The following is a 144,179-nucleotide window of genomic DNA, read 5'->3' as shown; positions in this document are numbered from 1 at the left end:
AATAATGACTGTCGTTTTTTTGCTCATTTGAACTGTTCTTGCCATAATATGAACTATTACCAAATAGGGCTATCTTCTTTATATTGCACATATCTTCTTTATATATATGAAAAATATATTTTGATTGGTTTAACACTGTTTAGGTTACTACATGATTCCATATGTGTTATTTGATAGTTTTGATGTCTTCACTATTATTCTACAATGTAGAATTTCTTGAAGGTGACTGCTCTGACAGTTGGTGCTTAAAGCTAGTGAGGGAGATAAGTGTTTCCAGTTTCAGAGATTTTTGTAGTTCGTTCCAGTCATTGGCAGCAGACCACAAATTGGGTGCTACTGGAGCCCAACTTTGTGCTGGGTAGCATCCCATAGGTGGAGGAGAGGGGCCATAGGGTCCATGCTGCACTGTTGGCAGGCATGGAGCTAAAATAGACTCCAGAAAGGGGATATAATCCACACAGTAGTAGTCCACTGGATACCCCAGAGCCATACTCCACTGGACCTCAGTGTGGGAAGTGTGGAATGTACCCTTTGTTGTCTTTGTGGAACGGTATAATAATAGTGGTGTAAGCAAAGTCACAAATCCAGCAGGACATAGGACCATGAAATATCGACCCGGGTCTACGCATTCTACTCATTTGTGACACACTGACACTTCCCCTGGTTAGAGAGAAATAAGGCAACCCAAGAGTTGACACACACAGGAACTTTACTTACACACACTAAGGAAGATGAACATGGGGATGGTTCTTGTATAAGCATCCAATGCACCTAACTCCATGATACCACTGTCAGGTTCAGGGAAATAGCTATACCCTTGAGGGAGTGTGCAACAGACCCGTCTGACCAGTGCAGGGCTAGCTATGAGAATCTGACCAATCAGAGAATGCATGTTCAGTGCATGGTCAGGGTGATCAATATCTTACATGAGGAGGAGAGCTAGATAACGCGGCGCCAATCAATTGTAAATAAACACACACGCGGGAAATTAGTCCAACAGCGCCCTCGGCATTGGGATTTTGTAGCACATAACATAATAATGGAATAACAGTATGTTACTGTCACGCCCTGACCTTAGAGAGACGTTTTATTTCTCTATTTGGTTAGGTCAGGGTGTGATGTGGGCTGGGCATTCTATGTTCTATTTTCTATGTTTTGTATTTCTTTGCTTTGGCTGGGTATGGTTCTCAATCAGGGACAGCTGTCTTTCGTTGTCTCTGATTTGGAACCATACTTAGGCAGCCCTTTTTCCCACCTGTCTTTGTGGGTAGTTAACTTTGTTTATGGCACTAATGCCCTGTAAGCTTCACGGTTGTTTTTTCGTTTGTTGTTTTGTTGGCGACATTTTGAAATAAAAAGGAAAATGTACGCTCACAACACTGAACCTGGGTCTTCTTCCAGCAACGGCCGTGACAGCTATATTGGGTTACCTTAAGGTCATGTAGGTAGGTATCTGAAAACCTACTTATTCAAAGAGAATCTTGATTAATAAAATAAAATTGTATTAGTCACATGCGCCGAATACAACAATTTAGTTTACTTGTTAGCTACCTACACAAATAGCTAGCGAGAAAGCAATACAGAAAAAGTTGTCCTTACAGTGAAATGCTTACTTACAAGCCCCTACCCAACAATGCAGTTTAAAAATAAAATTAACAAAGTCACAAGTAATTAAAGAACAGTAGTAAAATAACAATAGCGAGACTATATACAGGGGGGTACCGGTACAGTTAGTCAAGATAATTGAGATAATATGTACATGTAGGTATAGTTATTAAAGTGACTATGCATAGATGATAACAGCAGGGAGTAGCAGCAATGTAAAAGACAGGAGGGGGTGGGGGCAATGCAAATAGTCTAGGTAGCCATTTGATTAGATGTTCAGGAGTCCTATGACTTGGGGTAGAAGCTGTTTAGAAGCCTCTTGGACCTAGACTTGGCTATCCGGTACCACTTGCCATGTGGTAGCAGAGAGAACAGTCTATGACTAGGGTGGCTGGAAGCTTTGACATTTTTTAGGGCCTTCCTCTGACACCACCTGGTATAGAGGTTTTGGATGGCAGGAAGCTTTGCCCCAGTGATGTACTGGGCCGTACGCACTGCCCTCTGTAGTGCCTTGAGATAGGAGGCCGAACAGTTGCCATACCAGGCAGTGATGCAACCAGTCAGGATGCTCTCGATGGTGCAGCTGTAGAACCCTTTGAGGATCTGAGGACCCATGCCAAATATTTTTAGTTTCCTGAGGGGGAATAGGCTTTGTCATATCCTCTTCACGATTGTCTTTGTGTGTTTGGACCATTCTAGTTTGTTGGTGATGTGGACACCAAGGAACTTGAAGCTCTCAACCTGCTCCACTACAGCCCTGTCGATGAGAATGGGGGCTTGCTCGCTCCTCCTTTTCCTGTAGTCCACAATCATCTCCATAGTCTTTACATTCAGGGATAGGTTGTTATTCTGGCAACACCTGGCCAGGTCTCTGACCTCCTCCCTATAGGCTGTCTCGTAGTTGTCGTTGATCAGGCCTAACACTGTTCTGTCGTCTGCAAACTTAATGATGGTGTTGGAGTATTGCCTGGCCGTGCAGTCATGAGTGAACAGGAGTACAGGAGGGGACTGAGCACGCACCCCAGGGGGGCTCCAGTGTTGAGAATCAGCATGGCGAATGTGTTGTTACCTACCCTTTACCACCTGGGGGCGGCCCATCAGGAAGCCCAGGATCCAGTTTCAGACCCTTGTCTTACCAGATGTTTTATTCATTTATTTTATTCCACCTTTATTTAACCAGTTAGGCAAGTTGAGAACAAGTTCTCATTTACAATTGCGACCTGGCCAAGATAAAGCAAAGCAGTTCGACACATACAACGACACAGAGTTACACATGGAGTAAAACAAACATACAGTCAATAATACAGTATAAACGAGTCTATATACGATGTGAGCAAATGAGGTGAGATAAGGGAGGTAAAGGCAAAAAAAGGCCATGGTGGCAAAGTAAATACAATATAGCAAGTAAAACACTGGAATGGTAGATTTGCAATGGAAGAATGTGCAAAGTAGAAATAAAAATAATGGGGTGCAAAGGAGCAAAATAAATAAATAAAATAAAATACAGTAGGGAAAGAGTTATTTGTTTGGGCTAAATTATAGGTGGGCTATGTACAGGTGCAGTAAGATGTGAGCTGCTCTGACAGTTGGTGCTTAAAGCTAGTGAGGGAGATAAGTGTTTCCAGTTTCAGAGATTTTTGTAGTTCGTTCCAGTCATTGGCAGCAGAGAACTGGAAGGAGAGGCGGCCAAAGAAAGAATTGGTTTTGGGGGTGACTAGAGAGATATACCTGCTGGAGCGTGTGCTACAGGTGGGAGATGCTATGGTGACCAGCGAGCTGAAATAAGGGGGGACTTTACCTAGCAGGGTCTTGTAGATGACATGGAGCCAGTGGGTTTGGCGACGAGTATGAAGCGAGGGCCAGCCAACGAGAGCGTACAGGAGGCAATGGTGGGTAGTATATGGGGCTTTGGTGACAAAACGGATTGCACTGTGATAGACTGCATCCAATTTGTTGAGTAGGGTATTGGAGGCTATTTTGTAAATGACATCGCCAAAGTCGAGGATTGGTAGGATGGTCAGTTTTACAAGGGTATGTTTGGCAGCATGAGTGAAGGATGCTTTGTTGCGAAATAGGAAGCCAATTCTAGATTTAATTTTGGATTGGAGATGTTTGATATGGGTCTGGAAGTAGAGTTACAGTCTAACCAGACACCTAAGTATTTGTAGTTGTCCACCTATTCTAAGTCAGAGCCGTCCAGAGTAGTGATGTTGGACAGGCGGGCAGGTCCAGGTAGCGATCGGTTGAAGAGCATGTATTTAGTTTTACTTGTATTTAAGAGCAATTGGAGGCCACGGAAGGAGAGTTGTATGGCACTGAAGCTTTCCTGGAGGGTTTTTAACACAGTGTCCAAAGAAGGGCCAGAAGTATACAGAATGGTGTCGTCTGCGTAGAGGTGGATCAGAGACTCACCAGCAGCAAGACCGACCTCATTGATGTATACAGAGAAGAGAGTCGGTCCAAGAATTGAACCCTGTGGCACCCCCATAGAGACTGCCAGAGGTCCGGACAGCAGACCCTCCGATTTGACACACTGAACTCTATCAGAGAAGTAGTTGGTGAACCAGGCGAGGCAATCATTTGAGAAACCAAGGCTGTCGAGTCTGCCGATGAAGATGTGGTGATTGACAGAGTCGAAAGCCTTGGCCAGATCAATGAATACTGCTGCACAGTAATATTTCTTATCGATGGCGGTTAAGATATTGTTTAGAACCTTGAGCGTGGCTGAGGTGCACCCATGACCAGCTCTGAAACCAGATTGCAAAGCAGAGGTATGGTGAGATTCGAAATGGCCGGTAGTCTGTTTGTTGACTTGGCTTTCGAAGACCTTAGAAAGGCATGGTAGGATAGATATAGGTCTGTAGCAGTTTGGGTCAAGAGTGTCCCCCCCTTTGAAGATGGGGATGACCGCAGCTGCTTTCCAATCTTTGGGAATCTCAGACGACACGAAAGAGAGGTTTAACAGGCTAGTAATAGGGGTGGCAACAATTTCGGCAGATAAATTTAGAAAGAAAGGGTCCAGATTGTCTAGCCCGGCTGATTTGTAGGGGTCCAGATTTTGCAGCTCTTTCAGAACATCAGCTGAACGGATTTGGGAGAAGAAGAAATAGGGAAGGCTTGGGCGAGTTGCTGTGGGGGGTGCAGTGCTGTTGACCGGGGTAGGAGTAGCCAGGTGGAAAGCATGGCCAGCCGTAGAAAAATGCTTATTGAAATTCTCAATTATGGTGGATTTATCAGTGGTGACAGTGTTTCCTATCTTCAGTGCAGTGGGCAGCTGTGAGGAGGTGTTCTTATTCTCCATGGACTTTACAGTGTCCCAGAACTTTTTTGAGTTAGTGTTGTAGGAAGCAAATTTCTGCTTGAAAAAGCTAGCCTTGGCTTTTCTAACTGCCTGTGTATAATGGTTTCTAGCTTCCCTGAACAGCTGCATATCACGGGGGCTGTTCGATGCTAATGCGGAACGCCATAGGATGTTTTTGTGTTGGTTAAGGGCAGTCAGGTCTGGGAAGAACCAAGGGCTATATCTGTCCCTGGTTCTAAATTTCCTGAATGGGGCATGTTTATTTAAGATGGTTAGGAAGGTATTTAAAAAAAATATCCAGGCATCCTCTATTGACGAGATCAATATCCTTCCAGGATACCCCGGCCAGGTCGATTAGATGCCGCTGTTACACTGTATCGGCAGGATATAGTGTATAACCAGCAGTATGTTGATAATGTCATTGTTCAGCCACGACTCCGTGAAACATAAGATATTATTGTTTTGAATGTCCTGTTCGTAGTTTAATCATCCACCTAGGTCATTGATTTTATTTTCCAAAGATTGCACGTTTGCTAGCAGAATGCAAGGCAGTGGGGGCTTATTTGATCGCCTACAAATTCTCCGAAGGCAGTCCGCCCTCCGGCCCCTTTTTCTCCGCCTTCACTTCACGCAAATGACGGGGATCTGGGCCTGTACCCGGGAAAGCAGTATGTCATTCACATCGGGCTCGTCGGACTTGTATGATGTTCAGACTTCTGATGTCGGATTTCTGATGTTCAGAAGTTACTTTTTGTCATATGAGACTTTAGCAGCAACATTATTTACAAAAATATAAATGAAACAACGCAAAGAAATGAACAAAACATTGGATAGGAACATGTAAAACCTCAGCCTTCTTAACACAACACCACAACACCCTGCCCTCGTCCCCCCACCTCAACACAGAACTTAACTGAACTAGCACTATCTCATCTTTTTCTTTTCTAGCACTGACTTTGCAAAAACCTAATATTGGGGAAGATTTTTTCATAATATGACTGTGATTTGCTGTTGTCTCTCTTAGCTACCTTAAAATGAATGCACTAACTTTAAATTGCTCTGGATTAGAGTGTTTGTTAAATGGCAATGTACAATATGTTTTACTCTTGTTTTTCTGGAAAAAATACCATTGATTCAATTGGTGAGTACAGTGTAAGTGTCTCTTCCACTTTGTACAAAGTAATTACCCAGATTATTCCTTTATCGTTATCCCTTGAATGACGGCTACGTAATAGCTTTATTGCTGTATTTTATCATACTATGACAGTGTACCATTTACTGTAAACCTGTTTTGTATTTTTCCTGTGTGGGAATTGTGCACCAGAGAGTTCAGCACAGCGATTCTCACAGACATCCCCTCAAGTACCTTTATCGTGATCAAATGTCCCCAGTTTTACCCCTGAGAGAAAAAGTACAATTAATGTTTAACTAGAGCATGTGTACATGAGGGCAATCAGTATCACTAGCCACTCTAAGCTAATTGCATTGAAGTATAGCTGAAGATGAGGGCTGTTATAGTGTGGCTGCATGGTGTTGGTGATCTCTCTATGTGGAGCACAGACACAGATACAGGTCAGTGAAGATGAGACAAGAAGAAACGAAGCTGGTGCCTCTGACAAACAGACAACCAGCCAAGCTGAGAGAGCTGAGAGCAGGAGTGAAGAAAATAGGGGCTGTGGCGGAGGAGCACAAAATGGAGTTGACAGCCGCTAGGTCACAATTGACAGCCCTGGGAGCTAGACTGAGAGCTAGTTAGAGTCAGGTGGAGAGTCAGAAGACCATGATGGTAGAGCAGGCAGTGAGGCTGAGCATCACCCACTCTGAGCTGAAGGTAATGAAGGCCAAGTTCCAGACGGGCGAGAGAATGCTACAGGAGCACAGCACCAGCAAGGTTGATTTAAAAATTAAACTGAGCATTGCACAGATGAAGCTGCAAGCTCGGAAGAAGTACACTGAAGAACTTAGGAATGCCAACTCCGGTGTTATTTCTATTATCAACAATTTTGCTGTTATAATTGTTGCTATCATTATCCATTGTTTGATCCTGCCACTGCCATGTTCATGTCCAGTCTATTTTACAGCAACACCATTCCATTTGTAAATAAACTGAATTTTATAATGTACTTACATTTTTTTTGTGGTACATTTCAGCCTTGGTGTCACGGCCGTCCTCCTCTTCATCTGAAGAGGAGAGGCGAGATGGATCTGAGGACCAATACGCGGCGTGGTAAGTGTCCATGGTCAATCTTTAATAAAGAAAGTAGTGAACACTGAAAACTATACAAAACCAGTAAACAAAATAACAACCGTGAAGCTAATCATATGGACTGTGCTGAAACAAGCCATCAACATAGACAATCACCCACAAACAAACAGTGCAACCCAGGCTACCTAAGTATGATTCTCAATCAGAGACAACTAATGACACCTGCTTCTGATTGAGAACCATACTAGGCCGAAAACATAGAAATGCCCCAAAACATAGAAAAACAAACATAGACTGCCCACCCAACTCACGCCCTGACCATACTAAATAAATACAAAACAACGGAAATAAAGGTCAGAACGTGACACTTGGAAACATAGATAATGGGCAATGAGAGAGAGGTCAATGAAATTAAGAAAGTGACTGAAGGTAATGTACAAAGAAAATAGAGAAAATACAGTGCAGCAAAATGTAAAACGTTACCTCACAAACTCAATCAATAATGATATTTTTAGCTCACATACAGCTGAAGTCAGAAGTTTACATACACTTAGGTTGGAGTCATTAAAACTCGTATTTCAACCACTCCACAAGTTTATTGTTAATTGGGCTGAGCTCCTGCTAACGGGATCGATATGACAACAGCCAGTGAAAGTGCAGGGCGCCAAATTCAAAACAACAGAAATCCCACAATTAATTAAATTAAATTAAAGTATTTTACACCATTTTAAAGATACCCTTCTTGTTAATCCCACCACAGTGTCCGATTTCAAAAAGGCTTTACGGCGAAAGCAAACCAAACGATTTTGTTAGTTGAGTGCCAAGTCACAGAAAAACACAGCCATTTTTCCAGCCAAAGAGAGGAGTCACAAAAAGCAGAAATAGAGATTAATAAATCACTAACCTTTGATTAACTTCATCAAATGACACTCAAAGGACTTCATGTTACACAATACATGTATGTTTTGTTCGATAAAGTTCATATTAATATAAAAAGATCTCAGTATACATTGGCGCGTTATGTTCAGTAGTTCCAAAACATCCGGTGATTTTGCAGAGAGCCACATAAATTTACAGAAATACTCATAACAAACATTTATAAAAGATGTATATGTGTTATGCATGGATTATAGATATGCTTCTCCTTAATGCAACCGTTGAAAGATTTCAAAAAAGCTTTACCCAAAAAGCACACCATGCTATAATCTAAGTACAGCGCTCTGAGACCAAAACAACACAAACAGATATCCGACATGTTGTGTAGTCAACAGAAGTCAGAAATAGCATTATAAATACAGTGCCTTGCGAAAGTATTCGGCCACCTTGAACTTTGCGACCTTTTGTCACATTTCAGGCTTCAAACTTAAAGATATAAAACTGTATTTTTTTGTGAAGAATCAACAACAAGTGGGACACAATCATGAAGTGGAACAGCATTTATTGGATATTTCAAACTTTTTTAACAAATCAAAAACTGAAAAATTGGGCGTGCAAAATTATTCAGCCCCTTTACTTTCAGTGCAGCAAACTCTCTCCAGAAGTTCAGTGAGGATCTCTGAATGATCCAATGTTGACCTAAATGACTAATGATGATAAATACAATCCACCTGTGAGTAATCAAGTCTCCGTATAAATGCACCTGCACTGTGATAGTCTCAGAGGTCCGTTAAAAGCGCAGAGAGCATCATGAAGAACAAGGAACACACCAGGCATGTCCGAGATACTGTTGTGAAGAAGTTTAAAGCCGGATTTGGATACAAAAAGATTTCCCAAGCTTTAAACATCCCATGCAAAGTGATTCAGCCCCCTTAAGTTAATACTTTGTAGCGCCACCTTTTGCTGCGATTACAGCTGTAAGTCGCTTGGGGTATGTCTCTATCAGTTTTGCACATCGAGAGACTGAAATTTTTTCCCATTCCTCCTTGCAAAACAGCTCGAGCTCAGTGAGGTTGGATGGAGAGCATTTGTGAACAGCAGTTTTCAGTTCTTTCCACAGATTCTCGATTAGATTCAGGTCTGGACTTTGACTTGGCCATTCTAACACCTGGATATGTTTATTTTTGAACCATTCCATTGTAGATTTTGCTTTATGTTTTGGATCATTGTCTTATTGGAAGACAAATCTCCGTCCCAGTCTCAGGTCTTTTGCAGACTCCATCAGGGTTTCTTCCAGAATGGTCCTGTATTTGGCTCCATCCATCTTCCCATCAATTTTAACCATCTTCCCTGTCCCTGCTGAAGAAAAGCAGGCCCAAACCATGATGCTGCCACCACCATGTTTGACAGTGGGGATGGTGTGTTCAGCTGTGTTGCTTTTACGCCAAACATAACGTTTTGCATAGTTGCCAAAAAGTTCAATTTTGGTTTCATCTGACCTACCTTCAAACTCAGTGTCTCTTTGCTTGACATCATGGGAAAATCAAAAGAAATCAGCCAAGACCGTAGAAAAAAATTGGAGACCTCCACAAGTCTGGTTCATCCATGGGAGCAATTTCCAAATGGCTGAAGGTACCACGTTCATCTGTACAAACAATAGTATGCAAGTATAAACACCATGGGACCACGCAGCCGTCATACCGCTCAGGAAGGAGACACCTTCTGTCTCCTAGAGATGAACATACTTTGGTGCAAAAAGTTCAAATCAATCCCACAACAACAGCAAAGGACCTTGTGAAGATGCTGGTGGAAACAGGTACAGAAGTATCTATATCCATAGTAAAACGAGTCCTATATTGACATAACCTGAAAGGCCACTCAGCTAAGGAAGAAGCCTCTGCTCCAAAACCACCATAAAAAAGCCAGGCTAAGGTTTTCAACTGCACATGGGGACAAAGATCATACTTTTTTGGAGAAATGTCCTCTGGTCTGATGAAACAAAAATAGAACTGTTTGGCCATAATGACCATCGCTAGGTTTGGAGGAAAAAGGGGGAGGCTTGCAAGCCGAAGAACACCATCCCAACCGTGAAGCACGGGGGTGGCAGCATCATATTGTGGGGGTGCTTTGCTGCAGGAGGGACTGGTACTCTTAACAAAATAGATGGCATCATGAGGGAGGAAAATTATGTGGATATATTGAGGCACCATCAAGACATCAGTCAGGAAGTTAAAGCTTGGTCGCAAATGGGTCTTCCAAATAGAAAATGACCCCAAGCATACTTCCAAAGTTGTGGTAAAATGGCTTAAGGACAGCAAAGTAAAGTTATTGGAGTGGCCATCACAAAGCTCTGACCTCAATCCTATAGAAAATGTGTGGGCAGAAGTGAGAAAGCATGTGCGAGCAAGCAGGCCTACAAACCTTACTCAGTTACACCAGCTCTGTCAGGAAGAATGGGCCAAAATTCACCCAACTTATTGTGGGAAACATGTGGAAGGCTACCCGAAACGTTTGACCCAAATTAGACAATTTAAAGGCAATGCTACCAAAAACTAATTGAGTGTATGTAAACCTCTGACCCACTGGGAATGTGATGAAAGAAATAAACCTTAAATAAATCATTATCTCTACTATTATTCTGACATTTCACATTCTTAAAGACATGAACTGATGGGGAGATGTATATTCTCTTTACTGTATAAAAAGGTGGGAGAACAGCGGGTGGATTTGACTGAGCTGAAAGCTGAGGTGGAGGAGCTGAAGAGAGAGTGAAGGTACAGTATGTTGTTTATTATAGCACACAGTCGTTACATTGTACACAGAGGTTTAATAAAGGTCAGGATGTTGTGGTCTGAAAAAAATGATTGTATCAGGGGGCCACATTTATTAAACTGCCTCAAGGCCATCCAATTTATTTTTCCACTCACTGTGGCTGCTTTCTATTGGAACCTATATAAAGCTCAATCAGACGAACTGGAGGCCCTCACCATGAGGTCAAACGCTATTGACACCCAACTGGAGGAACAGAAGATGAAGGAGGTGAAGCTGACAATTGAAGTACTCAATTTGTGGCGAGAGGATGAAGGAAAGAAAACTATAATAGCTAAAATTATTGGGGATTTGACCTGGGAACTTGAGGCTATTTCTTTAAGGCTATTCATCTGATTTCAGGTCAAGCCCAGGAACTAGTGGTCCTTGATGTCAGGCTGAACAGCACTGTGGCTGAGGTCAGGGAACAGAAGAAGGACCTGACACGTCAGAAAACACAAGTAGTGCAACTGTGGAGGGTGCATTTTGGTACGTACACACAGTGCAGACCCTCTTGTTTCGGACGTGCTACCTGTCCCAGACCTGCTGTATTCAACTCTCTAGAGACAGCAGGAGTGATAGAGATACTGTAAGGGTTGTCGTTGGGAGAAAGAGAGGACCAAGGTGCAACTTGGTAAATATTCATTGTAATTTAATAAAGAATGAACACTGAAACAAAAAACAAGACACGACAAACGAACAGTCCTGAACGGTGCAACAAAACACAGAACAGAAAATAAACACCCACAACCAACATAGAAAAACAAACAGACTGCCCACCCCAACTCACGCCCTGACCATACTAAAACAAAGACAAAACAAAGGAACTAAGGTCAGAACATGACAGATACTCTTAATGATCGGCTATGAAAAGCCAACTGACATTTACTCCTGAGGTGCTGACTTTCTGCACCCTCGGCACCCAAAGGTGCGGTCTCCGGCCGCAAAACCTGAACCTATAGGGGAGGGTCTGGGTGGGCGTCTGTCCGTGGTGGCGGCACTGGCGCTGGACGTGGACCCAACTTCACCATAGTTTTTCTCCGCCTCCTCAACCGCCCCTATGGCCTCTTATGAGCGGCGACCCTTGCCACCGACCTCGGACTGGGGACACTCGTCACGGGTCCCGAGTGGACGGGAGACTCCGGCAGCGCCGGACAGGCGGAAGACTCCGACAGGGCCGGACAGGCGGGAGACTCCGGCAGCGCTGGGCAGGAGGAAGGCTCTGGCAGCGCTGGAGTGAAGGGCGATTCTAGCATCGCAGGCATGACAGGCAGCTCTGGCAGCTCCTGGCTGACTGACGGCTCTGGCAGGTCCTGGCTGACTGACGGCTCTGGCAGCTCCATGCTGACTGACGGCTCAGGACAGACTGGCGGCTCTGGCGGCTCAGGACAGACTGGCGGCTTTGGCGGCTCAGGACAGGCTGGAGGGAGACTCTGGCGGCTCAGGACAGGCTGGAGGGAGACTCTGGCGGCTCAGGACAGGCTGGAGGGAGACTCTGGCGGCTCCGGGATGGAGGGAGACTCTGGCGGCTCCGGGTTGGAGGAAGACTCTGGCGGCTCCGGGTTGGAGGAAGACTCTGGCGGCTCCAGGCTGGAGGGAGACTCTGGCGGCTCCGGGCTGGAGGGAGACTCTGGAAGCACTGGACAGGTGGGAGCACCTGTAGGGAGGAGACGGAGAGACAGCCTGGTGCGGGTGGCTGCCACCAGAGGGCAGGTGCGTGGAGGTGGCACCGGATGGACCGTGAAGGCACACTGGATGTCTGTAGAGCAGGGCTGGCACCATCCTCCCTGGCTGGATCCTCACCCTAGCCTGGCAGATGTGGGGAGCTGGGATGTGGCGTACTGGGCTAAGCACGCGTACTGGGGACACCGTGCGCTCCACCGCATAACGCGGTACCTGACCAGTACGAAGCCCGCCATGGTAAGCACGGCTTTCAGAGCTGTAGCGCCGAGCTGCCACAAGACGTATAGGGCTAGGGAGGCGCACAGGAGGCCTGGTGCGTGGGGCTGGCACAGTCTTCACCAGACAGCTAGCACGCACCTCAGGACGAGTATGGAGAGCTGACCCAGGTGTCATCAAATCCCTGACATGCTCATGCAGGTGGATGTCGTGCCTCATGCACCAACACAGCAACTCCCTCATAACTCTCTCCTCCAGTCTCCCCATTAACTCCTTCACTGTCTCTGCTTCCCTCCCTTCGTTCACCTCCAATTCTGCCCTGACCGGCTCTGGTTTCATCCTTGGCTCCTTACGGTAAGCAGGGGGAGTTGACTCAGGTCTGACTCCTGACTCTGCCACACTCCCCGTGTGCCCAGGGTCCCTTGCCGTCCAGAATCTCCTCCCATGTCCAGGAGTCTTGAGATTTCGGCCGCTGCTGCTGCTGCTGCTGCTGCTGCTGCCCGTTATCACGCTGCTTGGTCCTGCTAGAGGAGCAGGGAACAGAAGCGGGGAAGCTGAGAGCTATGGTGGACCTGTGTAACCTGAAGAAGGTTGAAGTAGTAGCACTGTGGAGGGAGCATTATGGTATGTGCTATTTTACATTTAAGTCAAAAATTACTTCCTTCATTAAAAAAAGGTTTGTGGTACTGCTAAAGAGAACAATACATGATTACACAGATGTTATTTGGTAATGTTGTCATGGGAGTTAGTGTGATATCTTTCCCTTAGTTCAAGCCCGGCAACTAGAGGCCCTTATTACCAGCTCAAACAACACTGAGGTCCAGCTACAAGAGCAGGAGTCAGAGGTGGTGGAGCTTAGAGGTGAGGTTGACGAGCTGAAGAAAGCAAGTTCATGTGTGGCGAAGTGTACACATTACACATTAGACATCATTACATATAGTGCTTTGAGTTGTTGACTTCAAAGTAGCGTAAAAATCCGTGCATCGGTAATTAGTTGTTCCACAACGTTTTTACCTTGTGATGACATTGTGTTCACAGACACACCAAAGGTGTCATTCTCTGCATCTTTAGGAATTGATGGCTACTTTGGACCCTTCCTCAACAATATTTACTATTATTTACTATTATGACCTGATCTACAAGAGAGTACATGTAAACATCGGAAATGGCGCTGACAGAGATGGTCGCCTCGCTTCAGGTCCTTAGGAAACTATGCAGTTACAGTGGGACAAAAAAGTATTTAGTCAGCCACCAATTGTGGGTGCCCTGGTTCACCTGGGTTTCACTTTGTAGTCCGTAATAGTTTGCAAGCCCTGCCACATCCGACGAGCTGTATTGTATTGACGCTATGCCTGTTTGATGGTCCATCTGAGTGCACAGCGCGATTTCTTATAAGCTTCTGGATTTGTGTCCAGCTCCTTGAAAGCGGCAGCTCTAGCCTACAGTCTATGCTAGCAAAACTGTCCTGTAGCGTAGCATCCGTGTCATCTGACCACTTCTGTATTGAGTGAGTCACTGGTACTTCCTGCTTTAGGTTTTGCTTGTAAGAAGGAATCAGGAGGAGAGAATTATGGTCAGATTTGTCAAATGGAGGGCGAGGGAGAGCTTTGTATGTGTCTGCGTGTGGAGTAAAGCAGGTCTAGAGTTTTTTTCTCCTCTAGTTGCATATGTGACATGCTGGTAGAAATGAGGTAAAACAGTTATAAGTTTGGCTGCATTAAAGTCACCGACCACTACGAGCGGCGTTTCTGAATAATCATTTTCTTGTTTGCTTATGGCCTTATACAGCTCGTTGAGGGTGGTCTTAGTGCCAGCATCGGTTTGTGGTGGTAAATAGATGGCTAAATATAAAATGTAGACTCACTTGGTAGATAGTGTGGTCTACAGGTTATCATGAGGTACTCTACCACAGGCGAGCAATACCTCAATACTTCCTCAATATTAGACATCACGAACCAGCTGTTATTGACAATTAGACACACACTCCCACCCCTCATCTTACCAGACATAGCTGTTCTGTCCTGCCGATGCACGGAAAACCCAGCCAACTCTATATTATCTGTGTCGTTGTTCAGCCACGACTTGGTGAAACATAAGATATTACAGTTTTTAATGTCACGTTGGTAGGATAGTCTCGAAACGAGATCATCCAGTTAATTCTCCAGTGAAATTACCTCCCAGGATAATTTTCTTTGCTCATCATCACTGCCGTGTACATTCCCCCCAAGCAGACACCACGACGGCTCTCATGGAACTACACTGGACTATGTGCAAACTGGAAACCGCATATCTTGAGGCCACTTTTTTGTAGCTGGGGACTTTAATGAAGGAAATCTGAGGAAAACCAAATTCTATCAACACATCACCGGTGCTACACGTGCATCACAAACTCTTGATCTTTGCTACTCTCCCTTCCGGGACGGCTACAAGGACTGCAATTCGACATCAAGGACACAAGATAATTAAGGATTAAAAAGGGAAAGCCAGCCAGCCACCGACGCCTCCGTTGCCGACGTAAGTCATTTAAGCGTGTTAACTCTCAGAAAGCTGTCGGCCTAGACAACATCCCTAGCCGTGTCCTCAAAGCATGCGCAGACCGGCTGGCTGGTGTGTTTACGGACATATTCAATCAATCCCTATCCCAGACTGTTGTCTCCACATGCTTCAAGATGTCCACCATTGTTCCTGTTCCCAAGAAAGCTAAGGTAACTGAACTAAATGACTATTGCCCCGTTGCACTCACTTCTGTCATATGAAGTGCTTTAAGAGACTAGTCAAGGATCATATCACCTCCACCCTACGTGATACCATAGACCCACTCCAATTGCTTACCGCCCCAATAGGTCCACTGACGATGCTTTCGCCATCACACTGTACACTGCCCTATCCCATCTAGACAAGAGGAATACCTATGTAAGAATGCTGTTTATTAACTACATCTCAGCATTTAATACCATGGTACCCTCCAAACTCGTGGAAATGGGTCCTGGACTTTCTGAAGGGCCACCCCCAGATGGTGAAGGTAGGAAAAAAGATCTCCACTCCACTGATCCTCAACACTGGTGCCCCACAAGAGTGCATTCTCAGCCCTCCCCTGTACTCCCTGTTCACCCATGACTGCGTGGCCATGTACGCCTCCAGCTCAATCATCAAGTTTGCAGATGACACTACAGTGGTAGGCTTGATTACCAACAATGACGAGACGCGCCCCCCCCCCCCCCCAGTAGTGGAGAAGGTGAAAGGTTTTAAGTTCCTCGGTGTGCACATCACGGACAAACTGAAATGGTCCACTGTTACGAATAACATTATCCTGTGTGTGTATCCTGTGTGTGTGTGTGTGTGTGTGTGTGTATCCTGTGTTCTTTTCTCTCCTTCTCCCCTCACAGGTGAAAATCATCACTCCCCAATCAGTCACCAATCCAATCATCAATCAGAAGACACACCTCCTCCTGTTTCCTACCCTATCACAGTTCCTTTCCCTTGGTTTAAAAACCCCATCAGTTGTTTGCTCTAGAGCTCAATCTCTCTGGATCCTCACCCTGAATGCCATGTCTGTAGATCTCTCTGTTTCACTCTCTCTTTGTGTATTAACCTCTCTTTTGTTTGAGCACCTCCATAGCACTTTGTCATCACCTGTGAGTATTGTTTTTGGTTATGGTGTTTGTGTTTGATTGCTGGTGGGAAAAGGGGAAACCAAAACAAGTCGCCCATGGGCATACACTACCCGTAGGTAGACTTTGTTAAATACACTAGTTAGAACTGGGCGGACCACCCACTGTATTTTTGGTTAGTTAGCTGTTGTTAAAGTAGGCTAGTCTAGCTTAGGGGTGTTTTTGAATACTTGTTTCTTTCCTTGGGTCCAGCTCAGCCCCTTTTCCTGCTCCCCCCATTACCGTGTGTTTTCAAATAAACCTTGAGTTTGACGGTAGATTTCAGTTGTCCTGGTTATTTCGTTCACACTTTTACTTTGTCACTATTATAATTTGCATGAGTTATGTTACGGGTCTCATTACCATCCCCCTAGACTGTCGAGCCAAAAGGGATTCGTAACATCCACCCACACAGACACAGTGGTGAAGAAGGCGCAACAGTGCCTCTCCAACCTCAGGAGGCTGAAGAAATTTGGCTTGTCACCTAAAACACACAAACTTTTACAGATGCACAATCGAGAGCATCCTGTCAGGCTGTATCACCGCCTGATACGGCAACTGCCCGCCCAGAACCGTAAGGCTCTCCAGAGGGTAGTCAGGTCTGCACAACGCATCGCCTGGGTTAAACTACCTGCCCTCCAGGACACCTACAGCACCCGATGTCACAGGAAGGCCAAATAGATTATCAAGGACAACAACCACCCGAGCCACTGCCTGTTCACCCCGCTATCATCCAGAAGGCAAGGTCAGTACAGGTGCATCAAAGCTGGGACCGAGAGATCTCAAGGACATCAGACTGATTAAACAGCCATCACTAACAGAGGCTGCTGTCAACATACAGACTGAAGTCTCTCGCCACTTTAATGAATTTACTTAATAAAGGTATCACTAGTCACCTTAAATAACGCCACTTTAATAATGTTTACATATCCTACATTACTCATCTCATATGTATAATACTGTTCTATACCATCTACTGCATCTTGCCTATGCCTATCATTTTCACTTTAAATAACGTTACTTTAATAATGTTTACATATCCCACAGTCGTGGCCAAAGGTTTTGAGAATAACACAAATATGAATTTTCACATATTCTGCTGCCACAGTTTGTATGATGGCAATTTACTTACACTCTAGAATGTTGTAAATAATTATCATATTAATTGCAAAGTCCCTCTTTGTCATGCAAATGAACTGAATCCCCCAAAAAACATTTCCACTGCATTTCAGCTCTGCCACAAAAGGACCAGCTGACATCATGTCAGTGATTCTCTCGTTAACACAGGTGAGTGTTGACGAGGACAAGGCTGGAGATCACTCTGTCATGCTGATTGAGTTTGAATAACGTACTGGAAGCTTCAAAAGGAGGGTGGTGCTTGGAATCACTGTTCTTCCTCTGTCATCCATGGTTACCTGCAAGGAAGCACGTGCCGTCATCATTGCTTTGCACAAAAAGGGCTTCACAGGCAAGGATATTGCTGCCAGTAAGATTGCACATAAATCAACTATTTATCGGATCATCAAGAACTTCAAGGAGAGCGGTTCAATTGTTGTGAAGGCTTCTGGGCACCTAAGAATGTCCAGCAAGCTTCAGGACCGTCTCCTAAAGTTGATTCAGCTGCGGGATTGGGCCAACACCAGTACAGAGCTTGCTCAGGAATGGAGGCAGGCTATCACACCCTGACCTTAGAGTTCCTTATTATGCTCTGTTTGGTTAGGTCAGGGTGTGACTCCGGTGGGAAAATCTGTTTTCTATTTCTTTGTTTTTGGCCGAGTGTGGTTCCCAGTCAGAGGCAGCTGTCTATCGTTGTCTCTGATTGGGGATCATATATAAGTTGTAATTTTCCTTTTGGGTTTTGTGGGATCTTGTCTTAGGTTTAGTGTTTTTGCCTGACAACTGTTCGCTTTCACGTTATTTTGTTTGAGTGGTTTTTGAATATTAAAATCATGAACACTTTCCACGCTGTGTCTTGGTCCACTCTTCATTCAACAAACGAGAGCCGTTACAAAGGCAGGTGTGAGTGCATCTGCACGCACAGTGAGGTGAAGACTTTTGAAGGATGGCCTGGTGTCAAGAAGGGCATTAAAGAAGCAACTTCTCTCCAGGAAAAACATCAGGGACAGACTGATATTCTGCAAAAGGTACAGGGATTGGACCGCTGAGGACTTTCCGATTGTTTGGGACATCCGAAAAAAAAAAAAGCTTGTCTGGAGAAGACAAGGTGAGCGCTACCATCAGTCCTGTGTCATGCCAACAGTAAAGCATCCTGAAACCATTAATGTGTGGGGTTGCTTCTCAGCCCATGGTGTGGGCTCACTCACAATTTTGCCTAAGAACACAGCCATGAATAAAGAATTGTACCTCTGAGAGCAACTTCTCCCAACCATCCAGGAACAGTTTGGTGATGAACAATGCCTTTTCAAGCATGATGGAGCACCTTGCCATAAGTCAAAAGTGATAACTAAGTGGCTTGGGGAACAAAACATCGATATTTTGGGTCCATGGCCAGGAAACTCACCAGACCTTAATCCCATTGAGAACTTGTGATCAATCTTCAAGAGGCTGGTGGACAAACAAAACCCCACAAATTCTGACAAACTCCAAGCATTAATTATGCAAGAATGGGCTGCCATCAGTCAGGTTGTGGCCCAGAAGTTAATTGACAGCATGCCGAGGCATATTGCAGAGGTCTTGAAGAAGGGTCAACACTGCAAATATTGACTCTTTGCATCAACTTCATGTAATTGTCAATAAAAGCCTTTGACACTTATGAAATGCTTGTAATTATACTTCAGTATTCCATAGCAACATCTGACAGAAATATCTAAAGACACTGAAGCAGCAAACTTTGTGAAAATGTATATTTGTGTCATTCTCAACTTTTGGCAACGACTGTATATTACTCATCTCAAACATAATCTCAAAAAAGAAATGCCCTCATTGTCAATTGCATTTATTTTCAGCAAACTTAACATGTGTAAATATTTGAATGAACTCCACAACTGAGACATAAACTGAACAAGTTCCACAGACATGTGACTAACATAAATGGAATGTGTCCCTGAACAAAGGGGGAGGGGTCAAAATCAAAAGTAACAGTCAGTATCTGGTGTGACCACCAGCTGCATTAACTACTGCAGTGCATCTCCTCCTCATGGACTGCACCAGATTTGCCAGTTCTTCCTGTGAGATGTTAACCCACTCTTCCATCAAGGCACCACAAGATCCAGGACATTTCCGGGGGGGATGGCCCTAGCCCTCACCCTCCAATCCGAACAACATTTATGTTCTGGAGAAGGTATAAAAGATCGGTGAAGAATCCAGCTACTAACTGGTCCATTTGGTACAATTTTGTGAAACTCATGGGAGCCAAGACGGCCACATTATCATAACGCTGTTTATACAATAGCCTCAGTTATTAGGTTTACATCTAATTGTTGTTCAGGATGAATGAGGAAAGATTAAACTATCTGTGAAATTATGGAATGCTGTGTAATGATGTAATGTGAGAGAATTGTGTTTCTGTGTAAAGTTTCACTTAAGTCACTTGCACGCCCCTATGAACAAAGGCATGATCTGGCGTCATGGGACAGCCCTTTTTACTCTCGAATAAAACCCCCACCTTGAGAATTTCTCAACAGACCATGTTTCTCCCAATTACGAGATGACTAAGGTTGAGACCAGCGTAACCTCGATTACAAGAGGGCCAAGGTTTGAGAGGGGACCATAAACCTGACTGTAAGCTAAGGTTTGAGTAGATGGCTGAATCTTTTAACCATACCACATGGTTAAACTCTTAGACTATCGATACCGACAGAATAAGAACAAGTCTTTGATATTAATTACTGGTCTACACCTAGGAATTCGGTATCATTGAACGCGAAGTCCGACATCCGCCGAAACATCTATTTTATAACGACATAAATGAATGTCACTCTGAACTATCCATTCTAACCACAACAGAGGGCGGACAAACAGAAACAAACTTTTGAACAGAGATCCCGATGACACACTGAGCATAAATATATATATTGATTGCAATTATTCCCGAATGAGTGAGCGTTCATGTGCAAAGGATTAGCATTTCAATTGTTATAATTATCGACTTTGTAGTGTCTCATCTCAGTTGACCCCCACTTCCCTTTGTGTCCACCAAGCCACGATACCGGTTTATCCCACTAGGGAAACTCCGTTATCATTTCCTTTTAACGATCTGTTTGTTTATGCATTTCTGTGAATTACTTAAATGATTTAAGACAATTGATGTATGGATGACTCATAGTGAAGACTGGGTTTGTGCAGATTGTGCAATTTACGACGTTTGGAATGAGACTGAGGTAAATAATAATTCATTAATCAGAAGACTAAGTGATCAGATATCAAAATATCTTAGTTATATTAGGAAAATTATAACTTTATAATCTGAAAATGTTCCTTGGTGCCCCAACTTCCTAGTTAGTTACATGATTAATCAGTTTAATAGCGTAATACGTTTTGATAGGTTTATAGTGTACCTCCACTATTATGGATAGAGATCCTATGCAGTGGGTAGGGAGTAGAATCATTGACCACGATTACATGTGGACAGTATTCCGGTTAACACCTCACATTTCGCTTAAGGTCTTATTCAGGATAAGCTGTTTATACACACCTTTGTTATCCAGCTAACAAGTATCCCTGAATAAACAGAATATTCCTCTTAGGTTCATATGGGCTAAATAGAATAGTAACTGAAATATGAACACTGACTGTAGGCCTATAACAACTCACATTCATTTACAACTGCAGAAATATGCATTTCCAGCAGTACAATGTTTCATCTTGGGAACTGGAGTGGATACATTATTTTTCAGCACCGAGAAAATGCAAATGCATGTGTAATGTTTTGAAACTTATGCAGACAGCATCTAAACCACAAAATATACACCCGAGACAAGTCATGTCATTTTGAATTTCCTTAACCAGGCAAACAGATGAAATGGACAATTTGCTCAAGACCAATCTGTTTTCTCCCCGGTGCCTAAACAAAACAGGCAACTTTACTGTTGATTACTAATGCAATAATTAATGCAAGATTTTCTGGGGAGCACTCATTCCATCTTCTGGGGCAACAAGTTAACAGAAGCTACATGTAGGCCTAATTATAAGTTGTCAAATATGGCCTACCTGTAATTTCAACAAGTAGAAAGTGCTCTAAATTAGGGGTGAAGGTAGCCACTAAGCTACAGTCCAATAGAGTATCAACAAAATAAGTGGATTGACCTGCACAGGGAGCCTACTTTTAAGTGATGTTTGACCATCACATGAAATCACACAGCACCCATGATATGCAGTACTGGGCCTGCACACCCTGCAAAAAACAGCAAACTGGATAAGATCTGTACATGCCACAGTAGCCAGTCCAATAAAAAGGATATGTTTACATGCAACAACTCAAGTAGACTACCCAACTACCCTAACCAGTACAGGAAGTTGGTGCGCATGTTAAAAATGGTCAAAAGGTTTATTACCATGACATAGAAACCTAAGAAAAATGCTCTGTAATGTCTGAAACAGTAGTTTATCCCACCCATGTTCATTTGACAGACCATTTGTTGGAGAATAAACCCAAACATATGCCCATCGGAGTTTAAACTTGTATTTATGTCAGGCAAGAAGTTACATAACACATTGTTATTCATGATTTATTGCGTGGATGAGAGCAGCCCAGAGAGTATAAAACAGATTATTTCTACAGAGAGATTTCAAAGAAAATTCAGTAGAGGGCAGCAAACCAAATACTGCATTGTCAGATGATCAGTACATTCTGCTTTCAGGAAATGAACACGAACGTATCCTCTCCCATCCTAATGATAAAAAGAATGTCTAAAACACAAGTGCTAAACAAATATGCTCAATATCCATATAGGAATTATATATATTATATATTTTTACCTGATGTAGCAGCAGTCCCAAAATCACAGCATGGACACTGCTATACTTTGCAACAAAACTCATCATGTTTGATTATTTCAAGTTGCTTTACTGAATAGCTCATTCCCTTCTTATACTGATTTACCAAGTTACTATACACTCCCCCAAACCAATCAGCACCTGTCCTTTCTAACAAGACTTAATTGATGAACAGGGTGTAGATCTCAATAGTCTAGCTATCACTTCTTTCCAGCAATTACAAGTCAATGCAGATTAAGGAACGGAGAGGAAAGGAAAAGAGGACTATTGAAATGCACCCCTAATTTGAACATTTGCAGCAGGTGTTTCTTCTTTATCAACACAAGTCCTCTCACAAGAGATTCTAGTTCATTGGCTGTAGGTTAACCGATTAGCCAATGAAATGTACACCCCTGTCTCGACAATTCTAAAATATGACCCAGGTTGCCATCCAAACTTTTTATGTGAGTTAAATCAGAAAAATTCAAAAGTTATCCCATATAAAAATTATAAACCCCATACCAGACAATCTCCTATGGTTATATTCTACTGAAGGCTTGATGGGTAAATGTGTCAGTCAGAGTAGAGCATTAAGCACATTGTGAAAGCAATAAAGATTTGCCAGTCACCTTATGCAATCAACACCATGAGAGTATCTCAATTGCATACTCCTAGCGTCCTCTCGCCTCGCCTCATTCTCAAAACCCATTGGATGAGAAAGCCAGAGGTCCCGCCTCCCTGACCATATCCTTCAATTGGCTTTGAGCAGTAGGAAGGTGTTGTGTCATTGGCTATGCCAGATTAAGTGATATGACATGCTATTCCATGCAAAATCAACAAATTACAAAAACCTTGCGGGGGCCTTGTGAAACTGTGTGATATGCCACCAATGGGTGTAAGAAAGATTGCATACATATTATGATTTGAAATCAGTTCTCACACAAGACAAGATCAGTGCCCAAGCGCATAACATTCAAGTAATAATTCTAAATACAACCTTCGGTAATGAAATATCTCTCAATGCTGAAACGAGAAAGCTGTCGGGCCAAATTAGTTACATTCTCTGGCATAGACAAAATTGTGTTTGCGTGGATAGTGTGTCACATTAGATTAGCATAATGCGCGACCTGCTGCACTACAGAACACACCAGTCCTGATAACCCTGTTTGCTTTTGAGGTGGACCAAAGCCCCAAAGTAGAATGTTGGGATTCAACAGACAGCCCCAATTCATCATGAAAGATTTGGCAGTTCACAGACGCCAATTATTGCACCTGACATGTTATAAACGGGTACCTGCTCCACTAGATCACACAACATGGATTGAGTCTGACATGTTAAAAGGGCCTCCTCCATTATACATCATACAGTAGTTGAGTTTATGTCAACCTTTTTGGAGATGAGCTCATGAAAAATGAAAACCCGTTTTGATTACCACTTGCTGACAGACAAAAGTATCTCAATTGATTTGGATTTCAGTTTACATCAGATTTGCTCCCCCTTATTTATTGTGACTGCTCAAGAGTGATGTATTGGTAGCTATTTGTTGCATCTTTTTGTTTCAGAACCAGGACTAGACTAGGGAAAGACTGTTGGAACCACCCTGAAGCCACACACTCATGATGAGAGCAGCCCCGGATTCCTCCCCACCCAATAGAGACGAAGGTCATGAGAGCGCACCTCAGCAGTGGGAGGTTGATCCCCAACAGTTGCCATCAACTGTTGTCGATGATACTCCGCTTTTAAATCCCCCATCTTTATCCCGATGTATGACTCTTCTTCCGGATGCTTTGTACAGAGGACGACAGAATCCGAGAGGAGAGTGGTATGATAACACGGTGTACAGCAACGGCGACCATCGCGACCAACAAATCGTTTCGATTAATACATATGAGGACCACAACGGTATATATCAGACTCAAGTAGAAGAAATCCCTAGGAATTCAGATGTCAAGGCGCACGATTTCGAAAGTCAGTGGGATCATTCTGAGTTCGATCACAGAAACCTTACACAGAAAACATAAGTGCGACACTTGGGAGATAAATCACCATCATAATAGTACCAGGACATTATGTCCTATTAGCAAGAGTATCCCTTATACTTCAGGTTGAGTCAGCGGAGAAGTCACTTTGATTTTTGTTTGACATTTGATATCAAATCAAAGGAACAAGCTTGCCTTTTATAATGTGCAAAATGTCAATATTTACAGCTGCAATATGTAACTTTTTGGGCAAACCAACGAAATTCACATAGACATTTTTGTTATAGATCTGTCATTCTCATTGAAAGTCTAAGAAGGGGTATATGTGTTCTATGTGCGCTTTTTCTATGCTTCCGGTTCTTAAGTTTCATTTTTGTGTCTTTTACTTTCAGTTTTGTATGCCAGCTCCAAACAGCTGAAAATATATTTTTAGTTATGGAAGTACGTTTCACAGCGGTTTAGATGGTACAATGATTCTCTACACTATACTTGCTTATTTTGTCACATCATCTGAAATTAAGCAAACCATTCAAATTTTAGCAACCAGGAAATGGCGAAGCGATTTCTACACCGTGCATCTTTAATTGAAAACTTTTTCTTGGTTGTTTTGCATGGCAGGCTACACTGCCTTCTTGAAATTATGAATATTAATAAATGGCACAATCTGGGATATGTCATGCTGTTCAATTGTCTTATAATGTAATATAGTATAGACATACATTCCTGAATAATAACATATACATTTCTGATGAGGAGAGGCGATTTTAGTATGTAAATCCTGGTGGGGCAAACCAAAAAATATATACAGGTATTTTAAATGCATGCCAGCAAAGCCACTACACAACACAACACTGCACAATACATTAAGTGCACTATAACGGTGACAAACGGTGCCCACAAACTGTTAGGGCTTACATAAAGCTGTCCCAACAGCAGAGCGTTCTTTTCAGCACCATGGAGTGAATCTTTATCATTGCTACACCTGGCTATCAGCGGAGCCTTGTCTGGCAGCAAAACATTTCATTCAGCATCATTCCCCATTTGTGAATTGATCGCCCCCCATCTAGCGTCAGAGTTTGTTCTGTTAGGTGACCTAAACTGGGATATGCTTAACACCCCGGCAGTCCTACAATCTAAGCTAGATGCCCTCAATCTTACACAAATCATCAAGGAACCCACCAGGTACAACCCTAAATCTGTAAACAAGGGCACCCTCATAGACGTCATCCTGACCAACTGGCCCTCCAAATACACCTCCGCTGTCTTCAACCAGGACCTCAGCGATCACTGCCTCATTGCCTGTATCCGCTACGGATCCGCAGTCAAACGACCACCCCTTATCACTGTCAAACGCTCCCTAAAACACTTCTGCGAGCAGGCCTTTCTAATCGACCTGGCCCGGGTATCCTGGAAGGCTAATGACCTCATCCCGTCAGTTGAGGATGCCTGGTCATTCTATAAAAGTAACTTCCCCACCATTTTAGATAAGCATGCTCCGTTCAAAAAATGCAGAACTAAGAACAGATATAGCCCTTGGTTCACTCCAGACCTGACTGCCCTCGACCAGCACAAAAACATCCTGTGGCGGACTGCAGTAGCATCGAATAGTCCCCACGATATGCAACTGTTCAGAGAAGTCAGGAACCAATACACGCAGTCAGTCAGGAAAGCCAAGGCCAGCTTCTTCAGGCAGAAATTTCTGGGACACTGTAAAGTCCATGGAGACCAAGAGCACCTCCTCCCAGCTGCCCACTGCACTGAGGCTAGGTAACACGGTCACCACTGATAAATCCATTATTATCGAAAACTTCAACAAGCATTTCTCAACGGCTGGCCATGCCTTCCTCCTTGCTACTCCAACCTCGGCCAACAGCTACTCGCCCAAGCCTCTCCAGGTTCTTCTTTACCCAAATTCAGATAGCAGATGTTCTGAAAGAGCTGCAAAACCTGGACCCGTACAAATCAGCTGGGCTTGACAATCTGGACCCTCTATTTCTGAAACTACCCGCCGCCATTGTCGCAACCCCTATTACCAGCATGTTCAACCTCTCTTTCATATCGTCTGAGATCCCCAAGGATTGGAAAGCTGCCACAGTCATCCCCCTCTTCAAAGGGGGAGACACCCTGGACCCAAACTGTTACAGACCTATATACATCCTCGACTCCCACCGTACCTTCTCAGCTGTGCAATCTGGTTTCCGAGCCGGTCACGGGTGCACCTCAGCCACGCTCAAGGTATCATAACCGCCATCGATACAAGACAGTACTGTGCAGCCGTCTTCATCGACCTGGCCAAGGCTTTCGACTCTGTCAATCACCACATTCTTATCGGCAGACTCAGTAGCCTCGGTTTTTCTAATGACTGCCTTGCCTGGTTCACCAACTACTTTGCAGACAGAGTTCAGTGTGTCAAATCGGAGGGCATGTTGTCCGTTCCTCTGGCAGTCTCTATGGGGGTGCCACAGGGTTCAAATCTCGGGCCGACTCTTTTCTCTGTATATATCAATGATGTTGCTCTTGCTGCGGGCGATTCCCTGATCCACATCTACGCAGCTGACACCATTCTATATACTTCTGGCCCTTCCTTGGACACTGTGCTATCTAACCTCCAAACGAGCTTGAACGCCAAACAAACCCCCTTCGTGGCTCCCAACTGCACTTAAATGCTAGTAAAACCAAATGCATGCTCTTAAACCGTTCGCTGCCTGCACCCGCACGCCCGACTAGCATCACCACCCTGGATGGTTCCGACCTAGAATATGTGGACATCTATAAGTGCCTAGGTGTCTGGGTAGACTGTAAACTCTCCTTCCAGACTCAAATCAAACATCTCCAATCTAAAATCAAATCTAGAGTCGGCTTTCTATTCCGCAACAAAGCCTCCTTCACTCACGCCGCCAAACTTACCCTAGTAAAACTGACTATCCTACCGATCCTCGACTTCGGCGACGTCATTTACAAAATAGCTTCCAATACTCTACTCAGCAAACTGGATGCAGTGTATCACAGTGCCATCCGTTTTGTTACTAAAGCACCTTATACCACCCACCACTGCGACCTGTATACCTGTAGACCTGTAGGTCTGCGACCTGTATACATATTCGTCGCCAGACCCACTGGCTCCAGGTCATCTACAAGTCCATGCTAGGTAAAGCTCCACCTTATCTCAGTTCACTGGTCATGATGGCAACACCCCCCCGCAGCACGCGCTCCAGCAGGTGTATCTCACTGATCATCCCTAAAGCCAACACCTCATTTGGCCGCCTTTCGTTCCAGTTCTCTGCTGCCTGTGACTGGAACGAATTGCAAAAATCGCTGAAGTTGGAGACTTTTATCTCCCTCACCAACTTCAAACATCTGCTATCTGAGCAGCTAACTGATCGCTGCAGCTGTACATAGTCTATCGGTAAATAGCCCACCCAATTTACCTACATCATCCCCATACTGTTATATATATATTTATTTACTTTTCTGCTCTTTTGCACACCAGTATCTCTACCTGTACATGACCATCTGATCATTTATCACTCCAGTGTTAATCTGCAAAATTGCAATTATTCGCCTACCTCCTCATGCCTTTTGCACACTTTTTTCTACTGTGTTATTGACTTGTTAATTGTTTACTCCATGTGTAACTCTGTGTTGTCTGTTCACACTGCTATGCTTTATCTTGGCCAGGTCACATTTGTAAATGAGAACTTGTTCTCAACTAGCCTACCTGGTTAAATAAAGGTGAAATAAATGTACATTTACTGGCTTTTAAAAAAACATAGCTAATACGGCTGACTTGATAAAACAAATGGAGTTTCTACTGACAATTGAGATATACAAACTATGGCATAAGGGGACGGTGAGCGGATAATAGGCAATCCGTAATTTCAATGACAACATTAATTAGACGTAGTCAATATAACTATTTGTTCAGCAATTTTGAAATGTACAGCGACAGAATTCAGAGCATGGGCCGTTCTTACAGCATTCTTCTGTACACCAAGTCAGAAACATGGGATAAACAAAGGGGGCATATGAGCAGACAATGAAAGCTCTGACAATTTTGAATGATTACATTTCTCTAAAACAGGCTATAGGCTACATGTGCACCACCAAGGCAGAACATTAGGCTAAATTATGAGGTGGAAAGGGACCAAATTATTATGGTGAGGCACATGGGCTACTAACAGCTTACTACACAACATATACTTAGTATTACTTTCTTAGCTACACTATACATATCACCCTGGCATATTATATAATTTATGCAACAGCATACAAGACATTGTTGGACTTGTTGTGCTGTGCTCTCTTGAACAGGAAAGTGGTGCTGAGGTCTTTGGGGGCAAATTTTGTCATCAAAGTGTGGCATTCTCTGGATTCATGGTGCTTTCAAAACAACTGGGAACTCTGGAAAAAAAAACAAGGTTAAATCATGACGTCAGTGATCTTCAGGTTGGAGCTCTAGAGTTCCCAACTTGGAATTCTGAGTTGGATGACCATTCAAAACATATTTTCCAAGTCAGAGCTAGTTTTTTCAGAGTTCCCAGTTGTCTTGGACTTACTGAAGTCTGAGATTTCCCAGTTCCAAGTTTCCAGTTGTTTTGAACGCTGCAGAAGTCATGCTGGATTGACAGCATGGCCAATGTATTCAACCTTTTCAGGCCCATGGTGTTGAATGTTTATCCTTTTAAACTTGGAAAAGAGACCCTTAAACCCAGACTTGGACTGCACACCCACTCCACTGAAAAGCAAGCTAGTGATTGCTTTGCAATGCTTGCAGTTAGACACTGATTCACTTTCAACCCATTCATTGTTGAATTTGCGATTTCCAACTTGTTGTATAATATTTATGTCAAATGGCCGCTTAGCACCGATACGTTTTATCTATAATTTCTCTTCATATGACAAGGATTGAAAAGGATTTGCCAATAGATTGTCAACTTGATGCATGACGATGACTGCTTGACTAGCTTAGATTGGAGTCCACCTATGGTAGATTCAAATGATTGGGCATGATTTGGAAAGGCACAAACCTGTCTATATCAGGTCCCACAGTTGATAGTGCATGTCAGAGCAAAGAAACAAGCTACGAGGTCAAAGGAATTGTTCGTAAAGCTCCGAAACAGGATTATGTCTGGGGAAGGATACCAAAAAATGTCTGCAGCATTGAAAGTACCAATGAACACGGTAGTCTATTCCATTTTTGTGGTAATGCTGCAATTAGTTGGTTGTAATTTTGGGTAGAGCAGACATTTGTCGTGACGCCATTTCCGGTCAGAACTTGCAGACTTTTTTACATGTTGCTGTGCGTTTTGTTGCCAACCTTACTTTGCTACCTGACAACTTTACGGTTTTTACTTTTTAATTACCGTTTATATTTTAGTTTTTCCCTCAATCAACTTTTTTTCATTAAACTTTTTCACTCCGGACGCTTTATCTGGACGTGGTTCTTCAGGACCTCCAACAGCCGAAGCTAAGTAGTAACATGATGCCTTCTAATTGCAGTCCCTGTACTCATAACTTTCAGGAGAACTATCGCCTTACGGCAAGGATAGCTGTGCTACAAGCCCAGCTTCAGACGCAATCGTTAGGCAAGGGTCATTTCAGTGTAGGAAGGGATGAAACAGTGTCTGTGCCACCAGCAAGTACAGATAGTAACGTTATTATAAATCCCCTCGCACGGTCCCCGCAGCCGGACATCTTTCTCACGGTTTCTGGAGGGAAATGCTGTAGGAATGCTCAACCAGTGTTGCTCATTGAGCCGACAGAAACTTTCAACTGGTTTTCCCCATTAAGCAATGAGTCGGAGTCAGAGGCCGTACCTTCTCTTGTCTCCACTCCTCCCGTTACAGGGTCTGAGACGCCGAAGCTTCCCACCATTAGCTCTGACAAATTGAAAAACCTAGTCATTGGCGACTCCATTACCCGCAGTATTAGACTTAAAACGAATCATCCATTGATCATACACTGTTTTCCAGGGGGCAGGGCTACCGACGTTAAGGATAATCTGAAGATGTTGCTGGCTAAGGCTAAAACTGGCGAGTGTAGAGAGTATAGAGCTATTGTTATCCACGTCGGCACCAACAATGTTAGGATGAAACAGTCAGAGGTCACCAAGCGCAACATAGCTTCAGCGTGTAAATCATTTAGAAATATGTTTTGGCATCGAGTAATTGTCTCTGGCCCCTTCCCAGTTAGGGGGAGTGATGAGCTCTACAGCAGAGTCTCACAACTCAATCGCTGGTTGAAAACTGTTTTCTGTCCCTCCCAAAATATAGAATTTGTAGATAATTGGCCCTCTTTCTGGGACTCACCCACAAACAGGACCAAGCCTGGCCTGCTAAGGAGTGACGGACTCCATCCTAGCTGGAGGGGTGCTCTCATCTTATCTACCAACATAAACAGGGCTCTAACTCCTTTAGCTCCACAATGAAATAGGGTGCAGGCCAGGCAGCAGGCTGTTAGCCAGCCTGTCAACTTAGTGGAGTCTGCCACTAGCACAGCCAGTGTAGTCAGCTCAGCTATCCCCATTGAGACCGTGTCTGTGCCTTGACCTGTCATTATTGAAAGAGATTGTGATACCGCACATCTCAAAATAGGGCTACTTAATGTTAGATCCCTTACTTCAAAGGCAATTATAGTCAATGAACTAATCACTGATCATAATCTTGATGACAATGGCCTGACTGAAACATGGCTTAAACCTGATGAATTTACTGTGTTAAATGAGGCCTCACCTCCTGGCTACACTAGTGACCATATACCCGTGCATCCCGCAAAGGCAGAGGTGTTGCTAACATTTACGATAGCAAATTTCAATTTACAAAAAAATAAAAAAAATACTTTTTCATCTTTTGAGCTTCTAGTCATGAAATCTATGCAGCCTACTCAATCACTTTTTATAGCTACTGTTTACAGGCCTCTTCGGCCATATACAGCGTTCCTCATTGTGTTCCCTGAATTCCTATCGGACCTTGTAGTCATAGCAGATAATATTCTAAGTTTTGGTGACTTTAATATTCACATGGAAAAGTCCACAGACCCACTCCAAAAGGCTTTCGGAGCCATCATCGACTCAGTGGGTTTTGTCCAACATGTCTCTTTGGCAGCACTATACCAATCAGGTTTTTATGGTAGAGTGGCCAGACAGAAGCCAATCCTCAGTAAAAAGCACATGACAGCCCGCTTGGAGTTTGACATAAGGCACCTAAAGGACTCTCAGACTATGAGAAACAATTCTCTAGTCTGATGAAACCAAGATTGAACTCTTTGTCCTGAATGCCAAGCGTCACATCTATAGGAAACCTGGCACCATGCCTACAGTGACGCATGGTGGTGGCAGCATCATGCTGTTTTTTTTTTGCCAGGATCGAGACGAAGATGCACAGAGCAAAGTACAGATAGATCCTTTTTGAAAACCTGCTCCAGAGCGCTCAACTTCCAACAGGTCAACGACTATAAACACGCAGCCAAGACAACGCAAGAGTGGCTTCAAGACAAGTCTCTGAATGTCCTTGAGTGGCCCAGCCAGGGCCCGGACTTGAACCCGATTGAACATCTCTGGAGTGACTTGAAAATAGCTGTGCAGCAATGCTCCCCATCCAACCTGACAGAGCTTGAGGATCTGCAGAGAAGAATGGAAGAAACTCACCAAATACAGGTGTGCAAAGCTTGTAGCGTCATACCCAAGACGACTCAAGGCTGTAATTGCTGCCAAAGGTTCTTCAACAAAGTACTGAGTAGTGTCTAAATACTTATGTAAATGTGATATGAGTTTTTATAAATTTGCAAATTTCTAAAAAACAGTTTTTGCTTTGTCATTATGGGGTATTGTGTGTAGATTTATAAGTGGGAATTATTTTTTTAATCCATTTTTGAATAAGGCTGTAACATAACAAAATGTGGAAAAAGTTAAGGGGTCTGAATACTTTCCGAAAGCACTGTACAGTTGAAGTCGAAAGTTTACATACACTTAGGTTGGAGTCATTAAAACTCGTTTTTCAACCACTCCACAAGATTCTTGTTATCAAACTATAGTTTTGGCAAGTCGGTTAGGACATCTACTTTGTGCATGACACAAGTACATTTTCCAACAATTATTTCCAGACAGATTATTTAAGTTATAATTCACTGTATCGCAATTCCAGTGGGTCAGAAGTTGACATTCACTAAGTTGACTGTGCCATTAAACAGCTTGGAAAATTCCAGAAAATTATCATGACTTTAGAAGCTTCTGATAGGCTAATTGACATAATTTGAGTCAATTAGAGGTGTACATGTGGATGTATTTCAAGGCCTACCTTCAAACTCAGTGCCTCTTTGCTTGACATCATGGGAAAATCAAAAGAAATCAGTCAATTTTATTTTTAGACCTCCACAAGTCTGGTTCATCCATGGGAGCAATTTCCAAATGCCTGAAGGTACCAAGTTCATCTGTACAAACAATAGTTTGCAAGTATAAACACCATGGGACCACGCAGCCATCATACCGCTCAGGAAGGAGATGCATTCTGTCTCCTAGAGATGAACATACTTTGGTGCGAGAAGTGCAAATCAATCCCACAACAACAGCAAAGGACCTTATGAAGATGCTGGAGGAAACAGGTACAAAAGTATCAATATCCACAGTAAAACGAGCCCTATTTCGACATAACCTGAAAAGCCGCTCAGCAAGGAAGAAGCCACTGCTCAAAAACCGCAATAAAATGCCAGACTATGGTTTGCAACTGCACATGGGGACAAAGATTGTACTTTTTGGAGAAATGTCCTCTGGTCTGAGAAAACAAAAATATAACTGTTTGGCCACAATGACCATTGTTATTTTTGGAGGAAAAAGGCGGAGGCTTGCAAGCCTATCCCAACCGTGAAGCACGGGAGTGGGAGCATAATGTTGTGGGGGTGCTTTGCTGCAGGAGGGACTGGTGCACTTCACAAAATAGATGGCATCATGAAGACGGAAAATCATGTGAATATATTGAAGCAACATCTCAAGACATCAGTCAGGAAGTTAAAGCTTGGTCGCAAATGGGTCTTCTAAATGGACAATGACCCCAAGCATACTTTCAAAAATTGGGGCAAAATAGCTTAAGGACCACAAAGTAAAGTTATTGGAGTGGCCATCACAAAGCCCTGACCTCAATCCCATAGAAAATGTGTGGGTAGAACTGAAAGTGTGTGCGAGCAAGGAGGCCTACAAACCTGATTCAGTTACACCAGCTCTCTCAGGAGTGGGCCACAATTCACCCAACTTATTGTGGGAAGCTTGTGGAAGTCTACCCAAAACATTTGACCCAAGTCAAACAATTTAAAGGCAATGCTACCAAATACTAATTGAGTGCATGCAAACTTCTGTCCCGCTGGGAATGTGATGAAAGAAATATAAGCTCAAATAAATAATTCTCTACTATTATTCTGACATTTCACATTGTAAAAATAAAGTGGCGATCCTAACTGGCCTAAAACAGGGGATTTTTACTAGGATTAAATGTCAGGAATTGTGAAATCCTGAGTTTAAATGTATTTGGCTAAGGTGTATGTAAACTTCCGACTTCAACTGTGTATATATTTCTTGGAGCCCCACCTAACGTGAATGATGTGTCAGCACTGCTCATGAGTCTAGTACAACCACCTTCCTACACCTGTTTTACCTTGAAATAATCCAAATTATGAGTAGGCCTGTTTATGATATATTATTTATAACGCTCCCATTTTGAGCATTTGCAAACAAACATATAGCCAAATATGTGTAAATCTATTGTATCCTGTTGATCACATGGACTGTCAGGCCTTGCATTCATAGCCCCATTTATGAATTGGGGCTATGAATGGTGGTAACATATCCCCGGGCCCATCCTTCCGCTGCATTTTACAAGTAGCCGGGCCGCTGTCATTGGACTGAACAGATTGTACAGCTTTCTGAGTGTAGGTTACTTAAAGAACACCATGAGGCTGCATTTATTTAACTGGGCATATGAACTCTATATAGAGAGGACTGGATTGAGACAGAAGTCCCCATCAGGACTTCGGGATATGTTTTGCTTAGCTAGTACTGTACAGCAAATGTTTGGCTTTCAATCAAAGCCATCAGAATTCAACAGATGCCGATCACACCTCTCTCCATAGAGACCAACACCTGTCATCCAGTTGCTCAATAAAAAAAACTCAGACCAAGGATGTTGTGCATTATAAACAGGATGGTTCAAGCAATGGATGCTGATTGGCTGACAGCCATGGTAAATCAGACCGTTTTCCACATGTACGACAAAACATTACTACTAATTACGTTGGTAACCGGTGTATAATAGTAATAAGGCACCTCAGGGATGGTGGTGTCCAGGCACGTTGTGTAGTGCATAAGAACAGCTCTTAGCCGGGGTTTATTGGCCATATACCACATCTTCGAGTCTCATTGCTTAATCATCCTTTATATATATTGGGAAGTAATGCAGCGATCAATACTTATTTTGGTTTTGGAGAGGTGGTTCTATAAAACCATCCATTTTACACAAACACATGCTTTTTTCCTGTTGTCAACCTGTCTGCAATTGCATTCAAGGTTTTTGATTTACTTAGATATGGTCAGAATGCTAACATCACAAATGACTAACAAGGAATGAACCCCAACAAGCAAAGATAAAATGCATGTGTAATGTGTTGACACTTATGCAGACAGTATCTCAACCACAAAATACCCACCCAAGTCATGTTAATTCACTTAGATTGACATTTTGTGCAAGACATATCATTCCACTGTTTGTGTTGTGTTCTTCCTGGTGCCTAAAGGAAACAGGCAACTTTACTGGTGATTAATGTATTATCAATGCACAACATTCTATTGAGCAGTCATTCCATCTTCTGGGGCAACAAGTTGACAAGCTACATGTAGGCCTAATTATAAATTGACAAATGTACAAAATATGGCCTACCTGAAATTTCAATAAGTAGAAAGTTCTAAATTAGGGGTTAAGGTAGCCACTAAGAGTATCAACAAAAGTGGATTGACCTGCACAGGGAGCCTACTTTTTGAAGTATTTGTTTGACCATCACATGAAATCACACAGCACCCATGATATGCAATACTGGGCCTGCACAACCTGCAAAAAAACAGCAAACTGGATAAGGTGTGTACATGCCACAGTCGCCCATCCAAAAAAACTAAACTATACCGGGAGACAAGCTTTTTCCAGTCATTGTAAACAGGATGGTCACATGCAACAACTCAAGTAGACTACACAACTAACCTGACCAGTACAGGAAATTGGTGTGCATGTAATAGTGGTCAAGAGGTTTATTACCTTGGCATAGAAACCTAAAGCTCTGTAATGTCTTAAACAATAGTTTATCCCACCCATGTTCATTTGACAGACCGTTTGTTGGAGAATAAACCCAAACATATCCCCATCAGAGTTTAAACTTGTATTTATGTCAGGCAAGACAAGGTAAATAACACATTTGTATTCAGGAATTGAACAAGTTACATAATTTATTGCATGGATGAGAGAGCAACCCAGGGAGTATAAAACAGATTATTTCTACAGAGAGAGTTCAAAGGAAATTCAGTAGAGGGCAGCAAACCAAATGCAGCAGTCAGATGATCAGTACATTCTGCTTTCAGGAAATGAAGACGAACGTATCCTCTCCCATCCTAATGATAAAAGAATGTCTAAAACACAAGTGGAATACAAATATGCCCAATAGTGCTAAATTATCACTAAAAACATTGAGTATACCTCTGTAGCTCTCATGTCAGTAGGCTTTTAGTGAAGGGCAATTGTATTCTACAGTAACATCCCCCCCCCCCCCCTTATGCTAAGTAGTGAGGAGCTGTAGGCTACCTGGTACTCTTCCAGTTGTCTGCAGGGCATGAAGCGACAGAACGCATCATCCACAGGGTTTTCAGCACTCGCATCCCATCAGGCAGTTGGAAACACTGACCAACCCAAGAGCTACAGGAACCTGGGGGTGCATGGCATTTGACCAGTCACATCTATTGTTACAGTCAAGGTAATTCAGATTGAAACAAGGGCCACGTTGTGGAAAGTTGGAGAGAAGTGGTGCAAGAAGTTAGAGGCATTTCTTATCTAAATATTGCACAACATTAGACCTTGCTGAACACTTCAAGGTTTACACACCTGCCTCCCATAACACAGAGAACGCCACAGAGGTTTGCAGACCCCGATTACTAGTCACACCCAGTAGTTTGGCCTGGTGTTCTGGACCCGTGACTCCTGGAGCAGTCTCCACTGCACTCTGATAACAGCCTCGGAGCTCAGAACCGACCGCCTCAATATCAAGCACAGAGCCCAGCTCATTTCGCCACACTCCCGTCACATTGCATGGGATTGCCTGGGAGAACACATGCAAAATAAGGTCACCACTGTGTCAATAACAGCAGATACATTTCATGACATAGTATATCTAAAACAGGAAGTAAAAGCAAGTCTCTGATTTCTACCTACTACTTGATCTATATTTGTTACACTGCTCAAATTGTAATAGTGGAGCCCACTGATTAATTATATGTTTACCTGAGGAAGCAGCAGTCCCAAAACCACAGCATGGACACTGATATACTTTGCAACAAAGCTCACCATGTTTGATTATTTCAAGTTGCTTTACTGAATAGCTCATTCCCTTCTTATACTGGTTTACCAAGTTACAATACACTCCCCCAAACCAATCAGCACCTGCCCTTTCTAACAAGACTTAATTGATGAACATCTCAATAGTTAAGCTGTCACTTCTTACCAGCAATTACAAGTAAATGCATATTGAGGAAAGGAGAGGAAAAGAGGACTATTGAAATGCACCCCTAATTTGAACATTTGCAGCAGGTGTTTCCTCTTTATCAACACAAGTCCTCTCACAAGAGTTTCTAGTTTATTGGCTGTAGGTTAACCAATTGGCCAATGAAATGTACACCCCTGTCTAGACAATTCTCACACATGAACCAGGTTGCCATCCAAACTTTTATGTGAGTTAAGTCAGAAATATCAAAAAGTTATCCAATATCCAAATGATGATAAATGGATTTTCACATTTTCATTAATAAACCCCATACCAGACACTCTCCTATGGTTATATTCTACTGAAGGCTTGATGTGTAAATGTGTCAGTCAGAGTAGAGCATTAAGCACATTGTGAAAGCAATAAAGTTTTGCCAGTCACCTTATGCAATCAACACCATGAGAGAATCTCAATTGCATTCTCCTAGCGTCCTCTCGCCTCGCCTCATTCTCAAAACCCATTGGATGAGAAAGCCAGAGGTCCCGCCCCTCTGACCTTATCCTTCAATTGAGCTTTGAGCAGTAGGAAGGTGTCTTGTCTTTGGCTATGCCGGATTAAATTATATGACATTCTATTCTATAAAATAATTTTCACGCAATTAATATTACCTGATTGAGCTAATCATGTAAATGTAATTAACTAGAGAGCCGGGGCACCACAAAATAATATTTATAGAGCTGCTATCTTCCGAATAAACTCTTAAAGACCTAGTAATATTTTACATCAATAGCAGTCAATATTAATCCTCACCTTAATTCAGTCTCATCTGAAAGTTGTACATTCTTGGTTATCTGCACGATCCCTGGCTAGCAAGTAGAATCAGCAATACAAAATGTGGTTTAATTATTTATTTGCTAAATACCTAACTAATCACACAGAATTACACAAACACATCATTAATCATACCTTGATTACAAATTACGTCATAAAGGAAAACATCCCTGGCGGGCGGAACAGATATGACAGCTGGTTACACAAACGAAAAGGGGCTGGGTTTGAGTGAAAGAGCGGGAAGACGGAGGGACACAGGGAGAAGCTGTGCTATCGTAAATACAGAATCTTATGCATTCTAAATTACCGCACATTTGGAAAAGGAAAATGCAATAAATATTTACTCTGAGCTGCGCTTCAGTAGGCTGGTGGAAGATGGAAGGCCGTGTTGCCCAACCGAGTCCTTTGTCTTTTGAAGAATATCTCTGCTGGTAAATTGGATACGTTGTAGTAACGTCGTTGTGTGGTAGACGGAATACTCTTGTCAGTTCCTTCCGAACCTGCGTTTGCAGCTGCTGTTGCTAACTCAACGGCTAGGAGGTATCACTTCTGTAGTGAATAAGAGTTCAAAGTTCATACCATTCGCAACCAAAGCTCACGCTGATGTTGGCTTCTTCTGTAGTTATTATCTGAACCATTCTGACATCGGACCGTCGTCCTCATATCCTCGGAACAGGAGGTTATATTGTCGTCAAGGCTTTATATAGGAAGGGAGAGGAGGGAGTGTTTTAAAAGTTTTATAGCCCATGTCCCTTCACAGGGGTGGGCCACTGATTGAGCAGAGCCCTAACCTTATGAAAACCCAAATCTCACATTTTAGAAGCTAAAATCACATTTCATCCCATCACGAATAATTTCATATTCAAAGATTTAAATTGAACAACAATTCCATGTGAATCCGATAACTCTGATGTGTAGACTTTCCACCGTAGAGTTTGTCATCTTATCATTGATGAGAATGTCCCAGATGGCACCCGAACTGACATCATATTCAATAAGTACCACCGCATATGTTCAATTGGTCGGATTACCAGAATATAGTTCATTTCCCCCCACCTTCGGATTTTCCCAGAATCTCTATGTTAACCAAAGGGGTTTGCAAATGTAACATCAGTAGGGTAGAGAGAGGAAAAAGGGGGGAAAATGTATTTATGACTGTCATAAACCTACCCCCAGGCCAACGTCATGACAAAGGAGTATGCTATTTAGATTTTCCCATGACTTGCCATATTCTACCCCACCTCAAGAACTGTGACTTTTGATTGGATATTTACACTATTTCCACTAACATTCAATATCCTGTAATTTAACTGACAGAAATTACACACTATGGTTTTATGGTATTGCATAAAAAACCTATATTTTAATGAGTGAAACACACTAGACTGGCCTCACATGGGGTAAATTATTTAATTAGGATGATCAAACTTTATTGCTTTAGGTGTGTGTGTGTGTGTGTGTGTGTGTGTGTGTGTGTGTGTGTGTGTCCGTGCGTGCGTGTATACCAGACAGGTTCCTCTCAGAAACAACACATTACTATCAGTGATGGAGTTACAGAATCGTGTGAAGCTGGAATACTGAGATTTTTGTTTATTTTTATGTGGTAGTTTAGTTACATTGTCTTTCGATACTCAAAGACGATCTTCAACAGATTAATTATGCAGATTAGTTTATTTGAACTATCAGGCATTCTGTGTCTATCCATGTTTACAGCAGGTAGGCCTATACCACCATTACTCAAGATACATTTTCGCATACCTCAGTGATATAACATATTTATATTATGATTCTTGTTTCATAAACTTCAAATTTTCACTCTAATTTTGTTGGAAATGTTTTTCTGGAGCTCCACAGTTGTCAGAGCACCTTGGTAACCAGGCACGGAGGGCTCTCCATCAAGCAGCATTGAGCAGTGTGGGCGTTCAACACTCATGACGGAGGTGTTCCTCCAGTAATCAAAGCCATTGATCCTGGCATCTAAGGGTCATACAAGGCCATTGATTAGGCTAAACCAGAGGGATCCTATAATAACCTGGACTCTGAACTCTTGTTGTTTTTCACTGATTTGCCAGGCACGTTATTCTGTACTTTTCCTATTTTTTTTGTCATCTTCAATGATTTTTATTTGTTAATAAAGCTGCATATACGACCCATATAGGCACAGATTTGTTATTGTAATATAATCCACTGAAAATAATGACATGAATGGGTGCCACTGACGTACCACTAATACTATAAATATATATATATTAGTTGTTTTTTTGTTAGGGTCTGAACGTTGGGCCCCCTCCCCAATATGAACACGTCATAAACCATGACAAAATGTTTAGATTTACAGGAAATTAGCTTTAAAACTGCAACATTTTCTCTCAGCCTCATGGCAAAATATATAGATTAGCAGGAAATTAGCTATACATCTCAATATTTTCTCTCTGCCCCATGGCAAAATGTGTATAATTGCAGACAGTTAGCTATTTTCCGCAAAAACAACAAATTACAAAAACCTTGCGGGGGCCTTGTGAAACTGTGTGATATGCCACCAATGGGTGTAAGCAAGATTGCATACATATTATGATTTGTTATCAATTTTCACAAAAGACAAGATCAGTGCCCAAGCACATAACATTCAAGTAATAACTCTAAATACAACCTTCGGTTTACATCAGTTTACATCAGATTTGCTCCCCCTTATTTATTGTGACTGCTCAAGAGTGATGTATTGGTAGCTATTTGTTGCATCTTTTTGTTTCAGAACCAGGACTAGACTAGGGAAATACTGTTGGAACCACCCTGAAGCCACACACTCATGATGAGAGCAGCCGCGGATTCCTCCCCACTCAATAGAGACGAAGGTCATGAGAGCGCACCTCAGCAGTGGGAGGTTGATCCCCAACCGTTGCCATCAACTGTTGTCGATGATACTCTGCTTTTAAATCCCCCATCTTTATCCCGATGTATGACTCTTCTTCCGGATGCTTTGTACAGAGGACGACAGAATCCGAGAGGAGAGTGGTATGATAACACGGTGTACAGCAACGGCGACCATCACAACCAACAAATCGTTTCGATTAATACATATGAGGACCACAACGGTATATATCAGACTCAAGTAGAAGAAATCCCTAGGAATTCAGATGTCGAGGCGCACGATTTCGAAAGTCAGTGGGATCATTCTGAGTTCGATCACAGAAACCTTACACAGAAAACATAAGTGCGACACTTGGGAGATAAATCACAATCATAATAGTACCAAGACATTATGTCCTATTAGCAAGAGTATCCCTTATACTTCAGGTTGAGTCAGCGGAGAAGTCACTTTGATTTTTGTTTGACATTTGATATCAAATCAAAGGAACAAGCTTGCCTTTTATAATGTGCAAAATGTCAATATTTACAGCTGCAATATGTAACTTTTTGGGCAAACCAACGAAATTCACATAGACATTTTTGTTATAGATCTGTCATTCTCATTGAAAGTCTAAGAAGGGGTATATTTGTTCTATGTGCGCTTTTTCTATGCTTCCGGTTCTTAAGTTTCATTTTTGTGTCTTTTACTTTCAGTTTTGTATGCCAGCTCCAAACAGCTGAAAATATATTTTTAGTTATGGAAAGACATTTCACAGTGGTTTAGATGGTACAATGATTCTCTACACTATACTTGCTTGTTTTGTCACATAATCTGAAATTAAGCAAACCATTCAAATTTTAGCAACCAGGAAATGGTGAAGCGATTTCTACACCATGCATCTTTAATTGAACACTTTTTCTTGGTTGTTTTACATGGCAGGCTACACTGCCTTCTTGAAATTATGAATATTAATAAATGGCACAATCTGGGATATGTCATGCTGTTCAATTGTCTTATAATGTAATATAGTATAGACATATATTCCTGAATAATAACATATACATTTCTGATGAGGAGTGGCGATTTTAGTAAGTAAATCCTGGTGGGGCAAACCAAAAAATATATACAGGTATTTTAAATGCATGCCAGCAAAGCCACTACACAACACAACACTGAACAATACATGAATTGCACTATAACGGTGACAAACGGTGCCCACAAACTGTTAGGGCTTACATAAAGCTGTCCCAACAGCAGAGCGTTCTTTTCAGCACCATGGAGTGAATCTTTATCATTGCTACACCTGGCTATCAGCGGAGCCTTGTATGGCAGCGAAACAGTTCATTCAGCATCATTCACCATTTGTGAATTGATTGCCCCCCATCTAGCGTCAGAGTTTGTTCTGTTAGGTGACCTAAACTGGGATATGCTTAACACCCCGGCAGTCCTACAATCTAAGCTAGATGCCCTCAATCTCACACAAATCATCAAGGAACCCACCAGGTACAAACCTAAATCTGTAAACAAGGGCACCCTCATAGACGTCATCCTGACCAACTGGCCCTCCAAATACACCTCTGCTGGCTTCAACCAGGATCTCAGCGATCACTGCCTCATTGCCTGTATCCGCTACGGATCCGCAGTCAAACGACCACCCATCATCACTGTCAAACGCTCCCTAAAACACTTCTGCGAGCAGGCCTTTCTAATCGACCTGGCCCGGGTATCCTGGAAGGCTATTGACCTCTTCCCGTCAGTTGAGGATGCCTGGTCATTCTTTAAAAGTAACTTCCTCACCATTTTAGATAAGCATGCTCCGTTCAAAAAATGCAGAACTAAGAACAGATATAGCCCTTGGTTCACTCCAGACCTGACTGCCCTCGACCAGCACAAAAACATCCTGTGGCGGACTGCAATAGCATCGAATAGTCCGGAACCAGGAACCAATACACACAGTCAGTCAGGAAAGCCAAGGCCAGCTTCTTCAGGCAGAAATTTGCATCCTGTAGCTCTAACTCCAAAAAGTTCTGGGACATTGTAAAGTCCATGGAGAACAAGAGCACCTCCTCCCAGCTTTGTATTCAACCTTTTCTGACCCATGGTGTTGAATGTTTATCCTTTTAAACTTGGAAAAGAGACCCTTAAACCCAGACTTGGACTGCACACCCGCTCCACTGAATAGCAAGCTAGTGATTGCTTTGCAATGCTTGCAGTTAGACACTGATTCACTTTCAACCCACTCATTGTTGAATTTGCGATTTCCAACTTGTTGTATAATATTTATGTCAAATGGCCGATTAGCACCGATTTGTTTTATCTATAATTTCTCTTCATATGACAAGGATTGAAAAGGATTTGCCAGTAGATTGTCAACTTGATGCATGCCGATGACTGCTTGACTAGCTTGCTAGCTAAGATCTTGAAAGTATAATGTTGACATGATCAGCACAATCAAAGCTACCGTAGATATAACCATCATTTTATCTGTGGCCAATGACCTTGAGCCTTCTTGGATGGGCACTTCTAATGTAAATCTATGGCAGCACCCAAGGGGCTTGAATTTTCGAGCTCTCCCATAGATTTTGTGGTGACATAGTGTCCCCATGAGTGACAGAACACTGAGCCAATCACGGCGGAACTAGAGAACATTACCAATCTCTATGCTCCGTATTTTATGTTGGCTGCAGCACAGAAAGCACTGAGCTAGGTTGAAATACCTGCATTGTGGAGCTGCCTTAATCAAGAAAGCAAAAAAAGAGTTTGTATGCGGCTTTATTAACTCAATGATCTTTTTTTTTACATTGTTTGCAAACTGGTATGTGACACGTATCAATTCCAAAATAACATTAAATACAGAAAATAAATGTATATATATACAGTGCCTTCGGAAAGTATTCAGACCCCTTAACTTTTTCCACATTTTGTTACGTTACAGCCTTATTCTAAAATAGATTAAATAAATAAAAAATCCTCAGCAATCAGCACACAATCACATTTACATAAGTATTCAGACACTTTGCTATGAGACTCAATTGAGCTCAGGTGCATCTTGTTTCCATCGATCATCCTTGAGATGTTTCGACAACTTGATTGGAGTCCACCTGTGGTAGATTCAAATGATTGGACATGATTTGGAAAGGCACACACCTGTCTATATCAGGTCCCACAGTTGATAGTGCATGTCAGAGCAAAAAACCAAGCCACGAGGTCAAAGGAATTGTTCATAAAGCTCCGAAACAGGATTATGTCTGGGGAAGGATGCCAAAAAACTGTCTGCAGCATTGAAAGTACCAATGAACACGGTAGTCTCTTCCATTTTTGTGGTAATGCTGCAATTAGTTGGTTGTAATTTTGGGTAGAGCAGACATTTGTCATGACGCCATTTCAGGTCCCAACTTGCAGACTTTTTTACGTGTTGCTGTGCGTTTTGTTGCCAACCTTACTTTGCTACCTGACAACTTTACGGTTTTTACTTTTTAATTACCGTTTATATTTTTGTTTTTTCCCTCACTCAACTTTTTTTCATTAAACTTTTTCACTCCGGACGCTTTATCTGGACGTGGTTCGTCAGGACCTCCAACAGCCGAAGCTAAGTAGTAACATTAACATGATGCCTTCTAATTGCAGTCCCTGTACTCATAATATACAGGAGAACGACCGCCTTACCGCGAGGATAGCTGTGCTGCAAGCCCAGCTTCAGACGCAATCGTTAGGCAAGGGTAATTTCAGTGTAGGAAAGCATGAAACAGGACATCTTTCTCCCGGTTTCTGGAGGGAAATGCTGTAGGAATGCTCAACCAGTGTCCAGCAAAGACAGAAACTTTCAACCGGTTTTCCCCATTAAGCAACGAGTAGGAGTCAGAGACAGAACCTTCTCTTGTCTCAACTCCTCCCGTTACGGGGTCTGAGATGCCGAAGCTTCCCACCATTAGCTCTGACAAATTGAAAACCCTAGTCATTGGTGAGATTGGCCTGACTGAAACATGGCTTAAGCCTGATGAATTTACTGTGTTAAATGAGGCCTCACCTCCTGGCTACACTAGTGACCATATACCCGTGCATCCCGCAAAGGCGGAGGTGTTGCTAACATTTACGATAGCAAATTTCAATTTACAAAAAAATACCAAAATGACTTTTTCGTCTTTTGAGCTTCTAGTCATGAAATCTATGCAGCCTACTCAATCACTTTTTATAGCTACTGTTTACAGGCCTCTTCGGCCATATACAGCGTTCCTCATTGTGTTCCCTGAATTCCTATTGGACCTTGTAGTCATAGCAGATAATATTCTAAGTTTTGGTGACTTTAATATTCACATGGAAAAGTCCACAGACCCACTCCAAAAGGCTTTCGGAGCCATCATCGACTCAGTGGGTTTTGTCCAACATGTCTCTGGACCTACTCACTGTCACAGTCATACACTGGACCTTGTTTTGTCCCATGGAATAAATGTTGTTGACATGGAATAAATGTTTTTCCTCATAATCCTGGACTATCGGACCACCATTTTATTACGTTTGCAATTGCAACAAATAATCTACTCAGATCCCAACCAAGGAACATCAAAAGTCGTGCTTTAAATTCACAGACAACACAAAGATTCCTTGATGTCCTTCCAGACTCCCTCTGTCTACCCAAGGACGTCAGAGGACAAAAATCAGTTAACCACCTAACTGAGGAACTCAATTTAACCTTGCACAATACCCTAGATGCAGTTGCACCCCTAAAAACTAAAAACATTTATCATAAGAAACTAGCTCCGTGGTATACAGAAAATACCCGAGCTCTGAAGCAAGCTTCCAGAAAATTGGAACGGAAATGGCGCCACACCAAACTGGAAGTCTTCCGACTAGCTTGGAAAGACAGTACCGTGCAGTATCGAAGAGCCCTTACTGCTGCTCGATCATCCTATTTTTCCAACATAATTGAGGAAAATAAGAACAATCCGAAATTCCTTTTGATACTGTAGCAAAGCTAACTAAAAAGCAACATTCCCCAAGAGAGGATGACTTTCACTTCAGCAGTAAAAAATTCATTAACTTCTTTGAGGAAAAGATTATGATTATTAGAAAGCAAATGACGGACTCCTCTTTAAATCTGGGTATTCCTTCAAAGCTCAGTTGTCCTGAGTCTGCACAAATCTGCCAGGACCTAGGATCAAGAGAGACACAAGTGTTTTAGTACTATATCTCTTGACACAATGATGAAAATAATCATGGCCTCTAAACCTTCAAGCTGCATACTGGACCCTATTCCAACTAAACTACTGAAAGAGCTGCTTCCTGTGCTTGGCCCTCCTGTGTTGAACATAATAAATGGCTCTCTATCCACCAGATGTGTACCAAACTCACTAAAAGTGGCAGTAATAAAGCCTCTCTTGAAAAAGCCAAACCTTGACCCAGAAAATATCAAAAACTATCGGCCTATATCGAATCTTCCATTCCTCTCAATTTTTTTAGAAAAGGCTGTTGCGCTGCAACTCACTGCCTTCCTGAAGACAAACAATGTATACGAAATGCTTCAGTCTGGTTTTAGACTCCATCATAGCACTGAGACTGCACTTGTGAAGGTGGTAAATTACCTTTTAACCTCTTTAGACGTTCCCAAAGTAAACGGCCTATTTCTCAGGACCAGATGCTAGAATATGCATATAATTGACACATTAGGATAGAAAACACTCTAAAGTTTCCCAAACTGTTAAAATATTGTCTGTGAGTATAACAGAACTGATATTGCAGGCGAAACCCAGAGAAAAATCAAACCAGGAAGTGGCTTTTATTTTGAAAACTCCATGTTCCATAGCCTCCCATTGCTCCATTTAAAGGGATATCAACCAGATTCATTTTCCTATCGCTTCCTCAAGGTGTCAACAGTCTTCAGACATAGTTTCAGGCTTTTATTTTGAAGAATGAGCGTGAACGACCACATTGCGTAAGTGGATAGGTGGGGGCTCTCAGAGTGAGTTGTGCACAAAAGAGAAAGGCGGCCATTGTTTCTCCCGGTCCTAGTGAAAAGCCAACTGTCCCGGTTGATATATTTTCGAATAAATATTTGAAAAACACCCTGAGGCTTGATTATAAAAAACGTCTGACATGTTTCTGTGGACATTATGGATATAATTTGGAATTTTTGTCTGCGTTGTCGTGACCGCTCTTTCCAGTGGATTCCTGGGCATAACGCACCAAACTAACGGAGGTATTTGGATATAAAAAATATATTTATGGAACAAAAGGAACATTTGTGGTCTAACTGGGAGTCTCGTGAGTGAAAACATCCGAAGATCATCAAAGGTAAACGATTAATTTGATTGCTTTTCTGATTTTCGTGACCAAGTTATCTGATGCTAAGTGTACTTATTGTTTTGTCGAGCGATTGATAAACTTACCCAAACGCCTGTATTGCTTTCGCTGTAAAGCATCATTTCAAAATCTGCATCATGCTGTTTTTTTTTTTGTCAGGATCGAGACGAAGATGCACAGAGCAAAGTACAGATAGATCCTTTTTGAAAACCTGCTCCAGAGCGCTCAACTTCCAACAGGTCAACGACTATAAACACGCAGCCAAGACAACGCAAGAGTGGCTTCAAGACAAGTCTCTGAATGTCCTTGAGTGGCCCAGCCAGGGCCCGGACTTGAACCCGATTGAACATCTCTGGAGTGACTTGAAAATAGCTGTGCAGCAATGCTCCCCATCCAACCTGACAGAGCTTGAGGATCTGCAGAGAAGAATGGAAGAAACTCACCAAATACAGGTGTGCAAAGCTTGTAGCGTCATACCCAAGACGACTCAAGGCTGTAATTGCTGCCAAAGGTTCTTCAACAAAGTACTGAGTAGTGTCTAAATACTTATGTAAATGTGATATGAGTTTTTATAAATTTGCAAATTTCTAAAAAACAGTTTTTGCTTTGTCATTATGGGGTATTGTGTGTAGATTTATAAGTGGGAATTATTTTTTTAATCCATTTTTGAATAAGGCTGTAACGTAAAAAAATGTGGAAAAAGTTAAGGGGTCTGAATACTTTCCGAAAGCACTGTACAGTTGAAGTCGAAAGTTTACATACACTTAGGTTGGAGTCATTAAAACTCGTTTTTCAACCACTCCACAAGATTCTTGTTATCAAACTATAGTTTTGGCAAGTCGGTTAGGACATCTACTTTGTGCATGACACAAGTAAATTTTCCAACAATTATTTCCAGACAGATTATTTAAGTTATAATTCACTGTATCGCAATTCCAGTGGGTCAGAAGTTGACATTCACTAAGTTGACTGTGCCATTAAACAGCTTGGAAAATTCCAGAAAATTATCATGACTTTAGAAGCTTCTGATAGGCTAATTGACATAATTTGAGTCAATTAGAGGTGTACATGTGGATGTATTTCAAGGCCTACCTTCAAACTCAGTGCCTCTTTGCTTGACATCATGGGAAAATCAAAAGAAATCAGTCAATTTTATTTTTAGACCTCCACAAGTCTGGTTCATCCATGGGAGCAATTTCCAAATGCCTGAAGGTACCAAGTTCATCTGTACAAACAATAGTTTGCAAGTTTAAACACCATGGGACCACGCAGCCATCATACCGCTCAGGAAGGAGATGCATTCTGTCTCCTAGAGATGAACATACTTTGGTGCGAGAAGTGCAAATCAATCCCACAACAACAGCAAAGGACCTTATGAAGATGCTGGAGGAAACAGGTACAAAAGTATCAATATCCACAGTAAAACGAGCCCTATTTCGACATAACCTGAAAAGCCGCTCAGCAAGGAAGAAGCCACTGCTCAAAAACCGCAATAAAATGCCAGACTATGGTTTGCAACTGCACATGGGGACAAAGATTGTACTTTTTGGAGAAATGTCCTCTGGTCTGAGAAAACAAAAATATAACTGTTTGGCCACAATGACCATTGTTATTTTTGGAGGAAAAAGGCGGAGGCTTGCAAGCCGAAGAACACTATCCCAACCGTGAAGCACGGGGGTGGGAGCATAATGTTGTGGGGGTGCTTTGCTGCAGGAGGGACTGGTGCACTTCACAAAATAGATGGCATCATGAAGACGGAAAATCATGTGAATATATTGAAGCAACATCTCAAGACATCAGTCAGGAAGTTAAAGCTTGGTCGCAAATGGGTCTTCTAAATGGACAATGACCCCAAGCATACTTTCAAAAATTGGGGCAAAATAGCTTAAGGACCACAAAGTAAAGTTATTGGAGTGGCCATCACAAAGCCCTGACCTCAATCCCATAGAAAATGTGTGGGTAGAACTGAAAGTGTGTGCGAGCAAGGAGGCCTACAAACCTGATTCAGTTACACCAGCTTTGTCAGGAGTGGGCCACAATTCACCCAACTTATTGTGGGAAGCTTGTGGAAGTCTACCCAAAACATTTGACCCAAGTCAAACAATTTAAAGGCAATGCTACCAAATACTAATTGAGTGCATGTAAACTTCTGTCCCGCTGGGAATGTGATGAAAGAAATATAAGCTCAAATAAATAATTCTCTACTATTATTCTGACATTTCACATTGTAAAAATAAAGTGGCGATCCTAACTGGCCTAAAACAGGGGATTTTTACTAGGATTAAATGTCAGGAATTGTGAAATCCTGAGTTTAAATGTATTTGGCTAAGGTGTATGTAAACTTCCGACTTCAACTGTGTATATATTTCTTGGAGCCCCACCTAACGTGAATGATGTGTCAGCACTGCTCATGAGTCTAGTACAACCACCTTCCTACACCTGTTTTACCTTGAAATAATCCAAATTATGAGTAGGCCTGTTTATGATATATTATTTATAACGCTCCCATTTTGAGCATTTGCAAACAAACATATAGCCAAATATGTGTAAATCTATTGTATCCTGTTGATCACATGGACTGTCAGGCCTTGCATTCATAGCCCCATTTATGAATTGGGGCTATGAATGGTGGTAACATATCCCCGGGCCCATCCTTCCGCTGCATTTTACAAGTAGCCGGGCCGCTGTCATTGGACTGAACAGATTGTACAGCTTTCTGAGTGTAGGTTACTTAAAGAACACCATGAGGCTGCATTTATTTAACTGGGCATATGAACTCTATATAGAGAGGACTGGATTGAGACAGAAGTCCCCATCAGGACTTCGGGATATGTTTTGCTTAGCTAGTACTGTACAGCAAATGTTTGGCTTTCAATCAAAGCCATCAGAATTCAACAGATGCCGATCACACCTCTCTCCATAGAGACCAACACCTGTCATCCAGTTGCTCAATAAAAAAACCTCAGACCAAGGATGTTGTGCATTATAAACAGGATGGTTCAAGCAATGGATGCTGATTGGCTGACAGCCATGGTAAATCAGACCGTTTTCCACATGTACGACAAAACATTACTACTAATTACGTTGGTAACCGGTGTATAATAGTAATAAGGCACCTCAGGGATGGTGGTGTCCAGGCACGTTGTGTAGTGCATAAGAACAGCTCTTAGCCGGGGTTTATTGGCCATATACCACATCTTCGAGTCTCATTGCTTAATCATCCTTTATATATTGGGAAGTAATGCAGCGATCAATACTTATTTTGGTTTTGGAGAGGTGGTTCTATAAAACCATCCATTTTACACAAACACATGCTTTTTTCCTGTTGTCAACCTGTCTGCAATTGCATTCAAGGTTTTTGATTTACTTAGATATGGTCAGAATGCTAACATCACAAATGACTAACAAGGAATGAACCCCAACAAGCAAAGATAAAATGCATGTGTAATGTGTTGACACTTATGCAGACAGTATCTCAACCACAAAATACCCACCCAAGTCATGTTAATTCACTTAGATTGACATTTTGTGCAAGACATATCATTCCACTGTTTGTGTTGTGTTCTTCCTGGTGCCTAAAGGAAACAGGCAACTTTACTGGTGATTAATGTATTATCAATGCACAACATTCTATTGAGCAGTCATTCCATCTTCTGGGGCAACAAGTTGACAAGCTACATGTAGGCCTAATTATAAATTGACAAATGTACAAAATATGGCCTACCTGAAATTTCAATAAGTAGAAAGTTCTAAATTAGGGGTTAAGGTAGCCACTAAGAGTATCAACAAAAGTGGATTGACCTGCACAGGGAGCCTACTTTTTGAAGTATTTGTTTGACCATCACATGAAATCACACAGCACCCATGATATGCAATACTGGGCCTGCACAACCTGCAAAAAAACAGCAAACTGGATAAGGTGTGTACATGCCACAGTCGCCCATCCAAAAAAACTAAACTATACCGGGAGACAAGCTTTTTCCAGTCATTGTAAACAGGATGGTCACATGCAACAACTCAAGTAGACTACACAACTAACCTGACCAGTACAGGAAATTGGTGTGCATGTAATAGTGGTCAAGAGGTTTATTACCTTGGCATAGAAACCTAAAGCTCTGTAATGTCTTAAACAATAGTTTATCCCACCCATGTTCATTTGACAGACCGTTTGTTGGAGAATAAACCCAAACATATCCCCATCAGAGTTTAAACTTGTATTTATGTCAGGCAAGACAAGGTAAATAACACATTTGTATTCAGGAATTGAACAAGTTACATAATTTATTGCATGGATGAGAGAGCAACCCAGGGAGTATAAAACAGATTATTTCTACAGAGAGAGTTCAAAGGAAATTCAGTAGAGGGCAGCAAACCAAATGCAGCAGTCAGATGATCAGTACATTCTGCTTTCAGGAAATGAAGACGAACATATCCTCTCCCATCCTAATGATAAAAGAATGTCTAAAACACAAGTGGAATACAAATATGCCCAATAGTGCTAAATTATCACTAAAAACATTGAGTATACCTCTGTAGCTCTCATGTCAGTAGGCTTTTAGTGAAGGGCAATTGTATTCTACAGTAACATCCCCCCCCCCCCCCTTATGCTAAGTAGTGAGGAGCTGTAGGCTACCTGGTACTCTTCCAGTTGTCTGCAGGGCATGAAGCGACAGAACGCATCATCCACAGGGTTTTCAGCACTCGCATCCCATCAGGCAGTTGGAAACACTGACCAACCCAAGAGCTACAGGAACCTGGGGGTGCATGGCATTTGACCAGTCACATCTATTGTTACAGTCAAGGTAATTCAGATTGAAACAAGGGCCACGTTGTGGAAAGTTGGAGAGAAGTGGTGCAAGAAGTTAGAGGCATTTCTTATCTAAATATTGCACAACATTAGACCTTGCTGAACACTTCAAGGTTTACACACCTGCCTCCCATAACACAGAGAACGCCACAGAGGTTTGCAGACCCCGATTACTAGTCACACCCAGTAGTTTGGCCTGGTGTTCTGGACCCGTGACTCCTGGAGCAGTCTCCACTGCACTCTGATAACAGCCTCGGAGCTCAGAACCGACCGCCTCAATATCAAGCACAGAGCCCAGCTCATTTCGCCACACTCCCGTCACATTGCATGGGATTGCCTGGGAGAACACATGCAAAATAAGGTCACCACTGTGTCAATAACAGCAGATACATTTCATGACATAGTATATCTAAAACAGGAAGTAAAAGCAAGTCTCTGATTTCTACCTACTACTTGATCTATATTTGTTACACTGCTCAAATTGTAATAGTGGAGCCCACTGATTAATTATATGTTTACCTGAGGAAGCAGCAGTCCCAAAACCACAGCATGGACACTGATATACTTTGCAACAAAGCTCACCATGTTTGATTATTTCAAGTTGCTTTACTGAATAGCTCATTCCCTTCTTATACTGGTTTACCAAGTTACAATACACTCCCCCAAACCAATCAGCACCTGCCCTTTCTAACAAGACTTAATTGATGAACATCTCAATAGTTAAGCTGTCACTTCTTACCAGCAATTACAAGTAAATGCATATTGAGGAAAGGAGAGGAAAAGAGGACTATTGAAATGCACCCCTAATTTGAACATTTGCAGCAGGTGTTTCCTCTTTATCAACACAAGTCCTCTCACAAGAGTTTCTAGTTTATTGGCTGTAGGTTAACCAATTGGCCAATGAAATGTACACCCCTGTCTAGACAATTCTCACACATGAACCAGGTTGCCATCCAAACTTTTATGTGAGTTAAGTCAGAAATATCAAAAAGTTATCCAATATCCAAATGATGATAAATGGATTTTCACATTTTCATTAATAAACCCCATACCAGACACTCTCCTATGGTTATATTCTACTGAAGGCTTGATGTGTAAATGTGTCAGTCAGAGTAGAGCATTAAGCACATTGTGAAAGCAATAAAGTTTTGCCAGTCACCTTATGCAATCAACACCATGAGAGAATCTCAATTGCATTCTCCTAGCGTCCTCTCGCCTCGCCTCATTCTCAAAACCCATTGGATGAGAAAGCCAGAGGTCCCGCCCCTCTGACCTTATCCTTCAATTGAGCTTTGAGCAGTAGGAAGGTGTCTTGTCTTTGGCTATGCCGGATTAAATTATATGACATTCTATTCTATAAAATAATTTTCACGCAATTAATATTACCTGATTGAGCTAATCATGTAAATGTAATTAACTAGAGAGCCGGGGCACCACAAAATAATATTTATAGAGCTGCTATCTTCCGAATAAACTCTTAAAGACCTAGTAATATTTTACATCAATAGCAGTCAATATTAATCCTCACCTTAATTCAGTCTCATCTGAAAGTTGTACATTCTTGGTTATCTGCACGATCCCTGGCTAGCAAGTAGAATCAGCAATACAAAATGTGGTTTAATTATTTATTTGCTAAATACCTAACTAATCACACAGAATTACACAAACACATCATTAATCATACCTTGATTACAAATTACGTCATAAAGGAAAACATCCCTGGCGGGCGGAACAGATATGACAGCTGGTTACACAAACGAAAAGGGGCTGGGTTTGAGTGAAAGAGCGGGAAGACGGAGGGACACAGGGAGAAGCTGTGCTATCGTAAATACAGAATCTTATGCATTCTAAATTACCGCACATTTGGAAAAGGAAAATGCAATAAATATTTACTCTGAGCTGCGCTTCAGTAGGCTGGTGGAAGATGGAAGGCCGTGTTGCCCAACCGAGTCCTTTGTCTTTTGAAGAATATCTCTGCTGGTAAATTGGATACGTTGTAGTAACGTCGTTGTGTGGTAGACGGAATACTCTTGTCAGTTCCTTCCGAACCTGCGTTTGCAGCTGCTGTTGCTAACTCAACGGCTAGGAGGTATCACTTCTGTAGTGAATAAGAGTTCAAAGTTCATACCATTCGCAACCAAAGCTCACGCTGATGTTGGCTTCTTCTGTAGTTATTATCTGAACCATTCTGACATCGGACCGTCGTCCTCATATCCTCGGAACAGGAGGTTATATTGTCGTCAAGGCTTTATATAGGAAGGGAGAGGAGGGAGTGTTTTAAAAGTTTTATAGCCCATGTCCCTTCACAGGGGTGGGCCACTGATTGAGCAGAGCCCTAACCTTATGAAAACCCAAATCTCACATTTTAGAAGCTAAAATCACATTTCATCCCATCACGAATAATTTCATATTCAAAGATTTAAATTGAACAACAATTCCATGTGAATCCGATAACTCTGATGTGTAGACTTTCCACCGTAGAGTTTGTCATCTTATCATTGATGAGAATGTCCCAGATGGCACCCGAACTGACATCATATTCAATAAGTACCACCGCATATGTTCAATTGGTCGGATTACCAGAATATAGTTCATTTCCCCCCACCTTCGGATTTTCCCAGAATCTCTATGTTAACCAAAGGGGTTTGCAAATGTAACATCAGTAGGGTAGAGAGAGGAAAAAGGGGGGAAAATGTATTTATGACTGTCATAAACCTACCCCCAGGCCAACGTCATGACAAAGGAGTATGCTATTTAGATTTTCCCATGACTTGCCATATTCTACCCCACCTCAAGAACTGTGACTTTTGATTGGATATTTACACTATTTCCACTAACATTCAATATCCTGTAATTTAACTGACAGAAATTACACACTATGGTTTTATGGTATTGCATAAAAAACCTATATTTTAATGAGTGAAACACACTAGACTGGCCTCACATGGGGTAAATTATTTAATTAGGATGATCAAACTTTATTGCTTTAGGTGTGTGTGTGTGTGTGTGTGTGTGTGTGTGTGTGTGTGTGTCCGTGCGTGCGTGTGTACCAGACAGGTTCCTCTCAGAAACAACACATTACTATCAGTGATGGAGTTACAGAATCGTGTGAAGCTGGAATACTGAGATTTTTGTTTATTTTTATGTGGTAGTTTAGTTACATTGTCTTTCGATACTCAAAGACGATCTTCAACAGATTAATTATGCAGATTAGTTTATTTGAACTATCAGGCATTCTGTGTCTATCCATGTTTACAGCAGGTAGGCCTATACCACCATTACTCAAGATACATTTTCGCATACCTCAGTGATATAACATATTTATATTATGATTCTTGTTTCATAAACTTCAAATTTTCACTCTAATTTTGTTGGAAATGTTTTTCTGGAGCTCCACAGTTGTCAGAGCACCTTGGTAACCAGGCACGGAGGGCTCTCCATCAAGCAGCATTGAGCAGTGTGGGCGTTCAACACTCATGACGGAGGTGTTCCTCCAGTAATCAAAGCCATTGATCCTGGCATCTAAGGGTCATACAAGGCCATTGATTAGGCTAAACCAGAGGGATCCTATAATAACCTGGACTCTGAACTCTTGTTGTTTTTCACTGATTTGCCAGGCACGTTATTCTGTACTTTTCCTATTTTTTTTGTCATCTTCAATGATTTTTATTTGTTAATAAAGCTGCATATACGACCCATATAGGCACAGATTTGTTATTGTAATATAATCCACTGAAAATAATGACATGAATGGGTGCCACTGACGTACCACTAATACTATAAATATATATATATTAGTTGTTTTTTTGTTAGGGTCTGAACGTTGGGCCCCCTCCCCAATATGAACACGTCATAAACCATGACAAAATGTTTAGATTTACAGGAAATTAGCTTTAAAACTGCAACATTTTCTCTCAGCCTCATGGCAAAATATATAGATTAGCAGGAAATTAGCTATACATCTCAATATTTTCTCTCTGCCCCATGGCAAAATGTGTATAATTGCAGACAGTTAGCTATTTTCCGCAAAAACAACAAATTACAAAAACCTTGCGGGGGCCTTGTGAAACTGTGTGATATGCCACCAATGGGTGTAAGCAAGATTGCATACATATTATGATTTGTTATCAATTTTCACAAAAGACAAGATCAGTGCCCAAGCACATAACATTCAAGTAATAACTCTAAATACAACCTTCGGTTTACATCAGTTTACATCAGATTTGCTCCCCCTTATTTATTGTGACTGCTCAAGAGTGATGTATTGGTAGCTATTTGTTGCATCTTTTTGTTTCAGAACCAGGACTAGACTAGGGAAATACTGTTGGAACCACCCTGAAGCCACACACTCATGATGAGAGCAGCCGCGGATTCCTCCCCACTCAATAGAGACGAAGGTCATGAGAGCGCACCTCAGCAGTGGGAGGTTGATCCCCAACCGTTGCCATCAACTGTTGTCGATGATACTCTGCTTTTAAATCCCCCATCTTTATCCCGATGTATGACTCTTCTTCCGGATGCTTTGTACAGAGGACGACAGAATCCGAGAGGAGAGTGGTATGATAACACGGTGTACAGCAACGGCGACCATCACAACCAACAAATCGTTTCGATTAATACATATGAGGACCACAACGGTATATATCAGACTCAAGTAGAAGAAATCCCTAGGAATTCAGATGTCGAGGCGCACGATTTCGAAAGTCAGTGGGATCATTCTGAGTTCGATCACAGAAACCTTACACAGAAAACATAAGTGCGACACTTGGGAGATAAATCACAATCATAATAGTACCAAGACATTATGTCCTATTAGCAAGAGTATCCCTTATACTTCAGGTTGAGTCAGCGGAGAAGTCACTTTGATTTTTGTTTGACATTTGATATCAAATCAAAGGAACAAGCTTGCCTTTTATAATGTGCAAAATGTCAATATTTACAGCTGCAATATGTAACTTTTTGGGCAAACCAACGAAATTCACATAGACATTTTTGTTATAGATCTGTCATTCTCATTGAAAGTCTAAGAAGGGGTATATTTGTTCTATGTGCGCTTTTTCTATGCTTCCGGTTCTTAAGTTTCATTTTTGTGTCTTTTACTTTCAGTTTTGTATGCCAGCTCCAAACAGCTGAAAATATATTTTTAGTTATGGAAAGACATTTCACAGTGGTTTAGATGGTACAATGATTCTCTACACTATACTTGCTTGTTTTGTCACATAATCTGAAATTAAGCAAACCATTCAAATTTTAGCAACCAGGAAATGGTGAAGCGATTTCTACACCATGCATCTTTAATTTAACACTTTTTCTTGGTTGTTTTACATGGCAGGCTACACTGCCTTCTTGAAATTATGAATATTAATAAATGGCACAATCTGGGATATGTCATGCTGTTCAATTGTCTTATAATGTAATATAGTATAGACATATATTCCTGAATAATAACATATACATTTCTGATGAGGAGTGGCGATTTTAGTAAGTAAATCCTGGTGGGGCAAACCAAAAAATATATACAGGTATTTTAAATGCATGCCAGCAAAGCCACTACACAACACAACACTGAACAATACATGAATTGCACTATAACGGTGACAAACGGTGCCCACAAACTGTTAGGGCTTACATAAAGCTGTCCCAACAGCAGAGCGTTCTTTTCAGCACCATGGAGTGAATCTTTATCATTGCTACACCTGGCTATCAGCGGAGCCTTGTATGGCAGCGAAACAGTTCATTCAGCATCATTCACCATTTGTGAATTGATTGCCCCCCATCTAGCGTCAGAGTTTGTTCTGTTAGGTGACCTAAACTGGGATATGCTTAACACCCCGGCAGTCCTACAATCTAAGCTAGATGCCCTCAATCTCACACAAATCATCAAGGAACCCACCAGGTACAAACCTAAATCTGTAAACAAGGGCACCCTCATAGACGTCATCCTGACCAACTGGCCCTCCAAATACACCTCTGCTGGCTTCAACCAGGATCTCAGCGATCACTGCCTCATTGCCTGTATCCGCTACGGATCCGCAGTCAAACGACCACCCATCATCACTGTCAAACGCTCCCTAAAACACTTCTGCGAGCAGGCCTTTCTAATCGACCTGGCCCGGGTATCCTGGAAGGCTATTGACCTCTTCCCGTCAGTTGAGGAGGCCTGGTCATTCTTTAAAAGTAACTTCCTCACCATTTTAGATAAGCATGCTCCGTTCAAAAAATGCAGAACTAAGAACAGATATAGCCCTTGGTTCACTCCAGACCTGACTGCCCTCGACCAGCACAAAAACATCCTGTGGCGGACTGCAATAGCATCGAATAGTCCGGAACCAGGAACCAATACACACAGTCAGTCAGGAAAGCCAAGGCCAGCTTCTTCAGGCAGAAATTTGCATCCTGTAGCTCTAACTCCAAAAAGTTCTGGGACATTGTAAAGTCCATGGAGAACAAGAGCACCTCCTCCCAGCTTTGTATTCAACCTTTTCTGACCCATGGTGTTGAATGTTTATCCTTTTAAACTTGGAAAAGAGACCCTTAAACCCAGACTTGGACTGCACACCCGCTCCACTGAATAGCAAGCTAGTGATTGCTTTGCAATGCTTGCAGTTAGACACTGATTCACTTTCAACCCACTCATTGTTGAATTTGCGATTTCCAACTTGTTGTATAATATTTATGTCAAATGGCCGATTAGCACCGATTTGTTTTATCTATAATTTCTCTTCATATGACAAGGATTGAAAAGGATTTGCCAGTAGATTGTCAACTTGATGCATGCCGATGACTGCTTGACTAGCTTGCTAGCTAAGATCTTGAAAGTATAATGTTGACATGATCAGCACAATCAAAGCTACCGTAGATATAACCATCATTTTATCTGTGGCCAATGACCTTGAGCCTTCTTGGATGGGCACTTCTAATGTAAATCTATGGCAGCACCCAAGGGGCTTGAATTTTCGAGCTCTCCCATAGATTTTGTGGTGACATAGTGTCCCCATGAGTGACAGAACACTGAGCCAATCACGGCGGAACTAGAGAACATTACCAATCTCTATGCTCCGTATTTTATGTTGGCTGCAGCACAGAAAGCACTGAGCTAGGTTGAAATACCTGCATTGTGGAGCTGCCTTAATCAAGAAAGCAAAAAAAGAGTTTGTATGCGGCTTTATTAACTCAATGATCTTTTTTTTTACATTGTTTGCAAACTGGTATGTGACACGTATCAATTCCAAAATAACATTAAATACAGAAAATAAATGTATATATATACAGTGCCTTCGGAAAGTATTCAGACCCCTTAACTTTTTCCACATTTTGTTACGTTACAGCCTTATTCTAAAATAGATTAAATAAATAAAAAATCCTCAGCAATCAGCACACAATCACATTTACATAAGTATTCAGACACTTTGCTATGAGACTCAATTGAGCTCAGGTGCATCTTGTTTCCATCGATCATCCTTGAGATGTTTCGACAACTTGATTGGAGTCCACCTGTGGTAGATTCAAATGATTGGACATGATTTGGAAAGGCACACACCTGTCTATATCAGGTCCCACAGTTGATAGTGCATGTCAGAGCAAAAAACCAAGCCACGAGGTCAAAGGAATTGTTCATAAAGCTCCGAAACAGGATTATGTCTGGGGAAGGATGCCAAAAAACTGTCTGCAGCATTGAAAGTACCAATGAACACGGTAGTCTCTTCCATTTTTGTGGTAATGCTGCAATTAGTTGGTTGTAATTTTGGGTAGAGCAGACATTTGTCATGACGCCATTTCAGGTCCCAACTTGCAGACTTTTTTACGTGTTGCTGTGCGTTTTGTTGCCAACCTTACTTTGCTACCTGACAACTTTACGGTTTTTACTTTTTAATTACCGTTTATATTTTTGTTTTTTCCCTCACTCAACTTTTTTTCATTAAACTTTTTCACTCCGGACGCTTTATCTGGACGTGGTTCGTCAGGACCTCCAACAGCCGAAGCTAAGTAGTAACATTAACATGATGCCTTCTAATTGCAGTCCCTGTACTCATAATATACAGGAGAACGACCGCCTTACCGCGAGGATAGCTGTGCTGCAAGCCCAGCTTCAGACGCAATCGTTAGGCAAGGGTAATTTCAGTGTAGGAAAGCATGAAACAGGACATCTTTCTCCCGGTTTCTGGAGGGAAATGCTGTAGGAATGCTCAACCAGTGTCCAGCAAAGACAGAAACTTTCAACCGGTTTTCCCCATTAAGCAACGAGTAGGAGTCAGAGACAGAACCTTCTCTTGTCTCAACTCCTCCCGTTACGGGGTCTGAGATGCCGAAGCTTCCCACCATTAGCTCTGACAAATTGAAAACCCTAGTCATTGGTGAGATTGGCCTGACTGAAACATGGCTTAAGCCTGATGAATTTACTGTGTTAAATGAGGCCTCACCTCCTGGCTACACTAGTGACCATATACCCGTGCATCCCGCAAAGGCGGAGGTGTTGCTAACATTTACGATAGCAAATTTCAATTTACAAAAAAATACCAAAATGACTTTTTCGTCTTTTGAGCTTCTAGTCATGAAATCTATGCAGCCTACTCAATCACTTTTTATAGCTACTGTTTACAGGCCTCTTCGGCCATATACAGCGTTCCTCATTGTGTTCCCTGAATTCCTATTGGACCTTGTAGTCATAGCAGATAATATTCTAAGTTTTGGTGACTTTAATATTCACATGGAAAAGTCCACAGACCCACTCCAAAAGGCTTTCGGAGCCATCATCGACTCAGTGGGTTTTGTCCAACATGTCTCTGGACCTACTCACTGTCACAGTCATACACTGGACCTTGTTTTGTCCCATGGAATAAATGTTGTTGACATGGAATAAATGTTTTTCCTCATAATCCTGGACTATCGGACCACCATTTTATTACGTTTGCAATTGCAACAAATAATCTACTCAGATCCCAACCAAGGAACATCAAAAGTCGTGCTTTAAATTCACAGACAACACAAAGATTCCTTGATGTCCTTCCAGACTCCCTCTGTCTACCCAAGGACGTCAGAGGACAAAAATCAGTTAACCACCTAACTGAGGAACTCAATTTAACCTTGCACAATACCCTAGATGCAGTTGCACCCCTAAAAACTAAAAACATTTATCATAAGAAACTAGCTCCGTGGTATACAGAAAATACCCGAGCTCTGAAGCAAGCTTCCAGAAAATTGGAACGGAAATGGCGCCACACCAAACTGGAAGTCTTCCGACTAGCTTGGAAAGACAGTACCGTGCAGTATCGAAGAGCCCTTACTGCTGCTCGATCATCCTATTTTTCCAACATAATTGAGGAAAATAAGAACAATCCGAAATTCCTTTTGATACTGTAGCAAAGCTAACTAAAAAGCAACATTCCCCAAGAGAGGATGACTTTCACTTCAGCAGTAAAAAATTCATTAACTTCTTTGAGGAAAAGATTATGATTATTAGAAAGCAAATGACGGACTCCTCTTTAAATCTGGGTATTCCTTCAAAGCTCAGTTGTCCTGAGTCTGCACAAATCTGCCAGGACCTAGGATCAAGAGAGACACAAGTGTTTTAGTACTATATCTCTTGACACAATGATGAAAATAATCATGGCCTCTAAACCTTCAAGCTGCATACTGGACCCTATTCCAACTAAACTACTGAAAGAGCTGCTTCCTGTGCTTGGCCCTCCTGTGTTGAACATAATAAATGGCTCTCTATCCACCAGATGTGTACCAAACTCACTAAAAGTGGCAGTAATAAAGCCTCTCTTGAAAAAGCCAAACCTTGACCCAGAAAATATCAAAAACTATCGGCCTATATCGAATCTTCCATTCCTCTCAATTTTTTTAGAAAAGGCTGTTGCGCTGCAACTCACTGCCTTCCTGAAGACAAACAATGTATACGAAATGCTTCAGTCTGGTTTTAGACTCCATCATAGCACTGAGACTGCACTTGTGAAGGTGGTAAATTACCTTTTAACCTCTTTAGACGTTCCCAAAGTAAACGGCCTATTTCTCAGGACCAGATGCTAGAATATGCATATAATTGACACATTAGGATAGAAAACACTCTAAAGTTTCCCAAACTGTTAAAATATTGTCTGTGAGTATAACAGAACTGATATTGCAGGCGAAACCCAGAGAAAAATCAAACCAGGAAGTGGCTTTTATTTTGAAAACTCCATGTTCCATAGCCTCCCATTGCTCCATTTAAAGGGATATCAACCAGATTCATTTTCCTATCGCTTCCTCAAGGTGTCAACAGTCTTCAGACATAGTTTCAGGCTTTTATTTTGAAGAATGAGCGTGAACGACCACATTGCGTAAGTGGATAGGTGGGGGCTCTCAGAGTGAGTTGTGCACAAAAGAGAAAGGCGGCCATTGTTTCTCCCGGTCCTAGTGAAAAGCCAACTGTCCCGGTTGATATATTATCAAATAAATATTTGAAAAACACCCTGAGGCTTGATTATAAAAAACGTCTGACATGTTTCTGTGGACATTATGGATATAATTTGGAATTTTTGTCTGCGTTGTCGTGACCGCTCTTTCCAGTGGATTCCTGGGCATAACGCACCAAACTAACGGAGGTATTTGGATATAAAAAATATCTTTATGGAACAAAAGGAACATTTGTGGTCTAACTGGGAGTCTCGTGAGTGAAAACATCCGAAGATCATCAAAGGTAAACGATTAATTTGATTGCTTTTCTGATTTTCGTGACCAAGTTATCTGATGCTAAGTGTACTTATTGTTTTGTCGAGCGATTGATAAACTTACCCAAACGCCTGTATTGCTTTCGCTGTAAAGCATCATTTCAAAATCTGCATCATGCTGTTTTTTTTTTTGTCAGGATCGAGACGAAGATGCACAGAGCAAAGTACAGATAGATCCTTTTTGAAAACCTGCTCCAGAGCGCTCAACTTCCAACAGGTCAACGACTATAAACACGCAGCCAAGACAACGCAAGAGTGGCTTCAAGACAAGTCTCTGAATGTCCTTGAGTGGCCCAGCCAGGGCCCGGACTTGAACCCGATTGAACATCTCTGGAGTGACTTGAAAATAGCTGTGCAGCAATGCTCCCCATCCAACCTGACAGAGCTTGAGGATCTGCAGAGAAGAATGGAAGAAACTCACCAAATACAGGTGTGCAAAGCTTGTAGCGTCATACCCAAGACGACTCAAGGCTGTAATTGCTGCCAAAGGTTCTTCAACAAAGTACTGAGTAGTGTCTAAATACTTATGTAAATGTGATATGAGTTTTTATAAATGTGCAAATTTCTAAAAAACAGTTTTTGCTTTGTCATTATGGGGTATTGTGTGTAGATTTATAAGTGGGAATTATTTTTTTAATCCATTTTTGAATAAGGCTGTAACGTAAAAAAATGTGGAAAAAGTTAAGGGGTCTGAATACTTTCCGAAAGCACTGTACAGTTGAAGTCGAAAGTTTACATACACTTAGGTTGGAGTCATTAAAACTTGTTTTTCAACCACTCCACAAGATTCTTGTTATCAAACTATAGTTTTGGCAAGTCGGTTAGGACATCTACTTTGTGCATGACACAAGTAAATTTTCCAACAATTATTTCCAGACAGATTATTTAAGTTATAATTCACTGTATCGCAATTCCAGTGGGTCAGAAGTTGACATTCACTAAGTGACTGTGCCATTAAACAGCTTGGAAAATTCCAGAAAATTATCATGACTTTAGAAGCTTCTGATAGGCTAATTGACATAATTTGAGTCAATTAGAGGTGTACATGTGGATGTATTTCAAGGCCTACCTTCAAACTCAGTGCCTCTTTGCTTGACATCATGGGAAAATCAAAAGAAATCAGTCAATTTTATTTTTAGACCTCCACAAGTCTGGTTCATCCATGGGAGCAATTTCCAAATGCCTGAAGGTACCAAGTTCATCTGTACAAACAATAGTTTGCAAGTTTAAACACCATGGGACCACGCAGCCATCATACCGCTCAGGAAGGAGATGCATTCTGTCTCCTAGAGATGAACATACTTTGGTGCGAGAAGTGCAAATCAATCCCACAACAACAGCAAAGGACCTTATGAAGATGCTGGAGGAAACAGGTACAAAAGTATCAATATCCACAGTAAAACGAGCCCTATTTCGACATAACCTGAAAAGCCGCTCAGCAAGGAAGAAGCCACTGCTCAAAAACCGCAATAAAATGCCAGACTATGGTTTGCAACTGCACATGGGGACAAAGATTGTACTTTTTGGAGAAATGTCCTCTGGTCTGAGAAAACAAAAATATAACTGTTTGGCCACAATGACCATTGTTATTTTTGGAGGAAAAAGGCGGAGGCTTGCAAGCCGAAGAACACTATCCCAACCGTGAAGCACGGGGGTGGGAGCATAATGTTGTGGGGGTGCTTTGCTGCAGGAGGGACTGGTGCACTTCACAAAATAGATGGCATCATGAAGACGGAAAATCATGTGAATATATTGAAGCAACATCTCAAGACATCAGTCAGGAAGTTAAAGCTTGGTCGCAAATGGGTCTTCTAAATGGACAATGACCCCAAGCATACTTTCAAAAATTGGGGCAAAATAGCTTAAGGACCACAAAGTAAAGTTATTGGAGTGGCCATCACAAAGCCCTGACCTCAATCCCATAGAAAATGTGTGGGTAGAACTGAAAGTGTGTGCGAGCAAGGAGGCCTACAAACCTGATTCAGTTACACCAGCTTTGTCAGGAGTGGGCCACAATTCACCCAACTTATTGTGGGAAGCTTGTGGAAGTCTACCCAAAACATTTGACCCAAGTCAAACAATTTAAAGGCAATGCTACCAAATACTAATTGAGTGCATGTAAACTTCTGTCCCGCTGGGAATGTGATGAAAGAAATATAAGCTCAAATAAATAATTCTCTACTATTATTCTGACATTTCACATTGTAAAAATAAAGTGGCGATCCTAACTGGCCTAAAACAGGGGATTTTTACTAGGATTAAATGTCAGGAATTGTGAAATCCTGAGTTTAAATGTATTTGGCTAAGGTGTATGTAAACTTCCGACTTCAACTGTGTATATATTTCTTGGAGCCCCACCTAACGTGAATGATGTGTCAGCACTGCTCATGAGTCTAGTACAACCACCTTCCTACACCTGTTTTACCTTGAAATAATCCAAATTATGAGTAGGCCTGTTTATGATATATTATTTATAACGCTCCCATTTTGAGCATTTGCAAACAAACATATAGCCAAATATGTGTAAATCTATTGTATCCTGTTGATCACATGGACTGTCAGGCCTTGCATTCATAGCCCCATTTATGAATTGGGGCTATGAATGGTGGTAACATATCCCCGGGCCCATCCTTCCGCTGCATTTTACAAGTAGCCGGGCCGCTGTCATTGGACTGAACAGATTGTACAGCTTTCTGAGTGTAGGTTACTTAAAGAACACCATGAGGCTGCATTTATTTAACTGGGCATATGAACTCTATATAGAGAGGACTGGATTGAGACAGAAGTCCCCATCAGGACTTCGGGATATGTTTTGCTTAGCTAGTACTGTACAGCAAATGTTTGGCTTTCAATCAAAGCCATCAGAATTCAACAGATGCCGATCACACCTCTCTCCATAGAGACCAACACCTGTCATCCAGTTGCTCAATAAAAAAACCTCAGACCAAGGATGTTGTGCATTATAAACAGGATGGTTCAAGCAATGGATGCTGATTGGCTGACAGCCATGGTAAATCAGACCGTTTTCCACATGTACGACAAAACATTACTACTAATTACGTTGGTAACCGGTGTATAATAGTAATAAGGCACCTCAGGGATGGTGGTGTCCAGGCACGTTGTGTAGTGCATAAGAACAGCTCTTAGCCGGGGTTTATTGGCCATATACCACATCTTCGAGTCTCATTGCTTAATCATCCTTTATATATTGGGAAGTAATGCAGCGATCAATACTTATTTTGGTTTTGGAGAGGTGGTTCTATAAAACCATCCATTTTACACAAACACATGCTTTTTTCCTGTTGTCAACCTGTCTGCAATTGCATTCAAGGTTTTTGATTTACTTAGATATGGTCAGAATGCTAACATCACAAATGACTAACAAGGAATGAACCCCAACAAGCAAAGATAAAATGCATGTGTAATGTGTTGACACTTATGCAGACAGTATCTCAACCACAAAATACCCACCCAAGTCATGTTAATTCACTTAGATTGACATTTTGTGCAAGACATATCATTCCACTGTTTGTGTTGTGTTCTTCCTGGTGCCTAAAGGAAACAGGCAACTTTACTGGTGATTAATGTATTATCAATGCACAACATTCTATTGAGCAGTCATTCCATCTTCTGGGGCAACAAGTTGACAAGCTACATGTAGGCCTAATTATAAATTGACAAATGTACAAAATATGGCCTACCTGAAATTTCAATAAGTAGAAAGTTCTAAATTAGGGGTTAAGGTAGCCACTAAGAGTATCAACAAAAGTGGATTGACCTGCACAGGGAGCCTACTTTTTGAAGTATTTGTTTGACCATCACATGAAATCACACAGCACCCATGATATGCAATACTGGGCCTGCACAACCTGCAAAAAAACAGCAAACTGGATAAGGTGTGTACATGCCACAGTCGCCCATCCAAAAAAACTAAACTATACCGGGAGACAAGCTTTTTCCAGTCATTGTAAACAGGATGGTCACATGCAACAACTCAAGTAGACTACACAACTAACCTGACCAGTACAGGAAATTGGTGTGCATGTAATAGTGGTCAAGAGGTTTATTACCTTGGCATAGAAACCTAAAGCTCTGTAATGTCTTAAACAATAGTTTATCCCACCCATGTTCATTTGACAGACCGTTTGTTGGAGAATAAACCCAAACATATCCCCATCAGAGTTTAAACTTGTATTTATGTCAGGCAAGACAAGGTAAATAACACATTTGTATTCAGGAATTGAACAAGTTACATAATTTATTGCATGGATGAGAGAGCAACCCAGGGAGTATAAAACAGATTATTTCTACAGAGAGAGTTCAAAGGAAATTCAGTAGAGGGCAGCAAACCAAATGCAGCAGTCAGATGATCAGTACATTCTGCTTTCAGGAAATGAAGACGAACATATCCTCTCCCATCCTAATGATAAAAGAATGTCTAAAACACAAGTGGAATACAAATATGCCCAATAGTGCTAAATTATCACTAAAAACATTGAGTATACCTCTGTAGCTCTCATGTCAGTAGGCTTTTAGTGAAGGGCAATTGTATTCTACAGTAACATCCCCCCCCCCCCCCTTATGCTAAGTAGTGAGGAGCTGTAGGCTACCTGGTACTCTTCCAGTTGTCTGCAGGGCATGAAGCGACAGAACGCATCATCCACAGGGTTTTCAGCACTCGCATCCCATCAGGCAGTTGGAAACACTGACCAACCCAAGAGCTACAGGAACCTGGGGGTGCATGGCATTTGACCAGTCACATCTATTGTTACAGTCAAGGTAATTCAGATTGAAACAAGGGCCACGTTGTGGAAAGTTGGAGAGAAGTGGTGCAAGAAGTTAGAGGCATTTCTTATCTAAATATTGCACAACATTAGACCTTGCTGAACACTTCAAGGTTTACACACCTGCCTCCCATAACACAGAGAACGCCACAGAGGTTTGCAGACCCCGATTACTAGTCACACCCAGTAGTTTGGCCTGGTGTTCTGGACCCGTGACTCCTGGAGCAGTCTCCACTGCACTCTGATAACAGCCTCGGAGCTCAGAACCGACCGCCTCAATATCAAGCACAGAGCCCAGCTCATTTCGCCACACTCCCGTCACATTGCATGGGATTGCCTGGGAGAACACATGCAAAATAAGGTCACCACTACTGTGTCAATAACAGCAGATATACTATGTCATGAAATGTATCTAAAACAGGAAGTAAAAGCAAGTCCCTGACCTATCTACTACGTGATCTGTATTGTTACACTGCTCAAATTGTAATAGTGGAGCCAACTGATTAATTTTACCTGAGGTAGCAGCAGTCCCAAAATCACATCATGGACAGTGATATACTTTGCAACAAAACTCATCATGTTCAATTATTTCAAGTTGCTTTGCTGAACAGCTCATTCCCTTCTTATACTGATTTACCAAGTTACTATACACTCCCCCAAACCAATCAGCTCCTGCCCTTTCTAACAAGACTTAATTGATGAACAGGGTGTAGATCTCAATCTCAGCTGTCACTTCTTACCAGCAGTTAAAAGTCAATGCAGATTGAGGAAAAGAGGACTATTGAAATTAACCCCCAATTTGAACATTTGCAGGTGTTTCTTCTCTATCAACACAAGTCCTCTCACAAGAGTTTCTAGTTTATTGGCTGTAGGTTAACCGATTGGCCAATGAAATGTACACCCCTGTCTCGACAATTCTCACACATGAACCAGGTTTCCATCCAAACTTTTTATGTGAGTAAGGTACGTCGGATAGAAAATGTCATAACAGGCCTGATCGAAATAAGCATTTTGTCTGTAAACTTTCACAATGTCCACGAAACAAAATAACCTAGACATGGTGGATCTTTTGTGCCGGTAAAATTAACTATGCGAGCAATGTCGGTGGAGACGACTTAATGCGAAAATATTCATAAAATAACCATCATATCGAAATAAACTTGGGAGTCACGCAATGATATGGTGTGAGGTCCTCCCACTACTACTCGTCGGGGAAGCATGCACTTTATTAGGCTACAAATTAAATACATGATGAATTTCACAGGGTGGTGATAGTGCACGGTATATGCGTGACGCCCCTTTCCAATAAATATCGAGGGTCTTATTCTGGTGATAATAATGATTGACTAACATTTGACAAAAATAACATCGCTCTTTTGTCCTATAATGTCATTGTTTTGGCTAGAGCGCACGTGCCAATACCAGAATGGGCACATTGGCTACGTAACGCAACCGTTTTGTGACAAAACCATCAGTAGAGTTGAAAATGCAACGGAAACCCATTTAACTTGTATTTTATATTCAGTACATGGGAATTTAACCACAAAAGTTATCCGCAACAAGTCCATTTGATGGAAACACGTCTCTGGTGTGAAAATGCACATTTTTAGAATATTCGCATGATAATCTGTCGCCATTTGTATGGAAATCTAGCTATGGACGATGATAAATTCAGCATTATATCATCCTGGGCATATATTTGATACGCATCATCAATTCAATCGATACAGAAAACGATGTGTTATGTTGATCAATAGAGGGTAATATTTTATTGGACTTGAACAAGGTTACTCCATCACTCCGTGAGAGCTGGAAAGCATAATTGTTAACAACCTATAACAAACATTAATTAAACTGTAAAGAACCATGTGCCCTAGTCAATGTATGACTGGACTAACATTGGGTTTGTATATCTTCCTCACATAGATATATCATTCTGAAATCTGTCTTTGAAATTGGTAGGCCACCACAGCGATGCAATTTTGATTCACAGGTAAAAGTACCAACTCAGATACATTCCTTTGTCGCATCACCTCACCAGTAGCATGAGGTTAATCGTGTTTTGATGTGGTTAACTATTTTCAGACAGCTTATCCAATATCAACATTTTTCAAAATGGATTTTCACTTTTTAATTAATAAACCCCATACCAGACACTCTCCGTTGGGTTATATTCTACTATAGGCTTGAGGGGTAAATGTGTCAGTCAGAGTAGAGCAGTGAGCACATTGTGAAAGCAATCAAGACTTGCCAGTCACCTTATGTAATCAACACCATGAGAGAATCTCAATTGCATACTCCAATTATGACCTTGCGTCTTTCTCAAAACCCATTGGATGAGAAATCCAGAGGTCCCGTCCCTTTGACCTTATCCTCCAATGGGCTTTGAGCAGTAGGAAGGAGTATGCTATTTAGATTTTTCCATGACTTGGCATATTCTACCCCACCTCAAAAACTGTGACTTTTGAAATAGATGGTGGTTCTTTTGGGCTTGATTGGTTGTAATTGTATATTTATACTAGCATTCAATATCCTGTCTTAATTTAACTGACGGAAATTACACACTATGGTTTTATGGTCTTGCTTAAAAAACAACATATATTAATGAGTGAAACACACTCGAATGGCCTCACATGGGGTAAATTATTTTATTATGATGATCAAACTTTATTGCTTTAGGTGTTTGGGGGGGATGTAGGAGGGAGGGAGCGTGACAGGTTTCTGTCAGACAGACAGAAACAGCATTATAAACAGTGATATATTTACAGAATCGTGTGAAGCTGGAAAAATGAGCTTTTGAAATATTTTGATGTGGTAGTTTATTTACATTGTCTTTGATATTCAAAGTAGATCTTCAAAATATTCATAATGCAGCTTAGTTCATTTTAAATATCAGACATTCTGTGTCTATCTATATGTTTACAGCATATAGGCCTATACCACCATTACTCATTATACATTTTCTCATATCCCAGTAATATAACATATGTTAAGTAGCCTCCATTTATATTATGATACTCTTTTTCGTAAACTGCAAATTTTCACTCTAATTTTGCGGGAAATGTTTTCCTGGAGCTCCACAGTTGTCAGAGCAGCTTGGTAACCAGGCACGGAGGGCTCTCCATCAAACAGCATTGAGCAGTGTGGGTGTTCGACACTCATGACAGAGGTGTTCCTCCAGTAATCAAAGCCATTGATCCTGGCATCTAAGGGTCATGCAAGGCCATCGATTAGGCTAAACCAGAGGGATCCTATAATAACCTGGACTCTGAACTCTTATTGTTTTTCAATGATTTTCCACTGTTGTGGAAATTTCCTGTATTACCAAATCATGAGAGAGCAAACCACACACAAGTCAGAGTTATCATAAAGTCCCATCTTTAATTATATGAGCTTCACCATAGCCCTGTGACTCTCAGATCAATTCAGTGTCCATAAATGAATTCTCTGAGAGTGTCAACATAATGGCAACTGATATCCTTTATAGCAAAGACACACCCATCTAAACTCACATGACAAATAACAGATCTTAGGAACATTACACAAACCTTTTACTTGAAAAAAGGAGAATCCTATAGGCAGACAGCATTAGCTATAAATTATCCTTCATTTTGGTCTCCTAAACCGAAGTTCCTATCTCGTTCTTGGTACCACTTAGAACCAAAACATTACCTCTTCCAATGGCATATATCAATTGTCAATTTCTAGATACTCCCATAACAAATACAACCCCTCTTGGACAAGCTTACAGAGAAAAGAGTGACTGGCACACAGACTTTGTGGAGCCACCTAACTGGTTCCCCATTAATCACACCATCCCTTCACATGGTTTAGGAATAGTGACAGACACATTTACAGATAAGACTAACCCGACCTCTCCACTCTCTGGGCCCAATGAACTTTTGCCACATAAGCATACTTATGAAAAAATAAAAAAACATATTTTTATCAATGTTACCTAAAAGATTCTGCTACCACACCAGCCACATTATTCTGTACTTTTCCTATTTTCTTTGTCAACTTCAATGATTTTTATTTGTTAAAGCTGCATATACAAACCATATAGGCACAGATTTGTTATTGTAATCTAATCCACTGAAAATAATGACATTGAATGGGTGCCACTGACGTATCACTAATACTATAAATATATACACTGCTCAAAGAAATAAAGGGAACACTAAAATAACATTTCCTAGATCTGAATGACTGAAATATTCTTATTAAATACTTTTTTCTTTACATAGTTGAATGTGCTGACAACAAAATCACGCAAAAATTATCAATGGAAATCAAATTTATCAACCCATGGAGGGCACATCTTGCATTGATGTGCCATCCTGGATGAGCTGCACTACCTGAGCCACTTGTGTGGGTTGTAGACTCCGTCTCATTCTACCACTAGATTGAAAGCACCGCCAGCATTCAAAAGTGACCAAAACATCAGCCAGGAAGCATAGGAACTGAGAAGTGGTCTGTGGTCCCCACCTGCAGAACCACTCCTTTATTGGGGGTGTCTTGCTAAATGCCTATACATTGTGTTGTTTAAGTGTTCCCTTTATTTTTTTGAGCAGTGTATATATGATTTATATTTTTTTAGGGTCCCCTGGAGGTCGGGTCCCTCCCCAATATGAACACGTCAAGAACCATTGCAAAATGTTTAGATTTACAGGAAATTAGCTTTAAAACTGCAATATTTTCTCTCAGCCTCATGTCAAAATGAATAGAATAGCAAGAAATTATCTTTACATCAACATTTTCTCTCTGCCCCATAGCAAAATGTGTATAATTGCAAGCCCAGGAACTAGTGGTCCTTGATGTCAGGCTGAACAGCACTGTGGCTGAGGTCGTGGAACAGAAGAAGGACCTGACACGTCAGAAAACAGAAGTAGTGCAACTGTGGAGGGAGCATTTTGGTACGTACACACAGTACAGACCCTCTTGTTTACAGGTCAACAATCTCCTCTGGCAGTGACATTACAAAGTCTGTTACTGCTGAAGAGAACAAATTAAAGGATTAATCTCAAAAACAACACCATGGTGTTTGGTAATGTTGTCGTTGGGAGTTAGTGTATTAATTGTGATGTATTTCCTTTGGGTCAAGCCCGGGAACTGAAGGCCCTTAATGCCAAGTCAAACAACACTGAGATCCAGCTAGAGGAGCAGGGGACAGAAGTGGGGAAGCTGAGAGCTATGGTGGATAACCTGAAGAAGGTTGAAGTAGTAGCACTGTGGAGGGAGCATTATGGTGCGTGCTATTTTACATATAAGTCCAAAATTACCTCTGTCATACAAAAAAAGGTTTGTGGTACTGCTAAAGAGAACAATACATTATTACACAGATGTTATTTGGTAATGTTGTCATGGGAGGTAGTCTGATATCTTTCCCTTAGCTCAAGCCCGGGAACTAAAGGCCCTTATTACTAGCTCAAACAACACTGAGAGATCCAGCTACAAGAGCAAGAGTCAGAGGTGGTGGAGCTTAGAGGAGAGGTTGACGAGCTTAAGAAAGCCAGTTCATGTACGGCGAAGTGTACACATTAGACATCATTACATATAGTGCTTTGAGTTGTTGACTTTACAGTAGCGTAACAATCCGTGCTTCGATAATTAGTTGTGCTCACAGACACACCAGAGGTGTCATTCTCTGCATCTTTAGAAATTGGTGGCTACTTTGGACCCTTCCTCAACGATATTTACTATTATTTACTATTATGACCTGATCAACAAGAGAGTAGATGTAAACATCGGAGAAGCTTACAGTACATCCACAGGTACCCTGCTGCATTCATATGTATATTCCCATTCCATTGATGCCAGCAGCATAACACCCTGCATACCACTGCTGGCTTGCTTCTGAAGCTAAGCAGGGTTGGTCCTGGTCAGTCCCTGGAGGGGAGACCAGATGCTGCTGGAAGTGTTGTTGAAGGGCCAGTAGGAGGCACTCTTTCCTCTGGTCTAAAAAAAAATATCCCAATGACTCAGGCCAGTGATTGGGGACATTTCCCTGTGTATGGTGCCCTCTTTTGGATGAGACGTGAAATGGGTTTCCTGACTCTCTGAGGTCATTAAAGATCCCATGGCACTTATCGTAAGAGTAGGGGTGTTAACCCTGGTGTCCTGGCTAAATTCCCAATCTGACCTTCAAACCATCAGTCACCTAATAATCACCAGTTTACAATTGGCTCATTCATCCCCCTCCTCTCCCCTGTAACTATTCCCCAGGTTGTTGCTGCAAATGAGAATGTGTTCTCAGTCAACTTATCTGGTAAAATAACAAATAAATTAAGTGTTTCTTATACAGCAAATATATTGCATCGTTTTAATTCTTTATAAAATATTTGGCGATATCTTCTTGCTGTGGGATAATCTACACAGCATGTCATATATTTATAATGACCTATAGATTAGTATGTAGAGCCACCACAATGAGCTTCAGAGGCACTGGACTTTCAATTACAGCACATGAAAGTATAGCACAGTAACCCACATTGTTGAATTAAGTATGGTGATTTCGTCTCTTCTCTGATACAGGTAAATTCACTGCACCAGTGAGAGGAGCATACTACTTCAGATTTACTGTTGCAGGGGCTGACAGTGCATCCAGCAGGGGTGCAGCACTTATTAAGAACACTGCTACGATGATGTATATTTTAGACAATGAGAGAGTCACAGGCCTTGATCATTTCTCCAGTGGGATCACACTACAGCTGGAGAAATGGGACACGGTCAACATGCGCTTGGGTCCTAAGCAAAAGTCTATGATGATACTCAAAACCAGAACTCAATCAGTGGCTTCCTGCTCTTTGCGAGGTGAGCATGGAGATGTGAGAACTGACCGTGTTTGTACATGAGAACCTGATGTTTCTGGAAGGTCAAATGGGTCAATAAATATTTTATCAAAAGTTTCGTGTTTAGTTGTATCACAGTCACTGAGTACATTGAATAAAATTAAATAAAGACTTGCATTGACAGCACCGAGGTTACAGAAGTGCCTGAAATCAGTTGCTTGATTGTACAAAATGCTGACAAATAATCCAGTGGCACATTGGTTTATCTATTGCAAACCTAATAGTATTTAAAAACCTAATTTAGTTCAGTTAAAGTAGTTAAACTACATGATAAAAACAAAGACTGAAGATAACCGTCAACATGTAATTAGAGGTTTATAGTCTACCTCCACTATTGTGGATAGAGATATCCTATGCAGTATGTAGGGACCGAAATCATTGACCATGAGTACATGCCGACAGTATTCCGGTTAATAGCTCATGTCCCGCTTAAGGTCTTATTCAGGATAAGCTGTTAACACGCACCTTTGATTTCCCGCAATGAGTGACCCTGAATAAACAGAATATTCCTCTTAAATTCATATGGGCTAAATAGAATAGTAACTGAAATATGAACACTGACTGTAGGCCTACAACATCTCACATCATTTATTTACTCCTGCAGAAATATGCATTTCCGGCAGTAAAATGTTAATTCATCTTGGGAACTGGAGTGGAGAAATGATTTTTCAGCACCGAGAAAATGCAAATGTGTAATGTGTTGACACTTACGCAGACAGTATCTCAACCACAAAATATGCACCCAAGACAAGTTAATATTAATTTCCTTAAAAACAGTCAAACAGATGACATGGACATTTTGCTCAAGACCAATCTTTTCTCCCCGGTGCCTAAACAAAACAGGGAACTTTACTGATTACTAATGCAATAATTAACAATGCAAGACATTCTGGAGAGCACTCGTTCCGTCTTCTGGGGCAACAAGTTGACAGAAGCTACACGTAGGCCTAATAAGTTGACAATGTCAGAAATATGGCCTACCTGTAATTTCAATAAGTAGAAAGTTCTCTAAATTAGGGGTGAAGGTAGCCACTAAGCTACAGTCCAATACAGAGTATCAACAAATTAATGGATTGAATTGCACGGGGACCCTACTAATTGATGTGATTTGTTTGACCATCTGTTAAAGGAATTTTTAACAATGACTAATGTATACATTTCAATCAGGACTGACTAATCAGAATTCTGTTATGTTACGTTGTATGTACTAATCAGAAACCTATTATGGTACTGTATATGTATGAATTCTTTTTAATCCTAGTACTGAATGTGTAAATATAATCAAGAATTAGAACAATGACTGTCTGTACCATGGTAGAAATGAATGAACTTATAGCCAGACTGGCTAGAAGGCTTATCTACACAAGCTGGCCTTGGCTCGGTCATAAAGTATCTTAATAGGGAGAGACGATGTGAGAACCATACAGCCATTGTACTAGAGCGGAGATGACACGGGCTAGTACTTAAACTAATGACGTCATTTTCAGTTTATAACCTGTGGTAAAATGTATAATGGGCAGTACTCTCGTGAATAAACGCTGCTGGTTGACTTTAAGACTGGGCTCTGTCCATTTTATACAAATGAGTCATACAAATTCTTATGAATTGACAGTGTGTTTAATTGGGTATTAAAACAGGAATTTAATTCCTGCAACACCATCACCCATGCTATGCAATACTGGGCCTGCACACCCTGCAAAAAACAGCAAACTGGATAAGATGTGTACAAGCCATAGTAGCCAGTCCAAAAATATATTTAATCTAAACCGGGATACAAGCTTTTTCTGGTCATTGTAAACAATGTTTACATGCAACCACTCAAGTAGACTACCCAACTACCCTGACCAGTACAGGAAGTTGGTGCGCATGTAAGTGGTCAATAGGTTTATTAACTTGGCATAGAAACCTAATGCTCTGTAATGTCTTAAACAATAGTTTATCCCACCCATGTTCATTTGACAGACCGTTTGTTGGAGAATAAACCCAAACAGATCCCCATCTGAGTTTAAACTTGTATTTATGTCAGGCAAGACAAGGTAAATAACACATTTGTATTCATGAATTGAACAAGTTACATAATTTATTGCATGGATGAGAGAGCAACCCAGGGAGTATAAAACAGATTATTTCTACAGAGAGAGTTCAAAGGAAATTCAGTAGAGGGCAGCAAACCAAATGCAGCAGTCAGATGATCAGTACATTCTGCTTTCAGGAAATGAAGACGAACGTATCCGCTCCCATCCTAATGATAAAAGAATGTCTAAAACACAAGTGGAATACAAATATGCCCAATAGTGCTAAATTATCACTAAAAACATTGAGTATACCTCTGTAGCTCTCATGTCAGTAGGCTTTTAGTGAAGGGAAATTGTATTCTACAGTAACATCCCCCCCCCCCCCCCCTTATGCTAAGTAGTGAGGAGCTGTAGGCTACCTGGTACTCTTCCAGTTGTCTGCAGGGCATGAAGCGACAGAGCGCAGCATCCACAGGGTCTTCAGCACTCGCATCCCATCAGGCAGTTGGAAACACTGACCAACCCAAGAGCTACAGGAACCTGGGGGTGGGGGGGGGCAGGCGATGTGATGCAGTTGCATAACCTTGGCATTTGACCAGTCACATCCATTGTTACAGTCAAGGTAATTCAGATTTAAACCTGGGACACATTGTGGACGGTTAAGATGAATTTCTTATCTAAATATTGCACAACATTAGACCTTGCTGAACACAAAGGTTTACACACCTGCCTCCCATAACACAGAGAAAGCCACAGAGGTTTGCAGACCCCGATTACTAGTCACACCCAGTAGCTTGGCCTGTTGTTCTGGACCCGTGACTCCTGGAGCAGTCTCCACTGCACTCTGATAACGGCCTCGGAGCTCAGAACCGACCACCTCAATTTCAAGCACAGAGCCCAGCTCATTTCGCCACACTCCCGTCACATTACATGGGATTGCCTGGAAGAACACATGCAAAATAAGGTCACCACTACTATGTCAATAACAGCAGATATACTATGTCATGAAATGTATCTAAAACAGGCAGTAAAAGCAAGTCTCTGATTTCTATTCACTACGTGATCTGTATTGTTACACTACTCAAATTGTAATAGTGGAGCCCAATTATATATTTTTACCTGATGTAGCAGCAGTACCAAAATCACAGCATAGACACTGCTATACTTTGCAACAAAACTCATCATGTTTGATTATTTCAAATTGCTTTACTGGATAGCTCATTCCCTTCTTATACTGATTTACCAAGTTACTATACACTCCCCCAAACCAATCAGCACCTGCCCTTTCTAACAATACTTAATTGATGAACAGGGTGTAGATCTCAATAGTCTAGCTGTCACTTCTTACCAGCAATTACAAGTCAATGCAGATTGAGGAAAGGAGAGGAAAAGAGGACTATTGAAATGCACCCCTAATTTGAACATTTGCAGCAGGTGTTTCTTCTTCATCAACACAAGTCCTCTCACAAGAGTTTCTCGTTTAATGGCTGTTGGTTAACCGATTGGCCAATGAAATGTACACCCGTCTCGACAATTCTCAAATATGAACCAGGTTTCCATCCAAACTTTTAAGTCAAAATATCAAAAAGTTATCCAGTATTAAAATGATAAATGGATTTTCACTTTTTCATTAATAAACCCCATACCAGAAGGCTTGATGGGTAAATGTGTCAGTCAGAGTAGAGCATTAAGCACATTGTGAAAGCAATAAAGTTTTGCCAGTCACCTTATGCAATCAACACCATGAGAATCTCAATTGCATTCTCCTAGCGTCCTCTTGCCTCGCCTCATTCTCAAAACCCATTGGATGAGAAAGCCAGAGGTCCCACCCCTCTGACCTTATCCTTCAATTGGCTTTGAGCAGTAGGAAGGTGTCTTGTCATTGGCTATGCCGGATTAAATTATTTAACATTCTATTCTATAAAATAATTTTCCCGTAATTAATATTACCTGATTGAGCTAATCATGTAAATGTAATTAACTAGAGAGTCGGGGAACCACAAAATAATATTTATAGAGCTGCTATCTTCCGAATAAACTCTTAAAGACCTAGTAATATTTTACATCAATAGCAGTCAATATTAATCCTCACCTTAATTCAGTCTCATCTGAAAGTTGAAAATTCTTGGTTATCTGCACGAATCCTGGCTAACAAGTTAAATCAGCAATACAAAATTGGGTTTAATTATTTATTTGCTAAATACCTAACTTATCACACAGAATTACACATACACATAATTAATCATACCTTGATTACAAATTACGTCATAAAGGAAAATGTCCCTGGCGGGCGGAACAGATATGACAGCTGGTTACACAAAAGAAAAGGGGCTGGGTTTGAGTGAAAGAGCGGGAAGACAGAGGGACACAGGGAGAAGCTGTGCTATCGTAAATACAGTATCTTGGAAAATGCAATAAATAAATATTTACTCTGAGCTGCGCTTCAGTAGGTTGGTGGAAGATGGAAGGCCGTGTTGCCGAACCGAGTCCTTTGTCCTTTGAAGAATGTCTCTGCTGGTAAATTGGATATGTTGTAGTAACGTCGTTGTGTGGTAGACGGAATACTCTGTCTGTTCCTTCCGAACCTACGTTTGCAGCTGCTGTTGCTAACTCAACGGCTAGGAGGTATCACTTCTGTAGTGAATAAGAGTTCAAAGTTTATACCATTCGCAACCAAAGCTCACGCTAATGTTGGCTTCGTTCTGTAGTTATTATCTGAACCATTCTGACATCGGACCGTCGTCCTCATATCCTCGGAACAGATGGTTATATTCTCATCAAGGCTTTATATAGGAAGGGAGATAAGGGAGTGTTTGAAAGGTTTTATAGCCCATGTCCCTTCACAGGGGCGGGCCACTGATTGAGCATAGCCCTAACCTTATGAAAACCCAAATCTCACATTTTAGAAGCTAAAATCACATTTCATCTCATCTCGAATAATTTTATATTCAAACATTTAAATTGAACAACAATTCCATGTGAATCCGATAACTCTGATGTGTAGACTTTCCCTGTAGAGTTTATATCATCTTATCATTGATGAGAATGTCTCAGATGACAACAGAACTGACATCATATTCATTAAGTACCACCGCATATGTTCAATTGGTCGGATTACCAGAATATAGTTCATTTCCCCCCACCTTCTGATGTTCCCAGAATCTCTATGTTAACCAAAGGGGTTTGCAAATGTAACATCAGTAGGGTAGAGAGAGGAAAAAGGGGGGAAGAGGTATTTAGGACTGTCATAAACCTACCCCCAGGCCAACGTCATGACAAAGGAGTATGCTATTTAGATTTCCCCATATTCTACCCCACCTCAAGAACTGTGACTTTTGAAATAGATGGTGGTTCTTTTGGGATTGCTGGGTTGTAATTGGATATTTACACTAACAATCAATATCCTGTAATTTAACTGACAGAAATTACACACTATGGTTATATGGTCTTGCGTAAAAAAAACTGTATAGACTGGCCTCACATGGGGTAAATTATTTTATTTTATTTATTAGGATGATCAAACTGTATTGCTTTAGGTGTGTGTGTGTGTGTGTGTGTGTGTGTGTGTGTGAGTCCGCCCGTCCATCCGTCCCTGCGTGCGAGGGTGTGTACCACAAAGGTTCCTCTCAGAAACAACACATTACTATCAGTGATGGAGTTACAGAAACGTGTGAAGCTGGAATACTGAGCTTTTTGTTTATTTTTATGTGGTAGTTTAGTTACATTGTCTTTCGATACTCAAAGACGATCTTCAACAGATTCATTATGCAGATTAGTTCATTTGAACTATGAGCCATTCAACTTCAAATTTTCACTCTAATTTTGTGGAAAATGTTTTCCTGGAGCTCCACAGTTGTCAGAGCAGCTTGGTAACCAGGCACGGAGGGCTCTCCATCAAGCAGCATTGAGCAGTGTGGGCGTTCAACACTCATGACAGAGGTGTTCCTCCAGTAATCAAAGCCATTGATCCTGGCATCTAAGGGTCATACAAGGCCATTGATTAGGCTAAACCATAATAACCTGGACTCTGAACTCTTGTTGTTTTTCACTGATTTGCCAGGCACATTATTCTGTACTTTTCCTATTTTTTTTGTCATCTTCAATGATTTTTATTTGTTAATAAAGCTGCATATACGACCCATATAGGCACAGATTTGTTATTGTAATCTAATCGACTGAAAATAATGACATGAATGGGTGCCACTGACGTACCACTGATACTATAAATATATATATATTATTAGTTCTTTTGTTAGGATCTGAACGTCGGGCCCCCTCCCCAATATGAACACGTCATAAACCATGACAAAATGTTTAGATTTACAGGAAATTAGCTTTACAACTGCAACATTTTCTCTCAGCCTCATGGCAAAATGTATAGATTAGCAGGAAATTAGCTATACATCTCAATATTTTCTCTCTGCCCCATGGCAAAATGTGTATAATTGTAGGCAGTTAGCTGTTTTCCGCAAAAACAACAAATTACAAAAACCTTGCGGGGGCCTTGTGAAACTGTGTGATATGCCACCGATGGGTGTAAGCAAGATTGCATACATATTATGATTTGTTATCAATTCTCACAAAAGACAAGATCAGTGCCCAAGCACATAACATTCAAGTAATAAATCTAAATACAACCTTCGGTAATGAAATATCTCTCAATGCTCAACGCTGAAACGAGAAAACTGTCGGGCCAAATGAGTTACGTTCTCTGGCATAGACAAAATTGTGTTTGCGTGCATAGTGTGTCACATTAGATTAGCATAATGCGCTACCTGCTGCACTACAGAACACACCAGTCTTGATAGCCCTGTTTGCTTTTGAGGTGGACCAAAGCACCAAAGTAGAATGTTGGGATTTAACAGACAGCCCCAATTCATCATGAAAGATTTGGCAGTTCACAGATGCCAATTATTGCACCTGACATGTTATAAATGGGTACCTGCTCCACTAGATCACACAACAGATTTCAGTTTACATCAGATTTGCTCCCCCTTATTTATTGTGACTGCTCAAGAGTGATGTATTGGTAGCTATTTGTTGCATCTTTTTGTTTCAGAACCAGGACTGGACTAGGGAAAGACTGTTGGAACCACCCTGAAGCCACACACTCATGATGAGAGCAGCCCCGGATTCCTCCCCACCCAATAAAGACGAAGGTCATGAGAGCGCACCTCAGCAGTGGGAGGTTGATCCCCAACCGTTGCCATCAACTGTTGTCGATGATACTCCGCTTTTAAATCCCCCATCTTTATCCCGATGTATGACTCTTCTTCCGGATGCTTTGCACAGACAACAACAGAATCCGAGAGTGGTATGATAACACGGTGTACAGCGACGCCGACCATCACAACCAACAAATCGTTTCAATGAATACATATGAGGACCACAACGGTGTATATCAGACTCAAGTAGAAGAAATCCCTAGGAATTCAGATGTCGAGGCGCACGATTTCGAAAGTCAGTGGGATCATTCTGAGTTCGATCACAGAAACTTCACTCAGAAAACGTAAGTGCGAAACTTGGGAGATAAATCACCATCATAATAGTACCAGGACATTATGTCCTATTAGCAAGAGTATCCCTTATACTTCAGGTTGAGACAGTGGAGAAGTCACTTAGATTTTTGTTTGACATTTGATATCAAATCAAAGGAACAAGCTTGCCTTTTATAATGTGCAAAATCTCAATATTTACAGCTGCAATATGTCACTTTTTGGGCAAACCAACGAAATTCACATAGACATTTTTGTTATAGATCTGTCATTCTCATTGAAAGTCTAAGAATGGGTATATGTGTTCTATGTGCGCTTTTTCTATGCTTCCGGTTGTTAAGTTTCGTTTTTGTGTCTTTTGCTTTCAGTGTTGTATGCCAGCTCCAAACAGCTGAAAATATATTTTTAGTTATGGAAAGACATTTCACAGTGGTTTAAATGGTACAATGATTCTCTACACTATACTTGCTTGTTTTGTAACATAATCTGAAATTAAGCAAACCATTCAAATTTTAGCAACCAGGAAATGGTGAAGCGATTTCTACACCGTGCATCTTTAATTGAACAATTTTTTTTGGTTGTTTTACATGGCAGGCTACACTGCCTTCTTGAAATTATGAATATTAATAAATGGCACAATCTGGGATATGTCATGCTGTTCAATTGTCTTATAATGTAATATGGTATGGACATACAGTGCCTTGCGAAAGTATTCGGCCCCCTTGAACTTTGCAACCTTTTGCCACATTTCAGGCTTCAAACATAAAGATAGAAAACTGTATTTTTTTGTGAAGAATCAACAACAAGTGGGACACAATCATGAAGTGGAACGACATTTATTGGATATTTCAAACTTTTTTAACAAATCAAAAACTGAAAAATTGTGCGTGCAAAATTATTCAGCCCCCTTAAGTTAATACTTCGTAGCGCCACCTTTTGCTGCGATTACAGCTGTAAGTCGCTTGGGGTATGTCTCTATCAGTTTTGCACATCGAGAGACTGACATTTTTTCCCATTCCTCCTTGCAAAACAGCTCAAGCTCAGTGAGGTTGGATGGAGAGCATTTGTGAACAGCAGTTTTCAGTTCTTTCCACAGATTCTCGATTGGATTCAGGTCTGGACTTTGACTTGGCCATTCTAACACCTGGATATGTTTATTTTTGAACCATTCCATTGTAGATTTTGCTTTATGTTTTGGATCATTGTCTTGTTGGAAGACAAACCTCCGTCCCAGTCTCAGGTCTTTTGCAGACTCCATCAGGTTTTCTTCCAGAATGGTCCTGTAATTGGCTCCATCCATTTTCCCATCAATTTTAACCATCTTCCCTGTCCCTGCTGAAGAAAAGCAGGCCCAAACCATGATGCTGCCACCACCATGTTTGACAGTGGGGATGGTGTGTTCAAGGTGATGAGCTGTGTTGCTTTTACGCCAAACATAACGTCTTGCATTGTTGCCAAAAATGTCAATTTTGGTTTCATCTGACCAGAGCACCTTCTTCCACATGTTTGGTGTGTCTCCCAGGTGGCTTGTGGCAAACTTTAGACAACACTTTTTATGGATATCTTTAAGAAATGTCTTTCTTCTTGCCACTCTTCCATAAAGGCCAGATTTGTGCAATATACGACTGATTGTTGTCCTATGGACAGAGTCTCCCACCTCAGCTGTAGATCTCTGCAGTTCATCCAGAGTGATCATGGGCCTCTTGGCTGCATCTCTGATCAGTCTTCTCCTTGTATGAGCTGAAAGTTTAGAGGGATGGCCAGGTCTTGGTAGATTTGCAGTGGTCTGATACTCCTTCCATTTCAATATTATCGCTTGCACAGTGCTCCTTGGGATGTTTAAAGCTTGAGAAATCTTTTTGTATCCAAATCCGGCTTTAAACTTATTCACAACAGTATCTCGGACCTGCCTGGTGTGTTCCTTGTTCTTCATGATGCTCTCTGCGCTTTTAACGGACCTCTGAGACTATCACAGTGCAGGTGCATTTATACGGAGACTTGATTACACACAGGTGGATTGTATTTATCATCATTAGTCATTTAGGTCAACATTGGATCATTCAGAGATCCTCACTGAAGTTCTGGAGAGAGTTTGCTGCACTGAAAGTAAAGGGTCTGAATAATTTTGCACGCCCAATTTTTCAGTTTTCAGATTTGTTAAAAAAGTTTGAAATATCCAATAAATGTCGTTCCACTTCATGATTGTGTCCCACTTGTTGTTGATTCTTCACAAAAAAAAACAGTTGTATATCTTTATGTTTGAAGCCTGAAATGTGCCAAAAGGTCGCAAAGTTCAAGGGGGCCGAATACTTTCGCAAGGCACTATATATTCCTGAATAATAACATATACATTTCTGATGAGGAGTGGCGATTTTAGTATGTAAATCCTGGTGGGGCAAACCAAAAAATATATACAGGTATTTTAAATGCATGCCAGCAAAGCCACTACACAACACAACACTGAACAATACATTAATTGCACTATAACAGTGACAAATGGTGCCCACAAACTGTTAGGGCTTACATAAAGCTGTTCCAACAGCAGAGCGTTCTATTCAGCACCATGGAGTGAATCTTTATCATTGCTACACCTGGCTATCAGCGGAGCCTTGTCTGTCAGGAGGAGTGGGCCACAATTCACCCAATTTATTGAGGGAAGCTTGTGAAGTCTACCCGAAACGTTTGACCCAAGTCAAACAATTTCAAGGCAATGCTACCAAATATTAATTGAGTGTATGTAAACTTCTGACCCACTGGGAATGTGATGAAAGAAATATAAGCTCAAATAAATCATTCTCTCTACAATTATTCTGACATTTCACATTCTAAAAATAAAGTGGCGATCCTAACTGGCCTAAAACAGGGGATTTTTACTAGGATTAAATGTCAGGAATTGTGAAATCCTGAGTTTAAATGTATTTGGCTAAGGTGTATGTAAACTTCCGACTTCAACTGTGTATATATTTCTTGGAGCCCCACCTAACGTGAATGATGTGTCAGCACTGCTCATGAGTCTAGTACAACCACCTTCCTACACCTGTTTTACCTTGAAATAATCCAAATTATGAGTAGGCCTGTTTATGATATATTATTTATAACGCTCCCATTTTGAGCATTTGCAAACAAACATATAGCCAAATATGTGTAAATCTATTGTATCCTGTTGATCACATGGACTGTCAGGCCTTGCATTCATAGCCCCATTTATGAATTGGGGCTATGAATGGTGGTAACATATCCCCGGGCCCATCCTTCCGCTTCATTTTACAAGTAGCTGGGCCGCAGTCATTGGACTGAACAGATTGTACAGCTTTCTGAGTGTAGGTTACTTAAAGAACACTGGATTGACACAGAAGTCCCCATCAGGACTTCAGGATATGTTTTGCTTAGCTAGTACTGTACAGCAAACGTTTGGCTTTCAATCAAAGTCATCAGAATTCAACTGATGCAATCACACCTCTCTCCATAGAGACCAACACCTGTCATCCAGTTGCTCAATAAAAAAACTCAGCAGACCAAGGATGTTGTGTATTATAAACTGAGTGGTTCGAGCACTGAATGCTGATTGGCTGACAGCCGTGGTATATCAGACCGTATACCTCAGGTACGACAAAACATTTATTTATACTACTAATTACGTTGGTAACCGGTGTATAATAGTAATAAGGCACCTCAGGGATGGTGGTGTGTCCAGGCATGTTGTGTAGTGCATAAGAACAGCTCTTAGCCGGGGTTTATTGGCCATATACCACAACTCCTCGAGTCTCATTGCTTAATTATACATGCTGAAATTCCATAATCATGCCATTGTAGAAAACAAAAATGATCCAAGCACTCCTTGACTATCATTTTGAAAAGTGTAAACATCTGCTCTGAATGTTTTTTTTTCTTTTTCTACTCACTTTTCTCTTCAATTCCTGTGATCTTCCTTCTGGTCTGAATAGTTTTTTTGTCACCGTCTTTCTCCATTCAGATTTGAGACCATGCACCATAGAAAAACTACTGTGCGAGAGAAGGGTCGTCGGCAGGCTATCCGTGGACCAGCCTTCATGTTCAGTCAGCGGGGCACCAGCCTCACTTCAGAGGCAGGGCGCTTCCTAGACTCTGCTGAGTATGGGAACGTCCCAGTGGTGCGTAAGATATTGGAAGAGTCCAAGACCCTCAACGTCAACTGTGTGGACTACATGGGCCAGAATGCACTGCAGTTGGCCGTGGGTAATGAGCACTTGGAAGTGACAGAACTACTGCTGAAGAAGGAGGGTCTGGCTCGTGTGGGCGATGGCCTCCTCTTGGCCATCAGTAAGGGAGGGCTATGTGCGTATCGTAGAGGATATCTTGGCCCACCCTGCATTCGGAGGTGGGCTTCGCCTCACTTTAAGCCCCCTGGAGCAGGAGCTACAAGATGATGACTTTTATGCCTACGACGAAGACGGCACACGTTTCTCCCATGACGTGTCCCCGGTCATCCTGGCTGCACACTGCCAGGAGTACGAGATAGTGCACACTCTGTTGATGAAGGGAGCCCGTATCGAGAAGCCCCATGACTACTTCTGTAAGTGTAGCGGGTGTCATGACAAGCAGTGCCGTGACTCGTTCAGCCACTCCCGCTCCAGGATGAATGCTTATAAAGGGCTAGCCAGCGCTGCCTACCTGTCCCTGTCTAGTGAGGACCCTGTATTCACCGCTCTGGCGCTCAGCAACGAGCTGGCTCTCCTCGCCAACATCGAGACTGAGTTCAAGGTGAGAAACACAAAGACCAAGCTTGAGGATTAGAAGAAGCGGGTTCACAGTTAAATAATATTTTCATCTGTGTAATGTATTGGCTTGCTTCCTCTCTCATATGCTCTCCACCCTCTCACTAATTTAACAATATGGGCTCAAAGCTTTGTGCAGATATTTCTGAAAGCCTGATTTCAGTCTTTTGATCACATAGACATGATTAATTGGGCAGATATCAAATCAGGTAATACACGTATGTGCACTACACTCAAATATTATTGGAGTGATGACACACTTATATTATTGGAACCGCTTTGAGAAAATTAAGATTGGGAACACACTCAAATGAGTCATTGACCTTGTGACATGTTTAGAAATTATTGCAATATCTGAGTGTACTGTATGTCAGGCTTTGCAACATATTACCCACCCTCAACATACAACGTATTCATGTAGCTTTTTCAAGAATAAGTCTAATCAGGGATTTTCATATCCAGTCTGTTGACTCCTGGTATTGCTGGAGCTGTTTATAAAAAATACTCCACAGGTCTGTCTAATCTATTTTATTCTGATTACTGACCTCTCCAAATATTGTCTTGAGGTTTAAAATGGATGGGTATGAATATAGACACACACAAATACAGTATCTCCTCATACATTTTAATAATTTATCAGACACTCTTATCCAGAGTGACTTAGAGCTGTGAGTGCATACATTTGAATACATTTGTTATTTTTGTACTGGTCCCCTGTGGGATTTGAACCCACAACCCTGGCGTTGCATGCACCATGCTCTACCAACTGAGCCACACAGAACACGAACATGTAGACGCACGCCAACACACACAGACACACACACACAGTTCATGCTCATTATAAAGAAACACTATGTGTGACAAACACAAACATTGGCATGCAAACTCGTACTGGAGAAATGGTTGATCTGTGGTGTTCCAGGTATCTATTAGAATATTTTACATGCAGACCAAAAAGTGAGAGACTGACACATAATCGCAATCCATCAAAAGTTGTGACCCCTGGAGTTTGCATCATTTTCAATCATTCTTACATACAGTAATTCTCTCTCTCTCTTCTCTCTGTGTAGAATGACTACAGGAAGCTATCCATGCAGTGTAAGGTATTTGTGGTGGGAGTGCTTGACTTATGCAGAGACACGGAGGAGGTGGAGGCCATTTTGAATGGGGATGTGGACCAAACTCTGCCCGGTGATCACAGTCGACCCTGCCTCAGTCGGGTCAAACTGGCCATTAAGTACGAGGTCAAGAAGGTTAGCTGATTCACTCAAGCTGAATCAAACATATTTTTTTCAAACGGCCATTTTAAATGTTAATCTCTCTCTGGTGTTTGTGCGTGTCTGTAATTGTCTTTAACAACACTCAGTAGTCTTCATTTGAAAAGCAATCAATCTCAAGGGCACAATAAGAAACACACTTTTGAGTACATTTTCCCATTCTACCCATCCCCTATAAAGGGTTTATTATTAAAAAAAACTGAAATGGGGCCTAAATGAAATAGGTGTTTTACAGCTGTTTAACAACCATCAATGTAGGAATTCTACAACGCAATAATATGCAAGGTATGACAAAGCAGACAACCTCTGCCTCTGGTTATCAATGTTGTAGTATGTCAAAGTTATTTTTCATTATGTCTCTAGTTTGTGGCCCATCCTAACTGCTAGGGTGAAATGCTGGATAGTCCTGGGAGTGGCTATTGGCCTTCCTTTCCTCAATAGCATACTGGATAGTGCCCTGCAGTAAGGTACATACACAATCCCCTTTCTATTGTCTTCTCAGATTCACTCATTAACACATGATCCAGGCTGCATCACATCCAGCCGTGATTGGGAGTCCCACAGGGCGACACACAATTGTCCCAGCGTCGTCCGGGTTTGTCCGTCATTGTAAAATAAGAATTTGTTCTTAACTGACTTGCCTAGTTAAATAAAGGTTAAATAAAAACAAAACAAAAAATACTAATATTCAAAATATGTTTTACCTCTACCTACATGTACATATTACCTCAATTACCTAGACTAACCTGTGCCCCCGCACATTGACTCTGTACCCGTACCCCCTGTATATCCACTAGCTACAGTTATTTTACTGCTGCTCTTTAATTATATAATTTTTCTATTTTTCTATTTTTTTCTTAACACTTATTTTTCTTAACTGCATTGTTGGTTAGGTGCTTGTAAATTAAGCATTTCACTGTAAGGTCTACAGCTTTTGTATTCGGTGCATGTGACAATTAAAATTTGATTTTGGTATATATCATGAGTTTGATGGTTGCTGTTTATGTGGTTGTTTTCCTCTGTATCAGTTCGGTCAGATTCTCCGTAGCCCCTTCATGAAGTTTGTGGCCCATGCTGTTTCATTCACCATCTTTTTTGGACTGCTGGTAATCAATGCCTCGGACCGCTTCGAGGGAGTAAAGAACCGTCCCAATGAGACTATAACAGACCACCCTCTTCAGGTGTTCAGGGTCAAAACCAGTCAATTCTCCTGGACTGAGATGCTCATCATGAATTGGGTGATTGGTAAATTACTCAGATTTACAAACAGCTGCTTTTTGGGGGAGAGACATTATTATCCAGTCTATTCATATCTCCTTGTTCATATCTCTTTACCACGGTATAATCTGAATGAAATCTGAATGTACTGAAATAATTTCACTCGTATGCTCCAAACAGATGGCTTTTGCACTGAAAAGCACTCTTCTCGTTGTTAGGGATGATCTGGTCGGAGTGTAAGGAGATCTGGGCTGATGTGCCAAGGGAGTACATCATGCACCTGTGGAACGTACTAGACTTTGGCATGCTGTCCATCTTCGTGGCATCCTTCACGGCTCGGCTCATGGCCTTCCTGAGGGCCTCTGAGGCCCAGTTATATGTGGACATGTATGTTCCCAACATAGACCTGAGCAACGCCTCACTGCCTCCAAATGTAGCATATTACACTCATGGTCAGTGCAAGTGATATGTTATTATTAAAATATGATTATAATAATAGCATAGGTCCAACTCTGTCTACAGGCTAACATGGTGTGTATGTAGCATTACAGTAACCTTTGTGTCATAAAACGAACAAGTGCTGCCACCGTTTCTCTCTCGCTCTCTCAGCAAGGAACAGGTGGTTACCCTCTGACCCTCAGCTCATCTCCGAAGGTTTGTACTCCATTGCAGTGGTGCTCAGTTTCTCCCGCATTGCCTACATCTTGCCGGCCAATGAGAGCTTCGGCCCACTTCAAATCTCCCTCGGTCGGACGGTCAAGGACATCGTCAAGTTCATGGTCATTTTCATAATGGTCTTCCTGGCTTTCATGATTGGCATTTTCAATCTATATTCTTATTACCTTGGTGCCAAGTACAACCCTGCCTTCACCACGTAAGTACCCTCCTGCCTATTCTTGTAAATGAAATGCTTTAAGTAGAGATGTAGTCATTTCTTATTATTATTCATTTGTGTGTTATTTGTTAATGTCTGTGTCCACACGTATACCGCTCGTGTGCGTGCGTGAGTCTGTGTGCGTTGTTTGATTATTTATGTGTATGTGTTCACAGAGTGGAGGAGAGCTTTAAGACTCTATTTTGGTCCATCTTCGGCTTGTCTGAAGTTATCTCTGTGGTCTTGAAGTATGACCATAAGTTCATAGAGAACATTGGTTATGTTCTCTTTGGCGTCTACAATGTAACCATGGTAATCGTACTGCTCAACATGCTGATTGCAATGATCAATCACTCCTATCAGGAGATTGAGGTGAGACTAGGAAGAAATAGGCCTAAACACCACTAGGGAATTCACAGGAAATCAAATGTCAGTAATCACTGTTTTGAGTTCAAAGGGGAATAATGTCCATTTAGAGTATGTGTGAGTATTATACTGTTATGTTCATGTTGTATTCATGTACCATTTTATGAGTGTAATGTTGCGAGCAATTTTGGTAAAATTATCAGACCATACTAGATGACTTAAAATAAATGAGTCATTGCCTCTTTCCTATCACTCTCCAATTATGCTCTCACTGGTGGTCTGTCTCAATCTCAATAGGAGGATGTTGATGTGGAGTGGAAGTTTGCCCGTGCTAAACTCTGGCTGTCCTACTTTGACGAGGGGCATACTCTTCCCCCACCATTTAACCTGGTTCCCAGCCCCAAGTCCTTCTACTACCTAGTCCTGCGCACAAGGGCTTGTCTGGTGAGGCTGCAAGGCCACAGCCTGTCTCCAAGACAACCAGCGGGAGACGGCCATGATCAATTTGCGATTTAAGGTCAGAAGTCGGCTTTGAGGGAGTGGCTGTAGCCGGTTTGGATATCTGCCTCGTTAGATGTTGTCAGTCTTTAATGGATTTTTTAATAGGTGTGTGGTTTCTGTTCTGTTCCAGAACAATCAGTACAGACCTCAAACAAGGACACCAGGGCAGGATGACTTCACCATTAAACATCCTACTCGATACCAGGTACTTCCTCCATACCAGTCAATTTGATTAATTAGGACATCTCCAGCCTGATGTCTCCAGGACATCTGGAAGAGAAGTCTCAGGCCACAGAATAACTAGCTGACTTGATCCAACAGCTTGGTGACAAGCTTAGCAAGAACGCCAAGAAACCTTGATGGAAGTTGAGGGGTGTCCTCTGTATAAGAGCTTTGTATAAAACCTTCAAACTTATGTTTGTCAATAGAGAGTTCAGTGTCCAGAGTAACGCGGAGGTTCTTCACAGTTTTAATTGAGATGACTGTAAAACCGTCAAGATTAATGGTCAGATTTAACAGAAGATCTCTGTGTTTCTTGGGACCTAAAACAAGCATCTCTGTTTTGTCCGAGTGTAAAAGTAGAAAATATGCCGCCATCCACTTCCTTATGTCGGAAACACAGGCTTCCAGGGAGGGCAATTTTGGGGCTTCACCATATTTCATCAAAATGTACAGCTGGGTGTCATCTGCATAGCAGTAAAAGTTAACATTATGTTTCCGAATGACATCACCAAGAGGTAAAATAAAACAGAGCCCTGATGAACACCGAAATTTACAGTTGATTTGTCAGAGGACAAACCATTCAGAGACAAACTGATATCTTTCCGACAGACAAGATCTAAACGAGGCCAGAACTTGTCCGTGTAGACCAATTTGGGTTTCCAATCTCTCCAAAAGAATGTGGTGATTGATGGTATCAAAAGCACCGCTAAGGTCTAGGAGCACGAGGACAGATGCATAAGTGTCACGTTCTGACCTTAGTTCCTTTGTTTTGTCTTTGTTTTAGTATGGTCAGGGCGTGAGTTGGGGTGGGCAGTCTGTTTGTTTTTCTATGTTGGTTTTTGTGTTCGGCCTAGTATGGTTCTCAATCAGAGGCAGGTGTCGTTAGTTGTCTCTGATTGAGAATCATACTTAGGTAGCCTTTTTCCACCTGGGTTTCGTGGGTGTTTATTTCCTGTTTAGTGTTTTGTCATTCAACTTACGGGACTGTTCGTTTGTTGTTTGTTCAGTGTTCATTTTGCCTCATTAAATTATGGACACTTACCACGCTGCGTTTTGGTCCTCCAATCCTTCTCGCTACTCCTCCTCAGAAGAGGAGGACGAGATCCCTTATACAGAGCCTCAGTCTGACGCTATTAAAAGGTAATTTACCACCTTCACAAGTGCAGTCTCAGTGCTATGATGGGGTCTAAAACCAGACTGAAGCATTTGGTATACATTATTTGTCTTCAGGAAGGCAGTGAGTTGTTGCGCAACAGCTTTTTCAAAAATGTTTAAGAGGAATGGGAGATTCGATATAGTCTGATCGTTATTTAAACATTTTCTGGGTCAAAGTTTGGCTTTTTCAAGAGCGGCTTTATTACTGCCACTTTTAGTGAGTTTGGTACACATCCGGTGGATAGAGAGCCGTTTATTATGTTCAACACAGGAGGGCCAAGCACAGGAAGCAGCTCTTTCAGTAGTTTAGTTGGAATAGGGTCCAGTAAGCAGCTTAAAGGTTCAGAGGCCCTGATTATGTTCATCAATGTGTCAAGAGATATAGTATTAAAAAACGTGAGTGTCTCCCTTGATCCTAGGTCCTGGCAGATTTGTGCAGACTCAGGACAACTGAGCTTTGGAGGAATATGCAGATTTAAAGAGGAGTTTGTCATTTGCTTTCTAATGATCATGATCTTTTCCTCAAAGAAGTTCATGAATTTATCACTGCTGAAGTGAAAGCCATCCTCTCTTGGGGAATGCTGCTTTTTAGTTAGCTTAGCGACAGTATCAAAAATACATTTTGGATTGTTCTTATTTTCCTCAATTGAGTTGGAAAAATAGGATGATCGAGCAGCAGTGAGGGCTCTTCGATAGTGCACGGTACGGTCTTTCCAAGCTAGTCGGAAGAATTCCAGTTTCCGTTCAAATTTTCTGGAAGCTTGCTTCAGAGCTTTGGTATTTTCTGTATACCAGGCAGGTAGTTTCTTATGACAAATCTTTTTTGTTTTTAGGGGTACGGCTGCATCGAATGCATTGCGCAAGAATAAATTGAGTTAGGTGGTTCACTGATTTTTGTACTCTGACATACTTGGGTAGGCAGAGGGAGTCTGGAAGGGCGTCTAGGAATCTTTGGGTTGTCAGAGAATTTATAGCACGGCTTTTGATGATCCTTGGTTGGGGTCTGAGCAGATTATTTGTTGCGATCGCAAATGTAGTTGTAGCGATGAGACAAGATAGTAGCTACTCTAACAATTGGATACCACGAAATTGGGGAGAAAAAGGGGTAAAAATTTAAATAAATAAATAAAATAAGCAGGGTTGGGTAGGTTACTTTATAAATGTAATCCGTTACTATGAGTGACAGAACACTGAGCCAATCACGGCGCAACTAGAGAACATTACCAAACCCTACGCTCTGTATTTTCCACTGGCTGACCCCACCACCACAGAAAGAACTGAGATAGGCTGAAACACCTGTATTTTGCAGCTGCCTTACTCAAGAAAGCAAAATAGAGACCATGTTTGTATGCAGCTTTATTAAGTCAGTGATTTTATTTGTATGAAAACTGATACAGTGGGGCAAAAAAAGTATATAGTCAGCCACCAATTGTGCAAGTTCTCCCACTTAAAAAGATGAGAGCTCTGTAATTTATCATAAGTACACTTCAACTATGACAGACAAAATGAGAGAAAAAAATCCAGAAAATCACATTGTAGGATTTTTAATGAATTTATTTGCAAATTATGGTGGAAAATAAGTATTTGGTCAATAACAAAAGTTTATCTCAATACTTTGTTATATACCCTTTGTTGGCAATGACCAAGGTCAAACGTTTTCTGTAAGTCTTCACAAGGTTTTCACACACTGTTGCTGGTATTTTGGCCCATTCCTCCATGCAGATCTCCTCTAGAGCAGTGATGTTTTGGGGCTGTTGCTGGGCAACACAGACTTTCAACTCCCTCCAAAGATTTTCTATGGGGTTGAGATCTGGAGACTGGCTAGGCCACTCCAGGACCTTGAAATGCTTCTTACGAAGCCACTCCTTTGTTGCCCAGGAGGTGTGTTTGGGATCATTGTCATGCTGAAAGACCCAGCCACGTTTCATCTTCAATGCCCTTGCTGATGGAAGGAGGTTTTCACTCAAAATCTCACCATACATGGCCCCATTCATTCTTTCCTTTACACGGATCAGTCGTCCTGGTCCCTTTGCAGAAAAACAGCCCCAAAGCATGATGTTTCCACCCCCATGCTTCACAGTAGGTATGGTGTTCTTTGGATGCAACTCAGCATTCTTTGTCCTCCAAACACGTCGAGATAGTTTTTACCAAAAAGTTATATTTTGGTTTCATCTGACCATATGACATTCTCCCAATCTTCTTCTGGATCATCCAAATGCTCTCTAGCAAACGGGCCTGGACATGTACTGGCTTAAGCAGGGGGACATGTCTGGCACTGAAGGATTTGAGTCCCTGGCGGCGTAGTGTGTTACTGATGGTAGGCTTTGTTACTTTGGTCCCAGCTCTCTGCAGGTCGTTTACTAGGTCCCCCGTGTGGTTCTGAGATTTTTCCTCACTGTTCTTGTGATCATTTTGACCCCACGGGGTGAGATCTTGCGTGGAGCCCCAGATCGAGGGAGATTATCAGTGGTCTTGTATGTCTTCCATTTCCTAATAATTGCTCCCACAGTTGATTTCTTCAAACCAAGCTGCTTACCTATTGCAGATTCAGTCTTCCCAGCCTGGTGCAGGTCTACAATTTTGTTTCTGGTGTCCTTTGACAGCTCTTTGGTCTTGGCCATAGTGGAGTTTGGAGCGTGACTGTTTGAGGTTGTGGACAGGTGTCTTTTATACTGATAACAAGTTCAAACAGGTGCCATTAATACAGGTAACAAGTGGAGGACAGAGGAGCCTCTTAAAGAAGAATTTACAGGTCTGTGAGAGCCAGAAATCTTGCTTGTTTGTAGGTGACCAAATACTTATTTTCCACCATAATTTGCAAATAATTTCATTAAAAATCCTACAATGTGATTTTCTGGAAAAAAAATATCTAATTTTGTCTGTCATAGTTGAAGTGTACCTATGATGAAAATTACAGGCCTCTCATCTTTTTAAGTGGGAGAACTTGCACAATTGGTGGCTGACTAAATATTTTTTTGCCCCACTGCATGTGACTGTTTTAGTACAAAAATAACACGCGAAACAGGCAACAACAAAAAAATATAACATACAGTATGAGTCAAAAGTTTGGACACACCTACCCATTCCAGGGTTTTTCTTAATTTGTACTATTTTCTACATTTTAGAATAATAGTGAAGACATCTCAACTGTCAAATAACATACATGGAATCAAGTAGTAACCAAAAAATTGTTAAACAAATCAAAATATATTTTATATTCTTCAATGTAGCCACCCTTTGCCTTGATGACAGCTTTGCACACTCTTAGCATTCTCTCAACCAGCTTCATGAGGTAATCACCTGGAATGCATTTCAATTAACAGGTGTGCCTTGTTAAATTTCATTTGTGGAATTTCTTTACATCTTTATGTGTTTGAGCCAAGCAGTTGTGTTGTGACAAGGTAGGGGTGGCATACAGACGATAACCCTATTTGGTAAAATACCAAGTCCATATTATGGCAAGAACAGCTCAAATTAGCAAAGAGAAACAGCAGTCATTACTTTAAGACAAGAAGGTCAGTCAATGTGAAACATTTATTTGACAGTTTCTTCAAGTGCAGTCCCACTTTGGGATGAGTTGGACCGCAGAGTGAAGGAAAAGCAGCCAACAAGTGCTCAGCATATGTGGGAACTCCTTCATGACTGTTGGAAAAGCATTCCAGGTGAAGCTGGTTGAGAGAATACCAAGAGTGTGCAAAGCTGTCATCAAGGCAATGGGTGGCTACTTGGAAGAATCTCAAATATAAAATATATTTAGATTTGTTTAACACTTTTTTGGTTATTACATGATTCCATGTGTTATTTCATAGTTTTGATGTCTTCACTATTATTCTACAATGTAGAAAATAGTACAAATAAAGAAAAACCCTTGAATGATTAGGTGTGCCAAAACTTTTGACTGGTGCTGTATATATAAATAGTTTTATTAAATGTTTTGCTAAATAGGTGGGGCTCAAAACGGGTGGGGCTCTGCCGCACCTGCCCTGAATGACTGGTCGCCACTGACTGTCGACAGTCTGGGAAAAAAAAGCTAATATGAAATACACATTAACCTTGACTAGCCAGCCTACTGTAAGGTCGTAAGTATCTAATGGAAACCTGTACTTCCTCTAGATAGTCACGTTTGATCGTCTTCTCGGCGATGGATCGCAATTGTCTTATTAAAGGGGAAGCGTCCTGTTATTCTCAAAATGACATTCTTCGGAAACAAAACTGAACGCAACTAATATAATTTCTCAAAACATAGATGAATGGCTAAATTACATTAAACAGCTAATACATATCATAATAACCAAATATAACCTATTAATAACTGCATATAGAGAGAAAGCATGCCAAAGTAGAGCTTGACAGCTTGTAGTCCTAAAAAATGGAAATTATTTACCTCTGGTTCGTTCAGCCATTCCTATAGGGAAAATTTATGAGGAAATAATAGGTTTTGGCATTAACGCCGAAAGATAAGCTTAGAAGATCTTATCCGTTTTATTCTATGAGATAATATCAGTAAGCAAATATGACCTTTAAGAATTGTAAATCTCAGTGGTAGCTGTTGAAAGGAGGATGGCTCATAATAATGGCTGGAAAGGTGCAAATCGAATGGCATCAAATAAATAGAAAGCATTTGTTTGATACCATTCCACTAATTCAACTCCCTTTCCAGCCATGACCACGAGCCTGTCCTCCCCAATTAAGGTGCCCCCAACCTCCTGTGGTAAAGCCTGTAGTGTTTTATTTGATTACATAAATGCTTCAAAATTCACATAAGTGACATTAGCTGATGAAGATGATCTCATAGATCAAAACGTATCAGATCTCATAAGGTTGTGTTTACTACAGACCTTATTTTTTATTATCCAAAAACCATACAAAAACTCCATTCATTTCCACATAGGCCTTGGCAAACAAGCATTGGTGGATTTCGTGTCTACAAAAAAAGGCCATTACTATTGCTCTCTATAGGCCCTTCATGATCCCAATGCATTTAAAAACTACACCATGTCATGTCCAGTAGAAATTGTGTTTGGGACAGTAAGAAAAACAGTTAACATTGGACCCTGTCATAGCCTATGAATAGAATCCAGAGTTTTACCTGACCAGGTCAAGAGAACAGGAAAAACTCCAGCCCCCTGAAAAGACGTATATATTTTGGCACATCACTTTTGAACCTGTGGTGCCAGCTCTGAGTCGGTTGCTTCAGCCTTACCTCACAAACGAGCCCATTGATTACTCTTCTTAACATTGGGTTTTAAACCTAAACCTTACCTCAACCCTAACTTTAACCACACTGCGAACCTTATGCCTAACCCTAAACTTAAATTAAGACCAAAAAGCACATTGGCTAAATCTTAAAGATTTATGAAAACAACAATTTGACTTTGTGGTTGGGGTAACTAGTGGAAACCATTGGTATTGGTACTTATTTTTTCCCTGCTCCACCCACCCACTGTTTAGCCCAATGAAAAATCTCTAAATCAACCGTAACTATGGCGTTTCCAGGAAGTGATCCCCAACCGGAATTATTCCAGCCGCCTCCCCAACATGACATGAGGGCCCATCGCACCATGCGTACTAGCAAGAACAAACCGGCTTGAGTGGAGCTACTACTCGACAACGTCAGGGCTGACGACAACTACTAAATAGCTGTCATTTGAGAGATAAAGTGCAGACAGAACGGCGCTTTGGGGCAAGTACAGTTGCGTGTTTTTGAGTGGTCATTTTGGGGATTTGGTGTTTGGTTCATATGCATATTATCGTTCTAATAACTTTGACATTATTCAGCAATACTTGAGCAGGTGGACTCTAGGGCCTGAGTAGGATTTAAAAGCCAGGAGATTTTCCAACGGAGACAGACACATCACCCGGTTGCTGACTAGATCAATTGGACCAATATTATCGTCCTTGCTGTTGTGGAAATAGTTAGATTTTTTTAATGTTGCTATATTTGTCATGAGCCTTAGCACAAGTCGCCCGTGTTAACTAGTTATCGCAGTCCGTCTTTTAATGCTGCCACTACTACTACCCTTCCAGGTCCTGAATAGACTACGGAAGAAATGGCGGACGACCCCAACGCAGCGGATAGGAACGTGGAGATATGGAAGATAAAGAAGTTGATCAAAAGTCTGGAAGCTGCTCGGGGGTACGTGTGGACATGACAAGTGCATGGGGTTGTCAGTGACTTTCTTCGTCTCATTGAACCAGTAAACAAGGGGCTAACTTAGTAGCTAACTAGCTACTACCTATGTGGAAGCTAGTACAAGGCCCATACAAATGAACGTTATCTAGCTAGCAAATGACGTTAATAGTTTTAGTATTTATTTCAACGCGTAACAAGCTAGTTAGCTAACCAGCTAGATAACTTGGCATTGATCTACGTAACGTTAGCTAGCTTGCTATTAGTTGTGTAACTAGAATGACTTCTTTACCTTCAGCTACCAAGCTGGCAATGCGTACTAGTGGTGTCTGACATTCACAGTTAGCTAGCTGATAATACAATCTGAATCTACACTTTGTTTTGATTTTAACAATCTCATAGCTGATGCCCAACGCTATCTAGCTAGTCTACATTAAAAAAATGAGTGACAGTGGGCAATTTTGCTGCTTTAAAGTAAAATGTGATGTAATTTCAGGCAGGTTTTTGCTGACCAAGTCTTTACCAGTCAGTGTCACATAAATAGGCCTTTAATAGCTGGCAATAGACCTGTCACTCAGCCAGAGTAGCTGACAATGTAGTTTAATTTAGAGCAAAGGGTCAAGCAATTCCTAAGCATTACTTTTGACCTGGATCCAAGTTGGGAACTTCGCTTAGCTAAATTTCACACCTGACTTGTGCATGAGCACTCTTTCGCCCTGGGTGGTTATCTATATAGTCCAGTGGGTCAAATTGTTTAAGGAATTCAGTCAGTGTACAGAATACTGTGACCTTCACCCCCTTGACTAGGAACAGCAACAAGTTTGTATTGTCAACATTGTGGGCAAAACAAAAATGTGGAAATATGATGACTGGGAAGGTCACGCTCCCATTAGGCCTGTAGTAATGTCCTCCTCTGAACCTGCCATAAGAGCTCGCCTTAGAGCGGTCAGGTTTGATGCTATAGTTGAATAAAAAGGACATGCCTGGCTTGCTTGGGAAAACAGGATACATCTAGGGCAGGTTAAGCAAGTCGTGACCTGTGGTTTCTGTGTAGGTCAGTGGGTCAAGTTGTTTAATAATGAGTTTACCTAGTGCACAAACTACTGTGACCTTCACCCTCTTGACTAGGTACAGCAACAAGTTTGTAATGTCAACATGGTGGTCAAAACCAAAAAAAACATGGAAATACTACTTGGGCAAGGTCACTCTCACTATAAAACCGTCTATCTTTTTACAATCAGGGCCAAGTCTTAATGCTATGTATGTTTTTGTAGGTATGTGTTAGTGCTTTAATACAGTATTAACAAGTAATTGTTAAAATATTGTTCATGCAAAAAATCTCTGGTTGGTAATTAAGTCAGTCTGGATGCGTGCATGTCTGGATGCGCGCATGTCTGTACGCGCGCATGTCTGTACGCGCGCATGTCTGTACGCGCGCATGTCTGTACGCGCGCATGTCTGTACGCGCGCATGTCTGTACATACGCGTGGGAGATATGACGAGGAGGAAAATTGCTGCTGGGCTTAGTTATGTTCCCTGCAAGCTTGATCTGATTGATTGTTAATTATTGTGTGTTTAGTTCACCTTGTGTAGAACTTCCTGATTTTAAAAGCATTTGCAGAAACCTAAAATATTAACTGCTCACATTCTTGTGTTGAGAACATTTGTAACGCTGTTACCAACTCTGTTACATTTGTAAGCCTGTAAAAATGTTATTTTTTATTTTTATGTAGATGCTAGCCATGGCATGACCTTCACCTACTTTAGTCATTTCCTCATCTGAAAACCGGTCGTAAGAACTTGCTTTAGAGCAGTCTGGTTTGATGCTATACTTGTATGAAAAGGACATGCTTTGCTAAACAGGACTCCTTTACATGAAAGGACAACCTGTTGTTCCTTTTTGAAAATATATTAATGTATTTTTGTGTGTACTTTTTTCATGAAATCCATTTGCTAGTTAGTCTGTTCCCATCGCTGCAGCTCCCGTACTGACTCGGGAGAGGCGACGGTAGAGGGCCATGCGTCCCCCGAAACACGACTCTGCCAAGCCGCACTGATTCTTGACACAGTGCTCACTTAACCCAGAAGCCAGCCACACCAATGTGTCCAAGGAAACACAGTACAACAGGCGACCGTGTCAGCGTGCATGCTAGAGCTCGATGGGACAAGGACATCCGGCCAGCCAAGCCCTCCCCTAACCCGGACAGCGCTGGGCCAATTGTGCGCCGCCTCATGGGTCTACTGGTCGCGGCTGGCTGTGACCCAGCTCGGGATCGAACTCGAATCTGTAGTGACGCCTCGAGCACTGCTAACCAGTGCGTTAGACCGCTGCGCTACTCGGGAGACCCATGTTCCCTGTTTTTACAGTTGTAAAAGTTTAAATAAATAGCCTGCAGACATAATTTTGCCTGAGTTACTTTGCAGCTTATTTTACAACTCGAAGGAAGTGTTAGAATATGCCTTGTTTTTAAAAGTGGGTTTAATGCAATTGATCTCCTCTCAGGAATGGCACGAGTATGATATCCCTGATCATCCCACCTAAGGACCAGATCTCCAGAGTGGCCAAGATGTTGGCTGATGAGTTTGGCACTGCATCCAACATTAAAAGCAGAGTCAACAGGCTCTCTGTGCTTGGAGCCATCACCTCTGTACAGCAGAGACTCAAACTCTACCATAAAGGTGTGTGAAGTCAGGTTGTAACTACTATCTCTCCTGTATGAAGTCATTTGGGGTGGTCCTGGCTGGGTTATAGCCATTTCTCCATTCATTCTAGTGGTCTAGAATACAAGCATTTCGCTACACCCGCAATAACATCTGCTCAACACGTGTATGTGACCAATACATTTTGATTTGATCTCTGAGCTCCAACTTATTTTTTTTACCCTGCAGTGCCTCCCAACGGCTTGGTTGTGTACTGTGGCACCATTGTGACTGATGAGGGCAAAGAGAAAAAAGTCAATATCGACTTTGAGCCTTTTAAACCCATCAACACTTCTCTGTATCTCTGTGACAACAAGTTCCACACAGAGGTAAGGTTGTTCAACACCCCTCTGTCCATTATTTTCTCATCTCACTATATATTTCCCATTGGGCTATTTGACTGGGAAATATGGAGAGTTGGATTGCATTGCACTATCGAAACAACACTTCTAACGGTATCACGATTGTGTTTTGGTGAAGAAACTTGGCTTTGTGTGTGTGTAGCGTGACGTTAGGTATAGCCAAAACAGTCAAAATATTGACCACCTTTCTAATTAGATTTTTTTTTTTAATGATATTGCATGCATTTTCTGTCTCTTTCCCAGGCTCTTACAGCATTGCTCTCAGATGACAGCAAGTTTGGTTTCATTGTGATTGATGGAAGTGGCGCCCTCTTCGGAACCCTACAGGGCAACACCAGGGAGGTGCTGCATAAGTTCACAGTGGACCTACCCAAGAAGCACGGTAAAAGCCCTACATTCACATGCACTCATGAACACAATTACAGCCTGTCCCCACACAACCATGTGTAACAAACAGCTCTCTTTCAGGCAGAGGAGGACAGTCTGCCTTGCGTTTTGCTCGTTTGAGGATGGAGAAGAGACATAACTACGTGCGGAAGGTGGCAGAGACGGCAGCCACACTTTTTTTGTGCAACGACAAGGTCAACGTAGCAGGCATGGTCTTAGCTGGTTCAGCTGACTTCAAGACGGAGCTCAGCCAGTCAGACATGTTTGACCCGGTCAGTAACTCCAGACCCACCATTCTAGGTCTTTCTGGTGCTATTGTCAGCATTGCCATTGTAGCATTTATATGGCTGCTATGTGATCTGTTTGTTCACTGATGAATGTTTGACTCATGTCCATTCAGAGGCTTCAAGCTAAGATCCTGAAGCTGGTTGACATATCATATGGTGGGGAGAATGGCTTCAACCAGGCCATTGAACTGTCCGCAGAAGTGCTTACCAATGTCAAATTCATCCAGGAGAAGAAACTAATAGGTACTTGTATTCAGTACATCTGATCTGTTGTTAATTTGCATGAATGTCTTCTCCATCCTGTTGTCATATTGTTAATATAGAGGACCTTTTCTCCCAGGACGATACTTTGATGAGATCAGCCAGGATACGGGGAAGTACTGCTTTGGGGTGGAAGACACACTGAAAGCCATGGAAATGGGTGCTGTTGAGATCCTGATTGTTTATGAGAACCTGGATACCATGAGATACATCCTACGTTGCCATGGAGCAGAGGGACTTGCTATGGCGGAGAAGGGTACCGGTATGTAAATGTGCTCAACACACACTACAAAATGCATCCAGTTGAGGGATTCTTGTCTTAATATGTTTTTATTTCTTGCCCCTCTGTTCTGTTCAACCTCTTCTACTGATTCAGATGAGAAGACATTGTATTTGACGCCAGAGCAGGAAAAAGACAAGTCTCACTTCACAGACAAAGAGGTCAGTGAGGAGTCATTATCTTTCCATAACCAACACAAGTGTATGAAGGAATTTCTGTTGTGGTCCCAGATTTTCTAGAGGACCTTAAAATGTGATGTAAGCAAAATTGAAGAGAAATGTAATCTACTTCCTGTGTTCACATCCACCACTTTTACATGGAGAATTCTCATCACAAAAGGATCTCCTCCAATTTTTCCTGTTCAACTTTTTGGTTGTGGGTTTATTTCTACAGACTGGTCAGGACCATGAGCTGATCGAGAGCTTGCCATTACTTGAATGGTTCGCCAATAGCTATAAGAAGTTTGGAGCCTGTCTGGAGATTGTCACTGACAAGAGCCAAGAAGGATCCCAGTTTGTAAAAGGCTTTGGTGGAATTGGTGGTAAGGGTTTAAGTATACATTCATAACTAAATGCTTTTACTATTTTGGGTGGGTTTATTCTGGGTTCATGCAAATGAATAAAAATATGTCAGTGTAGATTGGCAGTGCAATGCACCTCTGCAGAGAAATTATACTGAACAAAAATATAAATGCAACAATTTCAAAGATTTTACTGAGTTACAGTTCATATAAGGAAATCAGTCAATTTAAATGAATACATTAGGCCCTAATCATGGATTTCACATGGGGCACTCTGTTTACAATGTTGACATCAGCAAATCACTTGCCCACACGATACCATACACGTGGACTGCGGTTGTGAGGCCGGTTGGACGTACTGCCAAATTCTCTAAAACTACGGAGGTGGCTTATAGTAAAGAAATGAACATTAAATTATCTGGCAACCGTTCCGGTGGACATTCCTGCATTCCGCATGCCAATTGTACTCTCCCTCAAGTTGAGACATCTGGCATTGTGTTGTGGAACAAAACTGCACATTTTAGTGGCTTTTTATTGTCCCTAGCACAAGGTGCACCTGTGTAATGATCATGCTGTTTAATCTTCTTGATATGCCAAACCTGTCAGGTGGCTGGATTATCTTGGCAAAGAAGAAATTATCACTAACAGGGATGTAAACAAATTTGTGCAACATTAGAGAGAAATTAGCTTTTTGTGCGTATGGATTTCTGGGATCTTTTATTTTAGCTCCATAAACAAGGGATCAACACTTTACATGTAATGTTATTTTTCTTTTTATAAGACTGACTTTCTTTTATTTAATTTTTACAGGGATCTTGCGGTACAGGGTGGATTTCCAGGCCATAGAGTACCAAGGAGAAGACGATGAGTTATTTGATTTGGATGACTACTAGGTAGTTGAGGCTGATGTGAGGAAAAAAAAAAAACATTCATCAATTGAAGGCTTTCCCTGATTTGACCAAGACTGGTGGAGGGAAAGCAAGTCGTCAGGAGACAGACCTAGACCTTCAAACAAAAGAGATAGACGTGATGGCGTATATCAATGGATCCCTGACTTGAAGCAGTGACTCCATCTCCTGTTCGAGGGAGCTTGTCTTGGTTTGTTTCTCTCCACTTAATGACGGATTCAAAGTGACTGACAGCAAGGCCATGCTCCTCCTGCCTGCTTGGCCTGCTCTAGGCCACAGTGATAGAAACCCGTTTTTCTCATCACTCCCTACTTTCTTCTTATCAATGCAATTTCCCTCTATCTTTTTGTCTTTTTTTACTGGTACTTGCTGCTGTTGTGTTTTATGAGATTCTGATTATTTTGTTTTCCTTTTTTAAATAAAAAGAATGTAGTGGGCAGGGAAAAAATAATTCAATTGGAACTGCTTGACTTCCATATCCTGCCTCCTATCTTTAATTCAGTACCTGCTTTGTTTTGTCCCATTTTCCCCTCTGGTAATTTATCCACTGTTGCAGGTGCTGTACTCTGAGCCTATACTGTTCTCTTGTACCTGTTTTCATTTCGAGGACCTGTGTCCTTTATTACTCATACAGACTTCCCAGAGCTGAGATTTAGAATTGTACAGCTACATTGTCTGTTTTTATATTGCCTTGTACACTACACACCCTCACCAATCTGTCTCATTCAGTATAATGAACCATGCCCTCAGTGCTGTGCACCATGCATACTTTCATGTTCCCCAGAGGCATCTGTGTCCAATGTTAACTGTGATTGATTGTCTGAATTGCACAGTGACAGGAAACTGACCAATCTGAGAGCTAGTGTGGTTGTTGTTAGGCAGTTGTGTGTGGCTTGACTTCCAGGCATATTACTGGTATGAGTAATCCTCTAGTTCTATCGACATCAATTGAAACTTGAATGTGGATACTGCCAATACAAAAGTTGAGTGCAGCCCCTCTTCCCCCCTCCCCTACTGTTACATACTGTTGGATTGAAAGACTCCTGCCAAGCTCTGTTTCTCCCTACCAACAAGTCACAGAACATTTTGGTCAGAGGCACTGGATGTTTATTTGGGGGTATTTGTGGCTTGCATGGTCTAAAAAAAGAAATTGTCAGCCTGAATGTGAGCTATATATATATATAAAAAAAAAAAAAAAGCTTTAAGGGCCTTGACTATTGTCTGAATCTGGCACGTAAGAATGGTGTGTTGTGATGGTTCTCCATAGTTCATTTTGGGGCACAGTGAGCAGTTTTATCTATTTATGAATGTGATGAGTCTACTTTGCAACATCAAGCCCATATTATGACATTTTCTAGATTTCATCTATTCATCTGTCACCATTTTGTATGAGACGTATTAAATGTCCTCATTGTTTGCAGGTCTGGTGTCAAGACTTTTGGTTGTCCCAGTGGATGTCCTATATTTACAGAAAATTAAGATTGTGGAAGCTATTTCTGCGAATTACCTTTTTTTAACCTTTTATTTTAGACAAGTCAGTTCAGAACAAATTCTTACTTACTGCTTACCCTGGCCAAACCCTAACCCAGATGACGCTGGGCCAATTGTCCACCGCCTTATGCGCCTCCCAATCATGGCCAGTTGTGATGCAACCTGGAATCGAACCAGGGTCTTTTTTTCACCTTTATTTAACCAGGTCGGCCTGTTGAAAACAATTCTCATTTACAACTGACTTGGCCAAGATAAAGCAAAGCAGTGCGACACAACACAGTTACACATGGAATAAACAAACATACAGTCAATAACACAATAGAACATCTATATACTGTGTGTGCAAATGAGGTAAGGCAATACATAGGTCATAGTGGAGAAATAATTACAATTTAGCAATTAAACACTGGCGTGATAGATGTGCAGAAGATTAATGTGCAAGTAGAGATAATGGGGTGCAAAGGAGCAAAAAAATAACAGTATGGGGATGAGGTAGTTGGATGGGCTATTTACAGATGGGTTATGTACAGGTGCAGTGATCTGTGAGCTGCTCTGACAGCTGGTGCTACAAGTTAGTGACGGAGATATGAGAGTCCAGCTTCAGTGATTTTTGCAATTCCTTCCAGTCATTGGCAGCAGAGGATTTGGCTTTGGGGGTGACCAGTGATACCTGCTAGAGCGCGTGCTACGGGTGGGTGCTGCTATGGTGACCAGTGAGCTGAGATAAGGTGGGGCTTTACCTAGCAAAGACTTAGATGACCTGGAGCCAGTGGGTTTGGCGATGAATATGAAGCGAGGGCCATCCAACAACAGCGTAAGGTCGCAGTGGTGGGTAGTATATGGGGCTTTTTTGATCAAACGGATGACACTGTGATAGACTGCATCCAATTTGTTGAGTAGCGTGTTGGATATTATTTTGTAAATTACATCGCCGAAGTCAAGGATCAGTAGGATAGTCAGTTTTACGAGGGTATGTTTGGCAGCATGAGTGAAGGATGCTTTGTTGCGAAATAGGAAGCCGATTCCAGATTTAATTTTGGATTGGAGATGCTTAATGTGAGTCTGTAAGGAGAGTTTACAATCTAACCAGACACCTAGGTATTTGTAGTTGTCCACATTCTAAGTCAGAACCGTCCAGAGTAGTGATGCTGGTCGGGCAGGAGGGTGCGGGCAGCGATTGGTTAAGAGCATGTTTTTACTAGCATTTAATAGCAGTTGAAGGCCACGGAAGGAGTGCTGTATGGCATTGAAGCTCGTTTGGAGGTTAGTTAACACAGTGTCCAAAGAAGGGCCAGAAGTATACAGAATGGTGTCGTCTGCGTAGAGGTGGATCAGAGAATCACCAGCAGCAAGAGCGACATCATTGATGTATACAGAGAAAAGAGTCGGCTTGAGAATTGAACCCTGTGGCACCCCCATAGAGACTTCCAGAGGTCCGGACAACAGGCCCCCCGATTTGACACACTGAACTCTATTTGAGAAGTAGTTATTTGCGAGGCAGTCATTTGAGAAACCAAGGCTGTTGAGTCTGTCGATAAGAATGTGGTGATTGACAAGAGTCGAAAGCCTTGGCCAGGTCGATGAATACAGCTGTACAGTATTGTCTCTTATCGATGGCGGTTATGATATCGTTAAGGACATTGAGCGTGGCTGAGGTGCACCCATGACCAGCTCGAAAACCAGATTGCATAGCGGAGAAGGTACGGTGGGATTCGAAATGGTCTGTGATCTGTTTGTTAACTTGGCTTTCGAAGTCCTTAGAAAGGCAGGGTAGGATGGATATAAGTCTGTAACAGTTTGGGTCTAGATTGTCTCCCCCTTTGAAGAAGGGGATGACTGCGGCAGTTTTCCAATCTTTGGGGATCTCAGATGATACGAGAGGTTGAACAGGCTAGTAATAGGGGTTGCAACAATTGTGGCGGATAATTTTAGAAAGAGAGGGTCCAGATTGTCTAGCCTGGCTGATTTGTAGGGGTTCAGATTTTGCAGCAATTTCAGAACATTGGCCATCTGGAGTAGTGACACCTCTAGCCCTTTCTTGTGTTTTTTTCAGTGGTGTGCTGTTTGATTCAGGGCTTATTCAGTACACACCAAGTAAATATTGTCTTTTGCATTGTTTTCAATAGGAATTGTTCAGTGTATTGGTACATCACTGATCTGTGAATAATACACTATTATCTTCACTGCTAAAAGGGGAATGTGTTATATTAATCAATGTCCAACCCTTGCCAACATAATACTTGCTAAGTAGAATGCATCATTATACTACCATAGATATAAAGAGTTAAGCCAATTTGTATTTATTTAACTATCAATCATCTCCCCAATCCCAGGCACAGTATAGATTCGCTACTCTTTACATCATGAAGGATTGTTGTAACTAGTCTTTTCGAAGTGGAAGTCCTTTATATATCACACAATCTGCGCAGCACTATGCTCAGGTAGACCCTCTAACAAGCACACAACATCTATGTCTTAGCAGCAGAAAAGAGCCAACCACGAAATAGCACATGACAACAACACCTTCATTATAATGTTTGACCAACCAAGTGCATCTATGCTTGAGTGAACCCCTCCCCAATCCTGTCTTCTGTGACGTCATATCAGCTGCAGGCCGACGCAGGGCTGGGTTTCCATTTTTCGCAGCGAGTGAGTTTCGGGGAACAAGAATATGGAGCCGGAGATGGAGGACAAAACGTTGGAGCAGATGGTGAGTTTTGAAACGGATTACTCGCTGCCTCATATTGATGTGAACGTGTGTCGGAGGACGTAATATGGTAGTATCTCCCGAGAGCGGGTTCGATCGAAAGGATTTGGAACTGACCGGAGGGTCGAGATGACAGACAAAATAGATGCTAACTAGCGTTAGCTAGTAGTTACCTAGGCTAGCGAGCAGAGGTAGGGTAGGGTAGGGCCCAATGTCCGTGATCTAACATTAACCAGTGGCTTATGATTAATTATTCTAGTTAACAGCATAATGTCTTGGGGAATGGTTGGGAAACGAGTGATTATCATCCGAACAGTAATTTAAAGGTCGACATGACGAAGATTCATTCGGCAAGTAATAGTAGAGGGCCGTGAAGTGGCCCCGTCAGATGCTAGCTAGTTACAGTTAACCAGTTTAACTCGTTATGTAGGAAAGTAAACTAGGCGATTGGATCTCACTGAGTCTCCGCTGCGCCGTTTGTCTGGCTCAAACAAGTTAATTTGTGCAGTGGTTAACGTTATCAGATCAAACCTGAAGTTAGGCTTCAGATTAATGTACCGGTTATTGAGCACATAACTAACGATTTGTCTTAGGTAAGGTAAGATAGCTAGGTAAGATAGCTACCCAGATAGAAATGTATTCCTTGCTAGCGTTAGCTAAAACAGACACTCCCCACCCGAGCACTGGAGTTCAGTATCTGGCATTGTGAATAAGTGGCATTTTAATAAAGCTGCGCAGAAGGAAGTAACGTTGGTTAACTACCAGTAAAGCGAATGTCAGTTAACTAAGTCACTACTATGAAATGTTGAAGCAGACGGACGGCGTTAAAGCTAGATTTTATGAGTAGGTAGGTAGCAAGTCCGTATGACAATTTCATCAGGCAAAAATTAGCAAGGCTAATTGGATTCGTTATTCAGAATGATACAAAGGGTTGTTTGGATCGTGGATGTTGGTTGTGGGACAACTTCCACCGCCATACTAGCCGACGGCGTGGTATGTCCACTGTCCCGCAACCCAGGCAGGAAATTCATAACCTTCATCTTCCTCGGGGAAAAAGCGTCTACACAATATTTTTTCCATACTACTATTTGGTTTGCGACAGTTGGGTTTGTCTCAACCTACCTCTTTTACCTCTACGACCTGTACAACAATGTATCATTTTACAAACGTGTTCTCTCCCACTGCAGTAGGCAAGCTAGCCCAAGAATGAAGGTGTAACTAATAATTCGAAGGGCCTGGACACCAGTATCTAGATACTATTTAGTATCACTGCAACAAAACGGAAGTGTATTTAACTTCTTTAGGAAACAGCCCTATGTTGTAATCCAGGCTGCAGTCCATACACTTAAGACACCCTATTCCTCCCTGCCCTCAAATTAAGTGGAGACTTCTGATGACGTCTGACGACTATACACTTGCAGGGGGAGGAAGGAATGATAAAAAATGTATTAACAAATATCAACAGAGAAAAGGAATAGTCACATGCATACATACAAACTATTTACATTGCCAGGAATCCTGAACGGACTAATCATATTCATTAATAATACAAGTTTTACTTGCCTTTTTAAAAATGTATTTAATTTTTTTAGTTGAAGTAGTGCCATATTGTTTAAATTCATTTATAAAGTGAAAAAAGTTAGGTTTTGAATTGGACCATTTACATTTGTGAATATGAAATTGAAATTATTAGCAGTTGAATTAAATATACTACATCTTTATCAATGTCAGAATTTCTGAAATAAATCATTATATCAAAACCATTAACTTGTACAACCAGTCCTATATTTAAAAAAAATACAATTCTATGTCAATCCGAAGAAATCTACAATAAATACAGGCAAAAACAAATGCAATATGGTCTCCTTCTCCACTCCACAGAAATTACATTTATAGCCAATATTCAGCTTGAATCTTTCCAAAACATGTTTCACAGGATAAATTCTATGTATCATTTTAAATGAAACTTCCTTTACCTTGTTACTGATACATATTTGTTAGCAATTTTCTATGCTTTCCCTAATTGTATATCACCATAGATATTTAACCAAAATAACCTTGCTGAGGGAATTGTAGTATCACAGCATAACAATATTCCTAATCTGTTTATTACTACATTTATCTTTGATTTTAATATTGCCAATTCATTTATTTTTATGTAAATCTATGTTACATCAACCACAGAGGAATTAAAATATATATATACAAACCCCCCCCTTGGAATCGCATCACAAAAAATTGCATATTCTTTCGGGATTCTGGGAATTTTAAACTTATCAAGAAATTCCCCATATGAGAGTGGATTTCCATCCTCATTCAGTAACTGACCAACCAAAATAATTTTATTCTCAAAGCATTTATGAAAAAAATACTTTTAAATTGTATATCTCTGTTTCATAGAAAGTATCTGTGAGGGGGAAAATTGTGTTTATACGCTAACATCCAAGCTAAAATTGTCTGCTTATTGAATTTGGCCAATTTTACTGGGATTTTATCAACATCAAAATGACATTGAAGCAAAATTTCTAAACCACCAACAGTCAAATAAATACTTAGGGAAGACATTCCAAATACTGTTCTGGTTCTTAATATACTTCAGAATCCAGTTTATTTTAAAAGTATTATTTAGAGTATTGAAATCTAAAACCTCAAGACCTTGTTCTTTGGTATTAGTGAGAATATCTTTCTATAGATAGTGAGGCTTGTTCCTCCAAATAAAATTATAAAGAATCTTATCTAAGTCCTTTATAATTTTAGGGGATAATTCAAGCGATAACGAGACATAACCTGATCTGGATAACCCTTCAGCTTTGGACAATAAAACCCGACCGTATAATGAAATATCTCTCAGCAACCAGAGGTTCAATTTCTTTTGTTTTTTCAATGGGGTTAAAGTTTAATTCACTCCTTTGTTTTTCATCCTTGCATGTAACAATTCCAAGATAAGTAACCTTATCTTTAAATGAGATACCATATACTTCTGGAAAAAAAACAATCCTTGAGTGGAAATAAGACTGACTTGATTGATATACATTTTTAAACCGAAATTAAGGAAAGGTCTTCAATACAGGAAACTGCTTCAAAAACCTAATTCCTGTCTCTCCAAAAATATGGTGGTATCATTAGCCAGTTTATATAGTTTAAATTCATTGCCAAGTGCTGAAACGCCTTGAAAATTCCCTTTCTTGATATGAAGAGCCATAATTTGAGTAACCAATACAAATTGACTAATTGGGCAGCCCTGCCTAATGCCACGCCCAATATTAAATATTTTGGATGTCCCGTGAGCTAATTTTACAGAACTAGTACAACCATGATATAAAGTTTGGACTGCTTTCAAAAAAAAGTCACCAAACCCCAAAAAACGTATTGCTTTGAATATAAACTCATGTTCTACAGTGTAAAAAGCTTTATAAAAATCAACAAACATAAGAAAAGTACCAAGGATGAGGTCATTATAGTCAATCATATCTAAGATCAACCTGATATTATTACTAATGTGTCGACCATGCATAAAACCTGATTGTTCTTTATCAATTATGATGCAAGCCTCGTTTCAAACCTCTTAGCAAATACAAGGGCAAATCATTTCCCATTATTTCAGCTGGCTAATAGGTCTCCAGTTGTCGATATAAAGACTATCCTTATTAGGTTTGGGAATCAAAGTAATTACACCTTGCTTTAAGGAAGCCGGTAACTCCCCTTTTTCTATTGATTCTTGGAACATAGCAAGAATGAAAGGGATCAATTTATCATTGAATGCTTTATAAAACTTGCTTATTAAACCATTTCCAGGGGACCTATTGTCATTAAGGCTTTTAATACAGTCTCAACTCAATTTCAGCTAACTAGTCACAAAAATCCCTGAAATCTTTAGCATATCTTAGCATATCCCTATTGGAAGTTGACTGGGCTGATGTATCCAGATTCTGATAAAACTGGGCAACATGCTGAGAGATTTATTTTGGATTTTCATTGGGAGTATTATTGATCATTCATTTACATATGGAAGTGTTTTTGCCTGCCCTTTTTTCTAAATTAATTAAATATTTTGTATTTTTCTCTCCCTCTTCCATCCAATTCTGTCTGTTTTACAAATGCTCCCTGGGCCTTTTCCTCGTAGATACAGCCTAACTGCATTTGCAATGATGATAGCTCCAGTAATTCCTGATGAGTTAGTTCAGGTTTTTTTTGTATAATCCATTATTTCCTTTATGTCATATTCTCTCTCTCTTGGCACAATCAATTTATTTCCCCATTAAAATAGCCAATAGCCTTATCAAATTTCATTAGCCCACAGTAACTTCTAAACCTATTCATAACACAGGCACAATTCCAGTATTTATCAGGAATTCCTGCTACATCCTTCTTAAATACTTAATTCTCTAGTAACGTCTTATTAATTTTCCAGTAACCTTTACTAACTTTTTTTGTTTACAAACCATGCATATTTATCTTTATTGAGATCCCTTTGTGGTCTGTTAAAATCGATGGTTCAATTGAGTCTGCATCAACTTTGTCAGCCATATCTTCAGATATCTGCCAGAAATCAATATGGAATTGTATAGATACATCTCTGGTACTCCATGTAAACATCATCTTATCTGGGTTCTTATATCTAGAACACCTAACCAAAGACATATATTCCTTATCTCACAAACAGAATTGCTATCCTTAGGAGGCCATCTATCTAAATAATCATGTAATACTGTATTAAAGTCTCCACCCCTTTTACTTTGGCCAATGAACATTTAGACATAATTGTACTTATTTTCCTCTCAATGTCTCTAAATAAAATAGTTACTTGACTTGTTATTGGTAGCATAAATATTTACAACAATTAATTGAATGTGGTTGACATCTACCAATAATATAATCCATCTCGCTGTATTATCTGCTTCATGAGTCAATATATGACCCTTAAAGTTGCCTTTTAAAATGGCGACACCTGCAGACGGTTTAGTACCAAATATCATTCCCCCATTGACACTTCCAAAACACAGTATCTGTGGAACAGACATGAGTTTCTTGAATGAAATAAGTCGGCATTTTTACCCTTACAATACAAAAATAAAGATTTCCTTTTCAAAACATTACGGATTCCCCTGGCATTAATAGAAAAAAACAAATTAACATTTACTATTACAGTGACCTATATGAAGACTATTATACTTGTGTGGGTTCTCACGAAGAAAAGTTCTTACTAGTTGCAAATAAAAACAGTCCTTTGCAGCACGCAAGTGGTTGACCTAAATTTTATATATATATATACACATACATACAGTTGAAGTTGGAAGTTTACATACACCTTAGCCAAATACATTTAAACTCAGTTTTTCACAATTCCTGACATTTAATCCTAGTAAAACAATTCCTGTCTTAGGTCAGTTAGGATCACCACTTTATTTTAAGAATGTGAAATGTCAGAATAATAGTGATTTATTTCAGCTTTTATTTATTTCGTTACATTCCCATTGGGTCAGAAGTGTGCGTACACTCAATTAGTATTTGATATAATTGCCTTTTAAATTGTTTAACTTGGGTCAAATATTTCAGGTAGCCTTCCACAAGCTTCCCACAGTATGTTGGGTGAATTTTGGCCCATTCCTCCTGACAGAGCTGGTGCAACTGAGTCAGGTTTGTAGGCCGCCTTGCTCGCACTCGCTTTTTCAATTCTGCCCACAAATTTTATATTGGATTGAGGTCAGGGCTTTGTGATGGCCACTCCAAAACCTTGACTGTGTTGTCCTTAAGCCATTTTGCCACAACTTTGGAAGTATGCTTGGGTTCATTGTCCATTTGCAAGGCCCATTTGCGACCAAGCTTTAACTTCCTGACTGATGTTTTGAGATCTTGCGTCATATATCCACATCATTTTCCTACCTCACAATGCCATCTATTCTGTGAAGTGCACCAGTCCGTCCTGCAGCAAAGCACCCCCACAACATGATGCTGCCACCCCCGTGCTTCACGGTTGGGATAATGTTCTTTGGCTTGCAAGCCTCCCCCTTTTCCCTCCAAAAATAACGATGGTCATAATGGCCAAACATCAGACCAGAGAACATTTCTCCAAAAAGTACAATCTTTGTCTCCATGTGCAGTTGCAAACCGTAGTCTGTCTTTTATATTGCGGTTTTGGAGCAGTGGCTTCTTCCTTGCTGAGCTGCCTTCTAAGGTTACGTCGATATAGGACTCGTTTTACTGTGGATATAGATGCTTTTGTACCTGTTTCCTCCAGCATCTTCACAGGGTCCTCTGCTGCTGTTCTGAGATTGATTTGCACTTTTCACACAAAAGTACGTTCATCTTTTGGAGACCGAACGCGTCTCCTTCCTGAACGGTACTGAACGACATGACGGCTGCGTTGTCTCATGGTGTTTATACTTGCGTACTATTGTTTGTACAGATGAACCTTGAGGCGTTTGGAAATTGCTCCCACGGATGAACCTGATTTGTGGAGGTCTACAATTTTTTTCTGAGGTCTTGGCTGATATCTTTTGATTTTCCCATGATGTTAAGCAAAGAAGCACTGAGTTTGAAGGTAGGCCTTGAAATACATCCACATGTACACCTCTAATTGACTCAAATGATGTCAATTAGCCTACCAGAATCTTCTAAAGTCATGACATTTTCTGGAATTTTCCATGCTGTTTAAAGGCACAGTCAACTTAGTGAATGTCAACTTCTGACCCACTGGATTTGTGATACAGTGAATTATACGTGAAATCTGTCTGTAAACAATTGTTGGAAAAATTACTTGTGTGATGCACAAAGTAGATCTCCTAACCGTCTTGCCAAAACTACAGTTTGTTAACAAGTAATTTGTGGAGTGGTTGAAAAACGAGTTATAAGGACTCCAACCTGAGTGTATGTAAACCTCCGATTTCAACTGTGTATATATATATATATATATATATATATATATATATATATATATATATATATATATATATATATATATATATATATATATATATATATATACATATTTCCATACAATTGCAAATAACATTGTGCCATTGATTGGTAAAATTAATAGCCATCAAGCTAACATTAAGTGTCATTGTGAATTTCCCTGCCATTTAAAAACACTTGGCTCACACGAACAATGCTCTTCCTCAAGAAATATCAAGTTTTATCAGATGCAAATAATACTCAGTCCTGCACAACTCACTTGATAAATCCAGCAGTCAACAAGCTAGGCATCAGTGTTCATTTCCCTTCCATTAACCAAATCCGTGGCTCCCCCAAAGAAGAATTTTCTCTCAATCATCGGCCACAGACGATTCCGAGCTTCTTTGTCCAATGCTGTCAGATCCTCCTTGAACCTCAACTTGTTGTTCTTTAAATAGTCATTTTTCTTTGCACTTTTCCATGTCGGATCCCTCGCTGTCCTGGAGATGAATCTCATGATCACTGATCGTGGTGGCTGGTTGTTTTCCCCATCTCTCAGCCTATCCAGGCGGTGCACTACATCCAGAGAACCTGCAACAACGTTTCGCCCCCTCCAGGACTATTGCCCAGCAAATGTCCTTCACTCTTGCTTTGATATTCTTGTCAGAGTTTTCTGCTATTCCATAATTCTGAGATTCCATCTCCGACCATACCGGTCCTCCCCGTTTACCTTTGACTCCATTTCAGTGAGTTTCTTCTCCTGGTTTGCAACCTGAACTTTCAATGTTGCGTTTTGCTGCTTCAGAGTTTTTACTTCCTCAGCGTTGAAATCAATCGCTTTCTTCAGGTTAACGATGCTGATAGTCTTCTTTTTCACCAAATCCATGATGTCATCTGCGCTCTCTTTGATTTTTGCCCTGAGGATGCAGACAATGTTTTCCTGTAGCTGGCTCAGTGATGGTTCACTTCTCAGCTTCTTTGGAAGTTGCTCCCTGGTTGGGGTATTTGGGTATGAATCACATTCACCCCCCTTTTTTACACTGCAAGCATATGAGGGAGTTTCAGCAATGCCTCTTTTCTCCTTGAAGTTTCAACATCCATTATCCCAGCAACAGTTTGGTCATGTCCTGATTCCACGATACTAGCTATGAAGACGTTAGTGAGCTAACTTAACTTTTCGATAGCTAGCTTGTTTGTTGGAAATCGTCAAATATAATTAAATGGTTTGATTAATTAGAAAATTATTCATGGCTAGACAAAAAATTGCAACTGAGAGAAGCCTAAAATTGTTCCTCAGATAGAAATGTTACACCCTCTCATGCTACACCCTCCCATCTTGAGCCCCCTCCAAGGAATGATTTTTAAATGGACCGCCCTTGCCCAGTTATTCATCACTCGTTCACCCCGCGATAATTGTGTTTTCAACCACTGGTAGCTTGTGGGTGCTTTCTATGCGCTGCAGTCAATTATGATTGCATGTCTACTTATTTACTATGTAATTATTAATATACTCCTACTGTGTGATGGCTAACGGACGTTCGTCTGACTAGCTGGAACTTCTGAAGAAGGAAAATGTTTTATTTCTACGATTTCCGAAAGCTAACCAAACAAACATTACTTTTACGAGACGTATTTGTGCATTAGTAGCACAATTTCTAAAAAATTTTTACGTTATGTTGACTTCTCCATTGATTATGTTTTTATTTTTTTTAGCAGATGTTCCATTGTTGTGAATTGAATTATGGGCAGTTTCAGGCCCCAGAGTGAACATAATTGTACACTCGCAAACTCTACTAAAAACGAGGGCTAAGGGGCTTACGTTGCAAACCTCCCTTGCTTGGCTAATCATTTGGACCGCCCTACAAGATGGTGATGGGGATTCCCCCAAGGGCATAAGGCAAGGGTAAGTGGACGAGGTTGGGTCTTGTATGAGTTTGAACCACTGCCCCAGAGTCATGTGTTTTTTTTTTGTTTTTTTTGTCTCCGAACTGTAGCACAAAATATATGACATAAAGCGGGAGTTTGGTTGCTTCGTGTTTACATTCTAGCCCTGGAAAAAATATTGCATTACTGCCATCCCCCCCTACCACTAAGAAACCATAAACACTCAGAATTCCATTTTATTAATTAACCAGCACAGTGCATCCTGTGTAGGCCTATTCGATATGATTAGAATGACTTAGAATTAATGACTTGGTGAAAATAACTAACGACCAGCCAGCTTGGGTCGCAACTTCAGAATCCAAAATGGATCCGATACGGGCCTGGAGGCAAGGGAAATAATGTCTGAGTTGGTGTTAGAGCTCACTTAATAGTTATTGGCAGCCCCTAACATGGAGATCGGAAAGTGATGAAGTACCATTTTAGCTGGCAACGATATGAGTGGGACGTTCCATTCTCCGCCAAAGAGGCAAGTGCTGGCTGTCATCAACCTGGCTGTACCATGGATAGTTCTTCCAGTTTTGTGCCATCAATGGAAATGTCACTAACCTCACCAACTAGCTTGGTTAGTTCTGACTCTCTAACAGTAGTTGTTGCCTATGTTGGCCTATTGGAAATGTATTCAATCATTATATATTTAAGTTCTTGTCTCATCATTGAATCTCTGCTAGCTTGCGACATGACAATGATTTGTTTAGCATAGCAATGTTGAATTAATACAATTTAGAATTGGATCAAAACATGAGGAAATAACTAACAAGCAGCCTGCTTGGTTAGCAGCTTCAGAATGCAAAAAACAAATTTTACCTTACCTTCTCTCTTGGTGGGCAAGAAATATGCTGCCAACTGGGCACAACATCTGTCTTCTCTAGTTATCTCTCACTTCACCTCTTCCTCTCTGTAACAGCTAGCTAGTTTATTTTAGGCCTGCTATGTTAGGTTAGCTAGGCATTAATATTAGCTAGCTTCCTGTAGATTATATTTTTGATTTAGCCATCCATAGATTGCTGTCATCCACATATCTTATAATATAGCTAGCTACTGACAGTGGTTATGCACCTCCATCGGTGCATTTGTTCCAGCCAGTGTTCTCTGTTTTGTCACCTTAAAAAAATCTTTGTCCATGTCGATCATTCCTGTTTCCACACAATGTCACTGGCACTATCTTACAAAGTGACATTAGCTGCCTAGTCCTGTGCTTTTCTATTGGACAGAGCATGCCAGTCTAAGCTTGTGACATATGTTAGGCTAGTGTCATATGACACTCACTTAAAGTTGCAAAATGTAACTTTTTGGGGCGACCTGACCAAATTCACATAGAAATGTGTTATAGAGCTGTCGTTCTCATTGAAAGCAAATCTAAGAAGTGGTATATCTGTTCTATGTGCACTATTTCTATGCTTTGCATTTTAAGTTTCATTTTTGCATCTTACTTTTGGTTTTGTACAAAGCTTCAAACAGCTGAAAATACATTTTCTGTAACCAAAAATATTGTATTTCACAGCGGTTTCGATGGTACATTGATACTTGCTTGTTTTGTCACAAACTGAAATTAGGCTAACTATTTGAATTTTAGCAACCAGGAAATGGTGGCGCAAATTATTATGGTTTTTATTTTTTGTGGATACAGGCAGGAGTAATGTATGCAACATCAACTGCATGTGTTGTGGCAACACGCACATACTGGGAGGTTCAGTTGTAAGTAATTTGTCGCTCCAGACAAACACCTTCACGCTTCCAGGAGGACAGTAAGGCTGATAACATTTAGACACAGCCAGGACACACACTCATAAAAATGGGGTGGCAATGAAACCCCTCAGGATACAAATGTTGCCATCCATGGCATTTCCCAGTTCTCCATATATTTTAAATGCTGTTATTATCAATCCATTTGGTGGTATTAGGCTAAATCATAAATTACCTTGTACAGCCAACCTAACAAGGTCTGATTTCATGTCAATCTTTTGAATACAGATTTCAGATTGACATGGCTCTACAGGTCTGGAAACTGCGCAGCTGTTAGATCAGCCATGGATTCTTCCCTCCCCTCATATTCAAAAAGCATCCGCTAACATAAATTAAATCCAGCTCCCGACGCTCAAGTAGTTAGTTTACTTTGACTGACAGCTTCTTCAGATGAGAAATTATGGCAAGCCTCTTAGCCTGGCATTGTAATTTGGTCCCCATAGTAAATTGGATTTTGTGCAGTTTGGACCAGAAGGTTTGGGCTGGCTGTTAATGAATAGTATGTGTCTCTTGATGTACTAATGGCCTGTGTCGCGCTCTCTCTCCTCCCCCTCAGAACTCCACTTTCATGGACTCCCAGACAGATGAACGATCAAAGAAAAGCACAGTGTTCAAGGTGAGCAAACTGTCCACGGCCAGACAGTCATTCACTGAAGTGTAATGGAAGTTTATTAGCCTAGTCCACCTCAGAGCACATACACTAATGGTTTATCTACACTTTTTTTGTCTTCATACTTCTCTTTCTCTAATGCTAGACTACAGTGTAGCCTTTAAGTCAGAAAAACACTTTTCTCATAGCACAATGTCTTCTTAGCCACCGATTTGAAAAGGCAATCTACATGTACCAAAACCATACTCAACATATAAAGCCAGTTTCCCAGACACAGATTAAGGCAAGATCTGGACTTAAGAATGCACAATAAGATTGTCAAGGAATCCGGCCCATAAAGTTCTGTACACTGTTTAGCAGGATTAAGGCCCAAAGCCCATCCCTCATTTGACAAGAGAGCCATGTAGACTGAAGCTCTGGTTTATAACCTATCCTCCTCTGTGTTCAGACGATCACGAACGGTCTGATGACGGGCTCAAGGAAGCGACCATCGGAAGGGAACTATGAGAAGGAGAAGGAAGTGTGCATCCAGCTGTTTGACCAGTGGTCTGAGGCTGACCAGGTGGAGTTTGTGGAACACCTGATCTCACGCATGTGCCACTACCAACACGGCCACATCAACTCCTACCTCAAACCCATGCTCCAAAGGGACTTCATCACTGCACTGCCAGGTATGGTACACACTTGCTCTCGGGAACCCATGATGCCTTATGGGACCATGTGAACTACAATCCCGACGTTCTGTTTTAACGTTTAGAAATGTCAGTCATTGCGTTCCACAAGTTCCATAGGTTTCGAAAAACGTATCTTTCATATCAGTGAGAAATAATCTTTCAAATAACAAAATATAAATTTACTGTAGCAGGTTTGCACAGATCCATACAGCTGTGTGTACCTCCAGCTGACGAACTACACTTCTCCAGTTATGCTTACACATAGGTGTTCATGCACGCTAGATAGCTAATTAGCACAGGTGGTCGCCTCTGTCTTCCTTAAACAAGCGATAAAACATGGCTATATGGCCGTGTTGGAACCCTATAAAGGTCTTTGTAGTAATTAGGGCTGACCCCCAATTAGTTGACTGGTCGATTGTTTGGTCGTTAGGCTGTTAGTCGACCAAGATTTGTTTTAGTCTGAGTAATATATTTAAGCAATAATGCACGAGGAGGTGTGGTATATGGCCAATATACCATGGCTAAGGGCTGTTCTTTTGCACGATGCAACGCGGAGTGCCTGCATACAGCCCTTAGCCGTGGTATATTGGCCATATACTACACACCTCCGAGGTGCCTTATTGCTATTATATACTAGTTACCAACTTAATTAGAGCAGTAAAAATACATGTTTTGTCATACCCTTGGTATACGGTCTGATTTACCACGGCTGTCAGCCAATCAGCATTCAGGGCTCAAACCCAGTTTATAAATAAATATATATCGCACACACTCTACCGGTCAAACGTTTTAGAACACCTATTCAGTCAAGGGTTTTTCTTTATTTGTGCTATTTTCTACATTGTAGACAAATAGTGAAGATATCTCAACTTTGAAATAACACATGGAGTCATGTAGTAACCCAAAAAGTTTTAAACAAATCTAAATTTATTTGAGATTCTTCAAAGTAGCACCCTTTGCCTTGACAGTTTTGCACACTCTTGGCATTCTCTCAACCAGCTTCACCTGGAATGCTTTTCCAACAGTCTTGAAGGAGTTCCCACAAATGTTGAGCACTTGTTGGCTGCTTTTCCTTCAATCTGTGGTCTGACTCATTCCAAACCATCTCAATTGGGTTGTCAGGGGATTGTGGAGGCCAGGTCATCTGATGCAGCACTCCATCACTCTCCTTCTTGGTAAAATAGCCATGACACAGCCTGGAGGTGTGTTGGGTCATTGTCCTGTTGAATAACAAATTATAGTCCCAGTAAGCCCAAACCAGATGGGATGGCATATCGCTGCAGAATGCTGTGGTAGCTATGCTGGTTAAGTGTGCCTTGATTTCAAAATAAATCACTGACAGTGTCACCAGCAAAGCACCCCCACATCATAACAACACCTACACATGCAAATACAGAGATCATCTGTTCACCCACACCCCGTCTCATAAAGACACGGCGGTTGGAACCAAAAATCTCATTTTTGGGCTCTTATACCAAAGGATAAATTTCCACCGTGCTAATGTCCATTGCTCATGTTTGTTGGCCCAAGCAAGTCCTTCTTATTGGTGTCCTTTAGTAGTGGTTTCTTTGCAGCAATTTGACCATGAAGGCCTGATTCACACAGTCTCCTCTGAACAGTTGATGTTGAGATGAGTTTGTTACTTGAACTCTGAAGCATTTATTTGGTCTGCAATTTGAGGCAGTTAACTCTAATTAACTTATCCTTTGTTGCAGAGGTAACTCTGGGTCTTCCTTTCCTATGGCGGTCCTCATGAGAGCCAGTTTCATCATAGCGCTTGATGGTTTTTGCGACTACACTTGAAGAAACTTTCAAAGTTCTTGAAATGTTCCGTATTGACTGATCTTCATGTCTTAAAGTAATAATGGACTGCCATTTCTCTTTGCTTATTTTAGCTGTTCTTGCCAAAATACTTGGTATTTTACCAAATAGGGCTATCTTCTGTATACCACCACTACCTTGTCACAACACAACTGATTGGCTCAAACGCATTACAACTGATTGGCTCAAACGCATTAAGAAGGAAATAAATTCCACAAATTTACAAGGCGAGGCACACCTGTGTCATCAAGGCAAAGGGTGGCTATTTGAAGAATCTGAAATATAAAATATAATTGGATTTGTTTTACACTTTATTTAGTTACTACATGATTCCATATGTGATATTTCATATTTTTTATATCTTTGTTGTACAATGTAGAAAATAGAAAACTTGACTGGTTTTGTGTTTTATCATTTTTTTTGGGACTCATCTCAGTGAACTAATCCATTGCGGAGGCCTAGACATAAAGCAAATGTATTCTTGATTCGAAAATGTGGTCTGAGGCTCCATGTGGAGGGTGTGATGCGGAGGCCAAATCGAGCTCTGTACCGCATCGCCATGCGCCTCCCAAATTTTGTGTCAGTGTGGCTCTTGTTCCACATTGATATGATTGGTAGGTGGGGGCGGTTCATCTTGTATTTAGCACGCAGTCACTTCCTTGACAACAGCTCTGCACTGCTCTGCGAAGCCAAGAAGTACGAATGCCATGAAGTCTGCTGAGACCATATCACCAAAAATGCTGCATGGCCAATGCAGATGTCGAATTGACCATGCGCCCAGATGCACAATGCACTTCCTCTCCAGGATGCGCTTTCTCTCGCCATTTTGTGCACATTCATTGTTTCATAACTTCATTGTGGGAATTGTTAGTGCATATCAATTCCCCATTACATATATTACCAGTAGTACATTTACCTTTTAATTTCTAATCTATAATGTTTGTTACTTTGGTTACAGTAATTTATTTTAATGCATTCAATATTATTATTCCTGTACTCATTGACTGAGTGGACACATTGTTTGCTGAGTGCACAACCTATGCTACACTTCTGAGAAACAAGTTTTGGTTTATTTAATTCCATTTATGAGTTCTGTCAATTTAGTCATTGTCTTTTGTTTGGAGCACTCCTGTCAATTTTGAGTAAGGACGCTCGTGCATAGAAGTAGGCTACCTGGCCTGCGTGCAAATGTAGGCATATAAATGTACCCATTTGGGGATGTGTTAGCATTTCTGATTTGCTTAACACACTAATAAACTGTGGAGCTTCGCAAAGTAATATTTTCTTCACCTCAAACACCAAGCAAACAGTCTATTTTTTACATCCACTGAGAATTACAATAGTTCCTCAATATATTTGAACAATCTTTCCAGCTCTTTTCTTTCGATAACCACCCAGCGTGAAAGGGATAAATGTCAAGCTCTGATCAAGTGGAAAAGTCATAAAATAGGCTTCTTATCAGTTCTTGACTTGAACTGAAATAGGTTCCGGTACTCCTTTTGGGTGCAGGAGCTCCACAATACTTTTGAGCGAATATTCTTGAAGAGGAACAGGAGCTCACAGTAGAACATTTGAGGTTCCAGTACTCCGCTTCGGTGAGCTCCTGTCCAAGTCTAGCACTGCTTCTTATCCCATGCGCAAATACACTACAGCCGTGTCTGTCCCGAGCTCACTGGTGCAGGGAACTTTGAAGGCCCAGAATATTTTATACAATGTTGCAAGCTTTGGGCCTGAACTTAGTTGATACAATGTTTCAAGTTTGGCTAGACATGGCCTGTCTGCAACAATGTGATTTATAGGATATTTTATTTTTAATCAGGATATTTTCTACCTGCAGGCTGCAATGTTTTTATTTGTTGGCTTTTTGTAGGCTATTTTTACGTAGTTGGCAGTATAAGTAACTTTTTAGGTGTTATAGTTTATTTGGATAGAATATTGATAAACCACATGACAATGATTTTGCGATATGAAGACGTTATTATAAATTTAAATCTTTCATGAAAATGTGCATAATGAAAACCATAACTGTCACGCAGATCGGTAGAATTTGTAAGACAAATTGGCATTCCACATGACAGTAGTGCAGCAAACTTTGTCAACTTCAGGAGAGTAATGGCAGAATCTGTGAAAGCCAGCAGGAGAGGGAGGAGAATAGTCTGGTTAAGTTTTTTTTAAACATTTTGTTTAATTTTTCTGGTTATCTAGATCTCTGGTGCCCTCCTTGAGGTATCAAACCATAAGCTGAGAGCACCAGACAAACTCGGTGCACCTAGTTGATTTTCTTAAAACCCATATGGTCTCTCTATGGAAAAATACGCATTTAAAACTTTTCTCTTTTTAAATTTTTCTTTTAAAGTCGGACAGCCCTAGTAGTAATTTAACCGTTTGTTTTTAGAACATTTATTTCTTGCTGATATGAAAGTTGCATTCCTTATGTCTCCAAAACCTTATCGTGCGTGTTAACGTTCAGACTCTTAACAAAAAAAAACAGCTAGAAGATACCTTTGTGAATAAAGGTAGTTTGCGCCTATGAATGGGCTTGGGACACACTGCAGTTTTGATATTGCGTTGTTAGCATTACCATACTATAGCTAGGGCTGTTAAACGATTCAAATAATTGAGTTAATCCCATGATTTTCTGTAGTCAACTAGAATTTATCAAATGTTTTATTGTTCAAATTTGACCTTTCAATAAAGATGTTTACATTTTAAATCACATCACATTGGTTTGTAGGTATTACCTATTTGGATTATAAGGGAAGAAAACAGAAAATAAACTCACAGTAGATCAGCCAGGTTGATGAAAAATATCATACCACTATTAGATCTAGTCTTGGCTACTTCTCATCCATGTTCTTCAACATGAACTAGTCAAGCTGCTGCCTGCTACTAGTATTGGGACAAGTTGCTTAAAACTTGACCTGAGAACTACAACAAAAACTGTAGCTAAATGTAAAGTTCAGATTTTTAAAATCATGTGAAATAAGACTTGAATCTCTAGAGGCATTCAGCCATGGTATTCTAACCACTCATTTGGTTAGGTACAGTATATCACAAAAGTTAGTACACCCCTCACATTTTTGTAAATTTGAGTATATCTTTTCATGTTACAACACTGAAGAAATGACACTTTGCTACAATGTAAAGTAGTGAGTGTACATCTTGTATAACAGTGTAAATTTGCTGTCCCCTCAAAAATACTCAACACACAGCCATTAATGTCTAAACAGCTGGCAACAAAAGTGAGTACACCCCTAAGTGAAAATGTCTAAATTGGGCCCAAAGTATCAATATTTTGTTTGGCCACCATCATTTTCCAGCACTGCCTTAACCCTCTTGGGCATGGAGTTCACCAGAGCTTCACAGGTTGCCACTGGTGTCCTCTTCCACTCCTCCATGACGAAATCACGGAGCTGGTGAATGTTAGAGACCTTGCACTCCTCCACCTTCCGTTTGAGGATGCCCCACAGATGCTCAATAGGGTTTAGGTCTGGAGACTTGCTTGGCCAGTCCATCACCTTTAACCTCAGCTTCTTTAGCAAGGCAGTAGTCGTCTTGGAGGTGTGTTTTGGGTCATCATGTTGGAATACTGCCCTGCGGCCCAATCTCCGAAGGAGGGGGATCATGCTCTGCTTCAGTACGTCACAGTACATGTTGGCATTCGTGGTTCCCTCAACTGTAGCTCCCCAGTGCCGGCAGCACTCATGCAGCCCCAGACCATGACACTCCCACCACCATGCTTGACTGTAGGCAAGACACACTTGTCTTTGTACTCCTCACCTGGTCGCCGCCACACACGCTTGACACCATCTGAACCAAATAAGTTTATTGGTCTCATTAGACCACAGGACATGGTTCCAGTAATCCATGTCCTTAGTCTGCTTGCCTTCAGCAAACTGTTTGCGGGCTTTCTTGTGCTTCATCTTTAGAAGAGGCTTCCTTCTGGGACGACAGCCATGCAGACCAATTTGATGCAGTGTACTGCGTATGGTCTGAGCACTGGCAGGCTGACCCCCCCCCCCCCCCCCCCCTTCAACCTCTGCAGCAATGCTGGCAGCACTCATACGTCTATTTCCCAAAGACAACCTCTGTATATGATGCTGAGCACGTGCACTCAACTTCTTTGGTCGACTGTTCTGAGTGGAACTTGTCCAGTTAAACCGCTGTATGGTCTTGGCCACCGTGCTGCAGCTCAGTTTCAGGGTCTTGGCAATGTTCTTATAGCCCAGGCCATCTTTATGTAGAGCAACAATTTTATTTTTTTCAGATCCTCAGTTATTTGCCATGAGGTGCCATGTTGAACTTCCAGTGACCTGTCAGTATGAGGGAGTGTGAGAGCGATGACACCAAATTTAACACACCTGCTCCCCATTCACACCTGAGACCTTGTAATACTAACGAGTCACATGACACCGGGGAGGGAAAATGGCTAATTGGGCTCAATTTGGACATTTTCACCTAGGGGTGTACTCACTTTTGTTGCCAGCGGTTTAGACATTAATCGCTGTGTGTTGAGTTATTTTGAGGGGACAGCAAATTTACACAGTTATACAAGCTGTACACTCACTACTAGCAAAGTGTAATTTCTTCAGTGTTGTCACATGAAAAGATATACTCAAATATTTACAAAAATGTGAGGGGTGTACTCAATTTTGTGATATACTGTAGCTTGCTAACATTAGCATAACTAACTAGTTCTGTGCAAATTACATTTTTACTGTTATCTAAAGAAATGCTTGTGAATGTGTTTTTTATGGTTGAACTTTCTATAGGTTTTCCTTCAAATGTGTTATTTAAAGCTGCGCACATAGTGGATGTTTTAGCACCACACGAGACTGTAGCTACTGCCAACGAAGAGAACAGAGGGCATTGTGTGGAAAGACTTTTGGGTGAAAAAATGGAGATTGGATTAGTTTTTTTTAAATAATAATAATAATAATAATGACTCTGTAAAGACTTTCAACAGCTAATTGTATTTAACGGCCCAAATGAATGCACATACACATAATATATCACCTAACCACCACTGCATGCTCCAAGGGAAACCGCTTTACAGACTCAGTTCATCCAAACATTCGCAATACACACATACTTCTAATCATTGTGTTAAACTGTTGCACTGTCTCTCCTTGTGGTTATAGCTCAGGGTCTGGACCACATAGCGGAGAACATCCTGTCCTTCTTGGATGCGCGTTCTCTCTGCTCGGCAGAGCTGGTGTGTAAGGAGTGGCAGAGGGTCATCTCAGAGGGCATGCTGTGGAAGAAACTCATAGAGCGTATGGTCCGTACAGACCCTCTCTGGAAAGGCTTGTCAGAGAGGCACCAGTGGTGAGTACGGACTGGGACCACTGGCTGGGTCACCATAGATCACAATGTCTTTCCATTTGTTTTCAAGAACCTACATGTTAGCCTGTTTCTAAAACTGTATCCAAGTGTCCTCACCTTAGAAAAAGACAATTGATGTTGTTGAGATTAATATATTTGTGCATAAAAAAATAAAAAACACACATTCACTTTTTTTTTTTTTTTTTTTTCTCTCCTAGGGAGAAGTACCTGTTCAAAAATCGAACCACAGAAGTCCCACCAAACTCCTACTACCGCTCACTTTACCCCAAAATCATCCAGGACATAGAGGTGAGTTCTGCTGCTGCTCCCCTTGCCCTCTCATTAACCTTACTCTCACTGATCTTTCCTGTGTTTCCCATTCACTGACCTGGCTCCACGCCTCTCTCCCTCCATGCAGACGATTGAGGCTAACTGGAGGTGTGGTCGGCACAATCTGCAGCGGATCCAGTGTCGTTCAGAGAACAGTAAGGGGGTTTACTGTCTGCAGTATGACGACGACAAGATCATCAGCGGCCTCCGAGACAACTCCATTAAGGTTGGTGTTCCTGTTTATTCTTGACTGAAGGGGGGGAATATTCTAATGCCTACTGGATATTTTGAATACAAGATCCACATTTTGAACACAGTGCCTTACAAAGTGTCATTGCAACGTGTAGTCAATTTTTTTATAGATCATATTTTGAGATAAAAATGTCTCACCGCCTTGTCTGTGTAGATCTGGGATAAGCAGTCTCTGGAGTGTCTGAAGATCCTGACGGGTCATACAGGCTCAGTGTTGTGTCTGCAGTATGATGAGCGGGTCATCGTCACCGGCTCCTCAGACTCCACCGTCAGGTCAGCACGACCCCCTCTCTTCTGCTGTTGTCCTCTGCCCTCTTACCTGTGCTCCAGGAAGCTCCAAAACTTGTTTTATTGAAGAGAAGAGTGTCATATATTGTTTTTGATATTGATGATTTCTCTCTGTCTCAGGGTGTGGGATGTGAACACTGGGGAGGTGCTGAACACTCTGATCCACCACAATGAGGCGGTCCTCCACTTGCGGTTCTGTAACGGTCTGATGGTGACGTGCTCTAAGGACCGTTCCATTGCCGTGTGGGACATGGCCTCACCCACCGACATCAGTCTGCGCCGCGTGCTGGTCGGCCACAGAGCAGCGGTCAATGTGGTGGACTTCGATGACAAGTACATCGTGTCAGCATCCGGTGACCGTACCATCAAGGCAAGTCTGCCCCGAAGACCCAGGGTCAGCTCACTAGAGCCTCAAGCATGTCACCATCTCAACAAGCATATGTTCTAGTACTTTTGCGGTGACACAAGACTTGGTCTTCTTTGTCTGTATTGGGACTTAAGACCTCAATCTCTGCCACTACAGTCTCTTGCTATAGCTTGGGTCCCCTGAGAGATCCTGCTCAGCCACCACTGTCTGTTGTCTTTGGTCTGCCTTCCTTGTATTTTACAGTTGGTGTCCATTTGTGCGCTACTTTATGGATTCTTTCTTGAGACATCCTCTCAGCACCTGTCCAACCCAATGGATCCTGTGCATCTTGATCTCAATAGCCATATTTTTACATCCTGTCTTACATCCTTTAGAGATCTTGTTCGGCCAGTAAATGTTGCAGATATTGCAAAGACAACCATTTGGTATCACTAAGTTCATGTGTCTTAGTGATCCTCCAGCACTCAGCTAAAACATTGTAAAGTCACTAGTTTTGTATGGTTCAGAGTCTACTGACTGCACATCCTGCCTTTTATATTTAACCAGGCTTTAATTTTTTGGGCTTGTCATATAGTGTGTATGGTACTTCCTGTAAGTTAAATTGATGGGGGGCTTTAGTTCTTTCCCCCTGCGCTGTATGAGCATGGCTGTTTTAATCCAAAGCTAGTTACCTTCCATTCACAGAAGATACTTGAATTAAAAGCCAGCCATGCCTTTGAAGTGCCCCCTACCCAAACCTACCAAATCCTCTCATTCTAGGTGAGTTCAGTTGTTCTGTGAAGTGTCCAGTAGAGTACAGTATAGAGGAGCCCACCGTGTGATGCTTGCTGTGGGAAGCACTGACTAAACCCAGAGTTCAGAGCTGACGTCTCTCCTCCTAGGGCCAAACTGTGGGCATGTCTCCTCACCTCAGCCCCATCCCCAGTCTCAGCCACAACCCTAGTCTTAGCTCCAGCTCCAGCCCTGTACCTGCTTGCCCCTGTCTTCCAGACAGTGGATTTGTGGGCAGCCAGGAATAAAGAGACCCTTGTTAGCCCACCCATCGCCCTGGGAGACGTGCTAAGGCATTGCGTACTGAGCTGCCTCCCACACACAACGTCCAAGTGCTCTGAAAACATTCCCCAATAAATAATTGAGGGACTGCAATGTGTGCGTTTGGGAGAGTGAGTGTTACTCTACACCCAAAACATGGGTGTTACTATTATACCTACAGTACCAGTCAAAAGTGGACACCTACTCATTTCAGGGGGTTTTCTTTTCTTTTTACAATTTTTTACATTGTAGAATAATAGTGAAGACATCAAAACTATGAAATAACACACATGGAATCATGTAGTAACCAAAAAAGTGTTAAATCCAAATGTATTTTATATTCTTCAAGGTAGCCATCCTTTGCATTAACAGCTTTGCGCACTCTTGGCTTTTTCTTGAACAGCTTCATGAGGTAATCATCTGGAATGCACTTCAATTAACAGGTGTGCCTTGTTAATTTATATAATTTATTTTCTTCTTAATGCATTTGAGCCAGTCAGTTGTGTTGTGACAGGGTAGGGTTGGTATACAGAAGATAGCCCTATTTGGTAAAAGACCAAGGCCATATTATGGCAAGAACCGCTCAAAGCAAATAGAAACAACAGTCCATTATTATTTTAAGACATGAAGGTCAGTCAATCTGGAAAATGTCTTGAACTTTGACAATTTCTTCAAGTGCAGTCTTAAAAACCATCAAGCACAATGATGAAACTGGCTCTCATGAGGACCGCCACAGTAACGGAAGACCCAGAGTTACCTCTTTGCAGGATAAGTTAATTAGTTACCAATCTCAGAAATTGCAGGCCAAATAAATGCTTCAGAGTTCAAGTAACAGACACACCTCAACATCAACTGTTCAGAGGAGACCGTGTGAATCAGGCCTTCCATGGTTGAATTGCTGCAAAGAAACCTCTACTAAAGGACAGTACGACATCAGAGCGTAACATGTTTTTTGTTGTTACACGCTGTCGAACGCTGAAACCTGAACTAACGACCTTGCTTTAAAAACTGCTGTGTTTTTCTATACTTTTTATTTTATTTTGAAACCTTGGGCTCTGTTGTGGTAAATTGCTGTAAGCGTTGCTATCTGTCCCAGGATCCTGCCAGATTCCGTGTAGGGGGAGAGACGCGAAAACCCAGCTAGCCTCGCTGGCTCTGCTGTCTCAAATGGAGGCCGCTAATTGAACATTTCCAGCGTTACAGGGGCTGTGTTTACTTTGTTCCGGTACAATGTGGAACGCAATTACTTTCAATGTAGCAACTGCTTGCTTGCGGAGGACTGCAGAAGCGAATTAGCTACTCTTAGCAAGCAAGTAGCAAACCTACATAAGCTACTTGGGAACCTACGCCCACCTACTTTTTTATTTTTCTTCTACCCCAGTAGCCGAATGCTGCTCTGGTCTGGTGGACGTTTCGCTGTTGTCGGCTCTCCACAGCCGACTGGCCGGTGCTCGGCAGGGTTCCATCCCCGACGGGGTCTCCACCTTCCCTCGAACAGAACTGTTCTTGACCCAACCAACCAGCCATGGAGGTACGTCACTCGCTGTGGAAGTCGAAGAAGGCGTCCTCTGGCAACAGGGGTCTCCATGTAGATGTTGAGCCCGGAACTGAGACAGACCAGAAACAGCTTTGCTGCCCTGGATCGAGCTTCCGGCGCCTTCGTCCTTGGTGGCTTCCTAATCAAGATCGGATCCGGAGTTACCTTCATCCTCTGTTATGTCTCCCTCTCCGGTGGCTTCTATCTCGGGTTCAGATCCTCGGAGCTCCCAGCCTCACCAGACCGCAAGGCTGCCTGAGAGACCCAGCCCAAAAACCCTGTGCTACCAAGGAGCACGAGTACAGGACGTAACAAGGCTGCTTCCGACTGTTCTACCACAGATGCTGGGAGCTGACACTGTCGTAGTCCTCCTGATGTCGTTTGACCCCACATGGACTATCTCGGGAACATTTAAAAATTGATTTTAAATAACAGATTTTAGCCTTAAAAGACCAAAAAAAAAAAAACTGCCAATAATTTCAGGTCCAGTACCATTTGTTGGGCAGCAGGTGTGAAAGATTGAGCAGCCTGCTGGCATTACACATCTGGCTAACAGACTACTGTAGCTCTGCTGGAGTCAGTTTTATTGATGACTTGGACACCTTCTGGAAACAGAAGATACTCTACAGGAATGACTGAGTTCATCCAAATCATCTTGGCTCCTGGACGCTGTCCATACATTTCAAGGCTGCGTTGAAACAATGACTGGTAAATGATCCAAGACCAGCTCAGTTAACCCCTACCATTGTGACAATGAGTCGTCATAATGCTGCATCAAATCTACATGATCCTAGGGGCATTGGCAAACACAATGTAAGTAACTTAATTTATGTACCCCTAATTGCACCGAATACATCTGTTTATCCTATTAGCGCGCACCCCGCTAACTAGCTAGCCATTTCACATCGGTTACACCAGCCTTATCTCGGGAGTTGATAGGCTTGTAGTTATAAACAGCGCAATGCTTGAAGCACAGTGAAGAGCTGCTGGCAAATGCAGGAAAGTGCTGTTTGAATGAATGCTTACGAGCCTGCTGGTGCCTAACATCGCTCAGTCAGACTGCTCTATCAAATCATAGACTTAATTATAATATAACACAGAAATATGAGCCTATGGTCATTAAAATGGTAGATTCCGGAAACTATCATTTCAAAAACAAAACGTTTATTCTTTCAGTGAAATACGGAACCATTACGTATTTTATCTAACGGATGGCATCCCTATGTCAAAATATTGCTGTTACATTGTACAACCTTCAATGTTATGTCATAGTTATGTACAATGCTGTCAAATTAACTGCAACCTTTGTTAGGAATAAATGGGCTTCACACAGCAGTCCAAACTGCTGCATATACCCTGACTGCTTGCACGGAACGCAAGAGAAATGATACAATTTCCCTAGTTATAAGAAATTCATGTTAGCAGGCAATATTAACTAAATATGCAGGTTTAAAAATATATACTTGTGTATTGATTTTAAAGAAAGGCATCTTTGTTTATGGTTAGGTACATTTCGCAAATGCGCTTGTTAAAGCATCACCCGTTTGTCGAAGTAGGCTGTGATTCAATGAGAAATTAACAGGCACCGCATCGATTATATGCAACGCAGGACACGCTAGATAACTACACATGGTTGATGATATTACTAGTTTAACTAGTGATTATGTTAAGATTAATGCTAGCTAGCAACTTACCTTGGCTTCTTGCTGCCCTCGTGTAACAGGTAGTCAGCCTGCCACGCAGGTTCCTTGTGGAGTGCAATGTAAGGCAGGTGGTTAGTGTTGGACTAGTGACCGGAAGGTTGCAAAAACGAATCCCCGAACTGACAAGGTACAAATCTGTCGTTCTGCCCCTGAACAAGGCAGTTAACCCACCGTTCCTAGGCCGTCATTGAAAATAAGAATGTGTTCTTAACTGACTTGCCTAGTTAAATAAAGGTGTAAAATATTGATTACCGATTTGTTATGAAAACTTGAAATCGGCCCTAATTAATCGGTCGACCTCTAATTGTAAGCAGTAATCATGAGCCTATAAACCAGAGTTACTGTTAGCACTGAGGTGGTGTGCAATAGTAGGTAGACCACTTTATGCAGCTCACCCTGCATTATCAACGCCAATGTAAATAACATGAGTAAGTCTACCTCTAAGCTTCCCAGTAAAACATTAAAAACAATCAAGCAACCCAGAAAAGTGCTAAAAATAGCTCATATTAACATACATACAGCCTAAGAAACAAGGTCCATGAAAGAGATTACATTCATATTCTATCTCTGAAACTCACTTAGATAATACCTTTTCATGACACATTGGTAGCAATACATGGTTATAACATCTACCGAAAAGACTGAAATGCACGTAATATGGCTACGGGTTCAACTCATCTGCCTCACCTAAAGCCCATTATTGTGGGAAGCTGCTATGGACCACCAAGTGCTAACAGTCAGTATCTGGATAATATGTGTGAAATGCTTGATTAATGTATGTGATATCAACAGAGATGTATATTTTCTGGGTGATTTTATTTTAAATATCGACTGGCTATCATCAAGCTGTGCACTCAGGAAAAAACTTCAAACTGTAATCAGGTTGTCAGTCAACCTGCCAGGGTAGTTACAAACAGCACAGTAATTAAATCATCAACATGTATTGATCACATCTTTACTAACGCTGCAGATATTTGCTTGAAAGCAGTATCCAAATCCATCAGATGTAGTGATCACAATATAATAGTCATGTATAGGAAAACCAAGTTCCAAAGGCTGGTCCTAATATTGTGTATAAGAGGTCATACAATAAGTTTTGTATTGATTCATATGTTGATGAAGTAAAGAAGATGTTGGTCCGTGGTGTGTAATGAGGATCAACCAGACGCTCCTCTTGACGCATTCATGAAACTTCTTATTTCAGTTACTAATAAGCATGCACCCGTTAAGAAAATGACTCTAAAAACTGTTAAATCCCCCTGGATTGATGAGGAATTGAGAGATTGTATGGTTGAGAGGCGAAGGGTATGGCAATTAAGTCTGGCAGCCCAACTGATTGGCAAACGTACGGCAAATTGAAGAAATCATGTGACTGAACTAAATAAAAAGAGAACTACACTATGAAACAAATTATATAAAGGATGATAGTAAAAAGCTTTGGGGCACCTCTTAGGGATTGCGGTCCACCTGTGACAACATCCAGTGAAATTGCTGAGCGCCAAATTCAAAATAAGAATCTAAATATTAAACATTCATGAACATACAAGTGTCTAACATAATTTAAAAGCTCAACTTCTTGTTAATCCAACTGCTTTGTCAGATTTCAAAAAGGCTTTACGGCGAACCATGCGATTATCTGATGACAGCGCCCCACATAAATACTTTTTCAACCAGCACCGGCGTCACAAATAGCAATAAAATAAACACTTTATTTTTGAAGATCTTCCTCTGTTTACTTTCCCTAGGTTCCCAGCTACACAATGAATGTTCGATAATGTCCTTCTTTTTATCCAAAAAAGTCAGTTTAGTTGGTGCCATTGATTTCAATAATCCACTCGTTCAACATGCATACAAAGGAATCCAAAAAGCTACCGGTTAACTTTGTCCAAACAAGTCAAACAATGTTTCTAATCAATCCTCAGGTACCCTAATATGTAAATAAATGATCATATTTCAGACGGAATGAACAGTGTTCAATAGAAAAGGAAAATAACAAAGAGCGCGCCCTCATTCACGCTGGCCAAAAGCCTACATTTCCTGTTGAGAACACCTTGGATAAACTACAACTACTTGTTCGTTTTTCAAGAAACAAGCCTTAAACCCTCGATAAAGACTGTTGAAATCTAGTGGAACCCATAGGAACTGCAATCTGGGAGCTATTGTTTTTGTATATCACATAGGCTTGCATTGAAAACGCCTGTGACCAAAAAACTAAAACTCTGGATGTATTTTCCTTGGGTTTTCACCAGCCATATTAGTTATGTTATACTCGCATGCATTATTTTAACAGTTTTAGAAACTTCAGTGTTTTCTATCCAATTCTACCAATTATATGCATATCCTAGCTTCTGGGCCTGAGTAACAGGCAGTTTACTTTGGGCACATTGGTCATCTGGAAATTCAGGATACCGCCCCCTAGCCTTAAGAAGAATTACATTTTGGGGGGGAAAAAAGCCACTCTGCTCCATTCATTGAGTCAGATGGCTCATTCATCACAAAGCCCACTGATATCGCAAACTACTTTAATTACTTTTTTATTGGCATGATAAGCAAACTTAGGGATGATGTGCCAGCAACAAACGCTGACATTACACATCCAAGTATATCGAATCAAATTATGAAAGACGAGTTGTACTTTTGAATTCCGTAAAGTCAGTGCGGGAAAGGTGAAAATTGTCTGTCAACAATGACAAGCCACTGGGGTCTGACAATCTGGATGGAACATTACTGAGGATAATAGCAGATGATATTGCCACTTCTATTTGCCACATCTTCAATTTAAGCCTACTAGAGAGCGTGTAACTTCATGCCTGGGGGGGGAAGCTGAAGTCATTCCGCTAACCAAGAATAGTAAAGCCCCCTTTACTGGCTCAAATAGCCGACCAATCAGCCTGTTACCAACCCTTAGTAAACTTCTGAAATACCCCACGAGGTCACTTCACAGTCCCCAAGTCCAGACTATGGGAGGCACACACTACTACATAGAGCCATGACTACATGGAACTCTATTCCACATCAAGTAACTGACACAAGCAGTAAAATTAGAAAACAGATTAAAAAAAACACCTTATGGAACAGAGGGGACTTTGAGGCAACACAAACATTGGCACACACATGGTAACATACTTACTATACATACACATTGATTTAGGACTGTAGACATGCGTTTGGGGCCTGAGATCACAGTGTGTTGTGAATGTTTTTTTTAAATTTTTTTATTGTATAAACTGTCTTAATTTTGCTGGACCCCAGGAAGAGTAGCTATTGCTTTGGCAGCAGCTAATATGGATCCATAATAAGTACCATTGAGGACAAGAGACTTGCTTGGGCCAAGAAACACCTCTATAATTTGTTTTTCAACAGGACAATGACCCAACACACCTCCTGTCTAAGGGCTATATGACCAAGAAGGAGCATGATGGAGTGCTGCATCAGATAACCTGGCCTCCACAATCACCTGACCTCAACCCAATTGAGATGGTTTGGGATGAGTTGGACCGCAGAGGGATTGAAAAGCAGCCCACACGTGCTCAGCATATGTGGGAACTCCTTCAAGACTGTTAGAAAAGCATTCCAGGTGAAGCTGGTTGAGAGAATGCCAACAGTGTAAAGCTGTCATTAAGGCAAAAGGTGGCTACATTGAAGAATCTCAAATAAAAAAAAATATTTTTATTTAACACATTTTTGGTTACTACATGATTCCACATGTTATTTCATATTTTTGATGACTTCACTAGTATTCTACTAATATATATATGTATATATGTATATGTGTGTGTATATATGTATATGTGTGTATATATATAAAGAAAAGCCCTGGAATGAGTAGGTGTGTCCAAACTTTTGACTGGTACTGTATGTGTTTACATTAATGTGTTCATCCAGCAGCACGGTATAATTCTCTCTGACACGTGAGTGTGTGACCAGACAGTGACTTGTACAGATGCATTCTAATGAAATAAAACCATAAGGATGAGGTTTCAAGAGGTGAAGTTTGTCGACATGAAGAATTATGTAGGCCAAATGCCTGTTTGTGTTGGCCCCATGGGGTTGTGTGTTTGCTCATGTTTTTCCTTGTCTCCCCTGCAGGTGTGGAGCACCAGCACGTGTGAGTTTGTTCGCACACTGAACGGCCATAAGAGAGGCATTGCCTGTCTGCAGTACAGAGACCGACTAGTGGTCAGTGGCTCATCTGACAACACTATCCGGTGAGTGTGTATGTTTGTTCATGAGGGCGAAATCGGTCAGCCGTGTGTGTGTTACACTGGTCTATATTTATAGAACTATAATCTGGAGATGAACCATAATTTGTCATGACTGTTCTCTCAAATGTTACTGAACTAACACTGATCATTTTTCTCCTCAGGTTGTGGGATATTGAGTGTGGGGCATGTTTGCGCGTATTGGAAGGCCATGAAGAGTTGGTCCGCTGCATTCGATTCGACAACAAAAGGATCGTTAGTGGAGCCTACGATGGGTGAGAGGCTTTATTCCTTTGTGGCAGGCGTTAGCCTGAGCTGATGTCTCACTACTAATGGAGATCTGACCCTGAATGGGTTTATTCCCTCACTCTAATCCTACACTTGGCCATTGTTTATCCTTGTTATTCTCTCACTGCTAATCGGACTCTTGGTCTCCCCATCTCAATCCCAGTCTCGGCCAGTTAATCATAATAAATCTGTTAGGCTGTTTGTCAAACTTTTTAAAAGGACAGAGTAATGGATCTTCCAGTTTATCCAGTAACTTAACTTCGTCTCCAGTCTATTCCGTACAGCTCATAAACTCAAAAATGAGATTATCCACTGACAAGACTTGGGAGACTGTTGTTCAAATTTTATTTGTCACATGGTTAGCAGATGTTAATGTGAGTGTAGCGAAATGCTTGTGCTTCTAGTTCCAACCATGCAGTAATATCTAACAAGTAATCTAACCTAACAATTTCACAACAACTACCTTATACACACAGGTGTAAAGGAATTAATAAGAATATGTACATAAAAATATGAGTGACCGTTGGCCGAACGGCGCAGGCAAGATGGTATAGAGTACCTCATACATATGAGATGAGTAATGTAGGGTATGTAAACATTATATAAAGTGGCATTGTTTAAGTGGCTAGTGATATATTTATTACATAAATGTTTTCATTATTAAAGTGGCTAGAGATGAGTCCGTATGTTGGCAGCAGCCACTCAATGTTAGTGGTGGCTGTTTAACAGTCTGATGGCCTTGACATAGAAGCTGTTTTTCAGTCTCTCGGTCCCTGCTTTGATGCACCTGTACTGACCTCGCCTTCCTTCTGCGTGCATGGCCACGCAGTCATGGGTGAACAGGGAGTACAGGAGAAGGCCAAGAACGCACTCGTGGGGCCCCAGTGTTGAGGATCAGCGGGGTGGAGATATTGTTACCTACCCTCACCACCTGGGGGTGGCCCGTCAGGAAGTCCAGTACCCAGTTTGCCAGGGCGGGGTCGAGACCCAGGGTCTCGAGCTTAATGACGAGTTTGGAGGGCACTATGGTGTTAAATGCTGAGCTGTAGTCGATGAACAGCATTCTTACATAGGTTTTCCTCTTGTCCAGATGGGTTAGGGCAGTGTGATTGCGTCGTCTGTGGACCTATTGGGTGTCGGTGATATGGTCCTTGACTAGTCTCTCAAAGCACTTGATGAAGGAAGTGAGTGCTATGGGGCGATCGTCATTTAGCTCAGTTACCTTCGCTTTCTTGGGAACAGGAACAATGGTGGCCCTCTTGAAGCATGTGGGAACAGCAGACTGGGATAAGGATTGATTGAATATATCCGTAAACACATCAGCCAGCTGGTCTGCGCATGCTCTTAGGACATGGCTGGGGATGCCATCTGGGCCGGCAGCCTTGCGAAGGTTTTCCTCACGTTGGCTGCAGTGAAGGAGAGCCCGCAGGTTTTGGGCCGCGGTCCGTTTAAATTATGTCGTTAAGATAGTATGTCTGTGTCACGTGAATTTTCTATCCCAATGATAATAACTGACAATCAATAGCTCTGACCAATCCCGAGGTTTGTAAGACCATGGGTATAACAATAATTAGTCAAAGACTAAGGTTAGTACAGTTTATTCAGAGAACGTTCTAAAGTCAAGAATACAAAGACATATATTTTATAGCTGCGCACGTACTTCCACACAAACAGTAGATATCCTACGCACATACTTCCACACAAACAGTAGATATCCTACGCACATACATACACACAAACAGAAGATATCCTACGCACATACATACACACAAACAGAAAATATCCTACGCACATACTTCCACACAAACAGAAGATATCCTACGCACATACATACACACAAACAGTAGATATCCTACGCACATACATACACACAAACAGTAGATATCCTACGCACATGCATACACACAAACAGTAGATATCCTACGCACATACATACACACAAACAGTAGATATCCTACGCACATACATACACACAAACAGTAGATATCCTACGCACATACATACACACAAACAGAAGATATCCTACGCACATACATACACACAAACAGAAAATATCCTACGCACATACTTCCACACAAACAGAAGATATCCTACGCACATACATACACACAAACAGTAGATATCCTACGCACATACATACACACAAACAGTAGATATCCTACGCACATGCATACACACAAACAGTAGATATCCTACGCACATACATACACACAAACAGTAGATATCCTACGCACATACATACACACAAACAGTAGATATCCTACGCACATACATACACACAAACAGTAGATATCCTACGCACATACATACACACAAACAGTAGATATCCTACGCACATACTTCCACACAAACAGTAGATATCCTACACATAATGTCTCAACACCCAGCCAACAGAGATCAGGGAGACCTTGACCTTGAGACATACTCCCTGTTCTCTCCCAAATCTCTAGCAATGTCGGCGCCAAATTTTGCTCAGACAGTCTGTGTTTAAAATGCCATAAAGACCCTGATTCTGACTAGAACTACACATTTATTGATTATAATTTTATACATTCTAATCAATTCCATACAATTTTATGGTTTCAGGGTGGAATATTCTAATCATTCAATTAACAGATAAATCCCATTAACAATCCACCCTTAATGACTAAATAATACACACTTATACATCAATTGTATACAAGAATAATCCAGACCAATACATTGCTTATCATATCCTGCCATATGTTACACAATCTATTGCAAGCCCAACAGTTTCTCCCCTCTCTGGGTGGGGAGATTCAGTGGTCATAAGTTGTCTGCCACAGTTCCTTGTCTGCTATGATTCATACACATTTCCATATGTTATTCAGTGACAGGGTGAAATACTGTTAATTATTGCCTAAACATTAACTACAAAAATTACACATTTTTATTAATATTGTCAATGTCACTCAAAATCAACCTCACAAAACCAATCTATGTATTTTCATTCCTTATCCATCAATGACTGTTATAGGCCTACATCAGGTATCCTAACACTTCCTGTTAGGGTTTTTATTACAATCTTCATAAAAAAACAGTCTTAAAGATCAAAAAACATCCACTCTCTCACTAAAGTCCTCAGAACTCAACCACCCAGTCAGGTCCCTCATTGTCTTGTCTGTTGTAATGTTCTCTGTCCTATTGCATGTTCTTACTTCCCCTACGTCCCATCCGTGTGTGATGTATCGAGCCATACAATAATAATGTCCTCCTGTGAAAGGGGGAAGTCTGGATGTAATGGGCACATGGGGATACAGTTAATGCAGATCAATGCAACTCATTGTCTGGTTTCCCTGCCTTCATGAACAGCTTTACCATACAGGCCATTCCCCTGGGTGTATCAATTCCATCAAATGGGAAGGGAATGGTTGTCAACTGAGGTTTTGCTGTGGCGCAGGCATAACTTATTTCGCTACTGATCTGGCTGTATACTGAATCCATTCTAACCATAGGTTAGAATCCCCAAAACCAATTTCCACCTCAATCACTTCCTTAAGAATTTTCGTCTGCACTATCCGCACCGGCCCTTGGCTCTGGACGGCTCTGGTGTCAGTATCTGTTTTGTCAGGGGCTCTGCTTGTATTCTGGCTGACTATAGAGCTATCACCTGCCCTAACGTCTTCTACCCGGAATGGCACTAGGGTATCAACCGAAACCTGATCAAATCCAACATACCATAACCCGAGATCCTCTTCCTTTACGTTTTTAATGGTAATTCATACCTTTACGCAGTACTTCTCTCGCTCCGGATTACAGTCCAAAACCCTAACCTTCACTATACTCCACCTTCTTCCATACTGGGTATGTGGATTTATATAGCCCTCTCTCTGGGTGTGAGCTAGAACCTGTTTCCATGAACTACACGGGGACCTGCACAGATATCTTCCATAATGCCTCATAGTCCTAGACTGCCAAGGAGACAGAGACCCCATTTGGTCTACATAGAACTCCACTGAGACATCTTTCCCAATCTCCACTCTCACTTCCTGTTTATCCAGATCAAGTGATCTCTTGTGCTTGGTTAATACAAAATCCTCATCGTCTAAACTATGGGTTAAGTTACCACCACCTGCATTCTCGGATGGGTCATGGTGTATTAAGAAGACAGCTCAGACCAATCAGCACTCCTGTAAAGCCCCACCCTTTCCTGAACACTTTCTTGAACACATCATCATCTAGAGGCTAGCCCATACTTTCACTTCTATGAACACACACAGGGAGGATAGGGCGGGGTTGGGGATCTTTGTTAGAGAGGTAACCCCGAACCCTATTAGTATTCGGTTCTTCTCCTAACTCTGTGATTGTTCGACAGTGTCAGTGTGTCTTACCCTCTTGCAATGTGTGATATGAACCCAGGTAGCTCTTTCAGCTATTCTCACCGCGAAGGCAGTCACCAGGAGTACTTGGTATGGCCCCTCCCAACGGGGCTGCTTCCCATCTATTCTCCTCAGGGACTGGATTGAGTGAATCACCTTCTCCTGTAATTCACCTGTAGAGCATAAAATCTTGGACATACGGGTTTGGTTAACAAACAGCCTTCTCATGTGTTCTGCTAGTATTCTGCTAGTATATCTTCAACTTCTATGCCTACTTGTTCTGGTCCCTAACACATACAGTCTGTTTTCTTTCTTTGTAGTAAAATCAAAGTATGGGACCTGCAAGCTGCTCTGGACCCTCGTGCCCCTGCCAGCACCCTCTGTCTGCGCACACTGGTGGTGAGTCTAGCCTGGATCTAGAATATGGCGATTGTGGCAATGATTATAAGGATAGTTATTGTAGATACTGATGAACATTGTTTTTCAGGAGCATTCTGGGCGTGTATTCCGACTACAGTTTGATGAGTTCCAGATCATCAGCAGTTCCCATGACGACACCATCCTCATCTGGGATTTCCTGAACGTGTCGACCAATGGACAGACTGAGGGCCGGTCGCCCTCTCGCACGTACACATACATCTCCAGATAGCAGGTATTCACGACTTGCACACATTCAGAAGAGTACACACCTGCATACACTCACTAGAACTAACACACACTGGAGATGACAACAAAACATTTGATTTTATATTTATTTTTATAAACCAGATTTGGATCTGATTCAAAATATGTGGCTTTTCAATAGATAAGACGTATGTCTAGTATGCACGCTTATGTCTTACTTTATTTTGACGGATATGTTAAATTCAAAAATTATCTGAAATGTAATAGATTAATCTATCGGCCCTAGCAACCATCAACTAATAGATTTTGAGAAAGTTGAACTCATCCCTAACATGCATGTTGTCCTACAGACATGTAAATGAAGTGACACACCAACAGGATCAATTGTGCAAATGGGGTGCACACGCAGAAAAATACAAGTTGGCTTTTCTGAGTGTCTTATTTGTTGACAATATGATGTTGACACATCAATATCATCAATATGCCGTTGCCAGTAGCAGCAGGATGAACTGCAGATATTTCAGATGGGTGCGATGCAAGACGTAAAAAAAACATCTGTGCATGATAGCTGTGGGTCCATACCAGCCTCTCAATTCGTATTATTTCCGTAAAAGCCAATTTATGCTTGATCTGAAAAGGGGATCGGAGGCTTCGTATGGAGGGTGTGATGCAATTACGGAGCATGCAGAGACCAAAGCCTTTAAGTCTGCTCTATATTTCTGTTTACTTTATGTGTTGCTGACTCTACCTTTTAAGCCAGCCATCCTATTTATTCTATTGATCTTCAGTCTACAGCACTTGTTTGGGTAAGCTCTGCAGCTCATGTACAACTCCAAAATGTTTTGCTTGGTGGCGAGACTACTGACCTAAATCTAATACACCTACAAGATAACATGAATAGTGTGCTGAGTGTGTGCGTCTCTCTCTGCAGGGCAGGCCCGGTGGTGTGTGTGTCTGTGTCCGAGGACAGTCCTGATTGCCAAGTCAATGTGTCAGGGTCAGAGGTCAAGGAAAGGACCCACCCTCCCTTCCCTCCATCATCCTCTTTGCACCATCTCTGTTGTCCTCCTGGTGTTCATGTGGAGGGGTCATCCCTCCCCGATCGGCCAGTCAGTGCTCAAACGCACTTCCCCTTACCCCTCTGAAAATCACACAAACACACATACTCTCACACACAGAGCGGAGTCTATTAGGTCACACTCTAAGCCCCACCTCCCCTTACTCTGCTCCCCCAAGACAGAGGCCTGGACATGAAGGAATCTGAACTGAATGGCTGAAGGAGGGGGCTGGAGATGGCCTGGGGTGGAGAAAAGAGGCGGGTCCCGGGGCTCAACTCTTCTCCTGACTGAGTGACAGATACCTCAGGCCTGCCCCTTGGACCCAAGGACTGTATCAATATTGTTCCTTTCTCATTTTGTTTGGTGGAAGAAAGAAAAAAGACTGGAAGAGAGAAAGCTGACGTGTACATTGCTTTACTGCATGGATGAATGATGGGACAACCGTGTGCTAGTGACCTATTTGTTTTTCTAACTTTTACTTTTTATTTGGGACTTTTAATTTAGCTTTCTTTGTTACATTGTACTAAGAATTGTAGTTTCTCTTTCCAAACCCCTCTCAAATTAACCCTCTCATATCCCTAGTTCTCTACCTTGCGTCCGTCCCTCTTTCACTTTCTCTCCCTGTCTTGTTCTGTCCTCTTGCTGTCTGCCTGTCTAGGTTCTGAATGATCCCTAACTGAGCGGAAATTAGTTGTAAACAGCATTGTCTCGTCTAAAATGGTGTTGTATATTGAAATGATTTTTTTAATGAAAGAAAAACCATTAATACAAATAAAGTACTTGACTGTGAAGGAGTGTAAACCAGCGTGTATGAGTAGTGTTTGTTCAATATCATGTAACTATGCCATCAGTACTTGTATGTACAGACCAAACCACTACTCTGACGCGGACCTCATTGTTAGTCTATTTAAAAGAATCCTGATAAAGTCCTGGTCTGAGAATGACCGAAGCAGGACTTGTGTGTAGCATTTTGAGTTTAATGAGTGTGCCTCTGGAAATTGGCAAGAAACTAGTGAATTGAGGTTATATATTATTAACTCTGAATTGGTGTGTGTAGTGCAGTATTTCCCAAACTCGGTCCTGGGGAACCAGGGGGTGCACGTTTTGTTTTTTGCCCTTGCACTACAC

At 41.4% G+C, this 144,179-nt stretch overlaps 7 protein-coding genes, 2 long non-coding RNA genes and 1 pseudogene across 11 annotated transcripts; 6 read left to right on the top strand and 4 right to left on the bottom strand.

The window, feature by feature from the left end:
- Window positions 1–29,687: 29,687 nt before the first annotated feature.
- LOC149979104 (uncharacterized) lies at window positions 29,688–30,686 on the top strand (the record flags this gene model as incomplete). Its single annotated transcript, XM_090191364.1, has 1 exon — window positions 29,688–30,686. A coding segment is annotated over one exon (999 nt), but the record flags the coding sequence as incomplete, so codon positions are not given.
- Window positions 30,687–35,717: 5,031 nt separating this feature from the next.
- Window positions 35,718–36,883, bottom strand: LOC110539133 (avidin-related protein 1). The gene is made up of 4 exons (XM_036937234.2): window positions 36,781–36,883; window positions 36,385–36,598; window positions 36,088–36,208; window positions 35,718–35,897 (listed from the first exon to the last, which is right to left on the bottom strand). Exons 1-4 carry the CDS (start codon window positions 36,844–36,846, stop codon window positions 35,864–35,866), a joined length of 435 nt encoding a protein of 144 aa, XP_036793129.2. The 5' UTR covers window positions 36,847–36,883; the 3' UTR covers window positions 35,718–35,863.
- A 9,621-nt stretch (window positions 36,884–46,504) lies between these two features.
- On the top strand, window positions 46,505–49,927 carry LOC149979103 (uncharacterized). The gene is made up of 2 exons (XR_016484797.1): window positions 46,505–46,946; window positions 47,115–49,927. It is a non-coding gene; the product is annotated as an uncharacterized LOC149979103 (long non-coding RNA).
- A 1,232-nt stretch (window positions 49,928–51,159) lies between these two features.
- On the bottom strand, window positions 51,160–52,384 carry LOC110539134 (avidin-related protein 1-like). Its single transcript, XM_036937233.2, has 4 exons — window positions 52,282–52,384; window positions 51,886–52,099; window positions 51,589–51,709; window positions 51,160–51,398 (listed from the first exon to the last, which is right to left on the bottom strand). The coding sequence occupies exons 1-4, from the start codon at window positions 52,345–52,347 to the stop codon at window positions 51,365–51,367; spliced, it is 435 nt and encodes a 144-aa protein (XP_036793128.2). The 5' UTR covers window positions 52,348–52,384; the 3' UTR covers window positions 51,160–51,364.
- Window positions 52,385–62,001: 9,617 nt separating this feature from the next.
- On the top strand, window positions 62,002–65,423 carry LOC149979102 (uncharacterized). Its single transcript, XR_016484945.1, has 2 exons — window positions 62,002–62,443; window positions 62,612–65,423. It is a non-coding gene; the product is annotated as an uncharacterized LOC149979102 (long non-coding RNA).
- A 1,213-nt stretch (window positions 65,424–66,636) lies between these two features.
- On the bottom strand, window positions 66,637–67,863 carry LOC110537228 (avidin-related protein 1). Its single transcript, XM_021623108.3, has 4 exons — window positions 67,772–67,863; window positions 67,382–67,595; window positions 67,085–67,205; window positions 66,637–66,894 (listed from the first exon to the last, which is right to left on the bottom strand). Exons 1-4 carry the CDS (start codon window positions 67,835–67,837, stop codon window positions 66,861–66,863), a joined length of 435 nt encoding a protein of 144 aa, XP_021478783.3. The 5' UTR covers window positions 67,838–67,863; the 3' UTR covers window positions 66,637–66,860.
- Window positions 67,864–76,110: 8,247 nt separating this feature from the next.
- Window positions 76,111–77,349, bottom strand: LOC118937878 (avidin-related protein 3). Its single transcript, XM_036939651.2, has 4 exons — window positions 77,244–77,349; window positions 76,851–77,064; window positions 76,544–76,664; window positions 76,111–76,351 (listed from the first exon to the last, which is right to left on the bottom strand). Exons 1-4 carry the CDS (start codon window positions 77,307–77,309, stop codon window positions 76,318–76,320), a joined length of 435 nt encoding a protein of 144 aa, XP_036795546.2. The 5' UTR covers window positions 77,310–77,349; the 3' UTR covers window positions 76,111–76,317.
- An 8,253-nt stretch (window positions 77,350–85,602) lies between these two features.
- Window positions 85,603–90,969, top strand: LOC110537227 (short transient receptor potential channel 7-like; annotated as a pseudogene).
- A 6,516-nt stretch (window positions 90,970–97,485) lies between these two features.
- LOC110537225 (eukaryotic peptide chain release factor subunit 1) lies at window positions 97,486–105,241 on the top strand. 2 transcript variants are annotated; one of them, XM_021623106.3, is made up of 11 exons: window positions 97,486–97,669; window positions 98,014–98,122; window positions 100,620–100,795; window positions 101,006–101,145; window positions 101,422–101,560; window positions 101,647–101,837; window positions 101,966–102,095; window positions 102,193–102,375; window positions 102,490–102,554; window positions 102,787–102,934; window positions 103,724–105,241. In XM_021623106.3, the coding sequence occupies exons 2-11, from the start codon at window positions 98,037–98,039 to the stop codon at window positions 103,804–103,806; spliced, it is 1,341 nt and encodes a 446-aa protein (XP_021478781.1). In that variant the 5' UTR covers window positions 97,486–97,669; window positions 98,014–98,036; the 3' UTR covers window positions 103,807–105,241. The 2 variants fall into 2 exon arrangements, with proteins under 2 accessions (XP_021478781.1, XP_021478782.1); XM_021623107.3 differs by having other exon boundaries at window positions 97,510–97,678.
- Window positions 105,242–107,930: 2,689 nt separating this feature from the next.
- Window positions 107,931–143,852, top strand: LOC110537224 (F-box and WD repeat domain-containing 11-B). 2 transcript variants are annotated; one of them, XR_002475589.3, is made up of 14 exons: window positions 107,931–108,022; window positions 119,157–119,216; window positions 119,659–119,881; window positions 126,847–127,033; window positions 127,249–127,339; window positions 127,449–127,586; window positions 127,767–127,885; window positions 128,021–128,270; window positions 136,629–136,747; window positions 136,906–137,016; window positions 141,690–141,768; window positions 141,857–142,021; window positions 142,750–142,799; window positions 142,925–143,852. XR_002475589.3 is itself a non-coding variant. In XM_021623104.3 (13 exons), the coding sequence occupies exons 1-12, from the start codon at window positions 107,984–107,986 to the stop codon at window positions 142,016–142,018; spliced, it is 1,578 nt and encodes a 525-aa protein (XP_021478779.1). In that variant the 5' UTR covers window positions 107,931–107,983; the 3' UTR covers window positions 142,019–142,021; window positions 142,925–143,852. The 2 variants fall into 2 exon arrangements, 1 of the variants encoding a protein (XP_021478779.1); XM_021623104.3 differs by lacking the exon at window positions 142,750–142,799.
- The last annotated feature ends 327 nt before the right edge of the window (window positions 143,853–144,179 follow it).

The sequence above is a fragment of the Oncorhynchus mykiss genome, chromosome 12 (genome assembly GCF_057628025.1).
Source record: "Oncorhynchus mykiss isolate SJ-2025 chromosome 12, ASM5762802v1, whole genome shotgun sequence".
In the NCBI taxonomy this organism is placed as follows: domain Eukaryota; kingdom Metazoa; phylum Chordata; class Actinopteri; order Salmoniformes; family Salmonidae; genus Oncorhynchus; species Oncorhynchus mykiss.
This window is presented reverse-complemented; position numbering and strand designations above follow the sequence as displayed.

What these genes read in the sequence shown, in the direction of transcription:
- LOC110539133 (XM_036937234.2), bottom strand. Translation starts at nt 36,846, where the DNA reads ATGGTGAGCTTTGTTGCAAAGTATATCAGTGTCCATGCTGTGGTTTTG. An exon ending in TGGGACTGCTGCTTCCTCAG is followed by an intron (nt 36,599 to 36,780) that starts GTAAACATATAA and finishes GTGTTCTCCCAG; the next exon opens with GCAATCCCATGCAATGTGAC. An exon ending in GACAACTGGAAGAGTACCAG is followed by an intron (nt 35,898 to 36,087) that starts GTAGCCTACAGC and finishes TTTTATCATTAG; the next exon opens with GATGGGAGAGGATACGTTCG.
- LOC110539134 (XM_036937233.2), bottom strand. Translation starts at nt 52,347, where the DNA reads ATGGTGAGCTTTGTTGCAAAGTATATCAGTGTCCATGCTGTGGTTTTG. An exon ending in TGGGACTGCTGCTTCCTCAG is followed by an intron (nt 52,100 to 52,281) that starts GTAAACATATAA and finishes GTGTTCTCCCAG; the next exon opens with GCAATCCCATGCAATGTGAC. An exon ending in CTCTGTGTTATGGGAGGCAG is followed by an intron (nt 51,710 to 51,885) that starts GTGTGTAAACCT and finishes ATGCACCCCCAG; the next exon opens with GTTCCTGTAGCTCTTGGGTT.
- LOC110537228 (XM_021623108.3), bottom strand. Translation starts at nt 67,837, where the DNA reads ATGATGAGTTTTGTTGCAAAGTATATCACTGTCCATGATGTGATTTTG. An exon ending in CTCTGTGTTATGGGAGGCAG is followed by an intron (nt 67,206 to 67,381) that starts GTGTGTAAACCT and finishes ATGCACCCCCAG; the next exon opens with GTTCCTGTAGCTCTTGGGTT. An exon ending in GACAACTGGAAGAGTACCAG is followed by an intron (nt 66,895 to 67,084) that starts GTAGCCTACAGC and finishes TTTTATCATTAG; the next exon opens with GATGGGAGAGGATATGTTCG.
- LOC118937878 (XM_036939651.2), bottom strand. Translation starts at nt 77,309, where the DNA reads ATGATGAGTTTTGTTGCAAAGTATAGCAGTGTCTATGCTGTGATTTTG. An exon ending in TGGTACTGCTGCTACATCAG is followed by an intron (nt 77,065 to 77,243) that starts GTAAAAATATAT and finishes GTGTTCTTCCAG; the next exon opens with GCAATCCCATGTAATGTGAC. An exon ending in CTCTGTGTTATGGGAGGCAG is followed by an intron (nt 76,665 to 76,850) that starts GTGTGTAAACCT and finishes CCCCACCCCCAG; the next exon opens with GTTCCTGTAGCTCTTGGGTT.
- LOC110537225 (XM_021623106.3), top strand. Translation starts at nt 98,037, where the DNA reads ATGGCGGACGACCCCAACGCAGCGGATAGGAACGTGGAGATATGGAAG. An exon ending in GGACCTACCCAAGAAGCACG is followed by an intron (nt 101,561 to 101,646) that starts GTAAAAGCCCTA and finishes GCTCTCTTTCAG; the next exon opens with GCAGAGGAGGACAGTCTGCC. An exon ending in AGTCAGACATGTTTGACCCG is followed by an intron (nt 101,838 to 101,965) that starts GTCAGTAACTCC and finishes ATGTCCATTCAG; the next exon opens with AGGCTTCAAGCTAAGATCCT.
- LOC110537224 (XM_021623104.3), top strand. Translation starts at nt 107,984, where the DNA reads ATGGAGCCGGAGATGGAGGACAAAACGTTGGAGCAGATG. An exon ending in TTGTCAGAGAGGCACCAGTG is followed by an intron (nt 127,034 to 127,248) that starts GTGAGTACGGAC and finishes TTTCTCTCCTAG; the next exon opens with GGAGAAGTACCTGTTCAAAA. An exon ending in TCCGAGACAACTCCATTAAG is followed by an intron (nt 127,587 to 127,766) that starts GTTGGTGTTCCT and finishes TTGTCTGTGTAG; the next exon opens with ATCTGGGATAAGCAGTCTCT.